This window comes from Rhamphochromis longiceps, linkage group LG4, assembly GCF_057381845.1.
Source record: "Rhamphochromis longiceps isolate RC_006_pf linkage group LG4, R_longiceps_female_GT1.1, whole genome shotgun sequence".
In the NCBI taxonomy this organism is placed as follows: Eukaryota; Metazoa; Chordata; class Actinopteri; order Cichliformes; family Cichlidae; genus Rhamphochromis; species Rhamphochromis longiceps.
In genome coordinates, this window is record NC_140560.1 from 15272399 (window position 1) to 15416577 (window position 144179).

At 40.7% G+C, this 144179-nt stretch overlaps 5 protein-coding genes, 1 long non-coding RNA gene and 1 pseudogene across 8 annotated transcripts; 6 read left to right on the plus strand and 1 right to left on the minus strand.

Moving 5' to 3' along the window:
• The first annotated feature begins 6116 nt into the window (after positions 1-6116).
• emp2 (epithelial membrane protein 2) lies at positions 6117-18639 on the plus strand. Its single transcript, XM_085403490.1, has 5 exons — positions 6117-6285; positions 14798-15091; positions 15176-15281; positions 15362-15502; positions 15606-18639. The coding sequence occupies exons 2-5, from the start codon at positions 15014-15016 to the stop codon at positions 15773-15775; spliced, it is 495 nt and encodes a 164-aa protein (XP_085259616.1). The 5' UTR covers positions 6117-6285; positions 14798-15013; the 3' UTR covers positions 15776-18639.
• Positions 18640-22757: 4118 nt separating this feature from the next.
• On the minus strand, positions 22758-23861 carry LOC146671276 (uncharacterized). Its single transcript, XR_014911590.1, has 3 exons — positions 23640-23861; positions 23398-23513; positions 22758-23111 (listed from the first exon to the last, which is right to left on the minus strand). It is a non-coding gene; the product is annotated as an uncharacterized LOC146671276 (long non-coding RNA).
• Positions 23862-29127: 5266 nt separating this feature from the next.
• atf7ip2 (activating transcription factor 7 interacting protein 2) lies at positions 29128-49561 on the plus strand. Its single transcript, XM_085403488.1, has 14 exons — positions 29128-29208; positions 39194-39266; positions 42003-42125; positions 43208-43276; positions 43419-43441; positions 44682-44722; positions 44808-44842; positions 45015-45060; positions 45666-45739; positions 47898-47934; positions 48056-48126; positions 48283-48414; positions 48504-48691; positions 48922-49561. The coding sequence occupies exons 2-14, from the start codon at positions 39195-39197 to the stop codon at positions 49130-49132; spliced, it is 1122 nt and encodes a 373-aa protein (XP_085259614.1). The 5' UTR covers positions 29128-29208; position 39194; the 3' UTR covers positions 49133-49561.
• Positions 49562-49691: 130 nt separating this feature from the next.
• On the plus strand, positions 49692-70231 carry LOC146671278 (NACHT, LRR and PYD domains-containing protein 3-like). Of its 3 annotated transcripts, none has more exons than XM_085403486.1 (14): positions 49692-50643; positions 50977-51005; positions 51474-51625; positions 51837-52121; positions 52247-52284; positions 52403-52639; positions 53108-54968; positions 56842-57024; positions 58721-58888; positions 60369-60542; positions 64904-65077; positions 66048-66221; positions 66356-66405; positions 66931-70231. In XM_085403486.1, the coding sequence occupies exons 4-14, from the start codon at positions 51880-51882 to the stop codon at positions 67464-67466; spliced, it is 3837 nt and encodes a 1278-aa protein (XP_085259612.1). In that variant the 5' UTR covers positions 49692-50643; positions 50977-51005; positions 51474-51625; positions 51837-51879; the 3' UTR covers positions 67467-70231. The 3 variants fall into 3 exon arrangements, with proteins under 3 accessions (XP_085259612.1, XP_085259613.1, XP_085259611.1); XM_085403487.1 differs by lacking the exon at positions 50977-51005 and having other exon boundaries at positions 49692-49819; positions 50566-50643; XM_085403485.1 differs by having other exon boundaries at positions 49692-51625; positions 51755-52121.
• An 11173-nt stretch (positions 70232-81404) lies between these two features.
• Positions 81405-99726, plus strand: LOC146671279 (uncharacterized). The gene is made up of 8 exons (XM_085405150.1): positions 81405-82247; positions 82861-83043; positions 83128-83295; positions 83867-84040; positions 88931-89104; positions 90703-90876; positions 90992-91041; positions 98535-99726. The coding sequence occupies exons 1-8, from the start codon at positions 82144-82146 to the stop codon at positions 99065-99067; spliced, it is 1560 nt and encodes a 519-aa protein (XP_085261276.1). The 5' UTR covers positions 81405-82143; the 3' UTR covers positions 99068-99726.
• LOC146671280 (uncharacterized) lies at positions 85410-86078 on the plus strand (annotated as a pseudogene).
• Positions 99727-110450: 10724 nt separating the features above from the next.
• LOC146671281 (NACHT, LRR and PYD domains-containing protein 3-like) lies at positions 110451-119187 on the plus strand. The gene is made up of 10 exons (XM_085405000.1): positions 110451-110484; positions 110799-111035; positions 112632-114300; positions 114787-114969; positions 115588-115755; positions 115879-116052; positions 116789-116950; positions 117492-117665; positions 117754-117803; positions 118408-119187. Exons 1-10 carry the CDS (start codon positions 110451-110453, stop codon positions 118917-118919), a joined length of 3363 nt encoding a protein of 1120 aa, XP_085261126.1. The 3' UTR covers positions 118920-119187.
• Positions 119188-144179: the final 24992 nt, after the last annotated feature.

Consider the following 144179-nt stretch of genomic DNA (forward strand, 5'->3'; position numbering starts at 1 on the left):
GACGCCCTCTACAGGAAAGGGCAGAGCAGGCTGTACCTGCTGCGGAGACTCAGGTCATTTGGAGTGAAGGGCCCACTCCTGAAGACCTATGACTCTGTTGTGGCCTCAGCAATCTTTTACGGTGTGGTCTGCTGGGGTGGCAACATCTCTGCAGGGGACAGGAAGAGACTGAACAGGCTGATCCAAAGGGCCAGTGACAGGAGAATGGCGGCTAAGCTGTCATTCCTGTTGGACAACATCTCCCACCCCATGCAGCAGACTGTGACAGCACTGAGCAGCTCCTTCAGTGGGAGACTGCGGCACCCACGGTGTGGGACGGAGAGATTTTGCAGGTCTTTCCTCCCCACTGCTGTCAGACTCCACAACAAAGACTTTTGCGGCTGATCAAACCCACACATGAGCAATAAGACTGCTATATGTGCAATTCTTTCTCTGACAAAGTTGTACTTTTGTATTTTCTTACTCAGTTGTATATAGCATTTGTATTCTATTTTATTCTATTGTATATTTGATTCTATTTGATTCTATTGTATATAGTATTTTATTTTATTTTATTGCATTCCAGTGTTTTCTAATTTCTGCTACATACCTTTGCACTTTTGCTGTAACGAAACAAATTTCCCACCTGTGGGACTAATAAAGGTCATCTTATCTTAACCAACCTCATTAAACCGGTTCAGGCTGGTGGTGATAGTGCAATAGCGTGGGGGCTATTTTCTTGGCAGACTTCGGGCCCTTTAGCATTATTTAAACAACATAGCCTATGTGAGCGCTGTTGCTGGTCACGCCTGTCGCTTTATAACCACAGTGTAATGCACACACACTAGACTAACATAATCTTGAAGTGGTTTTTTGACCATGACAATGAGTTTACTACTCAGATGGCTTCCCCAGTCATCAGATCTCAATCCAATAGAGCGCCTTTGGGATGTGGTGTAATAGAAGATTGACATCATGGATGTGCAGCAACTGCATGATGCCATCATGTCAGTATGGACCAAAATCTCTGAAGAGCCTTGTTGGATCTATGCCACAGAAAATTAAGTCAGTTCCAAAGGCACCATGCTAGTACTAGCAAGGTGTAACTAATAGAGTGTCCAGTGAGCGTATGTCCTCGTATTGAATTTACACTTCCAAAAATGTTGGGATGTCCCATGTTTTTTATGTTGCTACGTCACTTCCTTTGGAGGAGAACAAGAACAGTTGCTGTGGTTCACAGTCTCGGGCCCCATTTGTCATATTTTTTCATTTCATAATGCTCCAGGTCTGAACCACAAGCAGGCCAGTTTAGCATTGCTGCCACGCTGCTGTAATATATGCAAAATACAGTTTGGCATTGTCCTGCTGAGATAAACAAACAAAACATTATCTGAATGGCAGCACATGCTATCACTGGGGTGCAAGCTAACCATGCCATGTCCACTAGCTCCCAGACAGACCACTACAGATGCTGCTTTTGACCTTCTGGATCTTGTTTTTATACTTTTTTCTTCTTTCTTTGGATGGTTAAGATTTAACCCCATTAGTGGATGAGGGTATTCTTATTTAAAGTTTGAAATTATTTGCAAATCTTCCCAAACAGCTTCACATCACATCTCAATTTTGTACAAACATGGCAGCAGTAAGAGAGTGGAAATCTAATTCTGCTTTAGTAACATTCCTTGCTGCAGGGTTTTGGGCGGAGATGGGTTTTAGCTTTTTGTTACCACCTATATGTCTACAACAATAGCAGGCCACTGATATGTGTCCATAGTGACATACTTGTAAGTGGGTGTGTGTGTATTAACATGAGTAAGTCTCTCATTTTTGTCGTATGTGTGATGGACACCCAACACCTTGCAGAGAGGTGAAACCAGTTTGCATGATGTGTTTATGCGTTATAGCAGTGGTATAGGGGTCGGACACCTGAGGGGCTAAAGAGGATGGGACTGCTTTGTTGTTTAAACAGGCACAGGCTTTGGATGTGCGTGCATCTGCGTGCGAATGTGTGTGTTTGCTGTGCAACAAGGGATGTTGAAATGAACAACAAATGTACACCAGGCTTAAACCAAAGCAGGCAGACAAAATAAATAGAAAAATTACAAAGATGACCAAAACATCCAGGAATATTGTTTTTAAGTTGCTCTCTTAAAATTGTAGCATGATGCTTTGCTTAAAAAAAAAAAAAAGCGCGTTTCTGTGGTGACACGCTTGCTGAAAGGAATCCAATAAGGAGAAAAAGTAATGCCAGCAAATGAGGGATAATCCATTGTATTAATTGGAATGTGGCACCATCAGCTGCACAGCAGATTACATCCATCCTATCCCGTCCTGCACAACACATTATGTGTGCATTCTTTAAAAATATGCATACATTATTTGCAAAACAAGCGAAGCCCAGTGTTTTCTTTGCCCACAATAACCTTCTTCTCACACAGCAACAGGCTTTATTCTAAAACGATCCTGGCAGCTTTCCTGCCCAGCCCTGCCCACTTTGTGATAACAAATAATGGCATCAAGATACATCAAAGCAATTAATTTCTTCCAAAAAGCTCTTGAATTGTCTGTTTTAATTATATCCATGTGTAAGTTTAACCAGGACATCCTGAACACACATTCATTTCAATGAAAATCTTACACTGTCTGGACATGAGCTTTGAAGCTTTATTTAACCAGGATATTAGCGTTATGCCTCTAAGCTCCATTTCCTTCTATTGTTTTAAATCAGTGGAGCTCTTGAACGAAGCAGCCCAATGCCATGTGTCTGGCTGGCATAACACTGCTACCTCACTATGAAGGTGATGCTTAACATCAGCTCTTTTTGCATTTGCAGCCATTGTCACACTGGCAGCAGTCACGAGCTGCGGCTGCCAGGAAAATGCACGGAATTATGAGCTGCACAATGAGCTCGGACAATGCCTTCTTCATTACCTCGTGCTTGTCTTTACCAACTACTTCCTTATGACCACAGGAAAGAATTCCACCTTGTCAGAGCGGTTACGCCAGCCAGCAAGGCAGGCGAGACAAAGATGCCCTAAACTCACGATGTAAGATTGGCGAGTGTAAAAGAAGTGGTAACAAGAGATGGGATTCCTGATAGTTGTTGAGGTTTAAGTTAGGCTGTCAATTATTTGCAAATGGCAAGTCTTGATGGGAGAGTTGTTTGCAGACCCAGTCCCACAGCAGATACGCCTTTAGAGATGGGTGTGACATTATATAAACGCCCTTAGTGGTAAATAAATGAAAACACTTATGTGGGAACAACGGAGTAAGTAAAACAAAGTGAGAAATTATTTCTGTTTATTCATCTTACCTTTACATGCCTCTTCAGCACATGGCATCACCCCTGTTAGCACATTTATGAATAGGTGCATTCTGCTGAAGTCAAACTGTTCTCTTATGCAGCACATTTAAAAAAATTTTTTTAATGTTACTGAAGGCTTCATTCACCCCACAAAAGAAAAACTAGCAATGAGGATTGTTGAATTACTTTCTATGATTCCTCAAGACTTTCTGTGTTTGCATTTATTGGACCTATTGAGATTAGCAAAATGAGTGAATAGATTTACTTTTGAACCCTTTTGTGAACTTGCTTGATGCTCATTTTGTGCTTCTGGGCTGAGACAGATGAGTAAGGCACTCCAACCTCTAGCTTGGTATGAATACTGGAAACAAGAGGAAGCTTTGTTCAACAATATAAACAAGAACTATGGCACCATGATCTTTAATATTCCAGATCTCTTCATGCAGTCTTGTTATCGCCACACCCTTTAAGTAGACATAGTTAATTCTGATGTTCAGCTTCTGACTTTAACCTCATATCTACCAAACAGCCTCTATGTTTCATTATCTCATCTACATCTTTGCAAGACACCATCACACATAAATTACTAGATTGTTCTGTTAAATTAGGCGAATGTTGCAGACCAATGGAACTATGCTAACCTTAACTAAAACTACATCAACTGCATACCATACAAAAATACATTAAATTACCAAAAGTATTTGCACATCTGCCTTGAGTGACATCCCATTCTTAATCCATGGAGTTTAATAGGATGTCGGCCCACCCTTTGCAGCTATAACAGCTTCAACTTTTCAGGGAAGAAGAGTTCCCATCCATCCATTCACTTCCACTTATCCTTTTCAGGGTCGCAGGGGGCGCTGGAGCCTATCCCAGCTGTTATAGGGCGAGAGGCAGCGTACACCCTGGACAGGTCGCCAGTCTGTCGCACAGCCAACACACAGGGACAAACAACCATTCGCACTAACATTCAGACCTAGTGGCAATTTGGATTATCCAATTAACCTATCCCCACAAGCTGCATGTCTTTGGACAGTAGGAGGAAGCCGGAGTACCCGGAGGGAACCCACGCAAACACGGGGAGAACATGCAAACTCCACACATGCAAACTCCACCAGCCCGATCGTGGAATTGAACTCAGGACCTTCTTGCTGTGCGGCAACAGTGCTAACCACCGTGCCACCGTGCTGCCCAGGTTACCAAGGTTTAGAAGTGTTTGTGGGAAATTCTGACCATTTTTCCAGAAGCAAATTTGTGAGATCAGACACTGATGTTGAATGAGAAGGCCTGGGTTACAGTCTCTGCTCTAATTCATCCCAAAGATATTTTATTGGGTTGAGATCAGGACTTTATGCAGGCCAGTCACGTTCTTCCAAACCAAACCTGCTCATCCATGTCTTTATGGACTGTGCTTTGTGTGCTGTTGTGCAGCCATGTTGGAACAGGAAGGGACCATCCCCAAACTGTACAACTCCTGAAAAACAACCCTACACCATAATCCCCCTCCATCAAACTTTACACTTGGCACAATGCAGTCACACAAGTACCATTGTCCTGGAAAACCCTGACTCGTCCATCAGATTGCCAGGCAGAGAAGCATGATTTATCACTCCAGAGAACATGTCTCCATAGAGTCCAGTAGTGTCTGATACACGGTCTTGAGCTAATTTCAAACTCACATGGACTTTGGAAGTCTGTAGCGACCAAGTCGGCAGAAGGTTGGTGACCTCTGTGCACTATGAGCCTCAGCATCCGTGGACTTCACGCTGTGATTTTACATTGCCAACCAGTTCATGTTGTTCCCAATCGCTTTCACTTTGTTTTAATACCACTAATAGCTGACTGTGGAATATTTAGTAGTGAGAAAGTTTCATGACTAGATATGATGCACAGGTGGCATCCTATGAAAGTACCACGCTGGAACTCACCGAGCTCCTGACAGCAACCCATTCTTTAAAAAAAATGTTTGTGAATGTGGAAGTGATTGGAACACCTGAATTCAATGATTTAAATGGGTGAGTGAAAATTTTGGGTATTATAGTGTATTTTTGCATGACATATTGGAGTGTTAGAGATTGGTAGTGCTTGTCAGCAAACAGACACAGGGCAGGATTCTGATTGCAAAGCAGTGACTTGTGAGAGCTTAAAGAGGGAGATCTCATTTTCTGTGCTTGTCTTTTCATGATTGCTCTTTGTGTGGATGTAAACTGTGGGCCTTCCAAGAAGCAGTTGTTTTAAATTTGTGGCAGAACCTAAGAGAAAGAACTTTTAATTATAACAAGCTGTGGCAGCCCGCCAAGAAAGCAGTGCTATACTTGGAAACCAAACTTTATGAGCAGAAAATCCAAACGCTGCCCACACTGGGCCTCGGAGGTAAAGTCCAGAAATACCACAACAATGAAAAAGGAGTGTTTAAGGTGGATAAGAATACAAGGGGGGGGGGGGGGGGGGGGTCCTGGGTCAAATATTTTGACCTCTAAAATGAAGGAATACTTAAAAAATCTAAATTAAAGAAAACACAGGTAACAGAGTCAACTGTTTTTCCGCTCCTCGCCCCTTTTCAGTATTCCTTCTTCATTCCTTCCTTTCCTTCACTTTTCATCCCCTTTTATCTCTTTAATTTCCTTTTGTCTCCCTCCCTGTCCTCGGACTCCTTCCGCTTGTTTTTTCTCATTCAGACTGTAGCCATGTGAGGAAATATAAACTTTCTATTTTTTTCACCATACTTTTCTTTTCTTTTTCCCGCCGGGCCCCAAATTCCTGTCACCTATCATCGACACGCGCGCGCGCGCGCACACGTAGACCTCCCAGTACATCGAGTCCAAACCACACCCAGCTCCAGGTCTCCCTCCCTCGCGCGCTCTCGACGGCCGGGCTAGCTGACGTGCATTTGTACTTTTTTGTTTTTTTTGATTACTAGTGAGAACGACAGCTGCTGTTTTCTCACGTTCGAGGCTGTTTCTTCCACAGAAGAGTTGTTTTTCGTGCTTGGACCAAATTCGGTGAGCGAACTTTTCTTTCCTGATAACTTTTATTTTAAGTTTAGTTTGGCGCTTAAATGCCAAACAGAACTTTCTATGTGGGAGTTGTGGCATCACTCAGAGCAACTTTATGTGTTTGAAGTGCAGCGTAACGTGTTTACTGCTCTAGAAGACAGCTGTCTAAAAAAATATAAATAAATACATGAATTAATACATTAAAACAACAACAACAACAACAAAATATATAAATAAACAGAACCTTAAAAAATATATTTTATGGTATGTCTGTTTAAGCGTATTTGGACATTAGGCCGTCTCTTACTGTTTGTTGCAGGGTTTAAGGGTCCCTTACTGCCGTGTTTTGCCCTGTGGGTATTTTTACACAGATTGTAACTCAGCTCCAAGTTCAGACATTGGAAATAAAAGGGGCGTTGTCAGCCACTTTGATAATGTGTGTGGGAGTAAAACGTATTTTTAAGTCCAGTGAAAGAAACTTTAGTGTTTTGGGAAGGAGGATAAACATTTAGTTTTTTCTTTCGTTTTTTTCAATGGACGCTGAAAATATGCGCCTGTGAACTCTGGGACTTAAAGATCGGGCTTCCTGCAACATGACACAGAAGGCTGTTATGTTGCTGTGGTTGTGGTTTCCGGGACTATGCTTTATATATGTTGCTTATAATATATTTAAGGGGTGCCATCTAAATGCAGTACACACACTGTAATGCCTTTATCCCTGTCTTTAAGTTTTCAATGGGGTAGATCCCTGTTTCTCTTCATGCCTGTCGCCCTCTTGTGGATAGAAAATAACATTAGACTATGTTATTTTAGGTTTCTGTGGTGACAGATTTTTTTTTTAGCTCCAGCAACAAATAAGATAAAAGTATAGAGAAAGATATGAGGACATATGAAATGGGAGGGTTACAGTTGAACTGCAATAATGTGGATACACTGGATGGCGTGGGCAAAGTTAAATTGGCGGGAGGGGGCTCTGTCAAGTTGCAACACGCTCCTGAAAATAGGAACTGAGGCATCAAAGCATTATTTACTCCAGCCTCAATGCCACTTGTGGTATAGACCATGCTTCAATCACAATATGGTAAATGCTAAATGGCCTGTATTTCTATAGCGCTTTACTTAGTCCCTATAGATCCCAAAGCGCTTTACACTACATTCGGTCATCCACCCATTCACACACTGGTGATGGCAAGCTACATTGTAGCCACAGCCACCCTGGGGCGCACTGACAGAGGTGAGGCTGCCGGACACTGGCGCCACCGGGCCCTCTGACCACCACCTGTAGGCAACGGGTGAAGTGTCTTGTCCAAGGACACAACGACAGAGACTGTCGGAGCCGGGGCTCGAACCGGCAACCTTCCGATTACAAGACGAACTGCCAACTCTTGAGCCACGATCGCCCCACATTAAGCTATATTTTGAGTAGAAATCTGGTTTCCATATCTCTTAATAATCACATACAGGGAATATACATGTGAACAAGTGCGTTAAGCAAGAGACTGAGTGAGCAAATGGATGGATAAATTGCTAAATACAGGAGTGAAGCTAAACGTGGCTGCATTTTGATGGATACCATCATCCCACCATATTGAAGGTGGTGTGTTTTCATCCCATCAGAGTCAAGTTTTAGAGTGCAAGAGGGTTTGGATGTATAATTCAGGCAGAATAACTCCTGAAGCATTTTCCCTCTTACACTTATGTTTTGTGACACGAGGTAGCGAGCCACAAGCATTTCCCCTCATACAGAATGTGGCACGCGGAAAGACATGAGTGACATATGATAGGAGGGGAATTAGACAGCAGGCTTATGGAGAGATTTTAAGCGTCGCTGACAGATGAAAGCGATTAGGGAACAAGTGTGAAGTGACTGACAGAAGAACAGAAAAAGATGAACAATATAAATAAATAGGGATGGAGATGTGAGTGGAGGTCTCCTTTTCATCTCTCTGTCAGGTGTTACTTAACCTCTCTCTCCCTCTGTCTCTCCATGTGGAAGTTATTACTCAGCACTGTCACATGAGGAATGTGTGAAGAAAAGCACGTACACACACACACACACACACACACACACACACACACACACACACACACACACACCTAAAAACCATGTTAGCGTCCAACATGAAAGAATGCCTGTGTTGAAGTATTTGAAGCCAGAAGGAAAACAGTTGTGTATATGTGTGCAGATTCTTCTTATTTTTTGGGCTCTTTTGTAACTTCATGTTACCCTTCTCTAGTACTCAGAAAAACTTGATATTGTGTGAGTCTTTTTGTCTATTTGGGATGTGAATATGTCATTTGTATGCATTCACAGACAAATAACACAAATAACCACCGAAGTAACTGGTCTATCTGCAATTTCATAGACTGTATTGTACACTCTCCTAATATTTTAGTATGGATGGCAAGGAATAGAGCAACAGTCAGTCCAGAGTACCACTTTTATTGAATATTTGAAGCCTAATGTTGTGTTGTCCCATTAAAGCTAGTCCCTGAAAGATGAAGCCAGGTTGGGTCTCCTCAACACAGACATTTAAAGTCTCACCAATCCTTGTTGTGTCCTTCAAATTCAGTCAGATGCTGCATGACTTTGAGTCATTTAAATCCCCCTAAAACAGCACAGTACTGTTGACTTGCTACACAATATACAGGGTTTGGTCTACAAATGTAGCCAAACACTGTCCCTAAGGATGAACTAAAATGTTTCCCCTTGTAGTAATTGTAAAGTTGCATCTAGAATGCAGCATCATATCTAAAAAAGACCTCTTATAGATACATAATGCTTGATTTCTGCCATCGGTCCTGGGAAAGTGTACCTTTTGTGTAAAGGTAATCCAAAGCTTGGCCTGTAAGTCGTATACACACAGAAAGATTTGGTTCCCCTTTGCTATAAGTGAATCTTATGATATATAAATTTAACATTATGACCAAGTCTATGACCAAAGCACTGAAAATGAGTCTTAATTTCTCATGGAGATTGAGTTTTTCATGAGCAAATGTTTCTCAATTGTCAGCTTAAACTTCTTTGAATATTTGTGCATACACAAAAAGGAGTATTCAAGAGTAAAGGCAGATGAGGGCCAGAGGGCTCCACTGGAAGTCTTCTATCCCTTCTCTCTTCTTTTTTTTCCTCAATCCAATTTTCCATGGCCAAAGACACAGAGAGAGAGAGATAAGTAGAGAGAAAGGGAGAATGGGACAGTGAGAGAGGCGGGGGAGTGAGATGCAGAGGCCCAGTTAAGTCTGTGGCTTTGTGTTTTATGAAAAGAGGGAAAAAAAGGACATTAAAAGTCAGCATTTTCCACCAGACAAGGGAATCAGTCGACATGAGCACACACATATACACACTTGCACTCTTCCACTGACTGAGTCTCCCCCAGTCTCCTATTATAAGGCTGAGTGGAGAGGAGGAATGGCTTCATTTGTGGTGTTTGTCAGCGTGTGTGTATCTGTGTGACAGGGAAGGTAACTGGAGTTATCTGTCATTGTGTTTCTCTGCTTACACCTAGCCGTATGCCAGACTTTCCTAAAGTTAAACACAAAGGGAACTGTCACATCTTGTACAAACAAAACACAGGATAATATACTTACTGTAAAATGACCTGAGTTATACTGCTGCTGATGTGGAGAAAAGCTAAGCTTCACTTTGTTCTTTTTTCCGACTAGAGACTTTCCATGGTCATTTTTTTTGTGCTGAGAAGGTCTCACAAAACTAAAGCCCCTAAACCATGTAAACCCACTTTGAATAGCTCTAAAAACACTAGCCTCACAGGGAAAACATAACAGCAAAAATTCAACTTCTGTAGGTTACCCTTTAGCAGCTACATTTCGCTTGTGAACATCACATCTTAGTTCAGATTACATTTGTTAATGACCACGACAAAGATGGTGTTACAATAGATTTGTTATTACTTGTTCTGGTGGCGCACACCTCACAGTTGAAGCAAATAAAATCTGTCTGTTATGATAGATAAGGTGTGACAAATTGTGCCGTGTTGGTGTGAAGCAGGTCAAAGAAGCATGGCTAATGTATGCAACATGAATGTGGATAGTGTGTGTGTCTGTGTGTCAGCTGTTGCCTGATGTCAGAGGAACGACAATTCACACTCTACTATCAGCGCTGAGGGAAACCCATTAGGGTCGCTGGGAGTGCAGGGTCCACATTAGGCTAATGTTAGGGTATGTTTGTAGTAAGTGTTGTTTTCTTTTCTTTAATCATGCTCATGATAATCGGGGCCTGGCAGTCAAAGTAATGAAGATCTTTACAGTGCAAGCACTCACCAACACAAAAGACACTTATTTCATTTACTTTCAATTATCTACATTTTCCTTATGCGAATCGTATGTTTTTCTTATATTTAACTCAGCTCCCAAATGTTTGCGATTTTGCATTCTGTGTATGTGTGCATACATCAAAGTCTGCACGACTGTACTCAGTATGTGCCTCTAGGCTCATGTTTTTGTTTTTCTGCCTTCCCTCCATTTCCCTCCAATTGGGTTCCCTTCCTTGTTTCTCTGATCCCACCCTCCTCCCGTGCTCCTCCTCTCTTTGCTGAGATGAGAAGGCAGCTGCAGACAGTAGAAGATCCAGCTGTGTGTGCCCACATGTGCATGTCTGGGGATTATTTTCCACTCCAAAGAATGTCCCTGCAGGTCAGATTAGGCTCAAAGAGATGCATTGCACTGGAAGTGAATTAAATTATCTTTTATTTTTAACTTTGGCCGCCCTTTTTCCCAAATGTCTTTCGATGCTTCCTTCACTGTGCTAGCGTTTCTCTGTAAAATCAAAAACTAAAATCAGATTTACAGAAACAGATTTATTATAAAGTGTTATATGTGTGCTATTCACTACTTTGTGTGGATATTGAGAGAGTTGGCATACAGTAGCTACTTTATATATAAGGTGTCACATATAAACACACAACGACACCAAACTACCATATAAACACAGACATCGCAGGCTTTTATTGCCTCAAAGCGTTTATGTTGAGAATAAACATTTTGCAGGCTCACGTGCGACAGGATTTTCACTTCCATTTCTTTGTAGTTTTTTTTTCCTCACAACCTCTGGTCTCGGTTTAAATGAGTCTTACCAAGCCTTTGTCTTCTCCAGTTTGATTTTCAGAACAGTATCATTATGATCTTTTGGCTTGAAAAGCCCTTGCTGTTCGCATACTTGTTGGAAACCTGAACCCTGTGCTTTTAGATGGCTGTTGTTATTTTCCCGCTTCCTTTTTACTATTTACCACCTGGTGCCCCCTTCCCCCCTACCCAGACAGGGAGGACCTATCCTTTGGCACATCACACAACCGCATACTCGCACACAAAAACTGTGACCTGCTTCCTGTTGGTGGGCAGAGACTGTTTTTACTGTGACTCCATTTTGGCGGGGAAGACTAATTCCTCTGCAGTCTGGCTGGGGCTGTGTGTGTGTGTGTGTGTGTGTGTGTGTGTGTGTGTGTGTGTGTGTGTGTGTGTGTGTGTGTGTGATTGTGTACACTCACATGCTTTTAAATATGCTTGCGTCTGTGCCTCGTAAGCTTCTGAACCTTAGGTGGGAGGCACTTCCAGAAATCTAAATAATATGTTTTGTTTTATGTGCGTTATCTCCACGGTAGAGTTTGATGTGTGACACTGTGTGACGCAGATGCTAGTCAGTATGTGTTTCAGAAATGTAGGCCTACATTTGCAGACACATTATATTATAAAGTGCCATTAAAGCTGTGCTGTAAAATGTCACAGTTGAATTGTAGATTTTGGAATCCTGTGTTATGTGAGCATTTGCAGCCAAATAACCGAATGATGCTGACAAGGCATTTTTTTTATGCTGAGCAAAACTCAACCCTGGATTTTCTCACACATGGTTTTCTGGGTATGCTTGAGTTTGTTTTTGTTTTTTTGTTTTTAATAGAATCCACATTTTTATTCACTCTGAGGAATTTGTCTGTAGAATACACAAATAAAAACTAATGAAAATAACAAAAGAAAATAAATCAGGCGCAACCTTGCAGAAAGAGAACACAGTAACTTATTGTTCAAATAACTGCCTGTTCAGACACAAATACGTCTTATCCTAACAGATACACCCAACCTGTTATGACTGTCAACAGTGATTTGTGAAACCATACACTTCTGGACATTTAGTTTGAATCATACTGCTACAAAGGCTAAGGTCACACTGCAGAAGAAGTAGAATAGGCTGGTATTTGAACCTGCACACTGAGTGCCCTTGGTTCATTTGAAATATGTAAACTTTACTGAAATGTATCCATGGCAGTGCGTCTTGATTTACTGGCATTCTTTTTATCAAATTTGTAACTGATAATTGTGTATCATTGTGTTGGTTAATCTCAGGTTTGAACAAAACACAGATTTACACACACACACACACACACACACCCGCCCCCCCCCCCCCCCCCCCCCCAAAGTTTACTGCTGAGTCCTCGCTGCCATAAAGTCTGAATGAAGGCCTTTAATCACTGCAAAGTATACACTACACTCCCACACATTGTAAATGTGTGTATATATACTGTGTAAAACACCCACTCTTTCTTTGACACACATGTACACATGATTTGCTGGACAAAACATAAGATGTGTGTTTTCTTTAATTTAAGGGAAGACTCTGAGGCTTCTGACTGTTTCTTTGACAGCTATTTGGACACAATGTAACAGAACATACATAGACGGATTGTAATTGAAGTTTTTAGCGATGCTTTATCTACATATTTTCTAAATAGTTAAAAAAATCCTGTCAGTGCTATATTATTATACATTTCATTTCTATACATAATTTATATTTTGTTCTGTATGTATGTTATTCTGTCGATATTGTAATTACTGCTTGCTTTTCTTTGAAGGCTGATATTGGACAGTACTCCAGTTTCATTGTACTATTGGGCGATCGTGGCTCAAGAGTTGGGAGTTCACCTTGTAATCGGAAGGTTGCCGGTTCGAGCCCCGGCTTGGACAGTCTCGGTCGTTGTGTCCTTGGGCAAGACACTTCACCCGTTGCCTACTGGTGGTGGTCAGAGGGCCCGGTGGCGCCAGTGTCCGGCAGCCTCGCCTCTGTCAGTGCGCCCCAGGGTGGCTGTGGCTACAATGTAGCTTGCCATCACCAGTGTGTGAATGTGTGCGTGAATGGGTGGATGACTGGATATGTAAAGCGCTTTGGGGTCCTTAGGGACTAGTAAAGCGCTATATAAATACAGGCCATTTACCATTTACCATTTATTGTACAAGGTATGACTGTGCAATGACCATAAACAGTTAAAGACTGTGTTGACATTGCCAATATTAGTTATTTGGCATTATATGTATGTTGGCACATATTAGCTCATAAATTAAAATGAAAAAAATAAAGATGACACAGGAGAAACGCCCTTCAAACCATGAGTGCTGATCTTGCTTAGTTTGTCCACCACGCTGCAACTCTGCACTCGACAGTCAACGACGACTAGTAATCGAGAGTAATCGACCACTTGTGAAAATAAAGGAAGATTATTTTTAAACGACATTGTAGAGCTGCACAATTAATCGTTAGAAAATCGCGATCTCGATTTATACTTATGTGCGATCTCATTTCCAAATGACAACGATTTAAAAAAAAAAACAAAAAAAACCAAAACAAAAACAAAACACAGACGACAATGATTGTATTGCATTTTGATCTGGGACGTAATCTGCATGAAAACAAGCGCTCACTCTTCCTGCTCAACAAATGACGAGGGCGGAGCCTTATACCACGTGATACAGAAGCTGTGCCGTGTGATGCTAAAATTAGCAGGGAAAAAACAACTGAGAACATGTCAGGGATGACGAGAAAGTGACAGGAGAAAATCCGTCCCGGTCAACCACCCAAACATCAATAACGGGAACCTTATACAGCGCTTCCCTATACACATCGAACTCCCGCAGGCACAAAGAAATTACGGAGGCTATCACTTATCACCTGACCAAAGATATGGCTCCCATCAACACTGTGCAAAACGAGGAATTTAGGAAAATGATCAACACCCTCGACAAACGCTACACAGTGCGTTTCTATTGTTGCACTACCTGCTCTATACACGCAGTGTCCAGCAACGGTGGAGACGGAATTTCAAGCAGTACATTTTGCGGCAACAACAAAACGTGAGACATTTGTTGTTTTTATGTTTATTTATTGTTTTATGTTCAGTCTCAACTGTTACGAAGTTGATGTGCAGTTAAGCGCAATAAATATTTATATTGGAAAAGAAAATCGTGATCTCAATTCTATGCAAAGAAATCGTGATTCTCATTTTATGCAAATCGTGCAGCCCTACAACATTGTCATATTATCTTAGCTAGGACTTATCAACGACCACATATAACACATTTTTGGGACATCTGTTTCTGTTTTGTGTATCTATACGAGCTGAATTTTTACATCACCAAATATCGATATTGGTATCGATCATGCATGATGATGATGATTAAAGAAATCATTTCTTTTTTTTCATTTACTCAGCTATTACACTCATGTTGCTTCCAACAGGTTCTTTTCATGTGAGCGGCCTTGATCCATTCCCCACTATCAGTCTGCAACCCCGCCTGTCTGACAGCCAGCATAAACATACAGAAGTGGTTCCACCAAAACTGACAATCAGCCAGTGGGAGAAACAAACAGCGAGGGGAAACGGCCTGCAGGGTATTTAACCAGTTTGACCGACAGGTGACAAAAAGCAGATAGAAGTTAGACGGAAGGGCAGTCATGTTGATCGTCTTAGCTTTCATCATACTCTTTCATCTGGCTGCAGCCATCCTGCTCTTCGTTGCCACCATTCACAATGTAAGTACACACTGAAAATAAATACTCCTTTAACATAAATCATTTCACTTTTTTTAACAATGCTTATGTCTATCCCTGATGTAGGCGTGGTGGGTGGTATCAAGACCTGGCATTAACATTATTAGTGACTTATGGTACGCATGTAACACCACTTGCGAATCGATTGAGGACAGTCACACTGTGAATGCAGGTAAGACAGTGTGTATACTTCCTATATCTCTGTAAATGTATGTCTGGGTATGCTACAACTTCTAACTTCTCTCTCCTCAGCTTATCTGCAGGCAGTCCAGGCTACCATGATCCTTGCCACTATATTGTGTTGCGTCAGCTTCTTCGTCTTCATCCTTCAGCTCTTCAGGATCAAACAGGGAGAGCGATTCATTTTCACAGCCATTATCCAGATATTGGCATGTATGTAAAACACATCTAACTTTTAATGTTCTAATGCAACTTATATCCACTATCCGTGTGTATGATTTCCATCCTTTTCCTTATCTCTTCTCTCATCTCCCAGCTTTATGTGTGATGATCGCGGTGTCCATCTACACGGCCGAGAACAAAAGCTTTCATAAGCATGACCTTCAGGAAGGCTCATTCGGCTCCTCTTATGTTGTGGCGTGGATCAGCTTCCCCATGACTCTCATCAGTGGCCTCGTGTACCTGGTGCTCAGGAAACGCAAATAGACATAATAGGCTTATATAAACAATATTCAAATTCTATAAATGGAAACTTGAACATATGAGTACAAACAAACAATTTTTCTCATCTAACATTCTTTTTTTAACCCTTATTTTTTATTTTCTATTGGAATCTGCTTCAAATTCTGCATCATTTCAAATCACAGGTGCAAATCTAGAAAACATTTAGTACTTTTTTGGTCCATCTTATGCATGAGCTTCTTGTTCCTGATGGTACATTGTTCTTACTGAGTGTGGCAAAGATGACTCTTCGGATTCAAGTCCTTTAGAGACATGGCAGTCCAATTTTTCCCCTGCTTACGTCTGTGGTAGCCACTGCAGTATGTTTCTGCAATTATCTAAGGCGAGAAGTGCACCGTGATTCACATTTGATCTGCAGTGCCTTGTTTAAACAGTGTAACCTTACCTTTGCCAGCATGGCACACTGTGCTGGCTAGCTCCATTTACATAAGGTCAAATCAGCTCGATGCAAATGCACACCACAAGAGCCTAGGTGACTTCATCACCCATCCACTGCTCTGCATAGACGAGGCTCCAGAGGACCCTTGCTGCATTTTGTGAGAACTTACCTTCACCTTCCTCCCTTTCCCTTGGCAAAAACACAGGAAGAGAGCTCTGCTTTGTCTCCCCCTGTTGTGTCGCTGTCTCCTGCTTTCCACCAACTCCAGTCACAGGACTGTTTTATCCAAAAGGATAATAGTGGAAGAAGGAAAAAGTGTGGAGGCTTGTCTGACATCTCCTAGACTTGCTAAAGGCTTTTTTTTTTTTTTTGTGAATCTATAGTTGACAGACTTTATTTTGTACATATTTGCTGTGTGTGTATAGTTAAGGCTAGATTCAAATGATAAAAATTTTATCTATAAAATAAAAGGCATATAAATAAACAAATATTAACCACAGCATAGAAGTGTAGTGAATCAGTAGTTAGAGATACAAGATGTAGGATTTTAACCTTTTTGTTATGTTCTTATGTTACTTTTTGTGTTTTCATGGTTAGAAAGGAACCAGTGATTTGCTGTGAGATTTGGGATTTAAAACGACATAGAAATGTGTAAACTTCAAAGAAGAATGAACATTTCTTTGTTATTACTATGCTTGTTTTGTTCACAGCTTCTTTGAAGCTATTCTTTTGAAACCACTGTTTATTAGATTATAGCATCATGCGACTGGCGATGTATGAAGTAATTACCATATTTTTCCCCTCTCTGGCTGGGTTACTGCTTGGTCCATTACTGGAACATTTCTAGCATCTCTGCACTTACTCATGTGTCAGCTTTTAATAGTAAGCTAGATGTTATACCTGCCAGCAGTTCCTTGCATTACTTTAAAAGAACTGAAACCATCATGGGCATCAGCGATTATAGTTGTGCTGGATTACTTCAGAGATGCACTGTGCTGTTTTTGTTGTAAAGAGAAATGTTAGATAAAGCTTGGAACACAGAAGTTTGTAACCTGCTAACTCACCGGTGATGAAGATTTGTGGAAAAGGCGTGGAATTGAAGTTATTAAGCTTTACTATCCCAAGTCGATACTTGAAAATGAACAAAACAGCGTGTTAAAGGCCAAGATTACCATGATATTCATGCGTTTTGTCAAGTTGTCATCATTAGTGTTTCACTTGGTAAAAAGCCTCATGTAATTAAATGCCTTTTATCAAAAATGTTTGTTAATGTTGACTCTACTTTAGTTATGATGTAATGATTTTTAAAGCAGACCAATATTTAACTGTGGATAAATCAACGTTTTGAACATGGCATCTGATCAGATAAGTTAAATTAACATATTTTCCCAATTGAGTGTGTTGTTATTTATTCATCTAAATTGCTTTGGCATGAGTCGCCCTAGAAATGGCCACCTCCTCAGAGCAAATTCCCCCGCCTTTAACCAAAACAAATAAAAATACTCTGGTCTTTTCCTTTTAAGAAGTCATGGCCCAGTTATAGAAAAAAAAAAACTATTCGTAACAAGGTTTGTGTTTTTGTTTTTTTTGAGTAACTGGGTTATGATTCTGAGAAAGCCATCTTTAGCACCACAAAGCAGTCACCTTGTTATCTGGTTTTATTTTATCCAAAGAAAGAATATTTCTACAGCAGATGGCTCTAAAACTGGGCAACTCATACCAAATCAGTCTTTATGGCACTACAAAGTAAAAATGAAATAGTTTGTCCCTTTCATTTCAGTTGTAGATATTCAACATAAAACACGTTATTATCTTTAGAGTGAATTTATTAGTATACTTTTCTTGTAGTGTGTTTTATACCCATGTAGATGTCATAAGGTCATACTGACAGAAAAAATTGAGTTGTTGAAACCAAAACTGTATTTATGGGGATTTCTTTCTTTTTTGCATCTGAAATATTTCTAATGTTTAATCAAGTATTAATTCCAAATTGATTTAAAGTCTCATGTTGCTCCATAATGTTGTCAGTGTATATTTTGCTGCGTGGAGTTGTTTTCCGCAGGCTAGCAGTTTTTCAATTTCCAGTTTCTGCTTGTTAACGGCTCATTTCCTTGTATTGTTTTAAAAGCCAATTAAATTACAATATACTAGTTATTTTGTCCTCTGTTGCAGCTTCTGTGGCAGCTTTGGTGATTTGTTAACATTTTTTGTCCTGTGGTCACATCATCAGATTGAACGTTTGTCTGCTACCGACACCTAGTGGACCGGCAGAAAACTACATCATGTGTACGAGCTCGTTTATTTTATTCTTCAAGCGGCACACTGGTCAAACATCCAGTAGATTTATGAACAAATACTCAGCCTCAACACATCAATTTATCTGTGCTTATTTTTCTTTTACCTTTCGAAAAATGCCTTTGAATAAATAAAACATATTTGTTTGTAACTAGTGTTCTACTGGGTATTAATGTGTGCATACGTACTTGCTCTCCAGTGTCTTGTCTTTTTCTCTTTTCCCATGTTGCAGTGTACTACTTACCATATTTTAGGCTTTATTGTAAAATTTCATGGGAATTACACTCTGAGTGCAGTTTTGTTTCAGGTTTTTAATAAGGGAAAAAAAATATGTCCAAATCTACCAGGCCCTGTGTGAGAAAGACATTGATTCATCAGGTGTGATTTCTGCAAGACCAAGAAATCAATTAAGTAGAACCTGCCTGACAAAGTGAAATGGACGAAGATCTTAAAATAGAACACAGCAAGTTTGGAAAAGGATTCATGATTACAACAATAAGAAAGAAATGGCGTACATGGGAGATTTTCAAGTAGACACGTTTACCATGTAGTGACTGGCTGGATAACATTTATGAAGAATTTTATATGAGACTTCTTTCACCTTATTTACAATCAAATATTTATGGGGGATCATCCAGACTGTCTTCCACTTGATATCTGGAACATATCGGTTCCAATAAGATATTATATATGGGAGAGAGATGATATCTTCTTGGAATAAACTACGTATTTTCTTATTGCTGTTACCAAGTTCTTGTGAAAAGCAGATTTTTCCTATTGGTGACTCAGCTGGATCAGGGAGAGTGACTGAGGTAAATATTGAGCTGTCAGTGTTTTTATATAACATTAAAGTCCCTGAGGGTATGGCACCAAGCACCATTGAGAATTCCTGAACACTGATTGGAAAATAATATAGTGCAATAAAGTCATTGTAAGTAAGTAGTTGTCCCTCTTTATTAACCAGCTGAGCCACCAATAGGATCCCATTTTGGACCCAAGTTTCCAGGAAAAGTGATTTATTTTTCTATAAAATATCTCTGTTGTTCCAGATAAGGTATTTGTGAGGTGAGAAGTTGTGTTTATAAATGAGGGTCCACGCATGATGTGTAAGACTTGCGCGAAAGGTGTCTACTTCCGGTCAAAGCATTTTACGATAGTTACAGGTCAGGTTATCTGTTACGATGTTAAGAATAAAAAGTATCTCTTAAAATGTTTCCGATAATGAAACATTTAATATAATGTAGACAAAAACAAAAAAATAAAAAGATAGTGTGTTGTGCCATGCGCTTGTGAAGTGGCTGTTTGGTCTCTCCAATGTAAAGGTCTGGGCATTCCTCGCTGCACTGTACAGCATACACCACATTGTTAAGTCTGTGTTTTGGAGTTTTGTCTTTCGGGTGAACCAGTTTTTGTCTGAGCGTGTTGCTGGGTCTGAAATGCTTGGAGAAAACCCTCCTGAGTTTTTCTGATACACCGGCTACATAGGGGATGACAATGTTGTTGCGTCTGTCCTTCTTATCCTCCCTCGGGTGAGGGAGGGGGCTGACACCAGCGAAAGAGTCACCACCTCCACAGGACAAGACTCAGCTGTCCATCTGCATCTTAAGGATAAAGGACACTCTTTCGAGGATGCCAATGTTCACATTTTGGACAGAGAGGACAGATGGTTTGAAAGGGGAGTGAAAGAAGCCATCTATGTCCACTGTGAGCGACCATCTTTGAACAGAGGCGGGGGTTTACGACACCAACTCTCTGCCATCTATAATCCAGTTTTGAGTTCCCTCCCCAGACGCCTTAACACCCACTCACATCCTGGGCCATCTGACCTCAGAAATTCGCATGATAAGGTGGGGCCAGGTTTCACAATGAACTCACCCGAAACCCTGGCTGATTGGGACTCACACCCAGTTTCACACCTTGGCTCAGGTGATTAGAGGATCATCAGGGGGTCCTTTTGTCCCTCTGTGGGGGGAAACTCCCACTAGGTTTATATCTTGGACTCTCCACCATTTGACCTTAGAACTAAAGAAGCTTCTTGGATGAGAGGTGAAACGTCTTCAAGCAACTTAAATATGGAATCAGAACAATGCCACCTTGAAACGAAACCGAAAAAAATATTGTAACTGAAATAAATGTACTGAAAAATCTTGTATTGAAACCGAAAAAAAAATTGATAGTGAAAAACAATTAATTGAAACTGTAATTTTTTTGTTTTCGCTTATATATATATATTTTTTTCAGTTTCAATCCATTTTTTTTCGGTTTCAAACCATTTTTCAGTTTCAATCTGCTGGCACTGTTTTGGCGTCCAGGGGCGCGCTGGGGGGGGGGGGGGATTCCGGCCCGCATGTATTTGCATATATTATGGAGGCCACTAGCGCTGACCAAGCTGCCATCTTTCTCTCTTCCCGTCTTTCAATGGCTGCTTCAATTTCAGCTTGACCCTCCAAACCGCAAGTAAGTAATCATTTTTTGTCATCTTTCCTTGCTGTCCCACTGGACTGGACATTAGTTTAGTTTTTTTTAGCTACATCTGGTGAAGTTGTGGTAAAATACTGGTATTAGCCTATTCGTCGTAGCAAGCTAGCCTGAAGCTAATATTTGCTAAATTTAGGGACACCTGTGTCTCTTTAGGGGTTGGAGGCCGGTGTTTTAGGAACGGCACAAGATCTCATCAACAGGCAGTGTTGGGCAGTAACGTAATACATGCACCGGCGTTACGTATTTAAAATACAAAATATGAGTAAATGTATCTGTTACAGTTATCGTTCAATAGGTGATGTTGAGAATACAGTTAGTTTGTTGAAATAAATGGATTACATGGCGGTATTTTCCTGTTTCATATGTTAGGCAATGGTCTCTCAATTTTTGGTAATTCCACGCTGGTGGAAACCCAAACAAAGCACGCAATAAGAGCCTCTAAAAATTATTATACAAAAATGATTTAATATGAAGGCAATAGCAGAGTGTTACAGGCATCGCCCTAAACAATGTAGCCTCATGGGCAGTGTAGTCTGTGCTGCAGGGAGAATGGACTGCCATACCTGTTATGTGTCTGTGAGCGAGGGAGGGAGAGAAAGGAAAAGTACGAGCTGTCACGGGGCAGAAACGGGAGCTGGAAGCATGTAAATATAATAATAACCACTGCAGCCAAAAAGAGTGCCTGACAAGCCCATCTGTAAGTAAGCTATCAAGTCTCGACTGTACACTGTGTTCGTGTTTTCCTCTGAAACAATAAGTCCCGTTGGAGCAGCCTTTCAACGCCTCTCTCTGTCTCTGGCAAGCAGAGTTGACCCAGACAACAAAGTAAAGCTAGTTTTCAGCTACGAGCCCGACACGAGCCCGACGTATTAGCCAGAGGTCCCTTTACTACAGTTCGGAGCCGCGGACCTGTTTTATATACGCGTGGGATAGTTTTCTTTACGAGATCACAGCAAAAAGTGCAGCCTTACCTAATGTCCACCTACTGTTACTCATTTATATTATGATTTTAACACCTAGTTGGTATTGGTATGGCGAGTAGCCTTCAGTAATAGTAACAAATCACACAGCAATAGTACATTCATGTAGTTGTAAAGTATTCAGAATACATTACTTCTATAATCTTTGGTGGAATACATTTTAAAATTAACCTTCGCAACACTGTCAACAGGTTAGCACTTCATACCACAGTGCAGCAAAGCAGTCTCATGAGTGCTGGGAAGGACAAGCCCAGAGCCCAAAACAGACAGTCCAGGATATGACAAGGTTAGTAATTGTATGGTGAAAATTATACTTTTAGTTATCTTGATTGGCAAAAGAAAAGTAAATACAAAATCTGCTTCTCACATTTAGGGCATTTCCAAGATTTTTTTTTTTTTCAAAACTTCAATTTCTTTCATTATAGCTGTCCTGTGCCAGATGTTCTGTTGACCCACAGTGAGAGGCATCATTTCATAAACACCAGGAAGACTGAAACTCATCGCCGGGATCAAGCAGGGCTCGTGATCTTCACCAGCAGCTCCCTCACAAGAAGGATAAACCCAGCATTTCATGAACACTGATGGAGACCTTTGCTTTGTGTAATGTTAGAAGTACTCAGATAATCCTCAGAGGAATATCTTTAAGTCCTGTAGAAAGTTAAACATATGTTGTGCTCTCTGGTTACTCTGGTATGAATGACTCTGAATTACTTTATGATAAATAACACACTATTGTCAAAAACAGTGAAAGAATTCCAGATCACAAGTTTTTAGTTCAAATACAAGTAACAACCTTTGACTTTAATCAGGTTTTATTTAATTGTGTCAGAGAAAACATCACGTGCTCTTCATGTAGCTGAGTACATTCAGTGTTTAAAACAGAAGTTGTGCAGGTCTGAGCTCAGCAGTTTTCTGAAACACCAAACTGAGGTACTGTTAATGCTGATGTATAGTGACACAGTTACTGGGGTGATTAATCCTTTTGACTTTTTGTCTTTAAATTTATCAATAAAACAGCTGCAGCTTTCACTGACAGCACATGTGGTACTTTAACCTTTGTACTGTTTTCTTCAGTTAATTTTGGAGTTACTACAAAGATTGAAGATATAGGATGATCTGTCTGCTGTCACTGGGTGGTGCTGAGGTCTGAATCTGAGGACAGCTCCTGTAATCACAAACAGAACCATCACAAACTGAAATATAAAGTTTATCTCAAATCTGAAATAGAGCTGATCCTTCTCTGTCCTCACACATTCGGGATCTGAAGTTGTTCAGTCCTACAGTTCTGCCAACAGCTGTTTATTTTTTAGTTGTTTTAAAGGCCTTATATACTAACACATTTTCTAATATCATGTTTACCTTTGAGTTGTTGATGCTTTAGGTCCTTAGCTAGCTAGGTAGCTAGCTAAGGACCTAAATTACGGATTAGCTTACAAACACATTTAACTTACCAAAAATAATGCGGTGAGGCCTCAGGTCCTCCTGTCCGGTGTTCCAGATCTACTGGCGTTTAGATCAACTGGCGTTGGTCGAACAGATGTGTGGCAGTCTTGCGTTTCAGGAGCTGCTACCGACAAACCAGCAAAAAAACGGCAAATGTGTCATCTGTGACACTTGTGAGGTTATGTCAAACACACTCCGTCAGTCTTGATGCTGTTGAACAACAAAATGTCTAAAAATGTGGCGAGTTTACCTGGTGATATCCTCATGCGCGACGCGATCGCGAAAACAGCAAACAAGTAATACTACGCCGATGTTGTTCACAGGACAGCAAGAGTAAACGATCGGGAGACTGTTGTTATCCTTCCCCTCGCACGGTTTATTTCTCCGAATTCAGCGTTTTTGCTTCACAACTAAAGCGAGCAGTTTACTTTGTGCACTAACATGGACTCGAGTCAACCAGCGCCACCTCTGGCCAAGTGCCGCAGCCTACAGCCAGATCAACTTGTGACACACATCTGCACCACGTTTGAATTCGTTTCATGCACAACACATTTGTACCTTTCAATTGTGTCTGTTTGTGCGTCATGCAAATAAACCTTTGAAATGAATGAAATGACACTAATATTTCACTAGTGTTGTAACATCACATGTCGTTAGCGTAGTCTGTGTCTTTTCTCTGCGAACAAACATGTTAGAGTTGGTTGTTATATACAGTCTGTATAAGTGTGATTAATCTAATAAACATTTGTAAGGAGATGGCAGTTACTGTGAATGTACAGCATTTACACAGTGATTAGTAATAAACAGTCAGACAATGACTCTGACAATCTCATTCAATCTTGCAGACTGAATGCACCTTCTGTGGAAAGTGGTACCACACAGTGTGTGTGGACTTCCCCTGTGCAGAAGGCGACAACAAATGTTGTGCATGCTAAATAAACAGAAACAAATGATCCCTGTTGTCTTTGCTTACTGATTGTTTTCAGTGTTGACAATCCACATTGCTGGCATTGCATCTTTCAACATGTTTGTGGGTAGATTTGGATGTACCAGGGGTAAGTGCAGACACTCAGCCTCTACTCACTGTGATCATAGCAGCAGGTGCAGATGTGTCACAAGTTAATCTAGTAGTAGGCTATGGTAGTAGTGGACTGACCTCCATTTGAAACTGCTCCAGCTGCTGTGTGATAGTGGATCTGCTACAAATTGAAGATCATATGGAAGTTTTGGAAATGAACCCTTGTATTATGTTGAAAAACAAAAAAGTGACATTGATTTTGTTGCGGGTCATTTTGACCCGTACTGTGTAAATCCACTCAGAATTGTCAAGAAACTGCAATAAACTGCAATAAAACAATAGCAACTTTATTTTCCATCAGATAAACATGTAGAACACAGACATACAACATAACTATTTTAGGAACAATTTGGTTTTTCGTTCTTACAAACACGTATTTTGAACTTGCCCAACGTTCTCAGTTTTCCAATGCTCAACATTTTCTATTTTGTCCACATGATGGACAGAATGTGTGCTTCTTGCATTTCTCACAAAAAGTGCTTGTTTTCAAACAGGAATCTTCCTAACTAAGATTTAAAACAAAGGATTTCTACGTCTCCTCCAGTCTCACAGATGACAAACCAAGCGACACACCTGAGTCACTGACTTTCTTAAATCCACTCACTCTCACTGGCTCTGTTTATTACTAATCACTGTGTAACTGCTGTGAATTCAAAGTAACTGCCGTCTCCTTACAAATCTTCATTGGATTAACCACACTTATACAGACTGTATATAACTACCAACTCTCCAGCCATGTTGATGGATTGCCTATATTGGCTGGAAATATTAATTTCCAGAGAAAGGACACAGACAAACGATGCTTACAGGATGTGATGTGACAACACTAATGAAATATTGATGTGTCATATTTGTCCAAGGCGTATTTCATTGTTATGGAAAAAGAGAATATCAAAATCATGATGACCAATTGGAGTGGTGATTTCTATGACTTTGTGTATATAATTTGGAATTTTGTACAAATGTAGGCCAATAAGGAATATATGATATCATTTCATTCTTTTCAAAGGTTTATTTGCATGACGCACAAACAGACACAATTGAAAGGTACAAATGTATTGTGCATGAAACGAATTCAAACGTGGTGCAGATTAGGGGTGGGTTTTTATAATCGATTCATCGATTAAAATCGATTCTGGCTTGGATAACGTAAAATCGATTCATTAAAATCCTGAATCGATTTTTTTAATATAAATTTATTTTGCCCGAAATGCCAGAATCTCTGGTGACATCTCACAAAATTTCAAGAACCACCAAACAGTTAAAAGAATAGAAACTGGGTCCCATTTTCACATATCAAAGCAGCATCTTTACATGAATCCTTCAGTAATTAGATGACAAAAAAGACTTTAATTCAATCTTCAGTGCATTTAGTGAAGGTCTTTTGTTTTGCCATTTACACTTATGAATGTGGTATTTGCCCATAATTATTACCATATTGTGGAGCGTGGCAAGTTCCTTAGACGGATCGCCATTATTGTATAAAACCTGTGTTAGAGTCAGTGGGGTCATCCCATCTATTCTTACACTCAACCAGTCTACCAAATCCTGCCAGAAGTCAGTCGTTACTGAGCAGGAAAAAAACAAATCAATACTTTCTTCATTTTGCAAACAAAATCCACATGGCTCCACCTCAAACCCAAACCTTTTTTTAAGCATTTCAGCTGCTGGGTAATATCCATTAATTATTTTAAATTGCATTTCTTTGACTTTGGGGGGGATAGGCCATTTTAAAAAGTGTGTATATTTGTTAGTTATTTTAACGTTACTCCCTTTTAATTTTGTGTTACTGTTAAAATCGTGAAATAATTCATTTTTAAATATATTGTTTATGATTTTATTATTACACTTTTTATTAGTTAAAGGAATCTGATTTAGCTGTAAAGAAGGTAAACTAATTTGTCCCTTAGAGTAATATAAATAGCCTTGTATCAAACTTAACAGAGGTAAGAGGATCACCTTACAGACCTTGTTATATTCTCTAAGGGAACACTGAATGTTAAACTTTGCAGTGAAAACACCCACTGGGAGAAACTGCCCCTTTTCATCAAGTAAATCTGTTATAAAGATGATGTTTTTTTTCCATACCACTCTTTAATGAACAATGACTTCCTATTAATTGTAATGGTCCTGTTAATCCACAAGGTGGAGCAATGTGGCGTGAAGTTATGGGCAAAAACCATCTTCCAATAAGACAAGACCTGCTTATGATATTCTGACAGTTTCACAGGCAACTTCAATATATCAAAATCACATTTCAGGAGAAAATCCAACCCTCCCACCTTTTTGAAAATATTTTTAGGGATATGGAACCATATGGAGTCAGGTTTCAAGAGGAAGGCTTTTATCCAGTTAATTTTAAATACTCCAACCATTGATTGAAAATCAATTGTCTTTATACCACCTTTGGTGTAATCTTTGACAAGTTGTGATTTTTTAATGTAATGTGTTTTATTGCACCAAATGAATTGATAGGTTATGGAGTTAATCTTTTTAATACTTTTCGGGGTAATGTATAATGAGTAAGCTGGATAAACCATCTTTGAGACGCCCAAAAATTGTGATATCTCTCATTAACCAATGATTTAGTGTTTTGGACATACCATCAATTTTGTCTTTTAGGTTTTTTGACTCTCTAGTTTTGATGTCTCTATTTAAATAAATGACTAGATATTTGACTTCATTTTTCACTGGAATTGTCCTCGTTATTTTCCAAACAATCATAAAGTGGCAAAAGTCCACACTTCTTTAGATTCAGACACAAGCCTGAAGCTTTAGAAAAAATTGAAATTACATTCAACGCTTTCTCAAGTATTAATTTATCCTTTAAAAATATTACTATGATGCAAACTGACTCATTTTCAGTTCAGTACCAAAATTTTTTATTCCTTTGATGTCTGAATGGTTCACAGTGAAGTAGGCCATTAATTGAGTGCAAAGAATAAATAATTTTGGAGAAATTGGGCAACCCTGTCGAATTCCACAGAATATGTCTATCCTAGGTGTTATGCCTGGATTGAGCGAAACATAACTGTAAATCTGCTTGTAGAACAGTTTGATCACTTTGCAAAATTTGTTTCCAAATCCAAAAAGTTCTAAAGATCTAAATAGAAAATTATGGTCTATTGAATCAAAAGCTTTAAAAAAGTCAATAAATAATATTAAACTTTCTGAATTGATAAAGGATCGGTAGTCAATCATATCTAATATTAAACTTATGTTATTTTGACACTCATCGATTAATTTGGTTAAGACGCTCTTAATCCTATTTGCATATGCTAAGGCTAATAATTTGTAATCATTACATAAAAGTGTTATGGGTCTCCAATTGTCTAGCACTTGTAAATTTTTGTTTGGTTTGGGCAATAAGGTTATTAATCCTGTTTTCATTGTTGGGGATAGTTCTTCATTTTTTAAACAATCCAAAAAGGCATTAAATAACAAATCTTTAATGTCTTGCCAAAAGGTTTTATAGAATTCAATCGTTAGGCCGTCAATTCCAGGCGATTTTCCATTTTTCATTTGTTTTAGAGCTGTTTCTAATTCAGATATATTCAAATCTTCTTCTAACCATATTTTATCTTCCTCTTCCAATTTTTTTTACCTGGTCTTTAATCATATCAAAAAAAGATGTCTGCATTCTCTTTTTCGGTTCTTGGTTTATACAGATTACTATAGAATATGTTAATTTCCTCACTAATTTAGTTTGGTTCCTCTATCATAGTGCCATCCTCACTCAATTTAGTTATTTTTTTCTTTGTTTCTCTGCGCTTCTCAAGACTATAGAAATAAGATGATTTTTTTTCCCCATGTTCAATCCACTTGGCTTTAGACCTTACATGTGCTCCTTTAGCCTTAATCAAGTACACCTCATCTAGTTGACTTTGTAAAGATTGTAAGCATTCTGACTCTTCTGCAGTCATACAAGGCTTACCACATAATAAATGTATTTGTTCGATTAGATTTTTCTGTTCACATATGCGTGTGGCAGACACTTTCTTTCCCGTTTCTATAGCTAGTTGTTTGACACTATATTTAAACCATTCCCATTTACTGACATTAGTCATCATCAAATTGTTAATTTCTAATTGAATTTTTTTTAACTTGTGTACAGAAATCTTTGTTTTGTAATAAACTATTGTTAAATTTCCATAAGTTCGCAGATCTTTGTTATTTACGTAGAGATGATGAGAGACTTATCAGACAATGATCAGTAAGTGGAGTTGTTTGGGTTTCACATTTAGTAACATATGATGATACTGTTTGGGAGACAAGCCAATAATCTAGTCTTGAACATACGTTCTTATTTGTTGGACTAAATCAAGTGTATTTCTTCGTATTTGGGTTTGTCATCCTCCAATAATCCATCATATTAGTTGTTGTACAAAAATCACAAATAATGCTATCGTGTTCTGGTTCTTTCCCTCTCTGTGGTTGCCTGTCAAGCCATGAGTTAAGTGCCAGGTTAAAATCGCCTCCAGTTATTACCTGGGTAGAACCATATGTATTACTGCAATTTGCAATTAATTTACTAAAGTTTAACATCATGTTTCTATTTAGAGACCTGTTATTGTATCCATACACGTTGATAAGAATAATTTTCTAGACTCATTGCTTGTTTACACTTGATTTGCAGTACTGTTTAATCCTGTGGGTGGCGCTAATCGGTTTTTCCAAACCACCAATAAGAGGAACACGAAGAAGACGAAGAACGCTAAGAAGAAATCAAGCACAATTTCAGGTACTGCAGCTATAAACGCTCATTTATTTTTTAACTCTCTGTTTTGAAACTACGGCATGATATGATAGCGGCCCTTTCTGTCTATAAACAGCGAGTCTGTTGCTTTTTAATGGTTAACCAGTAGACTGGTTTCCAGTGGTTTCAAATAGCTAAACGTTAGCGAGGGGTTTAATCCATTTTTAACAGTTTCATTGTTCTGTGTTTTTTTGTTTGCTTTTTAAAGCATCATTAAATTATCCAACATTACGTAAGAGTGAAAAAAGTTAGCATTGTGTGCAAAGAAAATGACATTATGGCTCGTAATTATTATTAGTAGTAGTAATAACGGAGCCCTCACAGACACGAGCAGCTTCCTGTATCATGAGACAAGCACAGGCAGCTCTAACCGAGCTCAGCGCTGTATTACTGCATACTCAGCGGGTTTACTGGGGAAACTAGAACCAATACTCTAAATACATTTTGCAGCATAATAGGAGTGAACCCCCCCCCCCCCCCCAAAAGCTGCATTGGCGGTTGTTACTGGCACATTATAGCCAGTGTTGCCAACTCCTCAGTAAGGAAAATCGCTATTGTCTTTTATTGTCCTAAAAGTCGCTAGATTCAATTCCAACCCTGCTCCTTTATCCGGGCCTGGACTGGCAAAAGTGACCCGAGATTGGCACTCTGGTGGAATTAATTTGTGTGTGTGTTTATAAGTAGTTTTAAACCTTGTGATCCACAAAACAGCATATCAGTAAAGGAAGAACTGACTGCGTTACAATCAGTGCGGGAGCAGCGGCTTCGCTCATGCGCGATTCATTTGCAGTTTGGACGCACAGGTGTGAACGTCTCCTGCCCTGATAGCAGCTGGGGGAGGACTATCCTCCGCCCGTGAACGCTTTGGCACGGGTGAGGTGCCCACGGCAGCACCGCTGCTTGTTGAGAGTAAAGGCGATACCCGCTTTCTCGTCAAAAAGTCGTCATAAATAAGTCTCCCTTCACACCAGAAAAAGTCGCCAGATTTGTCGCTAGTCGCTTTTTAGAAAAAAAAAGTCGCTAAATATAGCGACAAAGTCGCTAAGTTGGCAACACTGATTATAGCTGTCTAATCGTTCTTGACACTGTAGGTTTAGTAAAACATGTCAGCACCACAGGATCAAACTTCCACCAGACTAAAGAAATGCAAGCTTTTTTTTTTTTTTTGCACAAGTCGATAGGCGACAGGCACGACAAGGAAGTGTGCTTGAGTGAACGCTGGATTGGCATTTGAAAAGCGCTCCTGTGGCTTCTTGATGAGTGAGTTAACTTCAGCAGCAGTAGTATGGCTTTGGGAATAATTGTGGCTTGTTTGTGTAGCTACTGCTTGTCCTGCCGCTTGTTTTGCCACCAGTGTATTGATGCAAAAAGATTCAGATCCCTGAATGCGCTTTGATTGGTGGACTGCCTTCCTGTTAATCGTTAATAGATGTCAAACATTTAGCCCAAGCTTGCTAGTAGTGAACCTGGCAAAATGCACACCTCCTCATAATTCCCCTTTCTGTGAGTGTAGAGAAGCTGCATATTTAACCCCGGAGACCTTTTAATTTACAGGAGTGTAGGTCTGTCACATTAAACAAATGTTGGTGTAATAAATAGTAGGGCTACAACTAAATATTACTTTGGTAGTCAACTAATCTGCCAATTTCTCTTTGATTAGTCAACGATTATTTCAGTAACTCTTATCTAATGTGTTCTAGCCTCATACCTCACGTGCTCAAGTCTGCCCTCTTGTGATTATCACTCCGTCTCATCCCAGAGCAAATTAAAATAATGATCTAGGAAACATATGAATTGAAAAATAATCAAATGAATCTATAGGCAAGGCAAGGCGAGTTTATTTGTATAGCACAATTCAACAACAGGGTGATTCAAAGTGCTTTACACAGACATTAGAAACAAAAACAAATAAAAAGCATGATTTAAAATTGATTAAAACAAACAAACTAACTAATTAACAAACAAACAAACAAAACAGTATATAAAATCAAAACAGATAAAATCAGAACAATAGATAAAATCAGTAGTTAAAATGTTAGTTTTGAAATTTAAGCTTAAAAGTGTGGATTTGGTGCTTTATTCAAATGCAGCTGAGAACAGGTGAGTCTTCAACCTGGATTTAAATAAACTGAGTGTTTCAGCTGATCTGAGGCTTTCTGGGAGTTTGTTCCAGATATAAGGAGCATAAAAGCTGAATGCCGCTTCTCCGTGTCTGGTTCTGACTCTGGGAACTGATAAAAGACCAGATCCAGATGACCTGAGGGATCTGGAAGGTTCATACTGGGTCAGGAGGTCACTGATGTATTTTGGTCCTAAACCATTCAGAGCTTTATAGACCAGCATCAGGACTTTAAAGTCTATCCTCTGACGGACAGGCAGCCAGTGTAAAGACCTCAGACCTGGACTGATGTGGTCCACTTTTTTGGTCTTAGTGAGGACTCGAGCAGCAGAGTTCTGAATGAGCTGTAGTTGTTTGACTGATTTTTTTTTTAGGTAGACCTGTAAAGATGCTGTTACAGTAATCAAGCCTACTAAAGATGAATGCATGGACTAGTTTTTCCAGGTCCTGTTGAGACATCAGATCTTTTATTCTTGATATATTTTTGAGGTGATAGTAAGCTGACTTTGTTATTGTCTTAATGTGTTTTTCTAAGTTTAGGTCTGCATCCATCACTACACCCAAATTTCTCGCCTGGTTTGTGGTTTTTAGGTGTATAGATTGAAGTTCTCTGGTGACCTGTAATCGTTTTTCTTTGGCGCCAAAGACTATTACCTCAGTTTTGTTTTTGTTTAGCTGGAGAAAATTGTGGCACAACCAGTCATTAATTTCCTCAATGCATTTACCAAGAGCCTGTACAGGGCCTCGGTCTCCTGGTGACATTGTGATATATATTTGTGTGTCATCTGCATAGCTGTGGTAGTTTATTTTGTTGTTCTTTATAATCTGTGCAAGTGGGAGCATGTAAATGTTAAACAGAAGGGGTCCCAAGATTGAACCTTGGGGAACTCCACATGTGATACTTGTCTGCTCAGATGTGAAGTTACCTATTGATACAAAGTATTTCCTGTTTTCTAAGTATGTTTTGAACCAGTTCAGTACAGTTCCTGAAAGACCTGCCCAGTTCTCCAGTCGTTTGAGTAATATGTTGTGGTCAACTGTATCAAATGCTGCACTGAGATCCAGTAAAACTAGGACTGACATTTTTCCACTGTCTGTATTCAGACATATGTCATTAAACACTTTGGTCAGAGCAGTTTCAGTGCTGTGGTTCTGTCTAAAACCTGACTGGAAGGCATCATAGCAGTTATTCTGTTTTAAGAAGTAACTGAGCTGTTGAGAAACTGCTTTTTCAATGATCTTACTTAAAAATGGGAGATTTGAGATCGGCCTGTAGTTGTTCATTTGTGTCTTGTCAAGATTGTCCTTTTTCAGTATAGGTTTGATTACAGCAGTTTTTAGTGGTTCCGGAAACACACCTGATATTAAAGAAAAGTTGACAATCTGTAATAGGTCTGACTCTAAAGTCTTTGAGACCTTTTTGAAAAAACTTGTTGGCAGGACATCTAAACAGCAGGAGGAGGAGTTCAGTTGACCTAAGATGTCCTCCAGGTCTTTGCTGTTAATAGGGTCAAACTGTTTCATGGTGTTTAAACAGTTTTTCGGTGGACACAGTACATAGTCTGGATCTGCTGTTGATGTACCAATTGCTTGTCTAATCTTTTGGATTTTGTCTGTGAAGAATTTGGCAAAGTCATTGCAGGCCATGGTTGAATGAAGTTCAGCTGCCACTGGCACAGGAGGGTTTGTTAGCCTGTCAACTGTAGAAAATAAGACCCGAGCATTATGGCTGTTTTTAGTGATGATGTCAGAGAAGTAGGACCTTCTTGCACTCCTCAGTTGTAAATTATAATTGTGAAGTTTCTCTTTATAGATGTCATAGTGAACCTGGAGGTTTGTTTTTCTCCCTCTGCGCTCAGCTTTCCTACACTCTCTTTTTTCATTTTTCACTAGTGTGGAGTTTCTCCATGGAGACTTTTTCCTTCCAGAGATAACCTTCACCTTAATGGGAGCAATTGTATCCATTACATTTAACATTTTTAAATTGAAGCTATTGACGAGCTCATTGACTGAACCTCTGGACAGGTCAGGGCCCTATTTCAGGAAGCCGGTTTAGTGCAAACTCTGAGTAAGTATACCCTTAGTTAACGAAAACTCTGGGTTTTCGGTTTCACAAAGCGAGTTTAGATTAATTCTGAGTGAGTTACTATGACGACACACTCCGTGAAGCTAACCTGCCCCCTAGCAGGTTTACTTCAACTAACCCTGACGTTCTCCGCCTCTTTGTCGGAAACCTGACTGTAGGAAGTGTCAGACATGGCGTGTCCCTTCCTTGAAGAGCCAGTAGATGTTGAAGCCCAAATTCTCCGCAGAGCTCTCCGCCGGGAGAGAGTGATTAGAGTGCGTTTGGACATTTTATCATTTCCTGATGATTTCCTGTGTGAACGTTACTGTTTTTCAGCACAATCTACAATTTATTTGAATAACATCCTCAGGCCTAATATTGCTCATGTGACACATCGTGGACATCCTCTCAGTTCTGTACATATTATTTGTATCGCACTTCGGTTTTTTGCAAACGGGAGCTTTCTGTATAATATTGGTGACGCTGAGCACGTTTCCAAGGCTACCGTCTGTCGGGCAGTCAGGAATGTTACAGTTGCACTGAAACGTCTCCTGTACTCGTTTGTGGTGTTCCCCGGTCATAGACCCACAAGATTCATCAAAGAGGGATTCCACAAAATTGCAGGTAGCAGGATGAACAAAACTTAATTCATGATGTGGTGATACTTGAACTACTACTTAAATTTTACATTTATTTTCACGGTTCCCAGGCGTGATTGGCTGTATAGATGGCACTCACATTCCAATCATTGCTCCTTCAGTAAATGAAGGAGACTATGTGAACAGGAAGTCTTTCCACAGCATTAATGTACAGGTACATAGTTCCCTGTAGCATTTCAAACTAACAAATTATTTCATTATAGTAATGGATGCTAATTTGTGTTCTCTGCACTGTGAAGATCATATATGATGCTGCCAACATTATCACAAATGTGGAAGCCAAGTGGCCAGGCTCTGTGAGTGGTGGTGGTGGAGGACCCCCACCTGTTTTTCGGGCCTCCGCTTTTTTTCTAGTGGCCATAACGGGTCACATTTGAGCATACAGAGTAAGCAAATATGTACTTGTAATGTGCTCAGATAATTTCAATAAGTGCTTACAGAGAGGTAATTAATGTAGCCTCTAACTGCAATTGATTTACATCGGACAAACAGACCAAGCACTATGGCTCATAATACAATTACACCTTACCTGTTTGGACTATATTTTTATATTTCATTTTTACTTGCTGCCAGGAACGTTTGGGGCCTGTTGGGTTGCACCTGCGCTCACATCACATCACAAAATCAAATGTATGAAATAAAAAATAATAAAATAACGTGTTAAATGGGTGGAAATCCCTAGATCAATGTTTAAATTAACACTCACGCATTGACTCTGTCGGCTATGTTTTGCCATGCATGCTCCCTTTCTTTTGCAGCTGAGGCTGTGTTACTTTTTTTCTGCAAAATTTGCATGTTATCAGCATATGCTGCCATCAGAATTTCGGCCTCAAGCGCTGTAAAATGCATTGACCGCGCCTTCTTTCCCTCCATCTCCATGGTGACTCGCTTAATCTGTGCTCCACTAATCAGGGCTTTATGTATCCTCGTGCGCGCGCTTAATTTGGGGTTAAAGCAACTCCGCGTTGATTGAACTAATTGTTATCAGCCTTTCTGAAACCGAATATTCCGAGTTGGACAGTTCGGGGTTACTCAAACCTGAGTATCGTTTTTCCACTCTGAGTTTTCTAAACCGGCTTCCTGAAATAGGGCCCAGGTGTTAATGGGAAGACCTGGTTAAAGATCTCACTACTGTCTTCAGTTATACACCGTTTTGTGATCACTGCTGTTGATATATTTGTGTGGGCTGAGATTTTACTTTCAAAGAAAACACAGTAATGATCAGACAGGCCCACATCAGACACAGTAATGTTTGAAATGCTCAGGCTCTTGGAGATCAGTAGGTCAAGAGTGTCCTCTATCATGTGTGGCCTCTGTTACATGCTGAGTCAGCCCAAAGTTGCCCAGAGTGTTACTCTGGTCTTTAGTCCCTTTGTCCTGAGGGTTGTTCACATGGATGTTAAAATCCCCAACAATAATTACACAGTCAAAATCAACACAGATCACAGCCAGCAGTTCACTGAGGTCATTAAAAAAGTCTGTGCAGTATTTGGGAGGCCTGTAAACATTAAGAAACACAATTTTGGATGGGGCCTTCAGCTGTAAAGCCACATATTCAAAAGACTGAAAACTTCCAGGAGATAGCTGCTTACATTGAAATGATTCATTAAATAAGACAGCAACCCCTCCTCCTCTCCTGCTCACCCTGGCCTCACTGATAAAACTGTAGTTAGGAGGGGTCGTCTCGATGAGAACAGCTCCACTGTTACTTTGGTCCAACCAAGTTTCAGTTAAAAACATAAAATCAAGGCTGTGCTCAGTGATTAAATCATTAATTAAAAATGTTTTCCCAGCTAAAGATCTAACGTTTAATAAAGCCAACTTAAGTGTTTTAGAGGCATTACTTGTCCCCTCGTGTTTGGGAGTAGTCTGTGGCACACAAGGTATGTTTACTATGTTTAAAGATCTTTTAGAGTGCAGCTCTCTGTGTTTTGACCAGGCCACATGTCTCCTTCTGTCACCTGGAAGTACAGAGATTTTAAAACCTTCTAGTAAACAGGGTCCCAGCTTCTCCTGGAAAAAGTCACCACTGCCATAATCCTCGCAGCTCGGACCCTCCACACATCACACATCAGACTGCGGAGACAAAGCATGAAGGTGGTAAGGAGGAACTAAGGGGGGCGAGGCTGGGCAATGTGACTTCGATCGATCTGTTGAGGGTGGGGCTCGGTGGCGAACCTTTGGCTGCTCTGGTGGGGGGTTTATGGGGGACAAAAAGGGATTGGGCCGGGGGGTAGATCTGAGCCCAGCATTGACCTGCTCCATCATCTCCTCAGTGAATTTCAGGTGTGGGGAGGAGGGAGAAAGGGAGGGGGAGGAGGGTGATGGGGGTGATGGCCTGTCAGGGGTTTGGAGGACTGGGGAAGATCGTGGTCCCTGGTCCTGGTCCTGGTCGTTGGTGTTGTTGAGAGAGTTGGAGGCAAATAGGGACCCCTCTTCTTGCCTCAGATGTCTCTCCTTTCTGAGGCTCTTCCCGGGTGGGGGCAGATGGAGCTGCTCCTCAAGGTTTCTGCTGGGCTTTGTCTGTTCTTGGAGTACTGTTTGTTCCTCTTTATGAGATAACTCCTCGTTTATCTCATCCTTGGCACCAAGCACAGATGAATGACGTATGGAATAAAACAAGTTGGAGGTGAACAGTTTCACCCCTGACTTGTTAAAATTAAATCCATTTTCTTTAAACAGATGCCTGCGTTCCCAAAAAATATTAAAGGATTACTCAATATCAAATGTCAGGTAATACATATTAAAGTGCTACTAGTATTTAATTTAAAAAAAAGTGCTCTGGAGTGACGCTTGCTCTAATCTTTGAGATGATGCTCTCTGTCATGTCTTCAGTAGGGATGGGTATGGTTTAGGTTTTATCCGATACCAGTACCAAACCGGTACTTTTGAAACGGTGCCGGTGCTTAAACGGTGCTCGAACCGGTGCTTAAAGAATGGAGAACACACACTTTGTCCAAAAACCTCTCATGTTCAGCTGTTTTTTGTAAAAAGATAACAATGTTAGCCTTTTCTGCAGCTATGGGGCATATATGGTATCACTCTTGGCTGGAAGCAGTGCTTAAACAATGGAAAAAAAACCCCCACAAACTTTATCCAAAAACCTCATGTTTAACTGTTTCCCTCTTTTTCTTTGGTCATTTTGGCCTTTTTGGCCAGGGTGAAGGGAGTATCTGCCATCAAACAAGAAGACAGCCGCATGTAACTGCGACGGTGTTTGCTAGTTCACCTTACATGCATTAATTTAATAACGTGGTTAGCCTACTCAACGTAAATTACACACGAACAACATTAAGCCACTCACTCAGAGAAGAACGGCTGTTGCTGCCATCATCATCCGTCATCATTTCTGCTACACTGGCAGGGCTAGGGGCCAGGACTCTCCTCTTTGGGTTCATGTTGCTAACTCTGGGACCGATAACAGGCACCACACCCGCAGTAGATGTGCTCGGTATGAGCTCTTGCAGCAAAATACGCTGCATTTCTCGGCTTAAAAAAACCTCCCGCTATGCGTCGCCAGGTGTTTCATCAGATTCGAGGTGTTACCTCCTTTGCACAGTATCACAGTATCACCTTAAATCACTTGTTGGAGGCTGCTGAGTTTGCATCTTTTGTTGTGAAGTGCAGCCAGACTTTTGACCGCTTCGCTTTGGGCATTTTTAATCTGTAGCTCTGCTCTAAAAGAACGTACGTACCTGGGCCCGCCTGCTACACTTGCAAAGGTAAAATGATTGGCTAGAATTCAAAGTGTGTGACATCTCAGGGAAAAAAAAGCACCGAAATAAAGCACCGAAATGTGCACTGCTTTTCGATCTGGTTACTACCGTTTATGTCAGAACCGATACCGGTACCCATCCCTAGTCTTCAGCCATTTGACAGGTGCAAGAGCCTCTGTACAGGACAAACTCATCTATACGCTTGTGCTCAATACTAGAGCTGCTACTACTTACAAATTTGGTTGTCTATGATAGTTTCTCAGATAGTGTAGTGTTCAATGCCAATTACACTGTTTAACTGATTACATTTATGATTAATTACTGATATGGCCCAACTCACAGATTAACAACCTAACATTAGGTGGAAGAGGTGTACTATTCACAATAGACGATAATATTAATGTGAGAAAACGACCTAGGAGACAGTGTAGCTACTCCTGTTTAATGTTTTACTGTCTCATTTCACTCATTAGATAAAAAACCGTAACCCCTGAAAACTGACCCAATCAGAGTTGATGTCACAGCTCCAGGGTGCCGGCATATCAAATGCTCGTGCACTGCAGTGTTGCTGTCAAAGATGGAAAGCAGTCTGCATTTAACTTTGTTTTTTCTTTGTTTTTGTTTTCTGTGAAATGCTTTCAGATTTTTAACAATTCTTAGTTTCCATTTTCTGCCATTTCGCCGTTTGTGCAGCGTTCTTTTTCGTTAGCATTAAGTGTAGTCTTTGCAGACGATGTCGATGATACTGTCCCAATAGTTTCCTGTAGTATACTGCACTTACAAAAACACTTTTATGTATTAGTATTAAGACGTGCTGACAATAAAATTATATGTCAAAAAACGTTTTATAGTCAACATCATTGATTATGTCAACGAATCATTGCAGCACTAATGAACAGAAGAAACCTGCATCAGGGCTCTTTAAGCTCACACTGTAAAAAATAAAGAAATAAGAGGCTAATACTAACAAGGGAGTAAGAAAACCTTTAAAATTGATCAAAATACAGTTATACACCCCTCCTTCTTTGAAATGTAAACATTTTCCAAAGCTATCCAGTGATTTGGTGGGCTGCTTTTGGCCCACAGGCTGTATGTTTGACACCTCCGCTATGAACCTTTTCTTCAGGCAGTAAAGGGATTTTAGGAGCAGAGGGCAATATTCAGATACTTTTCATTCTTGAACTTAATGTCTTGTTTTCATTGCATGATAATCATGATTGGAAAAGGCTAATGGGTAATATACATGTAATATGTTAAATGTTGCAAGGTATGGGCAACATTTTAAACTGTTTTAATGCAAGCACCTTTCAATCTTTCTCTGCAAGGCACAACCTATGAGTTACACTCTTGCTACTTGATGCAGAGTTACACACGTCACTAACTAATGTTCTGTTTGTGCGTCTGGATGAAGAATGAAGCGGCGACCCCTGACTCTAGCTTCTGCTGGAGCCGATAACATGAAGATGGACTTCTCCCAGTCAGAGGTAAGAAACAACGTTTGAGTTTGTGTGACTGTGTTAGTTCTGCACTCGCAGGCCTTGCTAGCTCAGAGACTTATCACTGTGAACAAAAGCAAGACAGTCAGAGCTCAATCGGTTTTTAGTTGCAAGTGAAGTCCGATCAGGATCTTGGAGCTCCAAGCTCCTCACCTGATCCCAGCCAACTTCAAACTCCAGCCTTCCCTTACAGCCTTTTTTTTTTTTTTTTTTTTTTTCAGTGAAAGCACAAACACCCCATTGTAAAACCCATATGGTGTGTCATAAAAGCTAAGGCACTGTGTGTGTGTGCATACATGTGCGAGCATGTGAGTGCGTGTGTATGTGTGTTTGTATACGTGACTTCCTGGTTACAACCGTTTAACAACATCTCAAGTCATAAAAGGGGCATCTCCCGTCACCCCATATCTGACTTAACCCCGTTAATGGTCCACCATATACAAGCATAGGTGAGCCCACAAAGGGCAGGAAGTGAACATTCCTTACCAGATAAGGAAACCAGAACCTTATATGCAAGTGTGCCTGCAGTTGGAAACTATAGCTAAAAAGCTTGCCCCAAATTCCTACATTTAAGGCTTAACAGAAAAATATCTAATCATGCAGTTCAAGACAAGGGGTCCGTTCTTCGTACCTCGCTAAGTAAGTTAGCTGGATTTGATTGTTGACGATTTCGCGTGATCTTGGATCATTCGGTTCTCCGAAGCTCATCCGGGACTTGCTGTCATAGCAACAGATCCGTAAGCGTAAACCTGCTCGGGAGCAGGTTTACTTTATGTAAACAAGATTAGATCGCGGCCACTCAGGTATGTCCGCTTCATGTATACGAAAGCAACAGCGATATTTTACCACCGTTTTACCATAAATAAATATTATCAATGTAACTAAAGATAATGCAGTATTTGATTCTTTTATTGATTTCATACAGATACATACAGGTCATTTCCTAAAAAAAAGGGAAATGTACTATTAATCCTTCTATTTCATGTATTTGATTATTACAGATGTAATTCATATTTTAGAGTAGTAATAGTAAATTACTTCGTGTAATCAAGATGAGAGACCACGGCTATAAAAGCCAAGGTGGATTTGGGAAGTCTGTCGCAGCCATGTCCTGTCCGTATACGCGAGCCACCCATTGCGGAAGGTGCAAGATTGATAAGGAGAGTTTTCAGAATTCAGCGTATATTGCGGGATAGACAGGATCCTTTAGCTCAGCGCGACAGTGTGCTCATAGAGAGATATCGATTTTCCCGTGAGGGTATTATTTACTTAACCAACTTGTTGACGAGGGGGTGCAGGACCACCACCTGTCTTTTTTTGCTCTGCCCTTTTCTTGGTTGCTGTTATAAACAAACAAACAGATTATTTCAGGGACTCTTTTCAAGAGACGAAAAGCAATATAAGTGATAAATATTACCATTCTGTAGAATATTCTTATATTTCACTTGTTCCCATGTTCTAGTGGGTCCTGTCGTGGCTCTAATGTGAAAGAGGATATAATGTAATATAATATAATATGATATAATGTAATATAATATAATAAATTTACCCTACTGCCTACTGGTGTTGGCCAGAGGGGCCGATGGCGCGATATGGCAGCCTCGCTTCTGTCAGTCTGCCGCAGGGCAGCTGTGGCTACAACCGTAGCTGCCTCCACCAGTGTGTGAATGTGAGAGTGAATGAATAGTGGCATTGTAAAGCGCTTTGGGTGCCTTGAAAAGCGCTATATAAATCCAATCCATTATTATTATTATTATTATTATTATTATTATTATTATTAAATTACTTCCGAGTTTAATTTGTCAGCAACTTTCTGCCAGCCCTCTCTCCTTGCTTTTGCAGCCTTTGCAGTGTTCCCTTGCGTTTTAATTAAACTCTGAAACTCCTGAAATCCCTCAATCAAGAGTTCTTGCTCTGCTGCCGAAAAATACCGAGCGCGCTCCTTCGACATTTTCGCCGACCAATCAGAGGGTTGCCGATCAATGTTTCTACTATCGATGCGTAGCCCCTTTTACGACACCCAGTGATCTCACATTACTTCATCCAGCTGTACTAATCGTCAACAACAGGTGTGGTCGGAGAACCGGAATAGCGAGCTCAAAGTTGGCGCGATGATTTGATCTTGGATGTAGTAAGCGAGGTACGAAGAACGGACCCCAGGTTTACAAATTTAAAGCACAACAATGACAACTTTTAACAAAATCACTCTAACAGACTGTTGCTTTTTTGTGCATGGTTGTACATGCCATTTTATCTGCTGGATAGCACTAACATCTGAGTCTACTGCATGCAGTTCTGCCCTTTGTTTCTGTTAGATAAACATCTGTATACAGTTGTGTGCACACAATTTAAAAAAACCCAAAAAACATTAAAAAACAAACAGTCAAAACACTTTATTTTTTGTTCATTAACAAACAATCATTTTTAATTGATCCTGTGTGGATTCCTGTTAATTATGGTATGTCTAAAAATTTGGGCACCCTATTATGGGAACGCTTAAGGGGAAAATGTTCTACTCCTGAACAATGATGTAAACAAGACTTTTTGTAAATTACCCCAAGACATTCAGGCGATAGCTCTTAGATTACCTTCACAGCCCCTTCCTGAAGGAGCCTTGAAAATCTGTTGATCATAAATATGCTGTGTGTGCAAGACAGCTACAAAATATATATTTTTTTCACTTGAAAAATGAACACAGCAGTATACATGTGATTTTGCGTACAGGTGCAAAAGCTGATGGAGCAGGAGGTTCCCAGTGCAACTGAAACTAAACTCCAGGGTTTAATAGAGAGTATTCAAAAGCTTGAACATGGAGTGAACTTTGAAAGGTCCATTGAAAAACTTGAGGTCAGTACTGCATATGTTTACATATCTGTCCAGTTTTTAATTAATGCCATCTCACGTGTGGACATATTCATCGCCGCCCATTGTGGTTTTCTTTTTTCCAGTCTTTCTTCTTGTCTCTCTCCATGCTTCCCTGTTTTAATGTCACCAAGCTATCTTAAAATCAGTCTCTAGGTCTGTCATGTTCTTTTTTTTGTGTGCATTTGTTCCTAAATTTTAGAGCAAGCGGTAAAACTTTTGGGCATCTATACTTAGGCTCTGCTTTCTTATATTGTTTCTTAGTTTATTTCTTGATTAGAGGGAATCGAGCTAAATTTGTGTGCGCACCTTTTTTTTTTTTTTTTGCAGGTCTAGAGAGTCTGCAACTCCAGTTACTTGGGGAAAATATTGTTTATTCCCCAATCACTGAGCAAGTGTTTGTGGCAGGTTGCTTGCTGTTAATTGGTAAAAATGGTTGTAAAGAGTGTGCTGTGCCACAGAACCTCCTCTGGTCTCTACCAGATTGCCATGGTTGCCTGTAGTTTGAATGTGAGACGACGGCCTGTCTCCTAACACTTGCTAACTTAAAAAATGAGCAGGAGTGAAACTTGAAGAAGCGTGAACACTGCCATTAAAGTAAAAGTTGTATTTTTGAATATCTCTGAAACCAATGCTTTTCAAAAAGTCTAACTTTTGAAGATAAGCTGTCTTAATTTCCTGTTGCTGTAGTACTCCTTACAGTTTCGGTACTGCTTAGCGAGTAGTTGGCGCTGTAAATAAGTCAGTGTCTTGCATCCAAACTAAGCCATCGAAGCAATCACGGAGGTTTTTGGTGCCGAACCATATACCTCTTTGCAATTAGTTTCACCTAGCAACAGCAAGTAACCTCCCACAATGTGATGCCAGTTTTACTAACTGGTCTGCATGACTGAGACTGGGGATTCCACTTTTTTTTTTCTTTCTAATTTCATAGCAATCAGTGGTTTCCAGCCAGTCTCTAGGCCTGTGTGACTGGGGCCTAAGACGAAGTAGTGTTTAAATAAAAAAAGAAAAAACAAACAAAAAAAATCCAAACAAACCCTAACACACTTTTTTTTCCCCCACAGGCACGAGTTAAAATATTGTCTAAAAGAGCAGAAGCTGCTATTGACTATGTGACAAAGATGCAAAAAAAGGTAACAAAGACAAAATGCACAGTAGAATTAATCACATTTTTTAATTTTATGGAATTTAATATTGAAACACTATTCATTGTGTACATGCAGTAATTTAAAAATCCTAACGCAACATGATCAATTTTACCATTTTAACTTTCAGAATGCAGCGCCCACTCTGGTCAGGTATGTAGAACCAGCTCTAATATATTAATCTTTAAAAATGAAGACCCTTCTCTTTTTTTTTCTTTTACGTTCTCCTTTTTTCTTCTCTTTTCTTTCTTTTCTTTTTCCTCTTTTTTTCTTTCGTTTTCTTTTTCCTCCTTCTTTTCAGGACTTAATGAATGAGGTGGTCATGTGAACTTATTAACCCTGTCATGCATGAACTATGCCAACCTCAATCAGGACCCCCATTCATCCTTAGGCATGAAAAGATGAATAAAAATCCTGACTGAGGTTATCATAATTCATGCATGAAACAGCTAAATAACAATAATTACAAAGAAACACATCATACATCTATAGTAACATTAAAGGACCAGGCAGGGCTTGGAGTGACACATCAGTGTCCAGTGTAGGGGTTTAAGTATACCATCAAAATGAAGACCCTGATGTGACTTTATGGTTGTGATTTATTTTATCAGTCTGTGATGGTTCTCAGTCATCCAGGTCATCGTAGTCAAAGGAGCTTGGAAAGAAAAGCGTCTGGACTTCTTTAAGTTGCTTGAAGACGTTTCACCTCTCATCCGAGAAGCTTCTTCAGTTCTAAGGTCAAATGGTGGAGAGTCCCAGATATAAACCTAGTGGGAGTAACCCCCCACAGAGGGACAAAAGGACCCCCTGATGATCCTCTAATCGCCTGAGCCAAGGTGTGAAACTGGGCGTGGGTCCCAATCAGCCAGAGTTTCAGGTGTGTTCATTGTGAAACCTGGCCCCACCTTATCATGCGAATTCCTGAGGTCAGATGGCCCAGGATGTGAGTGGGCGTTAAGGCGTCTGGGAAGGGAACTCAAAACTGGATTATAGATGGCAGAGAGTTGGTGTCGTAAACCCCCGCCTCTGTTCAAAGATGGTCGCTCACAGTGGACATAGATGGCTTCTTTCACTCCTCTTTCGAACCATCTGTCCTCTCTGTCCAAAATGTGAACACACCCGAAACTCTGGCTGATTGGGACCCATGCCCAGTTTCACACCTTGGCTCAGGCGATTAGAGGATCATCAGGGGGTCCTTTTGTCCCTCTGTGGGGGGATACTCCCACTAGGTTTATATCTGGGACTCTCCACCATTTGACCTTAGAACTGAAGAAGCTTCTCGGATGAGAGGTGAAACATCTTCAAGCAACTTAAAGAAGTCCAGACGCTTTTCTTTCCAAGCTTCTTTGACATTTATTTTATCAGTTTTGTTACAATTTCATTTAATCCGCAGAACAAATTCAGAAGAAAGAGACATGGAAGCTGTTTCACAGAGTAAGAACCTACCAAGCACATTAATATCACTGAGTATTTCTTGCTGAAATTAATATTTATTCAATGCCATTTTATTTCTCAATAGATGCAACCAAGAACGGAGGGCTCTTTCAGATGATGGTAAATATGCCATTGTTTATTTAGTCAGTTTTTTAAAAATAGTTTAAAATCACTTATTGATTTAAAATTTTGTTGGGGTCAGCAGCTTCTTGAAAGGTCTCAGGGTAAAATTTCACAGTAAAACATCTGCATTGGGGTTCATATTCAAAGCTTATTGGTTCTTTCTATCCAGGAAATCACAAGACAGACACTTAAGAAGATGCGTGCTGACGGTAAAGGTAAGTTTATTCACATGCAGGAGTTTTTATGTGTTAAGGTATATAGTTTTGCATTTGTATGGATGGGCATGACCTGTGTAGTATATGTGCACATGTGAAAATTGAGATTTACTCATTTCTGTATGTATTCTGGTAATGCTACCAGTTATAAGCTTTTATTTTGAACCCCAAAAGAAGAAAGGGATATACTTCTATTTCACCAATGATAGAATAACCAGTTAAGTCTGTCTCAGGGAAATATTTAAATAGATTAATAAGTTGGGCACAAGTTGGGCAGCTAGCGTCTTTGTTATCATGGCGATGATGCAGATCCTTTAAGATGATTTTTACTAAGAAGTTCTTAGATTGTCATGTCTCATTTATAAAATGTCTTTACTTTGTAAAACAAGAGTATTTTGGTTTCATACATGTAAATGTTTGTGTACCTCAAATCTAAAATGCGTATCTTATTTTGCTTGTGCTAACGTTCTTTCTCTGCAGATACAATAAGCTGTTATAATACCTTGAAATGTAATAATATGAATCAGCATATGAATAAACTATATCCCTTTTCCTGCTATTTCCCATCCCTTCTGTCACTTGTTATTTTACATAATCCACATAAGCTTTGATGGCTGCCATGGCAGATTTAAATGAGGAGCAGCGTCCTCCAACTCCTAACAGCCCATTGGAGTATGAGGTAGGAGCCTTTAAAAATAAGCAATATTACATAACTGCACGTACACTCATATGACCCCTTTACTAGGTAAACCTTGTTAGTACTGGATTGGTCTCGCTTTGGCTTCATTCTTCATGACAAGGTGCTGGAAAGATTGCTCCGAGATTTTGGTCCATATTGACATGATGAGTCACACAGTTGCTGCAGATTAGTCAGTTGCACTTCTATCTCCAGTTCCACCACATCCCAAAGGTGCTCTACTGGATTGAGATTTGATGTTTAAGAAACTAGTTTGAGGTTGGTGACATGGTGAGTTATCTTGGTGAATCTTGGCCGCCATCAGAAGATTGTTATACTGGGGTTATAAAGGGATGAACAAAGAAAGAATAGTAAGAGAGGCTGTGTCATTTAAACAATGCTCACTGGGTGCTAAGTGGCCCAGTGTGTCCCACACTAGTGCGTCACCACCAGCCCAAACTATTGATAGAAGGTAGGATCCATGGGTTCATGTTTTCACGTTGTTTACGTCACATTTTGAACCTGCTGTCTGAATGTTGGAGCAGAAGCCACGATACAGAGCAAACAACATTTTTCCCATTTTTGTATTTTCCAGTATTGGTTTAAGCTCACTTTCCTGTTCTTAGCTGATATGAGTGGCAGCCCCTGTGGTCTTTTGATGTTATAACCCATCTGCTATAAGGTTTACCTTGTTGTGCATTTAGAGATGCTCTTCTGCATACCTTTTGTTGGAAAAAGTGGTTATTGGCATCCCTTTTTCCAAGTTTGAACATCAGCAGTTTGTCTTGACCATGTCTAAATGGAATAAGTTGCTGCTATGGGTTTGGCTGATTACTCAGTTGTCCAATGAAGTAGCCAGTGATTGTATATGCCAGTTATGAGAACTACAGAAGCACACAAAAGTAATGCTGGTTCCATAAGATAATAAATCACCTACCAGCTGAATCTTTGTCTGTTTTCTGTCTTGAGTTCATTTGTCCATCTTTGTTTTTGGTCTCTGAGTTGAGGAGTTGATGCAGTTTGAGAATCCAAAGGGTCAAAGAGTGAAAGTAGACGGTATCTTTCATGACAAGACGAGAGACATTGATAGAGACACAGAGCATGTAATTCAAGTAGACTGCATGTTGGCATCTTTGTCAGCATATATCTCTTTCCCTCCCAACTGGTGATAGCAGATACCCGCCTCCTCCCTTATCCTGAATCTGTTGGTCTTTTTTTTTTTTTTCTAAAGAGAGCTCTTCAGTCAGATAGTTGGGGTTTTATCTTTCTGACCTTTGAGAGGTGTTTAATATATACGGTATTTTCAGCACTATAAGGCACACTTAAAATCCTATAATTTTCTCAAACATCGACAGTGTGCCTATTTATGAATTCCTGGTTATGCTTATTGACCTCGAACCGATTTTATGTGGTACACAGCGCTCAAAAATTGGTCAAAAAATGTTTTAGTATAACTTTGGTAAGCTGCACCACTTGATGGATTGTCGGAGCAGTACGTCTACCGTAGTAATCTGGGTGCAAACTCCGCTTCAGATCCCAAACTCTCATTTCTCGTTTCTTAGCCTATTGGTTCTTGCCCTAATATACATTTTAACAGTTGTGAAATAGTCAGCTGTGTACCAACCTGACTTCTGCACAACCCCATTAAGAAGGCAAGAAATTCCACAAATGAACCCTGACACACCTGTCAAGTGAAAACCATTTTAGGTGACTGCATCAGGAAGCTCATTGAGAGAAGGCCAAGGGTTTGCAGCGCTGACAACAAATCAAAGGAATCTAAAATATAAAACTTATTATTTATCCATTTTTCTTTGCTACATAATTCCAGATATCTTGCTATATATATATTTTAATGTCTTTAGTTTGTATCTACAATGTAGAAAGTAGTAAAAATAAAAGCTGTACAATGAGAAGGTGTGTCCAAACTTTTGACTGGTAGTGTATAACGATGATGATGATGATGATGATGATGATGATGATAACAATACATAAATTTAATTTTAATTTGAGGTCAATATTAATACTTTATATTTTAAAGCACTTTGATTTTTGTAACATGCTATATAAATAAGCTTTACTTACTCGTTATTATAGTTATTATTATTTATTATTATTGTCGTAATAATTTCACCTCTAATTTAGTGGCTTTCTTTCTGCCCAGGAAACCACGAGAAGAGGAGTAAAGAGGACGCATGAAGGTAATGAAGAAAAGTCAACCATTTTTAATTTTTATAACAAAAATCCCCCTTTTCCTACTTCCTCCTGTTTCTTCCCTTCTCCTCCTTCACATTTTAAATAATCTGTATTAAATTATGACAGCTGCCACGACTGATTCAAATGAGGAGCGGCTGCCTCCAGTTCTGACTCCTCAACGGCCTTTTCAGCTTAAGGTGGGATGCTTTACTATGCGCTCTTTTATTTATTTTGCCACAAATGAATGTGTGGAGGCTATTTGAGCAAGCAAAAAATAGTTCTTTTAAATGTCTTTTCATTTTTTTTTTTTTTATCATTACTGACATCTTCCATTTTGGCATGTGTAAAACCAGCATGAGTACACAGCTAAGCAAGAAAAAGAAAACAGTGAAGAAGAGTTTGAAGAGCCGAAGCATCGAAAGGTGAAAACAGAATGTGTCTCTTCTGTCGCCACGAGGAGTCCCAGTCACACTGACTCAGAGCAGGTAATACACCCATGCTGAAAATACATTTGGTTCATTCCACTCTTTGAGGTACATCACACCCACTCACTTAAGTTTCCTTCCTTCCTCAGAACGGACTCTCGTTACCTCCTCTTCCTTCTAGACCCTTCCCCTCCGTCCTGAACATGGAAGCGGCCTCGTATAGCATCCCTCAGAAACTTGAAGTAAATCTGGCCCTCATCAGAAACCCCAGCGGCCTCTCTATCCTCTGGAAAGTGGTGGAGGAAGACCCATCTGCTCCACCCATGGACAGTTACATGTAAGAAGCAGTGTTGAACTCATCACTGTGTGTCGAGCGTGTAGTTTCTCAGCCCTACGACCAATATGAAAAACAAAAGGTCCTCATGAGGATCTCACTGTGACGCTGCTGCCAGTTTTTGTAACCACCTGATGGAAGCAGTCAGTGAGTTCTTAGGCTTTACTAGTAATCTTGACTTTAAGTTACTCACTGATGATATTGTTTTTTTCTGTTCTTTGTCCCTGTTGCAGGATCTTCCTAACTATGGAAAAGGTTAAGGGCAGTGGCGCTTTCCCAGACTGGAATATCCTCGGTGAGGTGAAGGCCTTGAATTTGCCCATGTGTGTGCTGGTCAGAAAGTATAAGCCTGGTCACAGGGTGTGTGCGGCTGTGGTGGGTAAAGATGTATTTGGCCGGTATGGACCTTATAGTGCAGTCGCTACTTCAGTCATACCCGAGTAGTTGGGAAGAGGGCATGGAGCCGCCTATTTAAATTTCCAGCTGCTCACTCTTGAGTTTGTGCTGGACAGCATGGACAGTCCTTGTGCTGATGTTGTTTTGGGGCCAGTGTTTTGCTCACATAGTTTTTAAGTACCATAAACCTTAATGGTCACATAAAGCTAAAGAAGCTGCACTTTGTAACTTGTGCCTTTCATCAGTATTTTCGGTTCAGATGGAAAACGGTGAACTTTTGTTTCAAGCTCTTCTTTCTTTGTCTGCTTTCAGATTGTTAAGGACAGTGTTGCATATCACTGTTAAGGTCACCATGATTCAATTAGTGCATTACTTCAAAATATAGTACAGTTTACCTCTAATATACATCTCCAAAACAATGTTGCATTATTATTATTGTTATTATTATTGTTGTTAATAAAACTTTATTGTGCTCTTTGTGGGGTTTTATTCTTTGACTGTCAATGGAAAATTGTACTTAGTAGTCAGTATAATCTTTTAATGATATAAGTTTGCATATGGTAGAATACTGCATGTAATCATTTGCGTTTAGAAGTATATAGTTGGTGGCATACTGAAAGAATGTCTCATCCTAGGAGGTCTGTAACAACTTGGTGTACATTCCAGGGTGTTCTGGCGTTCACCCCCAGATCCTAGGAGCATGGGAAAGGTCGTACCTTGTCTTATTGTTTTACGGTAGGATTAACGTAGCTATGTCCGTTTTAGTCTAAGTGCCTTTTTTACATATAGATGAACTGTTGGATTTTTCAGACCAGCAGGTTAAGGGAAGTTGTTTATGGGGTCACACTCTGACACACACACATATACACTTCCGCATTCCAATGTAAGGAACAAACGCCCACTGATCTATAAATAAAGACCAGGGTAGTCTCTCAGGGCGAGTATCAGAGCCCTCAGTCTCAGTTCGAGTACTCTGTGCTGCCCTTGTATACAAGTAAAACTGTGTCTTTCTCCTCTCTGATTCTCAGCTGAAGAAGTGTCTTAGAATACATCTCTTGACAATGACTAGTACTTTGGTTTCTTTCATGAATACTTTGGAATTGGATTACTCTAAAGCTGCACACATCACAAAGGTGTGTTCAAGAAGTGAGTTTCAGGAAAACGTAAATGCAAATATACACAGGTTTGTGTGAAGTGATTTCTGTGATGGCAGACTAAGCGTGAAAGGATTCAATGTTTCTTTCCCGATTAAAAACAAAGCTCGAAAAAACAAACAAACCAAAAAACGTAAGGCTCTTTTTCTTTTTGCCCAACCAAAAACTTACAGTATCAACAAAATGAGACCTCTGCATGAGTGTGAAGCTTGGACAATTGAATTTTTCCTCTAGTTCTGCTACAGCAAAAGCAAACTCAAGGGATGTTGGTTACCAAGGTTTTCAAATATTTGTGTAGTCTCTCTCTCTTCGGTGTTGCATTTGCAGACTGTCGCCGAATACCCACACTTGAGGGACAAAAGCACTGGGACACCTTCAGGAGCTGCTCGGCCATGGATGCTCCAGGTGGATGGTTTTTGTGCTGATTTTAATGCCAGAGGAGCTTTGGCGCTTTGCAGTTACCAAGTCAGCAGATCGTCTGTGTCTTTTACACATTACGTGTGTCAAACATTGAAACATTATTCATTTTCCCCAGGTTTCAGGATTAAAGAGTTACACTCCATTTAAAAGTAGTAACACCACAGCACATGTTATGCAATTATTTACCCGCCCACTACAAACTGCTTCTCTTTAACAAAAAGCTAAGTCATAATAAACGTTTATTGCAGTCTATAAAGTAGTCTGTCTTGGATAACATTTGGTTTTATTGCTAAACTGACTAAGATTCTTCTTGAACAGCTGAAAATGAGAGACTACACTTATACGAAGTAAGTATTTGGCACTTTGCATTAGGAAGTTGCAAAAACTTTGTGAATGAGTTTGGTTTTTTTTGTATATGTACAGAAGATTTGCAAGAGGTACAGCTACACTGATATTGTGCAAACCTTAGATAAGCAGCTGTGAAAATGGTTTAAATGCTTTTACTTAGCTGCACATTTCCTCTCTGTGTACAAAAGTTAAAGAGTTTTGATAAAATTTATCTAAAAAAAGAGCAGGCGCTAGTCTGTCCTGAATACTTTCACTTTACCGTAACAAGTTACTAATTAACAGTCTAACCTCCTAAAAAGAACAGCCTTGGTGTTATTCTTGTCATGTCTGTACAAAGTTAAGCATTTTGAAATGTATCAGTTGATTAATAAAAAATCATTTTCAGAGCATCTGTAGTGTAATGGTGTAATAGCATAAAGCACTAACCATCAAAAAGCGTTTTCAGTACTTTTTTGTTGTTGTTGCAGTATTCACAAACAGTGAGAGAGAGAGAGAGAGAGAGAGAGAATTCAATTTCCGCCCATCCTGCCAACGGTTCACTTCCTGTCTTGCTATCGTTTGGATCCAGCAACATACATCTTTGCTTTACTGCAGCAGCTACTGGAAATCAGACACAAAGGTAAGAAAAAATAAACATATTTTGAACAGCGAGTAGTTCGGTCAGATATTTTACATAGTGACGATTAAGAATATAGCAAAATAAATGTTTCTAGTTAAACTGAAATATCTATGATAAATTCTGCATTAGGTGAAAAGGGAAAAGAAAGTCTGGCTGTTCTCAAGACAGTAGCAATACAACAGAACTTCTATGTAATAATACTCATATTTAGATGCAAATGACAGTCACTGAGCTGACTGTGAAGAAATAACATCATGGGGAGCCTATGGTCTGCACATTGCTGTGCAAAAACGAAAGAAAACAGTTGTGAGCAAGACAACATTTCCACTGCTGAGAAGAGTGAAGAAAGTTCACTCCTCCCTGTTGGACAGCAGAGGGGGGGAAACACAGTGAAGGAAAGAAGGGAGGAGCCTGCATGCACACATGCTCAAGAAACTTCTGGGGAAAATGACTGCAGTGAGAACAGCAATGATACTGTTGAACTCAGTGCCCTCGGGTGAGACCTTTATTATCTTCTTATAAGTAAATATACAATCAGTATTTCTAAGGTAAAAGATGAAATAAATTATTAGCGTAGATTTATAAACCATGTATCGCTAAAGCAGTTTTGCCTTTTTCTAGTCCTTGTCTGTCTGCTTCAGCAGTAACAGAAATGAAAGGTAAGTTAATAATTATAATTTTATGATTAACTCTGATCATAAAATGCACATGCTTTCATTCTTTGTCTTCTAAAGTTCTAAACAACATGTCTTACTTTTTTTTTTAACCTTTTCATAGATGCAGCCTTGGTGGACAAGAACCGCACTAAGCTCATTCAAAGCGTCACTTTGGTGATGGCTATAGCTGATGAATTGAGACAGCGGGGTATGATCCATCCGGAGATATACAACAAAATCAAAGCTGCTGGGACTAGCCAGGATCAGATGAGGGAGCTCTACAATTCACTGACTACTAGAGAAGTCAAATTTGCCTTCTACAAAATCCTCAAAGAAATTGAGCCACAGGCGTGTGAAAGTATGTTTCAGTTGTTTGGTAACTATGTATACAGTGCATAGGGAAAGCATTTACAGCATTTGACATTTTGTCATGTTACAGTCTTAATCCAAAATGGATTAAAGTCATTTTTCACCTTAAAAAACAATATTTTTTTTTTCCAAATTTCTAATACATTCATGTGAATGTGAACCAAACAGTTTTCACTTTATGTATCCTTCTCTGTGTAGAATTTTTTTAAAGTAAAAAAAATTATCTATTTTGGAATAGGACGAAATGTGGAACACGTGAACTGCTGTGAATACTTTTCGGGTGCACTGTACAATTATTAAATACAATTAATATAATGTTACAAATTTGCGTAAACTGCAAATAAACACAAAATGCAATGGTTTTTAAATCGCATATCCACATTTTATTTAGACAATAGAAGACAATAGAAAACACATGCTTTATTTTGAAATTGGTGGTTTTCCTCTTTACCTACAGCAGAAGATGTCATCAAGGAGGTCATCAAAAAGAACAAAGAATATCTGAGGCAGAAGTGTCAATGGGAGTTGGAAGGCACTGGGAAGTCTCGTAAGGATGAAAAATCATTGGATAAAATTTACACAGAGCTTCACATTATACAAGGAGAGAGTGAACATGTCAATAAACAACATGAGATCTGGGAGATTGAAGATAAAGCGAGAAATCAAACTGTTGAGTGTACAAAAATCAACTCTAATGACATCTTTAAACATGAGAAAGATGACAAAGAAGTGAAAGCCATTAGGACTGTGATGACAAAGGGGGTCGCTGGCATTGGAAAAACTGTCTCTGTGAAGAAGTTCATCCTTGACTGGGCAGATGGAAAAGCCAATCAGGACTTGGACTTCATCCTTATGTTTCCATTTAGGGAGCTAAATTTGGTCCAAGATGATCAGATTAGCTTTGAGAACCTTGTGAAAACATTCCATCCAGAACTTAAAACCATAGCAGTTGCGAAAGCTTTGGCTGATCGTGAAGTTTTGTTCATCTTTGATGGTCTCGATGAAAGTCAACTTCAGCTGAAATTCAAAACGACCACAATACTGGATGATGCTACGAAGGTGTCCTCAGTGGACACTCTGGTGACCAACCTTATCAGGAAACATCTTCTTCCCTCTGCACTTGTTTGGATTACCTCAAGACCAGGAGCAGTTCGACGCATCCCTATTAATTATGTCGACCAGTGGACCGAGGTCAGAGGATTTGATGATCCACAAAAAATAGAGTACTTCAGAAAGAGAGTTGAGGACAAAGCAGTCGCTGAAAAAATAATTGAACACATGACAATGTCACGGAGCCTGTACATTATGTGTCACATACCTATCTTCTGTTGGATTGCTGTAGATGTTTTTGAGTACTTGATGCGTAAAATGGGAAACACCAAAGATGAAAACCAAAAAATACCCACAACTCTTACTGGGATGTACACACACTTCCTTCTTATTCAGATGATGATAGCTAATGAAAAATATGGCGACCAGGAAGAGCCTGATACAGCAGAGCTTTTTAAGTCAAATGAAGAGTTCATTTTGAAATTAGGCAGGTTGGCTTTTGAACAACTGGAAAAAGGCCGGATCATATTCACTGCTGGAGATCTGAAGAAGTATGACATAGATATAACGAAAGCTGGAGTTTACTGTGGGTTGTGTACAGCAATATTCAAAGAAGAGAGTGTGTTCCTAACAAAGAAACTTTACTGCTTTGTGCATCTCACAGTTCAAGAGTATTTTGCTGCTCTCTTTGTATATCACAGTTTTGTAAATAAAAAAATTGATTCTGAAAGTCTCAAGGATTTCATGCTAAAAGGGTCTGATGAAGAGCTCAAGTCTATCTTGGAAACAGTTCCAGTGGATCTACCTTTGAATGAACTGATTGAAATTACAATAGCTAATTCGGCTCTTAGAACGACTGGAGAACTGGACATGTTCCTCAGGTTCCTTATTGGCTTGTCTCTACAATCAACACAAGACCTGCTTCAAGGTCTGATTCAACAGACTGAAGAACACTCAACGAATATTGAGCAAATTCGGTCACGTCTTTTAGATATAGATTTATTGGATTGCTCAGCTGAAAGATGTCTAAACCTTGTCCACTGCCTGACTGAGTTGAAAGACAATTCCCTACATGATTCAGTACGAAAGTATCTGAAACCAAATTGTTTTCCTGAATCACCGCTCTCTCCTGTTGAGTGTTCAGCTCTGGCTGACTTGATTCTGATGTCAAACACACCTCTGGATGAATTCAATCTCAAGAAATACAGACCATCAGGAAAAGGTATCTTTAGACTTCTTCCAGCTGTGAGGAACTGCAGGAAAGCAAGGTAAGTTGGTTCTTTATACAAGAATGTTATTAAGTTCAGCAACTTGAGAGCACTGCAATATTTGGGCAGTGCTTTGTTCCTCCTCTTGTGCTCCTATGAACAGTCAACTTGATAAGCAAGCTTATCAGTAAGCTTTAATGTAAGGGACTAAGTAACGTCCTAACAACTATAATACAATAAAGCAGTAAATTTGAAATAAATATAATAAAATAAATGAAAGGAGACTGAAGAAGAATTATAATGTTTCGATGTAAGGGTAAATTCTTCTCCTGAAATTGCTGCTGTATGGTTCTGAGGACTGAGACTCCGGTGGAGCGCAGGATTTATTCAGAAGAGATATGTTTTGTTAAAATCCATTTTATTACACGAACCTGAAGTCTGTGAGTAACAACAGACTTTTACAAGAACACATGTGTTACAACAACAGATATGTGTTAATGAAGATGCTGCTACAGTTCCATATGTGTAAATGTGCCTGTGTACAACCATAAGTACTTGAAGTCAATATTGCACACTATAACATTAAACACATTAGTCTAGCACACTAACACAGCCCCATCAAGAGCTGCTTTTTGACAGACCTGTGGTATCATTAACAACATCAATGTGTTATAAAGAAACATGGAAACCACTGTGTGTACGCACTGCTGAGAAAAGACACGCAGAAATGGGTACCTTGTACATGTCTTGTGACATGAATCTCTCCTTCCTTTCCTCTTATCCTCCATATTGAGTTTGGCTTTGTTTCAATAAAACACCAGTACTATTGTACTGTAGGAATATGTGGGCACGGGCTCTAAGCACTCAGATAAAGAGTTACAGAACACATCCTGAGTTTTAGCACTGTGCTCACAGCTTTGAGCCATCCAGTTACGCAATTGTACTGATAACATTTCACCCTCTCATTCCAAAAAACACAAGACACACATTTCATTTTAAATTCAGCACAATTTACAGGAAATTGCTCACCTCAAATCTCAGTAATTCACCTTCGTAGGAGTTAAAATCTTCACTTCGACAGATAATAGTGAAGCAGAAGAGTTGCACTCATTGGTGCACGCTAACTTTCTTGATGCATCTTCTTACATTTACAAACTTTAGCTTGTCTGTCTAAAAATGACTGCAGTTGGTCAAAGTCAGACTGTGATTGTTTGGAAACACATTGCTGGGAGGTTGAATTTACTGGATAACAAGTTGGTTGCTCCAGCTACTTGTAATAGTTTGCAAACCCCAAAGAATTCAGTGCAGTCGCTCAGTAACAATTGAGTTTTTCCATCGCAAGATTACCATCCCATTTTACTATAGAGTGTTTGAGGCTTCACAGCAGCAATGTTTTGCAACACTAGCTAGCAAAGGAATGAAGCTTGCTAATGTAAACAAATGACTGACTCCCACCACAGTACAGACTCCAGTATAAGCTCCACAAGTACAGAAGCCCTATCAGTGTGAGCCACTGGCTCCAGCTGACGTAATACCTGATGCTAGAGCTCTGGGAGCTGAAGAAAAACTAGTACAAGGCATGAGCAGACCAAGTTAAAGTACTGACCTACCAATCAGAGCTATATGAGGACATGAAAGAAATAAATACAGCCTGTAGGACTAAACCTAATGTACCTCTCAAGTGTGTCATATCTGCCAGACCAGACCTTTGAATCCATGCACTCTGCCTGTTAACTGATTAATCTCACACTGTGACATTAAACACCTAAGAAAAGAAAAAAAGAATGAAAAAACCCAACCTATTCAGGTCATGCTGTGAAGTGTTATGGGTGCTATTACTCCTATTGCAGTGATTTCAGTCAAGTAAATCATTTGCATGCTTCTAAAACGTTATCAGATACTGAAGAACCATCTTTTTTTCCCATCTCTTCAGAATTTCAGGCTTGGATCTTTCTGTTTGGGAATATAAAACTATCGTTTCAGCTCTTCGTATGCCACGTTCTGTGCTGACTGAACTGCACCTGGTCAATAATACATTTTACAGCAGAAATGACGAAGGTGCAGAGATATTGATTGATGGACTGGGGAATTGCCAGTGTAAACTGAAAACTCTTAGGTTAGTAAGAGTATTATTTATCGTTATGTTTTGTTATCATTTATTTGAATGAAACTGATTTCATAATAATTTTGTGATTTTTTTTTTGCAGGCATTGCATATAGGGATGGGAATAGATAAGAATTAAGAAGTTCCAATTTCATTATCGACATCACTTACCGATTCAATTTTTTATCGATTCTCTTATCTATTCTGTGCAAGTGGAACTGATAAGCAGTAGTGATGTGTCTGTCGCGAAAGAAACGGCTCTTTGAAGTGAACGCCGCGAGCCGTGGTTTTTGTTTTCTCTCTCTCACCCTCTCTCTCGCACTTTTTTTTTTTACTTCACTCCGCACGCCAGCCTTGTGCTTGCACTGAGCAGAGGGGGGAGGGGCGGTAGTTACACTCACAGTAGCACATGAACAGTAGTGATGGGATTTCCGGCTCTTTTTAGAGAACCGGCTCTTTCGGCTCAGCTCACTAAAAAGAGCCGGCTCTTTCGGCTCTGAACTGGCTCTTCAGGTTGTTTTGTTGCTTTAATTAATTTATTATTAATATTTATTAATTTATTATTAATTATTAATTAATATTTATATATAAATATATGCGCTGGCCCCTAGAGACAAAACACGTACAAACTCCAAAAAGCACGTACAAATTCCAAAACACATTTCTAGCGTTAACTGAGCTACCTAGATCACTTGAATTACACAATTGAAAGCATATGTGTATGGTTTGTGTATTAATACACAAGCACGCATATATATTCAAATAATTTTAAAAAATGTACATTTACCTGTTACTACCACACACCAAATCCAGTCGTTGGTACTTCCTGGCTTGTGTAGCCACTAGGTAACAAAACCTCAACACTGCGCCTAGCATCCTGGAGCACGTCTGGGGTTTTGTACGTGCTTCGGAGTTTGTACGTTTTTTGGAGTTTTTACGTGTTTTGGAGTTTTTATGTGTTTTGTAGTTTTTATGTGTTTTGGAGTTTGTATGTGCTTCGGAGTTTGCACGTGTTTTGGAGTTCGTGTGTGCTTTGTCTCTAGGGGCCACGGTAAATATACTTTTATTTATTCACTCCACATAAAATGTAATAAATAAATCATATAATACAAAAACCAACTATTCACATTTCAACTTTTAACTATTTAAATTTTCATCTTTTTCCTTTTTAAATAAATTTAAAGTGAAGCAACAAAAAGGACCACAGCACAATTAAATATAAATTAAAATATGAAAACAAAAAGAAGATGCACATCTCTGTCATTTCGGCCTGCATGAATAAACTTTCTGAATCCTTTATCATCTGCAACTGAAAATAGTTGTGGATGATCACTATACCTTTCTAATGTGATGTTGTTGTCCCTGGCTCTCTTTCTCTCCCTCCTGCTCTGTTCCTGTGCTACTGCGAGTGTAACTACCGCCCCTCCCCCCTCTTCCCAGCGCAAAGCACAAGGCTCGTGTGTGGAGCCTTGTGCTTAATGTACAAATGTACAAAAGTAATAATGTAAAGAAGAGTGGGCCAAAATTCCTCCACAATGATTTGATGAACTCATTACTTAACATTACAAAAAAATTACTTTGAATTATTGCTGTTTAATGTAGTTCTAAAAGCTATTGAGTATTTTGTTTTTATAGAACTGTGTGAAAACTTTTTTCCCATGACTGTGTTCATCAGTCACTTTTCACCTATTATCCTTTATATTTGCAGTCTTTCTGGTCACGGGCTTTCAGAAACACAGAGTGAAAATCTAGCTTCAGCCATCAAATCAATCATCTCAAATTTAAAAGAACTGGAGTTGAGTGACAACATACTGAGAGACTCATTACTCTCTGTGCTCTCCACCGGACTGGGCTGCACTAACCTGGAGAACCTCAGGTCAGTGTTAGATGTTATTTAGATGTTATTCCTTATCTGCGACTTAGCATTATAGCCTGAGATGACACGGCTTTGATCAGAAGTTATTTATACCATTACTGGCTTTCAGTCCTGCTTGGATGTCTAGGCAATAACCTTTCATGACTGTGTGTGGGTAAGCCCACTAACAACAAAAAAATGCCCTTTCCATGTTTGGTCAATACAAAGAATGCATATGATTTTGCACTGGCAAAACTGATGCAGGACTCACTGAATAACCATTGTTTTACACTATATTCTTTTGTGCGGTGGTTTTTGCATCAAAGATTTCATGAATGAGTAATGAGCCTATCCTATTACAGCCAAATGACAACCTGAAATGATTTAAAGAGTGGAAAACAAGAAACCTTTGACCTTTGTTTGGCTTCATATCTAATCAGCCAATCACCCGGCAACTTAGTGCATTTAGACATGTAGATATGGTGGAACTAATCTACACAAAGCTGATTTTAGTGACTTTGAAGAACCACAGGTGACTCTACTACTACTACTATTTTGGCCATGAATTTTCTGTGGGTTTTACCGCTGGAATAGACATCCAGGGGAAAAAATTGGTGGTCCTCCAGACGTGCCAACTAGAATTGCTTACTGAGCACATCGGGTTTGTAGCTGAAAAGTCAATGTTTCATCCATAGGATTAATGTTAGCTAGCTCTACTTGCTCCATATTGTCTAGGTCCAAAAACAACATGAATGATAAGGAGAGCAAAGGGGATGCTCCCACTTTGCGAGGAAACAATTTGCCAGATACACTTTGGGAGAGGTTGAGCCTTTCATGCATGCCCAGATTTCATTGTTCTTCTTTGTAGTGTTTACATCAGCTTAGTCCTGTAAGAACACACTCATGTATTGTACTGAGTGAGCTGACCAAAAAGAAACCACAACTTATTTTAACTTGTGTAACTGTATTCATCATCCTGTGACATCCTGCTACAACACTTTAACACAGAGTGGACTTAAAAAGAAATACTACGGTTGTTACTTGTTGGCTTTGCGGCTAATGGCAAGTACATAGGAGCAGCCAGACTTCTGTGTCAAAAAGTCTGCCTTGACTGTAATTAACTGAATGAATCACTTGTTAGAGCATACAGTCTATGATGTAAAACAACACAGGACTTGTAGAGATGTGGGTCAATCAACAGTTACACAGCACAGATGACCTTATTATGTTACTGGCAGGGACAATGAATTATAACAGGCATTTTGGGCTGTACATGGGCTTTTTTTAAACCATATTAACAGTTGAGTCAAATTCTTCTCTACAGTGTAAAATTGTCTTGAAAAGACTACCCATTTCTTCCAAGACTTTTTTCTGCTTCAACTAACAGCCTTCATTGGTCTCATTGCATAAGAGTAACAGCCAATTTTTGTAAAAGTGGGTGATTTACTGTATCTATGGATATCTATCTAATCTAATGCTGTTTTATCCTCTGTATCAAAAGGTTGAACCGAAATTGTAGGATTGCAGAAATCTGTGAGAAGTTAGTAACGGCATTCACATCCAGCACCAGTTACCTGAAAGAACTGGAACTAAGCTACACTGATTTAAAAGACTCAGAAATGGAGAGCCTCTCTGATGGGCTGAAGAACACAAACTGTAGATTGGAGGCATTAAGGTACAACACTGCATTAAAACAACAACAACAACTTTTAAGTACAAACTAAAAAATTTCTGTTACATTTTAGAGCTTTACAGAGAAGAGAAACCTCCCACCTCAAGTTTATTTTAGCAGTCAGCAGGGAGAGAGTGCTATTTGATTTCTTTTAAGAGATAAGATAAGATAAAACTTTATTAATCCCTCGGGTGGGTTCCTCTGGGAAATTCGGTTTCCAAAAAGCACAGCACTGACAGAAGTTACAGAGTTACAGAATATTATATATATACACACACACACACACACACACACACACACACACACACACACCACACACACACACACACACACACACACACACACATATAAATACAGAGACATATATAAATAAAATATACGAAGGGGATAAATAGAATAAATAGGAATAAAAATAAAAATACAAGTGAATTGCACATTTAAAGTATTGAGGTCTATTGCACCATTGATTATTAACAAAAGTATTGCACAAAAGGTATTGCACAGTGAAGTGAAGAGGCACTACAGCTTAGTTGGTCCCCCCTCCTTTGTCCTCCTGTCTCCCCTCCCTCTCCCCTCCAGAGAGGAGTTAAACAGTTTGATGGCGTGTGGGATATAGGAGTTTTTAAGTCTGTTAGTTCTTGTCTTGGGGAGAAGCAACCTGTCACTGAACAGACTCTTCTGGTTGTTAATGGCCGTGTGCAGAGGATGCCCAGCATTGTCCATAATGTCCAGCAGTTTCTTTAGTGTCCTTTTCTCTGCCACTGTCACCAGAATGTCCAGCTTCATGCCGACCACAGAGCTAGCCCTCCTGATCAGTTTCTCCAGCCTGGATGAGTCCTTCTTTGCTGTGCTGCTCCCCCAGCACACCACAGCATAGAAACATACTCCAGCAACCACTGACTGGTAAAACATCCTCAGGAGCTTCCTGCAGATGTTAAAAGACCTCAGCCTCCTGAGGAAGTACAGTCGGCTTTGGGCTTTTTTATACAGGTGCTCTGTGTTGCATGACCAGTCAAGTTTATTGTCCACCCACAGCCCGAGGTACTTGTACTTGTTGACCACCTCCACCTCCTCCCCCTCTATCTGAACCGGCAGTGGACCTTCTCTGGACCTCCCGAAGTCCACAACCAGTTCCTTAGTCTTTGAGGTGTTGAGTTGCAGGTGGTTTGTGTGACTCCATGCGACAAAGTTCCTCACCAGACTTCTGTACTCCTCTTCCTGATCATCCCAGATACACCCCATGATGGCCGTGTCATCTGCAAACTTCTGAATATGGCATAATTCAGAGTTGTAGCAGAAGTCAGAGGTGTACAGGGTGAAGAGAAGAGGGGACAGCACAGTTCCCTGTGGTGCTCCTGTGCTGCTGACCACTGTGTCAGACGTGATGTCCTTCAGCCTGACGTACTGTGGTCTGTCGGTGAGGTAGTCGGAGATCCAAGCCACCAGGCAGGGGTCCAACTCCATCCTGTTCAGTTTTTCCTGAAGCATACAGGGCTGGATGGTATTAAAGGCACTGGAAAAGTCAAGAAACAGGATCCTGACCGTGCCTTTTCCCCCATCCAGGTGTGAGTGGGCTCTGTGTAGGAGGTACAGGATGGCATCCTCCACTCCGACATCCGCCTTGTATGCAAACTGTAGTGGGTCCTGGGCATGTTGTACCTGTGGTCGGAGGAGGTTGAGGAAGAGCCGCTCTAGAGTCTTCATAAGATGTGACGTCAGTGCCACCGGTCGGAAGTCATTCAGCTCATTGGGCCGGTTCCTTTTGGGGACTGGGATGATGCAGGATGTCTTCCAGAGGGCGGGCACTCTCCCCAGTCGCAGGCTGAGGTTGAAGACTCGTTGTAGCGGCTCCCCAAGTTCAGCAGCACATGCCTTTAGCATCCTAGGACACACCTTGTCTGGGCCTGCTGCCTTTCTGGGGCGAAGCTTCCTCAGTTGCCTCCTGACCTGATCCACTGTGACACTGGGAGATGTTTGGGAGGAGGGGGGGGGGAAGATGTCTTGCTGCTGAGAGAGGGATTGGAGGAGGGGGGTGTCATAGTGTCAGGAAGGGGGGGAAGCGAGGGAGGTAGGAGAGTGGGGAGAGGACTCTGTAGTAAAGGTGAGGGTGGGGGGGTTGTGGGCTGGTCAAACCTGTTGAAGAAGTTGTTGAGTTCGTTTGCGTTCTCCACAGTCCCCCCCACTGTGCTTTTCTTGGTGTTGTGGCCTGTGATGGTTTTCACACCATTCCAGACCTCCCTCATATTGTTCCTCTCCAACTTCTGCTCCACCTTCCTCCTGTAGGTGTCCTTTGCTTCCCTCAGGCAGCGTTTCACCTCCTGCTGTGCTGCTTTCATCTCCTCCTTCACTTTGCTCCTGAAAGCCGCCTTCTTCATGTTGAGGACAGCTTTGACTTCCTGTGTTACCCACAGTTTGTTATTAGGATAACACTGTACCGTCTTAGCGGGGGCGACTGTGTCCACACAAAAGTTGAGGTAGTCTGTAAGACAGTGTGTCGCCCCCTCTATGTCCTCACCATGTGGGCTCAGAAGCACATCCCAGTCTGCGGTGTCATAGCAGTCTCTCAGAGCATCCTCCTTTTCTGGGGTCCATCTCCGGATGGAGCGCGTTGTGACAAGCTGCCTTTGGACGAGGGGTGTGTATTGTGGCTGTAGGTAAACCAGGTTGTGGTCTGACTTCCCTAGTGGGGGGAGGGGGGTGGCTCTGTATGCATCTCTCACATTGGCATACAGTAGGTCAATTGTCCTGTTGCTCCTTGTGGGACAATTCACAAACTGGTGAAAAGCAGCCAGAGTAGAATCCAGTGTGGCATGATTAAAGTCTCCAGATATAATAATGAAAGCCTCGGGGTTTTGTGTCTGAAGTCTTGCTGTGACTGTGTGTATTTTCTCACAGGCAGCTGTTGAGTCAGCCCTCGGAGTAAACACACACACAGATCACATGACTGAACTCCCGATGTAGATAATATGGCCGCAAGCTAACAGCTAGCAGCTCCAGGTCCGGACGGCATACCGAAACTTTAACAGAGACGTGTCCAGGGTTACAGTATCTGTTGTTAACGTAGACAATGAGTCCCCCACCTCTGCTTTTTCCGCTGGCCTGCGTGTCCCGATAAGATCTCATGGATGTGAAACCGCATAGGTCTGGCAGGAGGTTCAGGCTGCTGAGGTCCCGAACAAATAGACTCAAGGACAGCTTTTACAACAGGGCAATAGTCCTGATCAATGTAAATAGCTGACCTGACTGGATACCTCCCTGGACTTTTTAGGGGGAGGTAACAATGTTTAAAACGATAACAATAATATTTATATTTATAACAAGGTGCAATAATAATTAATGTGCAATAATAACAGTGTGCAATACACATACACTTATTCTTCTTTTTTATACTAAGTTAATATACTGTGTTGTGTTGTTTGTTACGTTGTGATGTGTCATATCGTGTCGTGTTGTGTTATATGTAGTGCCGACGTAGGACAGTTTTTCCAATTTCATTGTACTACTGTACTATGTATGACTGTGCAATGACAATAAAGAGTTATCTTATCTTATCTTATCTTATCTTATCTGTCTACGTTAGCCTGTGGCGTTAGCTCGGTTAGCCACGTCTCCGTGAAGATAAACAAGCTGCACTCACGGTATAGTCTGTGGTTGTTCAGAGCGCACAGTTCATCAATCTTATTCTGTAATGAGTTCACGTTGCCCATTATCACTGTCGGGATTGATGGTTTGAATCGCCTCCGGTGATCCGCTCTCCTCGCTCCAGCTTTGCAGCCTCTGTAGCTCCTCTTTATCTCAGCCGGGATGTTGTGTCGCATGCCGGTCTGTCCCTTTGTTCTTAGTGCCAGCAGCTCCGCTCTCGAATAGATGAAGGAGCTGGTTCCAGAAGTTTAAAAAAGTGCATTATCCATCTTGTATCGCTATATCTAAGAGGTATAAGTAGAGTAACTAGAGGAAGGTGAAATAAAGTTTGAAAACCTAGTCTAAAAAAAAGTTAAAGTTAAGAAAAAGGTGCGGTGTTGTAGAGCTACTTGGAAAGGCTGCCGTCACTCCAGTGCCATCTTGATGTAAGCACACATTTGACAGCTATTGTGGTATTCTAACTGGCCATCTTCAAACATGGTTTCAAACAAAGACCTTGCACTTGGTTAATTCTATTATACTATTTTATTTCATCTTGCACAAAACTTTTATTATTTTTGCTAGATGAAAAGAAACTGATATTAATTTTTGTTTTGGGCTTTTGCATTTTATATGGTATATTGCTTATATATGTTATAAAATAATTAGTTTTTAATATTTTTCAAATGTGCAATTTCCTATATTATTAAGCTAAAAAAAATTTCCTGCATTTTTTCATTCAGTCTCAGTCACAACAAACTCACCGAGAAAGGCTGTGAGACACTGGCTTCTTTGCTCAGCTTCAGAGCTTCCCACCTGAAACACCTGGACATGAGTTATAATGACCTGCTGGATTCAGGGGTGATAGCACTGTGTAATGCACTGACAAACCCACAGTGTGGATTAAAAACACTAAGGTCAGTTCACATGATGTTATCACAATAAATCTCCCATAAGGGAAGTAAATAATCGATCTCCTGCTCAATTTGTAAGTTTGCTCATTTACAAACAAATGAACAGTCTCCAGATTTTATGGTAGTCCCATTTTTACTGAAAGAGACAGAATATCAATCAAAAATCCAGAAGAAAAGATGTTTCATAAAAGTTATAAATTCATTTGCATGTCATGGAATAAAAGAACTTTTTGATCCACTACTGCCTAACCAGAATTCTGGCTCCCACAAATTAGCAGATTACAGTCAATCAATCAGCCAATTACAGATACTCCTGACCTCAACTTATTATCTGTATAAAGCGCACCTATCCACAGATTCAGTTTATTCCATTCCAAGCTTGGACAAGAACCTCCGTCTCTCAGCTAGAACACTGAATATGGTTCGCGAATCAATCGTCCAGCGGAACAATGACCCAAAACATACTGCCATGGAAACAAGAGTGGCTAAAGAAGAAAATAATAATCACATTAATATCACAGAGTAGCTTTAATCCTACAGAAAATAAAACTAATTCCATTAAAATGAAACTACCATAAAATTGGAGACTGTTCATTTCTTTGTAAAAACTTCAAAACTTGACAAAACATCAATTCAGCAAGGTATCAAATAATTATTTTCTCCAGTGTACATGGAGCCTCCTGCAGTATAACAAAAGTCTTACTGAATTCAACGTTTTTCAGACAGTTTAAGAGATGGTCTGTTATCGTGCAGTTACAATGCCTTGCAATAATTTGTACATTTAATATGCTTGAGATATTTATATATAACCACCACCAAGTCCCTTTGTTACTTTCAATGGATGATTTTTTTTGTTTTAATCTCTGAAATAATCATATGATTACGTATGAATTTAGTTTGTGAGGTATAAATGCACACATTAAAACTGGTCTTGATAAGATCATCTACCACACCCACTGTTTGATTTCTGTAGGCTGTCATTTTGTAAAGTGACACAACGTGGAGGCTCCTCGTTGGTCTCAGCTCTTGACTCGAACTACTGCAGCCTCAAAGATCTGGACCTCAGCTTTAATAACCTCAATCAAGAAATAGTCAAGCTGCTAAATGAAAAAAAGAGAGATACATGCTGCAGTCTGGAAAATGTCAAGTATGGAAAAAAATCCTGTCTTAAAAAGAATGCTTTATGCTTAATTTATTATCAGTTTTTCAGTCATTTTAATATTGCAAGATCTATTATTGTTCTTCGTAAACAACAGTGCTTTTGTTTATTTTTCCCATTAGTGTGGACCACAATGAAGAATGTTGGGTCGATCTGAAGCTACTGAGACAGTGTAAGAAAAATATGTTCAAGAAACACTGCATGTGATGTGATTTGTGTGCAGGTTGTAATCTATAATTTGAAATATAAAAAAATTTTTAAATCGGGGGGCAGGGGGTTTGAAAAAGAAGAAAAATCAGTTGGATTTATTAGTGTTTACTACTCAATGAGAATTATCAACAAGGTTTCCTGATAGAGAACATAAATAGCAGACAAAAACACTGAATTTGCTGGCTTTAAATTTTATTTTATACCTCAAAAGATAAATGATTAGTTGGTTTAAAGTCATAAACAAATTAGAAATGCTGATGCACAATACACTAAGATGGAGTCCACATTGACTGAGCAACGGAGCAACATTTAATCTTAAATCAAAGTGTGTTGTGTGTATTTTGTTTACAGACACAATGTACATGCAGTTATTTGGTGGCACCTGTAAATAATAACTAAACCACTTTTGGTTTAAGTTTCATAGCAACATTATCTGAGATCAAGAACGGCACAAACAGTTAACGTTTTTCTACTGTTTTGATTGCAGATGCCTGTGACCTAACACTTGATCCCAACACAGCAGGTGTGAATATTATTTTAACCAAGGAGAAAAAAATGGCAGAATGTGTTCAAGAGAAGCAACCATATCCTGATCATCCAGACAGATTTGATCTTGATCAGGTTCTCTGTGAAGAAGGTCTGACAAGTCGCCATTACTGGGAGGTTGAGTGTTTACGGGCTGATGTTGGAGTGGCATATAAAAGCATTGACCGGGTGGGAGACTCTTCCTCTGAATTTTCTTTTGGAAAAAATGAAAAGTCTTGGTGCTGGATGAATGGTGGTGTTTTTAGTCATAACAATAACTTAACACTTTTGAAAAGTACACCACTGAGGTGTACCATAGGAATGTATCTGGACTGGCCGGCAGGTATTTTGTCCTTCTTTAAAGTCTCTGCTGACACAGTTACTCATCTCTACACCATACACACAGCTTTCACTGAACCACTCCATCCTGGTTTCTCTCTGGATCAGTTGGGATCAATTTACCTTTGCAAACAAAGAAAAGAAGAAAATTTTAGATGAAAGGAAAGAAAGATTATACAGGAAAAAAAAACTGGATTGGAAGGTTTATGATATCTCTTTATATTATGTCGTGCTCAGCTGCATATAATAAAGACATGGTTTCATGTCCTGCATGCCTTCAACAACACTAAAAATGTGGGCTCACTTTTTAGCAGACTTCAGAAATTTGCCAGACCAAATGTGTGGGACTCTAACGACCTATCAAAGGCAGTATATGTTTATCCCAACTGTGTTGACTGTACATTTTGTAAAATGTTAAACATGACTTTTTTTATACATTCATTTTTAATGTTTCAGTTGTGCTGTGTTGTAACATTTTTTGAAAGGTGCTGTATAAATAAATGTATTATCTTTCTTTAAAATTGTATATTTACTGATTTGTACTCATGTATCTTTTCCATTTTATATTTATACACCTCCTAACAACAACAACAATAATAATTTGTAGGGAACAAAATTTGCAAATTAAAAAGTCACATATTTATTGTAATTCTTAGCTTCTTCCTAGGATGACCCCAATAGTGGCTGCACACAGCTTGTACAGACTGCATTTGATTTTGCATGAATTTTATCAACCTGATAGGTCAGATAACAGAAAAATATTGTGGCAATTTTTGATTTGGATTACTAGTCTACCTTGTTATTTACTTTTAATGATAAGAGAAACCACGAGTGAAAGACACTGGGTGTTTATCTGTCTCTGTCTTTTTCCCCCTGACTGCAACAACAATATATTGCAACCAACATGAAATTTTTTACACAGTGAGCAAACCAGACATCTGTATGGACCAATGTGGAGATCGTGTTTGATTGTTTTCACGTAAAATACATCCAATGATCTCATATTCCAAAACCCTTAATCTCTTCTCATTCAAAAGCCACACACCTGCAGAACATGACTAGTACAAAATTTTTCATATTCTGATATACTGTTTTCAAAAGAGATTCAGAAAAAATGGGATGGCATATTTGTAAACATATTGAAATTTGGTTTAAAAGTTGTTGCAGAAATGTAATATTAATCTCTCCAAACAGTGGTGAATGCAGTTTCAACAAAAATGAAGACTGTTAGGTTTACTTCAACCTACTGGCACATTAAGAGTGATGTGATGTTTAGTAACACTGGGGGACCAAAGGGGACGGTCTTATCTCCATTCCTGGTTATTTTGTACACATCCGATTTCCTGTACAACAGTGAGCATGCCCATGGGTGACAGCAAAAGAAGTAAATCCACATTAGAGCCGATAACTTTCCTTATTACGACCAAAATTCAACCACAATTATATGGTCGTCCACCACCATGAATTATAAAAACCAATCACCCTTTGTTATGTCTTTCAGGATTTGACCAGTCATTTTCATTATAGAATGCCATACCCCTCAAATTCAGTCAGTCCATCTTTTTACCAAAGCTCTGGTCATGACACTGTAAGTCTGTCAAATATTATGGCATGAAAAGTATTAAAAAAGTATTTTAAAAAAGGGGGTTTTCCCATCTTTTCAATAGCTTGTTAGTGTTGTTAGGTTAATTGGTGAGTCTAAATTGGATATAGGTGTGAATATAGGTGCAAATAGTTGTCTGAGTCACTGTGCTAGCCCTGTGATAAACTGGTGACCTGTCCAGGCTGTACCCTGCCTCTTGTCTTATGGCAGTTAAGATGGGCTTCAGCCACTCCACAACCCTGAATTGGATAAATAGAAGAGATTGGATGGATGAGTTTTCCCTGCAGCTGTAGCTAGCCAACCAAGCTGAAGGCTAATGACAGTTTATGTGCAGTTAACCTAGCTATTTTTTTTTAAATAGTAATATTTCCAATAGTAGTAGTTACAGTTAGAAGAGTCACAAACAAATCTCTGTTTATTAAGTATTGTATTAGCTTGTTTGCTAACATTGTTAATAATGTGCAAGCATGACAAACATTGAGACTAGTGATTGGGTTGCTAGCTATTATTTAAATACATTGTGGTGTGAATGAGACACGACGAGTCCACAGATCAAGGATTTGGGCCATCTTTATTAGTTCAGCTGCAGCTCTCAGCTGCAGATGCATCACACCACAACACCAACCCAAACACAACCCTGATTCCCCTTCTTGTAGCCAGTGGGTGTGATTGCGGATGCAGAGTGGGTGCGTCTGCCTTCCCTGCACTGCACCGCAAACCACGTCCCACCTCATACATACCAGCAGGTCAACTAATACGGTTAACTGCTGATGGGAAATTTTGCTGTGAACTGTGTACATATAACACATTAATGAGAATCAATATCACAAACTGAGAAATTTCATTTGTGACAAAGTTCATTTACATGAAAAGAAGTAAACAGACTTCAATAGACTTTAGTTTGTATTGTTAAATGAGAGTTCAGGATACAAGTGCAGAGTACAAAGACACAGCAACATGCTTTAAAAAGTTACAAAACTACATGATAAAATTTTTTATCCACCACTTCCATATCTATTAGTAAAATACACTAGACACTAACAAATTAAATTTGCAGAGTAAAAAAAAAACATCCTGTGGTTTCTCACTGACTTCCAGGAGCTTCACTGACAGATGTGCCTTATACCACCCAGCAGTGTCACAAGAGGAAAAGACTGAAAGAAAAGCACAGTGGTAAAATAATAAGTGGATGCATAAGAAGAGTCACAAGTCATCAGCAGTGTCACCAGTAGTACTTTGTGAATCAATATTTCTAGGCCACCATGACAGATGAACCCTGGGGGTAAAAACAAACAAAAAAAAAAGATCAACCCTGACTTCAGTGCACAGGATATTTAATTGTATATAACTTTATTATATACTAGTGAAAGTGGAAGCAATCTGTTGTTCATCATGTCATATTACACCTTACCATGAATGTTCTTATGTACAATTTCAATTTATTATTCAGTTCACTTCAAACAAATAATAAAGCTTATGAAAATTATACAAAATGCACAGACTTTTTTTCCACCTCACACGAGTCACTCACAGAGCAGAAGTGAGCTACATATATAGAAAATTCTGATGTATCCGCTCAGCCTGACAACTGTTCACTTCCTGTCTTGCTTTTTTTTTTTTTTAAATCCAGCCACAGCTTCAGAATGCAACATGGCTGTTTCATTGCAGCATTTACAGGACACAAAGATAAGAAAAAAGATTTTATATATATATATATATATATATATATATATATATATATATATATATATATATATATATATATATATATAAACACCCAGCACGCCCCTGCGGGCGGTTTATCCTTCAAGCTCGGGTCCTCTACCAGAGGCCTGGGAGCTTGAGGGTCCTGCGCAGTATCTTAGCTGTTCCCAGGACTGCGCTCTTCTGGACAGAGATCTCCGATGTTGTTCCCGGGATCTGCTGGAGCCACTCGCCTAGCTTCGGAGTCACTGCACCTAGTGCTCCGATTACCACGGGGACCACCGTCACCTTCACCGTCCACATCCTCTCGAGCTCTTCTCTGAGCCCTTGGTATTTCTCCAGCTTCTCGTGTTCCTTCTTCCTTATATTGCTGTCATTAGGAACCGCTACATCGGTCACTACGGCCATCTTCTTCTGTTTGTCTACCACCACTATGTCCGGTTGGTTAGCCACCACCATTTTGTCCGTCTGTATCTGGAAGTCCCACAGGATCTTAGCTCGGTCATTCTCCACCACCCTTGGAGGCATCTCCCATTTTGACCTCGGGACTTCCAGGTTATACTCGGCACAGATGTTCCTGTACACTATGCCGGCCACTTGGTTATGGCGTTCCATGTATGCCTTGCCTGCTAGCATCTTGCACCCTGCTGTTATGTGCTGGATTGTCTCTGGGGCATCTTTACACAGCCTGCACCTGGGGTCTTGCCTGGTGTGATAGACCCCAGCCTCTATGGATCTTGTACTCAAGCTTGTTCCTGTGCTGCCATGATTAGTGCCTCTGTGCTGTCTTTCAGTCCAGCTTTGTCCAGCCACTGGTAGGATTTCTGGATATCAGCCACCTCCTCTATCTGCCGGTGGTACATACCGTGCAGGGGCCTGTCCTTCCATGATGGTTCCTCGTCTCCCTCCTCTTTCTTGGGTTTCTGCTGCCTGAGGTATTCACTGAGCACTCGGTCAGTTGGGGCCATCTTCCCAATGTATTCTTGGATGTTCGTTGTCTCATCCTGGACTGTGGTGCTGACACTCACTAGTCCCCGGCCCCCTTCCTTCCGCTTAGCGTACAGCCTCAGGGTGCTGGACTTGGGGTGAAACCCTCCATGCATGGTAAGGAGCTGTCTTGTCTTTATGTCAGTGGCTTCTATCTCCTCCTTTGGCCAGCCTATTACCCCAGCAGGGCCCTGATCACGGGCAGGGCGTACGTGTTGATGGCCCAGATCTTGTTCTTACCATTCAGCTGACTCCTCAGGAGTTGCCTGACCCTCTGCAGGTACTTGGTGGTTGCAGCTTTTCTAGCGGCCTCTTCATGGTTCCCATTCGCCTGTGGGATCCCCAGGTACTTGTAACTGTCCTCTATGTCTGCAATGTTGCCTTCTGGTAGTTCAATCCCCTCAGTTCTGACTACCTTCCCTCTCTTTGCTACCATCCGACTACACTTCTCCAGTCCGAACGACATTCCAATGTCATTGCTGTATAGCCTGGTAGTGTGGATCAGTGAATCGATGTCTCGTTCACTCTTGGCATACAGCTTGATGTCATCCATGTACAGGAGGTGGCTATATATATATATATATATATATATATATATAATCTTCTTCTTTAGCTCTCAGCGAAGGCGGTCGCACTTTTCTCCTCTCCTCCTCACCCTTATCTTCCCTGTCCTTGTCTTGTCTTGTGTGCATTACTTTCCCTGGAATAGCCTCCCACTGTCGTTCTCTAAAACCTAAAAGAGAATTATGGATTTAGGCCCAAGGCTGGAGCCGAACAATCACTCCCTGATAATGACTGTGTTACGGCTATTCTTCCCATCCCATGCAAGGACACCTGGATTGGCTGGAGGACTGTTTACTTAGCCTGATAGGCCGAAGGACACTGGCTCAGCTAAACTATGGACACGCACACACACACACTTACACTGATAAGCACTCACTCATCCCCTCTCCCTTTCCAACGCCTTCGATGCGTGTGCCCTACCGGGGAAGATAGCAGTCAACTGGACCAGCACAGATGCTGCAGAACCGGATGCGCTGTCTACACCGGCTCTCTCTTACCCTTTACCCGCCCCTGTTGCTTGTCTTGTGTTTCTATGGTGTATTGATAGTCATGTGCTTTTGTGCTGAGGTGTTTTTTCTGTTATCAAGCTGTTCTCCCACTAGGAGCTCAGTCTGAGTGGAGTTTTTTTTCCACATGTATATATGTATATATAAAAAAAAAAAAAAACACCCAGCACGCCCCTGCGGGCGGTTTATCCTTCAAGCTCGGGTCCTCTACCAGAGGCCTGGGAGCTTGAGGGTCCTGCGCAGTATCTTAGCTGTTCCCAGGACTGCGCTCTTCTGGACAGAGATCTCCGATGTTATTCCCGGGATCTATATATATATATATATATATATATATGCCAAGAGTGAACGAGACATCGATTCACTGATCCACACTACCAGGCTATACAGCAATGACATTGGAATGTCGTTCGGACTGGAGAAGTGTAGTCGGATGGTAACAAAGAGAGGGAAGGTAGTCAGAACTGAGGGGATTGAACTACCAGAAGGCAACATTGCAGACATAGAGGACAGTTACAAGTACTTGGGGATCCCACAGGCAGGGATCCATGAAGAGGCCGCTAGAAAAGCTGCAACCACCAAGTACCTGCAGAGGGTCAGGCAAGTCCTGAGGAGTCAGCTGAATGGTAAGAACAAGATCCGGGCCATCAACACGTACGCCCTGCCCGTGATCAGGTACCCTGCTGGGGTAATAGGCTGGCCAAAGGAGGAGATAGAAGCCACTGACATAAAGACAAGAAAGCTCCTTACCATGCATGGAGGGTTTCACCCCAAATCCAGCACCCTGAGGCTGTACGCTAAGCGGAAGGAAGGGGGCCGGGGACTGGTGAGTGTCAGCACCACAGTCCAGGATGAGACAACGAACATCCAAGAATACATTAGGAAGATGGCCCCAACTGACCGAGTGCTCAGTGAATACCTCAGGCAGCAGAAACCCAAGAAAGAGGAGGGAGACGAGGAACCATCATGGAAGGACAGGCCCCTGCACGGTATGTACCACCGGCAGATAGAGGAGGTGGCTGATATCCAGAAATCCTACCAGTGGCTGGACAAAGCTGGACTGAAAGACAGCACAGAGGCACTAATCATGGCAGCACAAGAACAAGCTCTGAGCACAAGATCCATAGAGGCTGGGGTCTATCACACCAGGCAAGACCCCAGGTGCAGGCTGTGTAAAGATGCCCCAGAGACAATCCAGCACATAACAGCAGGGTGCAAGATGCTAGCAGGCAAGGCATACATGGAACGCCATAACCAAGTGGCCGGCATAGTGTACAGGAACATCTGTGCCGAGTATAACCTGGAAGTCCCAAGGTCAAAATGGGAGATGCCCCCAAGGGTGGTGGAGAATGACCGAGCTAAGATCCTGTGGGACTTCCAGATACAGACGGACAAAATGGTGGTGGCTAACCAACCGGACATAGTGGTGGTAGACAAACAGAAGAAGATGGCCGTAGTGATCGATGTAGCGGTTCCGAATGACAGCAATATCAGGAAGAAGGAACACGAGAAGCTGGAGAAATACCAAGGGCTCAGAGAAGAGCTCGAGAGGATGTGGAGGGTGAAGGTAACAGTGGTACCCGTGGTAATCGGAGCACTAGGTGCGGTGACTCCCAAGCTAGGCGAGTGGCTCCAGCAGATCCCAGGAACAACATCGGAGATCTCTGTCCAGAAGAGCGCAGTCCTGGGAACAGCTAAGATACTGCGCAGGACCCTCAAGCTCCCAGGCCTCTGGTAGAGGACCCGAGCTTGAAGGATAAACCGCCCGCAGGGGCGTGCTGGGTGTTTTTTTTACATATATATATATATATATATATATATATATATATATGTTTGTAGCTTGAACCTATTCGCTGGAACGTTGAGGACAATATAATTACACAGCAAGCAAGACACGAAGTAGGCAAAGTTCTTCATGTTTCTCATGCATGAGGGAGACCTGCCTGGAGCCAAGTGTCGTTCCACCACTTGACCTCCGTCAGACTCTCAGCCAGGCTCCCCATAGCACTCCTTTTATTGTGGTTACATGAATATGCATAGGGTCATTAACATATAGCATCTTACATAGGTATACATGTGAACAAAGAATACTGTGTGTGTGTGTGTGTGTGTGTGTGTGTGTGTGTGTGTGTGTGTTACTGCTTTTCAAAGGGTCATATAACATGAAAGCACGAAGGCAAACATCCTTGGTCAGGAAGAGGCTAGACCCCCCCTCACCCTAGATAACACGGTGAGGAAGTCAAGCAGTTAAAGCACTTAGACTAGAACAGACGCAACTACGTTAATCCTACCATAAAACAATAAGACACGGTACGACCTCTCATGCTCCCAGAGTGCTGTCTAATACACACAAGGTTTGCAGACTATCAAGGATCAAAACCTCTACCAATCTACAACTAATTACAAAACTCTAAGCATATATAAGTAAATATTTCTAAGCATAAATGACAATCAACAATACAAATCTAACATATATATTTTAGAGATGGCACGATACAACATTTTTATGTCCGATACTGATATCATAAATTTGGATATCTGCCGATACCGATATGAATCCGATATATTGTGTTTTTTAATCAATAAAACTGTTTTATTCAATATCTTGCTGCTTTTTGTATAAGTTAATACTCAAGTTTAAAAAAAACAAAAAAAACAAAAAACCACTAAAGCTATTCTGTTATACCTGTATGCAAAAAATACACTGCACCCAAAATATTTCATAGTTCAGCAATACTGATCAATCTAATAAACTTAAACCTACTCCATCCTCCCTATTCTGGTATTTTAAAGAGTAAGCAACCTAACTAATAGGGCTTTAAAACACCCAGCAAAAAAAAAAAAAAAGGGAACCACCCACCACCTCGTGGTGCTTAATCGACGTAATAAACTTTCATTTGATGCAGTGTGAAAAAAAATGCACAGAAATCAATTCTTTTTCAAGAATAATTAAATAGATTCAACATCTTTCTTCAACAGAATTGGAGACTGCACAGATGGTACCTTCCCAAAGGAAAAAGTACTATAGCTTACTAGGGTATATTAGACTCAATAGTTACTATATACAGTAATGGACTTCTATACATTTTACATCAGATTAAAACTTTGGGTGTAAGATTCGGATAATTTATTTATTAAAAGCTAGACATTTTAAATGAGAATAAGAAAGAAAAGTATGTCTTTGTGCCCCCCTTTTCCCTGAAAGTTTAGCCAGGCCCCCCTGGGGGGAGATTTTCCGTTTTCGTTTTAAAAAATAATCCCGTCCACACGTAAATGCAGAAATGAACGAAAACGCTGCTAGGAACATGCCAAAGCAACAGGTGGCAATATGTTCCTGACAGTGTAGAAATGTTGGCCAATCAGAAGTCTAGAAGCCTCGGTGGGAAATAGTAAACAAGGATGGGGCATAGAAGCAGAACCGAGTCCTATGTGTGGAGGGACAGTAACTGTGTGTGTATATGTAAGCATTTAAACACTGCAGAGAGTACAATTAACAGTAATAGTATTGTAGAAATTCATTTCACCGAAACAATAACGCGGTGCACAGTGTGACGTCAAAAAAGGCGCACACCTTTGACGCTGCGTTTTCTCCGTTTTTCTCATCCACACGTAAATGCAAAAACTGAGTTTTCAAAAATATCCACCCTGGCCGGAGTTTTTAAAAATCTCAGTTTTCAAATCAAATTCAAATTCAAATTTTATTTGTCACGTACACAGTCATACACAGTACGATATGCAGTGAAATGCTCAGACAACTGCTCGTGACCTAAAGAAAAAAAGAAAAAAAAAGGAAAGGGCTATGAATAAGATAGGAAATAAATATGAAAAATTAAGAAATGTGTAAATTTAACTAGGAAGGAATAAAATATAAGAATATAAAATATAAAAAATGAAATAACTGTACAACACAAATTAGAATGAAGGGTAAATTTAACTGGGAAAGAATAAGATAAAATATATAAATTAAAGTTGAAAATAAAATAACTGTACAACAAAATACACAATACACAGTATAGAACTATATAAGAATGTATGAAGAAATATAAATAAATAAATATATATATATATACACACACAATAACAGCAGCTGTACAAGTATTAAGTGGAAATGAAGAATATAGTGACCAGTGTTGTGGAATCCACATTATGTCTTGTGCAGTGCAAATATGCTTAAAGTGATTTAAGTGATGAAGTGAAAACAATGTCCAGAATGTCCAGTGTGTGTGTAAGAACCATATGTGTGGGTCAGTACTGTGTGGTGGTGTGATTGAGAGACCGTATCGCCTGCGGGAAGAAGCTCCTCCTCGGTCTCTCTGTGTTGGTCTTCAGGGAGCGGAATCGCTTTCCTGACCTCAACAGAGAGAACAGTCTGTTGTTGGGATGGCAGAGGTCCTTCACGATCTTCCTGGCCTTGGTCCAGCACCGCCTGCTGTAGACTGAGTGCAGGTCAGGGAGCTCGGAGCGGATGGTGCGCTCAGCTGACCGTAGAGCTCGTCTGTCCTGCATGGTGCTGTTCCCGAACTAGGTTAAGATGTTTCCCGTCAGGATGCTCTCTATGGTGCAGGAGTAAAAGTTCCTGAGCACCTTGGAGGGCAGTTGGAAGTCTCTCAAGCGTCTGAGGTGGTAGAGACGCTGACGGGCGTTTTTCACCACGGAGTTGATGTGACAGGACCATGACAGGTCCTGCGTGATGTGAACTCCGAGGTATTTGAAGCTGTCCACTCTCTCCACTGGGCACTCGTTGATGACGGGGGTCTGGTAGTTCCTCTCCTGCTTAGTGCTGAAGTCCACTATCAGCTCCTTTGTCTTACTGACGTTTAGAAGGAGGTTGTTCCTCTGGCACCAGTTCTCCAGATTCCTAATCTCCTTCAGGTAGGCCGTCTCGTTGACATCAGAGATCAGGCCCACCACGACGGTGTCGTCAGCAAACTTGATGATGGTGGTGGAGCTGGTAGTGGCCACACAGTCATATGTGTACAGAGAGTACAGCAGGGGGCTCAGAACACACCCCTGGGGGGCTCCAGTGCTGAGAGGGGTGGAGGCTGAGACATGTCCGCCCATCCTTACTGCCTGTGGTCTGCCAGTTAGGAAGTTGGAGATCCACTGACACATAGATGAGCTGAGTCCCAGATGCTCCAGCTTGGTGGTGAATGTGGAGGGAATTATGGTGTTAAATGCAGAGCTGTAGTCTATGAAGAGCATTTTAACATAATTCCCCCTTCTAGTGTCCAAGTGAGTGAGTGATGTGTGGAGGAGATGAGAGATGGCATCGTCTGTGGAACAATTTGGACGGTAAGCAAACTGTAGTGGGTCCAGTGTGTCTGGTAGTGAAGAAATGATGAAGTCTCTGACCAGGTGTTCAAAACACTTCATCACTACTGAGGTGAGGGCTACAGGGCGATAGTCATTGAGAGAAGCAGGGTGGGGTTTCTTCAGGATAGGAACAATGATGGACTCTTTGAAGCATGTGGGGATCACCGACTGAGATAAAGAGATGTTGAATATCTCAGTGAACACAGGAGCTAGCTGGTATGCGCAGTCTCTGAGGATACGACCTGGGATGCCGTCTGGTCCTGCTGCTTTCCTGGTGTTCACTCTCTTGAAGGCTCTCCTTACTTCATGCTCAGAGATGACGAGCACTTTTCCGGTGCTGGCAGTATCTTCCTGTCTGCAGCCGTTAGCGCCGCTAACACTAGCATTGTTGGAGTCCTTAGCTGCAGCCTCGAAGCGAGCATAGAAAGTGTTCAGCTCGTCTGCCAGAGTCACGGCCGCGTTCGTCATACCGGTTGTTGGTGCTTTATAGTCCGTTATTGTCCTTAGTCCCCGCCATAGGCTCCTAGAGTCACTCTGTTGGAGTTGTGACTCTAGTTTCCTCCCGTAGCGCTGCTTCGCCTCTTTCACCGCCCTCCGCACGTTATATGACGCGGCTTTGTACGGGTCTATGTCCCCCGTCATGAGTCCCGTGTTGTAGGCAGCGGTGCGGGATCTCAGATGGTTTTATCCACCCACGGCTTCTGGTTGGGAAACGTTATGATAGTCTTTGTCTCCACGGTATCATCCGCTAGTTTCCTGATGAATCCCACAACCGTTTCCGTAAACACGTTGGCATCATCATCGGAGCTGTTTCTGAACATGCCCCAGTCTACGTCATCGAGTGCGTCCTGTAACGCGGCCACCGATTGATCCGTCCAGTGCGCGACCTTCCTCTGAACCGGAACTTCCTGTTTCAGCCTTTGTTTGTATTTTGGCATGAGGAAGATGGCGGCGTGATCGGATTTGCCAAATGGAGGGCGGGATTGTGCCTTGTAGTCGTCCTTGACCGTAGTGTAGCAGTGGTCCAGTGTCCTTTCACCTCTGGTGGGGCAGGTGATGTGTTGATAAAAGTTCGGCGCTGCGCGTTTGAGGTTGGCACTATTAAAGTCCCCCGTCACAATAAGCGCAGCGTCCCGGTGTTGTGTCTGGTGCTGTGTGGGTGCCTCATGCAGCTCGGATAAGGCGGTGACCGTGTCCGCTTGTGGTGGAATATAAACGGCACTTACAATGACCTATTTAAATTCCCGAGGTAGATAAAAAGGACGACACATGATGGATAGTAGTTCCAGATTTGGTGTGCAGGAGCGTGTGAGAGGAACAATGTTCGCACTGTTGCACCAGTTGTTGTTCACCATTAAACACACGCCGCCTCCCCTTGACTTCCCCGAGTCCCGTGTCCTGTCCATGCGGTGAACCGAGAAGAACTCGGCCGGCTGGATGGCGTGGTCCGGCACCGCAGGGTTCAGCCATGTCTCGGTGAAGCAGAGGAGATTGCAGTCCCGAATGTCTCTCTGGAACTTTATCCTGGCCCTGAGGTCATCAAGCTTGTTCTCCAGTGACTGGACGTTGGCGAGCAGGATGCTAGGCAGAGGTGTGCGGTGTGCACGAGCTCTCAGCCTGTTTCCTGACGCCGGCTTGCTTCCCTCTAGGCCGCCGCCACTTCCCTTTGTTCGCCCTCAAGATCTCACTCGGCCAGCTCGGATCCGGAGTTAAAATCTTCGAATTGTGAGTACATTGTATCCCAATAGAAACAAGAGTGTCACTGTCATACCTAATGTACCCAATGGTGATGATTTTGCCGATTTAGAAACGCTGAAAACTAACTTAAAAAACAAAAACAAAGAAAAAGTGGTCGGAGAAGTCGTGACGGCAGCCGACCTCACCGGCGCCATCTTTGTATATGTTCAGTGACCGAAAACGCCGTTTACGTGTGGACGAAAGGCGCAAACGCATAGAAAAATCTGCGTTTTCAAAAATACCCAGGTACGTGTGGACGTAGCCTTGAATTCATTCTTTGAAAACATGGACACCATATCCTCTTGACCAATTAAGGAGAGGGACCAACTATATTATTGCCTAAGGAATTGGCAGTTTCCTCATCTATAACGGCATTGTGGCATGGCTTCATAATAGAAGAGGTTTTTTGCCTACAATCAAGACCTTAAAACAACTGAAACATTTGATAAATTATTAAATGAAACATTTAATGATGTATCAGACAACAGTTTAAACATTTGATGATCATTTTTTATATGCTCTATTGTGAATAAAATACAGGTTTGGATTTGAGGCTTTATTTAAGATACTTATTGCAGCCATTCTGAGGGCTTTTTATCCTTTACCAAGGTCAAAATGACCAAGTTAACGTTAAAATTATGTGTTTTGGTTGAAATTGGTGGTTTTCCTCTTTACCTACAGCAGAAGATGTCATCAAGGAGGTCTTTAAAAAGAACAAAGAATATCTAAGGCAAAAGTGTCAGTGGGAGTTGGAAGGCAATGAAAAGTCTCGTATGGATGAAAAATCATTGGATAAAATTTACACACAGCTCTACATTATACAAGGAGAGAGTGAACATGTCAATGAACAACATGAGATTTGGGAGATTGAAGATAAAGAATCAAATTGTTGAGGGTACTTGAATCAACTGTAATGATATCTTTAAACATGTGCAAGGCGACAAGGACATGACAGCAATTCGGACTGTGATGACAAAGGGAATTGCTGGCATTGGAAAAACTGTCTCTGTGAAGAAATTCATCCTTGACTGGGCAGATGGAAAAGCCAATCAGGACTTGGACTTCATCTTTATGTTTCCATTCAGGGAGCTAAATCTGGTCCAAGATTATCAGATTAGCTTTGAGAACCTTGTGAAAACATTCCATCCAGAACTTAAAACCATAGCAGTTGCGAGAGCTTTGGCTGATCGTGAAGTTTTGTTCATCTTTGATGGTCTCGATGAAAGTCAACTTCAGCTGAAATTCAAAACGACCACAATACTGGATGATGCTACGAAGGTGTCCTCAGTGGACACTCTGGTGACCAACCTTATCAGGAAACATCTTCTTCCCTCTGCACTTGTTTGGATTACCTCAAGACCAGGAGCAGTTCAACGCATTTCTCGTGAGTATGTTTACCAGTGGACTGAGGTCAGAGGATTTGATGATCCACAAAAAATAGAAAGAGAGTTGAAGACAAAGCAGTCGCTGAAAAAAATAATTGAACACATGACAATGTCACGGAGCCTGTACATTATGTGTCACATACCTATCTTCTGTTGGATTGCTGTAGATGTTTTTGAGTATTTGATGCGTAAAATGAGAAACACCAAAGATGGAAACCAAAAAATACCCACAACTCTTACTGGGATGTACACACACTTCCTTCTTATTCAGACAACGATAGCTAATGGAAAATATGGCAACCAGGAAGAGCCTGATACAGCAGAGATCTTTAAGTCAAATGAAGAGTTCATTTTGAAATTAGGCAGGTTGGCTTTTGAGCAACTAGAAAAAGGCCGGATCATATTCACTGCTAAAGATCTGAAGAAGTATGACATAGATATAACGAAAGCTGGAGTTTACTGTGGGTTGTGTACAGCAATATTCAAAGAAGAGAGTGTGTTCCTAACAAAGAAACTTTACTGCTTTGTGCATCTCACAGTTCAAGAGTATTTTGCTGCTCTCTTTGTATATCACAGTTTTGTAAATAAAAAAATTGATTCTGAAAGTCTCAAGGATTTCATGCTAAAAGGGTCTGATGAAGAGCTCAAGTCTATCTTGGAAACAGTTCCAGTGGATCTACCTTTGAATGAACTGATTGAAATTACAATAGCTAATTCGGCTCCTAGAACGACCGGAGAACTGGACATGTTCCTCAGGTTCCTTATTGGCTTGTCTCTACAATCATCAGAAGAACCACTTCAAAGCCTGATTCAGCAGACTGAAGAGCATTCAACAAATATTGAGGAAATTCGGTCAAGTCTATTAGAAATAGATTTGTTTGACTGCTCAGCTGAAAGATGTCTAAAACCTTGTCCACTGCCTGACTGAGTTGAAAGACAATTCCCTACATGATTCAGTACGAAAGTATCTGAAACCAAATTGTTTTCCTGAATCACCGCTCTCTCCTGTTGAGTGTTCAGCTCTGGCTGACTTGATTCTGATGTCAAACACACCTCTGGATGAATTCAATCTCAAGAAATACAGACCATCAGGAAAAGGTATCTTTAGACTTCTTCCAGCTGTGAGAAACTGCAGAAAAGCAAGGTGAGTTGGTGCTTTATACAAGAATGTTATTCAGTTTACCGCACTTTATCTATAATTGTATGTTGTTGTTTTGTTTTGTTTTTTACAATTATTGTTATTGAACAGAACCAGATACCAACTATGTGACTTTTATGCTCAGTTCCTGAATACCCTGTCCTATGCAGTTTTACCTAGGACCGGACTTTTTAATCCATACATTCATGTTAACTGATTTATCTGGCATTTTGACATCAGTCATCTGTTTAAAATATTGTTCTTTTCACGCTGCAGGAGGTGTTACAGTTAGCTAATCAGCGCCTTTACCATTTTGTGTGCCACAAAAGGAATATTTGAAACATCTAATGCTTATTTTGATTTGGTATGTTGTTGTGGACTGGTTCTATATAAGTAAAATGAAATTGTAAGATCTAATTGATCTTTTTTTTTTTAAATGTTCAATTAGGGAAAACTAAATCCTTTCCCCTATGGAAATCCCGTAATATTGGACTGTGTCAGGGTGCAGATGGAAAAGGGGTTTATTGAGTTCACAATTTTCTATTAAGTTAAGAAATAATGTATGCTTTTAAAAACTGTATCTGATATTTAAACAATTGTCCTTTTATTAATTCTACAGAATCTCAGGTGTAAATGTTGGTGTTTGGGAATATAAAACTATCTCTTCAGCTCTTTGCATGCCACACTCTGTGTTAACTGAACTGCACATAGTGAATAGTACTTTTGGCAGTAGGGCGGATAAATGTGCAGAAACCTTGGCTGATGGACTGAAAAATTCTCAGTGTAAACTAGAAGCTCTAAGGTTAGTAAAATTATCATATTTATATGATTGTTTTGTAACATTTTGTACTGATTTCTTTTGATTTTGTGTCCTTTGGTCTTGCAGTCTTTCTGGCAAAGGGCTTGCAGAAAGAGAGATGGAAGATTTTGCATCAGCCATAAAATCAGTCATCTCAAATCTAAGAGAACTAGAGTTGAGTGGTGACATACTTGAGGACTCATTGTTCTCTGTACTGTCTGTTGGTCTAGGCTGCCCTAAACTTGAGAAGCTCAGGTCAGTTTAAGATATCGTGGTATGATGTGTTGCTTTTTGAAATCTTTTAGCCTACTTTACTTTGTCAGACAGGTTCTAGTTAAAGGAAGTCTTGATTCAACAGGTCCGGAAGTAACCAGGCCTGGGTGTAGATAGTGAAATTGAATTGAGCCTTCTAAAAATACCCAGTGGTCAGAACTAGAGCTTCTTCTTCCCTGTAGCTAAAGGAGAAGATTGTGGATCACCAAGTTTTCTGGGGATGAATAAATTTTGTGTTCATGTAAAGTGCTTTGGCTCAGAATGGGAGCACTAATCTGCAGTAGTGGGTCCTGTTTGGCAGAGGAGAAACAGCCTTTGCTGATTTAAGTGGATACATGTGAGGTGACACCATACAGTAACTCTAATTGTAAACAGTGTTTAAAAGATTAACAATTAGTCAAAATCTTCTATGTAAAAGTGTCTCCCCCCACAGTCACTAAAATTCACAACTTAGTGTCTTGTTTTCTTAGATTAGAAGGACATTTGCTAAAACTTGGATAGTATAATCTATGTTTATATCTAATCTAATGTTTTTTATCCTCTGTGCCAAAAGAATGAACCGACATTATAGGACTGCGGAAATCTGCAAAATGCTGGTGACAGCATTCACATCCAAACCTTTTTACCTGAGAGAACTGGAACTAAACTACACCCAGTTTAAAGACTCGGAAATGAAGATCCTCTCAGATGGACTGAAGAACAAAAACTGTAGACTGGAGGTACTGAGGTAAAGCACTGCATCAAAAAAACATTTGAAGCAGGATTTAGATACTTGAGAATTTTTACTTTTGAGTTTAAAATAGCAAAAAATTGTATGTATATATATATAGTGTGTGTGTGTGTGTATATGTACATATCTATCTATCTATCTATCTATCTATCTATCTATCTATCTATCTATCTATCTATCTATCTATCTATCTATCTATCTATCTATCTGTGTATGTATGTGTGTGTGTATATATATATATATATATATAGCGTTTTAGGTGATCTATTCAGGCAGTTCCTGGTTTTAGTTAGCAAGGTAGCCGACTCCTGAGGAGTCAGCTGGATGGTAAGAACAAGATCCGGGCTATCCAGACCTACAACCTGCCCATGATCAGGTACCCTGCTGGGATAATAAGCTAGCCAATGGAGGAGATAGAAGCCATCGACATCAAGACAAGGAAGCTCTTCCCCATGGACGGTTTCACCTCAAGTCTAGCACCTGGAGGCTGTATGCTACACGGAAGGAAGGAGGCCGGGGACTGGTGAGTGTCAGCACCACAGTCCAGGATGAGACAACGAACATCCATTACTACATCAGGAAGATGGCCCTGACCAGTCACGCATGCTCAGTGAATACCTCAGGCAGCAGAAACCCAAGAAAGAGGAGGAAAAAGAGGAACTATCATGGAAGGACAGGCCCATGCACAATATGTACCACCGGCAGATAGAGGAGATGGCTGATATCCAGAAATCCTACCAGTGGCTGGACAAAGTTGTACTGAAAGACTGCACGGCCATATTCTCTTAATATCATATAGCTATTTCTAGAGGCAAGAATTTTTATACTAGATTCTGTTTTAAATCAGGTTGTGATCTTAAAGTCAATAACACTGATTTTAACGTAATTACAACAATTGTAATGTCTTTTAAATCTTAAACTACCTTTTCCCCAGTAAGGGTTATGGTGAAATTTAAGTTGTCCTTCGAAAGAAGCGTACTTATAGTTACACTCTGGTGAACTGTAATCGTGTTAGGTGATCTGTTCAGGCAGTTCCTGGTTTTAGTTAGCAAGGTAGCCGACTTTGTGTAACTTAGGCTACCGCGTTACGGCGAGCCTTTTCAGTGTCCGTCTAGCTTTAACTTGTTAGCAGGCCACAAACCGTATTAGTGTCTCACTAGCATTAGCTTGTTAGTCAACCTCAGGGTTCGGTTAGCATTAAGTTGCTAACGATATTGGCTAGCAGAATGCAGCTAACATATCACAATGACCTGACTCCCGCTACGACTAGCTTGGATTTAATCCCCACTGCTAGCTCTGACTACGAACAGGCTAATGTGTTGCGATGAGCCTGGTGTAGCCTGGTCTCACCCCCTTTCCGCTAACTATGTCTACGGCTCCTACCCCCGCCAAGGGGTCAGAACCAAAGGCCAAAGAGGCTGCATCCCTCATACAATGTGTATTATCTGTATGGGTGCCAAGCATGCTCAGGCTTCACTGGTGGACCCTCAGGGATGCCCCCATTGTGCGTTTATGCCAGAGAAAGTCCTGGAAAGGAGGCTGAGAGTAGCAGCAATGAACATTTTGGACCCCCACCTGTCGGCTGCTATTGCTACGAGTGACATCCGTCATCGGCGAGCCTCCATGAGCTGGGCGGACATGATGAAAGAATAGTCCCTGCTCATGCCCCCATTGTTCGAGGACTTCCTTGATCAAAACGTGGGCGAGTCGGGTGGCGAGGACGGAGAGGGTGATGCCAACTTCGACCTACTCAACCTAGAGGACATGTATGATAAAGAGGAGCATGACTCCACCTACCCTCCCCAGCAGTCCAGGTCACTGAATGGGGCAGAATTTGCACCCCCGGCGTACAGCAATTTATACAAGGTCTGCAAATGGGCTGCTAGGTATCCCATGGCCAGCCGCCCAGGATATCGAAGGGGCAGGACACAACCTGCATGATGGCAAGAGGCTCCCACCAGCCTCAGTCAGAAATTCTAGAAGACATGGGCTGTCAGCTGGATTCGGGTTCCCTAAATCCAGCCCTCTGGGATGAAATCTGCATGGTTAATGATCTCATCCTTCGCTCCTCCAGGAGAGCAGTCCAAGGTTGTGGGCGTGTAATGGGCCTTGCAGTCTCGGGTGAGAGAGACATGTGTCTAAACCTGTCAGGCTTAGATGATGCTCAGAAGGCTGAGGTCATGGATGCAGCCTATGACCCGACCAAGGGTCTCTTTGGCCCTACCCTGGAGAAAATAAGAGAGACAAGCACCCACAGAAAGCAGGAGGGAAAAGCATTCAATCTCTGCTTGCCCAGAACCCCTAACCCACAACCTCAGCAGGTGCCAAGAGCTGCTTTGCGGCAGCAGCAGTAGCTGTGAGAGGGAGACAGAGTGGGGCCAGAATAGAGAGAGGAGAAGGGAGGCCCTCAATCCGCTTGCTCACCAGGTCAAAGTTGAGAATCCAAGACCTTGGGGCAAGCATTCTGGAAAGAAAATAAAAACAAAAGAAAATCACTGCCATTTCTCCTTGTCCCCAGCTGGGGGAGCTTACGCTCTTTGTGAGGGGGACAGCCCCAACTCCTTCCAGGAGACAAAGGTGACGTCGTCTTTCAGTGGAGGAAAGTTGTGCAGTTTCAACACTGTCTCCGCCTCCTTGGCCTCATAGTCTCGGTGATATCGTGGTACATTTGGAGCTGCTCATGATGAGGGATTTTCAGCAGTGAATTGCCTCTCTGCGGCTCTGCCCTCACCCACATCTCGGTCACAGTGTAAAAATAACACAGTCCTGTATTGCGGCTCTCGGCCATGGAGGAGCCTGACAGCTCTCGCTGCGGGGGTACCTCTGGGGGCAGTATCATCCAGGGGGACTCTGACCATAGACTGTCCCTGTCAGGTTGGGGTGCAACTATGATGGGCAGAGCAGTGAATGGCGTTTGGTCGCGGCGACTGGCTCTGAATCACATAAATCTGCTGGAGCGCAGCGCAGTGCTCTTAGCTTTACAGCATTTTCTGTCATATCTCCGGTGGCAACATGTTTTAGTGAAAACAGACAACTCCATGGTAGTTGCTTTTAAGAACTGCCAGGGCGGTACCCGTTACCGGCAACTACACAGGTTAGCCAGGGAAGCAATTGTGTGGAGCAGCACACAGCTTCTCTCCCTTCGAGCAACTCATGTGCCAGGAATTCTAAATAGGGGGGCCGATCTCCTGTCCAGAGGGAATCCACTGTTCGGAGAATGGAGACTTCACCCACAGGTGGTGGAGCAGATATAGATAGATCTCTTTGCCTTGCGAGAAAACATTGTCCACTGTTTTTCTCCCTGTCAGACGCAGATGCCCCACTGGGCGTGGATGAGCTGGCTGATCCTTGGCCAAACACACTACTGTATGCTTTCCTTCCCCTCAGCTTCATCTCCCCAACACTGATCAGAGTGAGGGATCAGGGGCTGTCGCTGATTTTAATAGCCATGAAAAGCAGGCAATCCCTTTTCAGTGTTCAGTGGTGGAGCTGTTGTGTTTTCTTCAGAACATGCTCGACAAAAGGAGAGCTTTTTCCACTATAAAGGTCTGTTTGGCAGCTATCTCAGCCTGCAATGTGGGGTTTGGTGATAAACCTTCCTGTCACCACCTACTTGTATGACGCTTCATGAGGGGTCTGTGTCAAACGCTCCCAGTCTCTAGACCACTGGTCCCTTTATGGGATCTGTCAGTTGGTTTAGACACCCTCTCCCACCACCCCTTTGAGCCTTTTGGGGCAGGGGAGTTGTAGTTTATCTCGTAAGACCGCTCTGCTGTTAGCTCTAACCACAGCTACGCAAGTAAGTGAATTGCAGGCTCTGTCTATCCACCCCTCTTGTTTACAGCTGGCTCCTGTACTCACTAAAGCATGCCTAACCCAGCCTTTGTCCCTAAGGTGATGGAAAGATCATACAGGTGCTCTACAGTAGAGCACCTGTACTTATGTTGACAGGAAAGCTGGATTCAGGAAGGCAGATCAGCTGTTTGTTTCCTGGGCCTCCCCTCACAAGGGCAGGCCCTTACCACGCCAGAGGCTAGCTCATTGTAGAAGCCATACCTCTGGCTTATAGCTGTAAGGGCTCGCAGGCCCCCCCCGGGACACTGAGCTCAGTCTACTAGGTGTGTGGCCACATACTGGGCTTTGTTCAGAGGTGTTAGTCCAGGATATTTGCGCTGCAGCAAGCTGGGCTACACCACACACGTTTGTCCGGTTTTATAGGCTGGATGTAGTGCCCCAGGTTTGACCTGAGATCCTGGAGTTGTACTGGAGCGTAGCTTTGGAAGCTGGCGCAATCTGGGAGGGTGCCATATCTCCCATAGTGAAACACTGAGCTAAGTTAAAAAAAGAATGTTAGGTTATTTAATGTAATCCCTGGTTCTTTGATAACAGAGAGGGGTATTTCGCCAACACTTCCCCCTTGCTTGGGCACAGAAATCTGCTTGGAATGGGACTGGTCGGTCGTGTTAGAAGGAGGGGGTGGAGCCCTGAGCACGGCTCAACAAGTCTTTCATAGACAGACGTGGTGTCATTAAAGCTTCCGTAGTTGGTTAGGTCAGGGTGATTCCCATAGTGAAACACTTCACTCTGTTATCAAAGAACCAGCAATTACATTAAGTGACCCAATATTCTGAGAGCAGAAACAGTCTGTCTTATAGTTCTCAGATGGATGAATGAATGAATGAGCACACACACACACACACACACACACACACACACACACACACACACACACACACACACACACACACACACATACATGTGTGTTTGTGTGTATAAATGTATATCTGTGTGTATGTGAGTGATAAGATTAGAATTACTGAAAAAAATGTAATTGCTAATATTTTTAAAAATTTTGTTAATGATTATATTCCTATATTTTTCTGTCAGCCTCAGTCATAACAGACTCACTGAGAAAGGCTGTAAGATACTCGCCTCAGCAATCAGCTTTACAGCCTCGCACCTGAAAGAGCTGGACCTGAGTTACAATGATCTGCTGGACCAGGGAGTGATGGAACTATCTCAAGCATCGAGGAACCCAAACTGTGGTTTAAAAACACTCAGGTTAATATAATAAATCTCATTTAACTTCAAACCATGTTATCACAGTATATCTAGATTTAGCAATTGCAAAAAAAGGATTAAGTCTGCATTTGTAAAACGGTCTATCTATCTATCTATCTATCTATCTATCTATCTATCTATCTATCTATCTATCTATCTATCTATCTATCTATCTATCTATCTATCTATCTATCTATCTAAAGCTAGAGCACAGCAAAAGGCACTCTACGTGGGACCATGACACACACATGATGCTAGATGTCCAAAGGGAGATTGAAAAAAGACTAATAAAATGGTGCTCAGGTAGAGCTGGGCGATAGAACGATAACGATATGTATTGCGAAATAACTTTCTCGATAGAAAAATGAAACTATTGCGATAGACCTCATCTCTCTCTCTCTTCCTCTCTTATAAAAAATGAATAGCCAATACAAATTAAGTAGCACAGAGCCGAACCAATCACAGCCGCAGTGTCACGTCATGTAACCTGTTACGTACAGCTCAAGTGCCAAGCCGCACATGTGTATTTGTTTGGGAAGCAGCCAGCCGCCATGCAGCCAGGTAATGAAGGAAATGAGTGTGCCGACTAGAGAAAAATCAACCGAGAGCTTAGGTGACCAGGTTACCGAAGAGAACACAGATGACGGTTCCAATGCCGGAGAGATTGTCGAAAGGAAAGGTCAGAGAAGTTCCGTAGTGTGGAGGTATTTCGGCTATTTGAAATCTGACAAAAAACAGAGTAATGTGCACTGTAAATTGTGCCGAAAGCATGTTCCCACAAAGTCTGGAAATACAACAAACCTTTTTTATCACCTGAAGCAGTGCCACCCACTAGAGCACGCTCAATCTCTGACTGAAAGCGCTAATTCGTCATCGAAAACAACCAGGGGAATCCCTGTGAAGCATATGGCAAAGGGGTGTCTTACCATATGAGAAAAAAGCTAAGAGACATAGCAACATAACGAGTGCCATAGCTTACTGTCTTGCTAAAGACATGCTACCAATAAACAAAACACAAAAATGAAGGATTCAAGCAGCTAATTAAGGTAATGGATCCTCGTTACCAACTCCCTGGACATAAACATTTCTCTCAGACAGCGCTTCCAAAGCAATATTATATAAGTTAGTCAATTTTGTCTCTTCTTCTGTAAAATAAACTAAGATTTATTTTTAGAATTAATATTTTGTTTCTAAGTGGAACTGACAATTTAGTAGTCTGTTTTGTTTATTCTATTTTGAAACTGAAATGCTTTAGCGGCTACCTTTTGTGTAGTTTGTAATATTTGCCTTTATTTTGCCTAAACTGAAGCCTCATTTTAAGTACATCTGCCCTGTTGAACTTATTATGGGAAATAAATATTTAAATCAAAACAAGCTGCTGATTATTTCACATTTTACTTGTGAGCAACAGCACATTTAAATCTTACATATATAGTTATTTGGCTTATATCGTGATATATATCATTATCGCCTGAAATGAAAAAAGCATATCGTGATATGAAAAAATCTTATATCGCCCAGCTCTATGCTCAGGCCATGACAGGAAGTGAAAATGTGCCCTGATCATTTAACACACATCTGCTGTTCGATTTTTGTAGGCTGTCATTTTGTAAAATGACGGGAGATGGAGGCTATTCTTTGGTCTTGGCTCTAAACTCAGACCACTGCAGCCTCAAAGATCTGGACCTCAGCTTCAATAACCTCACCAAAGAAGTTGTGAAATTGCTGACTGAAAAACAGAAGGATTTGTGCTGCAGTCTGGAAAATCTCAAGTATGAAAAAAAACTGTTCTGTTTAGAACAGTTTTATATTTTTATAACACTTTATACTGATTTCTGATTCACTTTTATTGTTTTTCATAATCAACAATGTTTGTTTGTCCATCAGTGTGGACCACAATGAAGAATGTTGGGTTGATCTGAAGCTACTGAGAGAGTGTAAGAAAATATTTTTTCTTCATGATATTCTACATCTGTGATGTGATTGGAGAAGAATGCGCCCATGCATGCATGCACGTTCATGCACACGTAAATGCGCATGCACACGCACCGTCCAGAACCGTCTCCTCCTGGCGTGTGTTTTAATTAATTTAATTTAATTTTCAGTGTAAATTTTTACAAGCAGGAATGACTTTTTATAGATGGAGGAATAGGGATGGGTACCGGTATCATGGCACCGGTTCTGACATAAACGGTAGTAACCAGACCGAAAAGCAGCGCACATTTCGGTGCTTTATTTCGGTGCTTTTTTTTCCTGAGCTGTGATACACTTTAGATTCTAGCCAATCATTTTACGTTTCCGAGGATAGTAGGCGGGTCCAGGTACGTACGTTCTTTTAGAGCAGAGCTACAGATTAAAAATTCCCAAGGCGAAGCGGTCAAAAGTCTGGCTGTACTTCACAGCAAAAGATGCAAACTCAGCAGCATGCAACAAGTGCTTTAAGGTGATACTGTGATACTGTCAAAGGAGGTAACACCTCAAATCCGATGAAACACCTGGCGACGCATAGCGTTTTTTTTTAAAAGCCGAGAAATGCGCCGTATTTGATAGCTTGCTGCGAGACCTCACACCGTGCACATCTACTGCGGGTGTGGTGCCTGTTATCGGACCTGGAGTTAGCAACATCACCCAAAAACACGAAGAGGAGAGTCCTGGCCCCTAGCCCTGCCAGTGTAGCAGAAATGATGACGGATGATGAAGGCAGCAGCAGCAGCCGTTCTTCTCTGCATGAGTCGCTTAATGTTGTTCGTGTGTAATTTACGTTGAGTAGGCTAACCACGTTATTACATTAATGCATGTAAGGTGAACTAGCAAACACCGTCATAGTTACATGCGGCTGTCTTCTTGTTTGATGGCAGGTACTCCCTTCACCCTGGCCAAAAAGGCTAAAATGACCAAAGAAAAAGTGGAAAACAGTTAAACATGAGAGGTTTTTGGACAAAGTTTGTTTTTTCCATTGTTTAAGCACTGCTTCCAGCCAAGAGTGATACCATATATGCCCCATAGCTGCAGAAAAGGCTAACATTGTTATCTTTTTACAAAAAAACAGCTGAACATGAGAGGTTTTTGGACCAATTTTTTGTTCTCCATTCTTTAAGCACCGGTTTGAGCACCGTTTAAGCACTGGCACCATTTCAAAAGTACCGGTTTGGCGATACCCATCCCTATGGAGGAACCAATTATTTAATGTCGCTTTATTCTAACACTATGGAGGAGCCTTATAGGAAGACCTATTTGCTTTTTAGTCAGCGATCTGAATGGAGAATAAAGCCTTATGTGGAGTGGAAGTCCTATTTGGTTTTGTTAGAAGCAATCTTACTGTATTTGGGGTTTGTTTGTGCGACTCTTTTTACTTGTTTTAACAGCAGGGTGTTTTCCTCAAGTGTCCTCTGTGGTTGTTTATTTCACCTGTTTTGCTTTGAGAGCTTTTATTGCCCTTTGCCTGTCATGTGTAGTCTTTATGTCTGAGAAAACGCAGTCTAAACCTTCAGTATGTCCTTTCATCAAAAGCATTTGTTTCCTGAGAAGCCGGACACCTATGCACGTGTTCGTGTGTGCCCTCAACTGCCCCCACCCAGCTGTCACGTTTACTTGTCCGTGTAAAACCAAGTGTTTTTGGGATCTAAATTTCAAAATGTAAGACAAATACAGTATACTGACTTTGATGCCATCTTTAAAACGTAGATGTGTAATTAACAGGCAATATATTATTTAATTTTGTTTTATCAAGCGTGGCAAGTATTTCAGATTTCAGTGTGAATTAATACAAACAGAAATTACTTTTATAGACGCAGAATCAAATTATTTAATGTTGTTTTTTTAGACTCTGCTCTGAAAGGTAAATTTGATTTGTTTTTAACTTAGAGAAACATAGTGTGAATCTTTCTTCTCTTAAAAAAGCTTTTTCACAGGTTTAAACTGTGTGGTCTGTCTTTCTGGGAAAACGCAGGACAACTTGTGAAATGAGAGCATGCACTACCCTCCAGAACTCTCAGTTTTGCCCGTCCGTTGTTAGTGAAACTTAATATTTTATGGATCTAAATGTTCAGAGAAAATAGCGATGTACTCAACTATGTGTCTCTTTAGATTGTAGATGCTTATTCTAGGCTACTTTATTTATCTCCCACTGAATCTGCTTGTGATATGCTATGTATAAAGGTTCTGAACTTTTCCAAAATGGCGTAGAGCAGTCAATTTTCCCTCCTGTGGCTATGAGCAGTGTGGCTGGTGGAAGTTTTTAGTTTATTTGTGCAACTGAACGTGATTGTGGAAAATTAGTGTACCCCTTGATTTGAGTTTCGTGTTGGATCCCTTTCTTCGATTGGCAATTCTCTTGGAGAAATGAAGACACAGATTAGGGCTTACAAGTTTTGTTCTGCCCCTGGGGTGAGTGAGAATTTGTGCAGCAGATCCCAGCGTGGAAGCTGATGGTCCAGAGTGAGGGACCAAGCAGCCAAGGCAGGACAGGTAAAAATGTCTTCAAAATGAGTTTTCTTTATTTTAACCCTCAAAAAAAAGTTCAGAAAGACAGTTCAAAAATATAATTAGCAGGCCCACAAAAGAGGTCAACTAAATATAACTCTACAAAAAGTAATTTCCAGAAACTTAACCAAACAAAGTGAACCCAACTTAACTCACAAACTGACCTAATCACAAACACAGGAGGGTAGTTTTTATAGTGGTTTGGCCAAACCATTTACACACAACAGGTGAAAACAAAAACAAACACCTAACCATACTAACTAAGCACAGAATAACATAAGTAAACCTAAAACATCCCTGTTTCTGATAAGCACTTGGTTGTTCCTGTTGAGTAGGCATTTTGTTTTCAAAGGCCTTAGCCACACCTTTTGCCCAGACAGGAAACAGCCACCTCTGCAAACCAGGTAAAGCAAAGAAAGAAACCTAATTAATATAACAGAAAACATTTTTAGAAAAACCACACAATGCTATTATGTGCGCGCCTCATAATATCAGTATTAGGTTTAAGCAAAAACATTAATGAATTATATTAGTGAAGCAACTGCAAATCAAACTAATGAAGTGAATGGGCATTGCATATGCAAAAGAGAATTACAACAATCCAATGTGTTCCTCTGCTCCAAGACACCTGCGGTCCTTGATGAGCATGTCTGTTATAGCCTGCCCTTCATAAATATCTGCCTGTTAGATCTGATTTTTCAAACCTTGTTTAAAATGTGAGTTACTTGTTGTCCAATGCAATGTCGCTGATTTAAAAATGTATACATATTTTCAAGGTTTTAGCTGGATGTCAAACATATGAAAGAATCTCAAGCAAAGCGTGCACCAGTGCACCCTAATGTAGTCCATTGAACTGTATGTTAATAAGTACATTAAGTGTACCTCTAACTCTGAAAAGAGTCTGTATCCATAATTTGTGGATCTACTAATTTGTTGTCAATGACACCTTTGTTTTCATGATAAGTTTTACAGATGTTTTACAGATAAAAAAATCCTCGCAAAAGCTAAACAGGTGGTTTTGCTTTTTTACAGCTATCATTTATATTCTTCTGATTTGCATGTGTTTTAGTGTAAATGCATATTTTTGGATGTCCTGAGATATCTTTCAAATCAGGATTTCAGTATATACGCATCTTGAAAAAGCATCCTGTTGTGGGCCTCAGTGCATACAGTTGAGTCTATAATTTGTCTGAAAAAGACAAAGTTTTTGCAGATTTGCCTTTGTACACCATCACGGTGTATTTTTGATTGATTGATTGATTGGTAATTTATTTCAACATGTGAACAATATACAAGTACATTTAGAAAAGAAAATAAGAGAGACAAAAAATACTACACAAATTACATACAAAAAAACATTCTGATTAATTTACATGTTGAAAGGGAGTGGGAAGAAGTATACACTTATTTAATCCCACCCCTTTGCCATAAATTATCAGTTAATATTTAGTCAGCTTCCTTACTGATATAATTTGTAATAAAAATAGTGAACAGATTTCTGATATACTATATACTAGAATATCACATCATGAGTTTTTTGTTTGTTTGTTTGTTTTTAAATAGAGACATTCACTTAATTTAAATATTTTCCTTTTCTTTATAGTTTTTGAACAATTGCCACATGTCTGAAGTTCAGACTTTAGTTAAAGAATTTTTAGAAAAAAATATTTTTAATGAACAATGAAGTAGACAGTTTTCTAGTCCCCCAGTTTTAAGAGTCTCATTGGACAATTACCAGAAAAGCCATGGTTTTTCACCATAACGAAAGTTATGAGGCCCAAAAAGATTTCAGTGCAAGTGAAAGAGGCCACCATAAAAAATAAAATAAAATAAACATATTAAAACTTTAGGAATATCCAAATTAGACAAATTGATTCATACTTTAAAAGAAATAAATGAACTAGCCAGCTAAGCAACACCAAAATGCTTGAAAGACCACAGAAGACAATTAAAGTGGATGTCATGGCCAGCGGGAGCTGACTGTGTGTTGCGTGAATGATGAACCCAAAACCAGACAACAATGGATGTGGAAATCAACTTGGATTAACAGAAAGCGAGCCTATATTTGTGGCTGATTACAGGGATACACAAAGCAAGGAAAAGTGAATGGGGAAAAAACTAAACTAAAGCCTAAACTGGAAGAAACTATGACTGACTATGAAACTGTGAAATGAACACGATTCTGCACTGGTGTATGTGAGAAACTGTGAATAACGGAACAGAAACATGAACATAATCTGAGCAGAACCGTGAACGGTTTAATTCTGACGTGATGTGGAGGGTAAATACACAGACGACCTGAGGATGACTGAACGGAAACACACAGGCTAAATGCACACAAGGGGCGATCAGGGGAAGTGGAAACACATGAGGAGATAGCTGACCCAATAAATCATAATGACACCACAGGGGATGTGAAACTAAGCACATAGAACATAGAAACAAGACCTTCATAATAACCAGGAAACATGACGGTACGCAGACATGACACAATGTTGACAGCATGAACCACACTGACATGAAACATGACAAGTAAGACACACTAACCAAAAAGGGAGACTTAACACAGGAGGTGATGACACAACAAATTTTAAATAAACAAGGAGCTATAACTAGGCAACCTAGGACCTTCTGACTGGATGGACTTAACCAAAAACAATGAATAACAAAATACAAGGTAACTCAAATCCAACAGCCACAACAAGAACTTAACATACCTTCAATATACCTAAGAAATCACAAAAATATAACAATAACTCACAATGCTCAGTCACAGACCCAGCACCTGACAGTGGATGATGACAGAATTATTTCCTTAGTTAAGAAAACCAACTTCACTTGACTTGGCTGAGTTGACTTGAATTGGCTGAAAGTCTTTAGACATCATTTGAGTGTGACAAAAACACAACACTATAATGAAGGGCATTGAGGGGAAGCTGCTTGGCCTACAGCTCTTTGTCAGACACCACAGTGTTTTTTTCCGTGTAGCCATTTCTCTTTTTGTCAGGCTTCTAAAAATTATATATAGAAGGGCCTAGTACCAGGTATTACCGCCAAATTGCAAACTCTAAAAGCAGAGTCAAGTCGTCATGGGCCAAGCCAACTAGGTACCAGTGGCAGAGAGTCGTAATGTAATTCTACAATCAAGAGATGCCTTCATAAATGGAAATACAGGGTTTACAACAAAGTGCAACCAATGGTTACACTCAATAACAGGAAAGTCAAATTAGACATTGCCAGAAAACAATGCACTATGCTTTTCAGATTATAGATGCAAAACTGAGCAAATGAGCAGCAACTTAAGGTGGCTACAGTAAAAGCCTGGCAGGGCATCTCAAAAGTGTAAGCACAGCATTTGGTGATGTCTGTGGCTTGTAGACTTTAGGTTTCAACTGACTGCAGAGAATTTTCATCCTAAAATGATTAAAAAAAATTCTTCCATTTAAAATTATCAGAATCATCAGAATCAGAATACTTTATTAATCCTGAGGGAAATTAGGGTTACAGCAGGCAGCACGCTAATGGCGCATGCGCACTTACAAAGGAACCTTCTGACCAACTTTACACAAACATCACATTGGGCAGACATGTCAGAAAGGTAGGCTGATAGGAGAAAACAACGAAAATACACTACATGAGGTAAGAGGAGGAGAAAAAAAACTCCACTCAGACTGAGCTCCTAGTGGGAGAACAGTTTGATAACAGAAAAAACACCTCAGCACAAAAGCACATGACTATCAATACACCATAGAAACACAAGACAAGCAACAGGGGCGGGTAAAGGGTAAGAGAGAGCCGGTGTAGACAGCGCATCCGGTCCTGCAGCATATCTGCGCTGGTCCAGTTGACTGCCATCTTCCCCGGTAGGGCACAAGCATCGGAGGCGTTGGAAAGGGAGGGGGGATGAGTGAGTGCTTATCAGTGTAAGTGTATGTGTGTGCGTGTCCATAGTTCAGCTGAGACAGTGTCCTTCGGCCTATCAGGCTAAGTAAACAGTCCTCCAGCCAATCCAGGTGTCCTTGCATGGGGCGGGAAGAATAGCCGTAACACAGTCGTTATCAGGGAGTGATTGTTCGGCTCCAGCCTTGGGCCTGCAGCTGGCGCCTTTATGGGGGTCCGCAATCTCGATATTGATTTTGTAAATTTCCATGCGAGCAGCCAGGAGAATTTTCAGGCTGCCCTAACACTCCAACACTGGCCTCTCGATCTCCCGTTGGAGAGCCGCGAGCCTCCCCATGATGGTATCAAACTTCTGTTCCATGGTGTTGTCATTCTTTTGATTCTGAGACCTCACAGCTGCAGTGATCCGTTCCGCGATGTCTTCCAACTGTCGCTCATGGGTCCCATTTTGAGCAGGCCTCTCTCTGATGTATCCCCCCATACGCTCAATGTTGTTGCTTTGAGCCTTCACAGCCGATGCAAGCGTCTCCAAGGTGTTGACCATATTACGTTCGTTGTGAGAGGTCGCGCCTCGTCCCATCGCTTCGATTCCAGCGGGCAGCCTTGGGGGGGTTTGAACAGCCGGTTCCGCCCTCTTATTTCTCCGATTATGTCAGGCTGTCTAATTCATTTTGAGCTTCTGAAACTGGAAGACTGTATAAAAATGGCTGTAATTTCTAAACAGTAAATGCAAATGTTTACCAAAACCTTTTTGAATTATCTACCTGATTAAGTTTAATAGTTGCTTCTAGTTTTGTTCTGATCTGAACAAGTGTGTAATTGGTAGTAATTCTTAAAGTTGTGGCCCCAATACCATAATTTTGACTTTATTTTGTAGCTCGCCGCTTATTTCACATCCTGAATATTTAGAGATAAGCCTCATAATAACTCAGTAATTATGATGAAACAGAACAGAGCAGAACTTAGCTAATATAAACTCAGACAGAAACCACACTGACATGATAATGCTGTTACAAATGATTCACTGTTTTTCCTGCACTGATTACAGATGCCTGTGACCTGACACTTGACCCAAACACAGCATCTGTGAGCATTCGTTTAACCGAGGAGAACAGAAAGGCAGAGGCTGTTCCAGAGAACCAACCATATCCTGATCATCCGGAAAGATTTCATGAAGATCAGGTTCTGTGTGAAGAAGGTCTGACAGGTCGCCATTATTGGGAGGTTGAGTATTTTTCTGCAGATATTGCAGTGGCATATAAAAGTATCAACAGGATGCCTGAGTTTTCCTCTTATTCTTCTTCTGACTATGGTTTTGGTGACAATGAAAAGTCTTGGTGCTTTAAAAATCCGGACAATTTTGCTCATAACAAATCATTTGTAAACTTTATTAGAAGTAGAAACTCCGCTGGTGTCATGGGAGTATATCTGGACTGGCCAGCAGGCATTTTGTCCTTTTTTGAAATCTCTCCTGATACAGTTACCCACTTGTACACCGTGCACACAACATTTACTGAACCACTCCACCCTGGTTTTGCTGTTTATTTTAATGGATCAGTTTCCCTCTGTAAAATAAAGTAATTAGACAACTTGGATGAAAGGAAAGAAAAATTATTTTAAGCACCAAAGATTGCACACAACATCCTTATAAAAATATATTTAGTTGTCCTAGACTTCAAAACAGTTTTGAACAGTCCCATATCTCATGCATTACATTTTCAAAAAAAAGACGTGTTGCATTTGTGGCAGTAAGTATTGTCAGCACTGACTTAAGTGTAGTGCTTTACACTTATATGTGTGTAGGTGTGCATGTGTATGGGCTTCCTGTGTTTCCGAAAAATGTAAAAATGCTGTTTCGTATACCTCAATTTTTTATGTGTTCATTCGATTGATATACTACTTTACTGTACTTTACATTTCTGCACCTTTAGCTTCTGAACTTTATTAAACTGTAAAATTAAATAGTTTCATTTTTTCTTTTGTAACATTTGAAAGGTCCTGTATGAATGCATTTATGATTCCAGTATTCATGCACTTTATACTCACCTCATACATGATTGCAGTGCCCCTTGTTTTAACTAAAAAACAGCAGCTATCATAGAAAAAATAACAGTTTTATTCCATGTCAAATAATGAAGTTATTAGTGCACTTTTTGCTCAAATTTGCACAAAATGTTATGGTATGTTATTGCTTTCTAGATGGTACTCTAACTATAAGTCAGAAAATAATTTTGTTAACTATGTCCTTTTGTTTTAAGACCTGAGTCAGTCCTTCTCAAATCATCAAATTTTATTTTAAATCATCTGCAATTTGCAAAAAATTATAGTTATATAATCAAAAAATTATAATTATTATAATAAATTATAAAAATAAATGTGTTCTGTGCAATTTATATTAGCATGTACTCAAGTATGTGACTTTGTTGGATTGTTTGAATTTTCTTAAATATTTTAACTTGTCAAAAGTGGGTGGATGGAGTGTTTTTCCAAAACAAACAAACAAACCATTTGATAAATGGAACTCAAATTTCACAGTTATCATTACATTTGTCCAAATTTGTTCTATGAAATTTCTTATCCAAATTGAGGATGGTGAAGCAGAGAAACATTATTGATTTGACATGTGATTTCATTGTTTTTGATCGAGAGAGAGAGAGAGATTGATTTTTGAGTTGTGAGAGATTTGTGACGTTTAGTGTGGAGTGTATAGTTAGTGTGTTGTGTAGTTGTTGTTTTGTTTTGTCTGTCAGTGCGGGCACTAGTGAATGTCACAAAGGCAGATCGCAGGTGGAAAACAGGACGAGTGATACAACTCCTGCTATCAGGTCTGCAGGTTTTATACCTGTGCTGTTCTCCTGTCTTGTGGCAGATAAATATTTTTTTTCACTGGCACAAATAATTTGTTGGGCACCTTACTGTGAAACCTGATCGTTCTCTAATTTTTCTTTTAGTATTAGGTTTAAATGGTTGTACTAAAAAAAACACCGGATGCATTGTCTGCATTTTTAGATAAATAATTGTATATATTTGTTTACAAATTTGTGCATAGGTTTTCTTACATTTACAATTTCTATATGCATTTCATGGTTATGAAGATAATTAACTAAACATACCTGTGCTTTTTACAGTAAAAACAAATATACCTACTATAACTATATGTTTTGTTTTTATGTGATTTCAGATGAATTGTGTTAATACAGATGAAAAAAATAACTGTAGCTTCAGACATGTGAGTAAATAATGTGATGTAAATAATGAAAATAAAGGTGAACTACAAAGGTAATATCAAAAGTCTTCAAAAATGGCCAATTATATTTTGGACCCAGAGGGTTAAGAAATCATGAAAATTTGTTGGGTTAATTGTGACCATACGCTTGTATTTGTCACAATAGCTAGCTTACGCAATAGCTAGTTGTTATAACATGCTGTGTATAAAGGAGTTGGAGTGTAGTAAAGGGAGTTATTAGAACCGCACTGAACACCTGCTTCAAGCATCAACAATACTGTGCGTGTATGTATGTGTATAACCAGGGGGATCCAGTGGCGGTGCACACTAGAGTGATGAGCCTCCTAAGACCACTTTAAATTTTTATTTTTATATCTTCTAAAAAACTGGACTTGTTATTTCTAACTGAGACCTGGCAGCGGGACTTGGACTATTCGCCCCTCATTGAACTGTGCCCGAACGGCTATTCCGTCATCAGCCAGCCTCGGGGATCTGGTCGCGGAGGAGGTCTCGATGTGGCATTTCAGGGCCGTTTCTCCTGCCACTCAGTGAAAGTTGGACACTTTCTTTCGTTTGAACTACAGCTGATTAAAATCGGACGTAAGGATCCTTTTTATTGTGCTGTGGTGTATCGTCCACCTGGCCCAAATAGCTTGTTTTTATCGGAGTTTAGCGACTTCCTGTCCTCTACTATGAGATTGTCCAGACTGCTTTTAGTTGGGGATTTTAACCTACATGTTGATGATGACTCCGACCTCTTTGCCAGAGGTTTTATCAACATTATGATTTTTTTTTCATTTTACCCAGCATGTGTCAGGCCCCACACATAACAAAGGACACACACTGGACCTTGTTTTTACTTTGGGTTTGAATATTGATTCTATTTGTTCTGAGGACATTTTTATCTCTGATCATCGCTGTATTCTTTTTAACATGTCTTCTCACAAGCCTTTGTCTCCTGTTCATCGGACAATTATCTCACGCATCATAAGATGCGTTGAGAGAGTTGAGGGGACTGATAAGGAATGGGAAGGACAGCTACAGGCAGAAGATGGAGAACCAGCTTCAGCAAAACAACGTTGGTGAAGTCTGGAGAGGCCTCAGAACCATCTCAGGCCACAAACAGCAGAACTCTCTGCCTGGGAGGGATGTGAGGTGGGCAAATGAACTGAATCATTTCTTCAACAGATTTGATTCAACCATGAGACAGTCTACAACATCGGCTGCAGACTCACCCACCCCCACTGCTACTGTTCCACCTCTGACACCTCAGACACTTCACACCTCCTCTATTCACCCTGCTCACTCCTCCCCACCCCCAACAACAGCATACAATACACACTCAACACAAGGCTCCAGCCTGTCTCTCTCAACCACCCAGGTTAGGAGGGAACTGAGGAGGATTAATGGCAAGAAGGCAGCGGGCCCAGATGGCATCAGCTCGAGGGTCGTCAGGTCCTGCGCGGACCAACTGTGTGGGGTGATGGAGCACCTCTTCAACCTGAGCCTGAGGTTGGGAAGAGTCCCACAGCTCTGGAAAACCTCCTGTGTTGTACCAGTGCCAAAGACTTCACGCCCCAAGGACCTCAACAGCTACAGGCCGGTGGCTCTGACATCCCACCTGATGAAGACCCTGGAGCGGTTGGTCCTGGCTCAGCTTCGGCGCCTAACAAGCTCATCACTGGACCCACTTCAGTTTGCCTACCAGCCTGGCATTGGAGTGGATGATGCCGTCATTCACCTCCTACATCGTTCCCTCGCTCACCTGGAGACCGCTGGAAGCACTGTGAGAATCATGTTCTTTAATTTCTCCAGTGCCTTCAACACTATTCTTCCCTCGGTTCTGAAGGACAAGCTGGAGAACTCTGGAGTGGACCATCACCTCACTACCTGGATTTTGGACTACCTCACCGACCGACCACAGTATGTGAGGACTCAGGGCTGTGTGTCGGACAGGGTCGTCTGCAGTACGGGGGCCCCACAGGGAACGGTTCTGGCTCCGTTCCTCTTCACCATCTACACTGCAGACTTCTCCCACAATTCCACCCAGTGCTTCCTGCAGAAGTTCTCTGATGACTCTGCAATAGTCGGCCTCATCACTGATGGGGACGACAAGGAGTACAGAGGACTGACTCAAGACTTTGTGGACTGGTGCCAGCTGAACTACCTCCAGATCAACGCCAGTAAAACCAAGGAGCTGGTGGTAGACTTCCGCAGGCACAAGCATTCTCCACTGCAACCACTGAACATCCAGGGTATGGACATTGAGGCTGTGGACAGCTACAGGTACCTTGGTGTTCATCTGAACAACAGACTGGACTGGACTCATAACTCAGACGCCCTCTACAGGAAAGGGCAGAGCAGGTTGTACCTGCTGCGGAGACTCAGGTCGTTTGGGGTGGAGGGCCCACTCCTGAAGACCTTCTATGACTCTGTGGTGGCTTCTGCTATCTTTTATGGTGTGGTCTGCTGGGGCGGCAGCATCTCTGCTGGGGACAGGAAGAGACTGAACAGGGTGATCCGAAGGGCCAGCTCTGTTCTAGGATGCCCTCTGGACCCAGTGGAGGTGGTGAGTGACAGGAGAATGGCGGCTAAGCTGTCATCCCTGATGGACAACATCTCCCACCCCATGCAGCAGACTGTGACAGCACTGAGCAGCTCCTTCAGTGGGAGACTGCGGCACCCACGGTGTGGGACGGAGAGATTTCGCAGGTCTTTCCTCCCCACTGCTGTCAGACTCCACAACAAAGACTTTAACTGAACAAACACACACATCCACACATGTGCAATAACACTAAGTGCAATAATCTTTTCTGGCATCGTTGTATTTTTACTCAGTTGTATATAGCATTCGTATTCTATTTTTATCTTATTGTATATTTTTATTCTATTTTATTCTACTGTATATAGTATATTATTTTATTCTATTCTGTACAGCTGTGTACTGTATTTATTCTTATTGTATTCTAATTTTTGCATCATAACTTTTGCACTGTCCACTTCCTGCTGTGACAAAACAAATTTCCCACGTGTGGGACTAATAAAGGTTATCTTATCTTATCTTATCTTATCTTATAAATTCCTCCACAGCGGAGAATTTCTCAGATGCTTTTAATTTAACTCTATCCCCGCAAAACGGTGTTGGTTTCTTAACAAATCTATTTAATAACCATGGTTTTTCGATCTTAGATGAAATCTGTCCGGTTAAAATGAGACCAGTTTCTGTTTCCAAGTCCTGACCCTGGCTAAATGACAACATCCGCTCCATAAAACGTGATTGTTGTAAAGCTGAGCGCTTATGGAGGAAAATTCATTTAAATTTTCATCTCCTTTATTTAAAGGATCTTTTAGCCTCTTTTAACAATGCAATTAGAGATGCGAGGGCTGCTTATTTTTCTCATCTGGTTGCAAAGAGCAGAGGTAATCATAAGGTGTTGTTTGACACTATTACTGATATTATTACTCCTGCTCCACCTACTGCCATTATGTCTTCTAATGAAGACTGTGAAACATTTCTTTCCTTCTTTCTAGAAAAAAATTCTAATGTAAGGAAAAAATTGTCCCATCAGCATCTGCATTGTCAGTTCCTACGCCAGCTCAGCCTGTCATCTTAGAAGACTTTTTACCCATCTCACTAGCAGAGCTCGAAAAAATAGTTAATAGTTTTAGACAAACATAATATCTTTGACAAATTTCAGTCTGGCTTTCTTAGAGCTCATTCTACTGAGACAGCCCTTCTTAGAGTTTCCAGTGACATTCTGATGCAGAAAGATTCAGGAAAATGTTCTGTACTCCTAATGTTGGACCTCACGTCAGCCTTTGACACCGTTGACCATTACATTTTGCTTGAAAGGCTGAAATACTGGCTTGGTGTATCTGGGTCTGCCTTAGAGTGGTTCTCCTTGTATCTCTATGAATGATACTTTTCTGTGGCGTTCTCTAAGAACAGGTCATCTTCCACGTCCCTGTCCTATGGTGTGCCACAAGGTTCTGTGCTGGGGCCCTTATTGTTTTTAATATATCTACTTTTTCTCCAGCATATTTTGAGCCCCTTTGAGGACATTCGCTACCACTGCTACGCAGACGACATCCAGCTACATACATCTTTTAAACCTGAAGATGTTTCTAAGCTGCTGATTCTAAATGAGTGCTTAGAATCCATCAAAGGTTGGATGGCTGACAACTTCCTCCAACTTAATGAAGAAAAGACTGAAGTCCTTGTATGTACTCCAGACAGACATGTACCTAACATAATGAATGCTTTTGGTCCTCTTTCAACATTTGTGAAATCGTCTATCAGGAACCTAGGGGTAACCTTTGATTCTGCTCTTACCCTGGATGTCCATGTTAAATCTCTGGTTCGGTCCTGCTTCTATCATTTAAGAAACATTTCTAAATTGAGCCCTATAGTGTCTCATACTGAACTGGAGATTGTTATTCATGCATTCATTTCATCATGATTGGACTACTGTAATTCACTGTTTACATGTCTAAACAAAAACTCCCTGGAGCGTCTGCAGATTGTCCAAAATGCTGCAGCAAGTACTCTCATGTAAAACCATTGCTTATACAGTTGCACTGGCTCCCCGTTAAATTCAGAGTCCATTTTAAGATACTGGTTCTGACATTTAAAGCTCTTCAAGGACAAGCACCAGCCTACATCATTGAACTTTTACAGCCCTATGTCCCTAGTAGATTCCTGAGGTCTTGTGATCAGGGCCTACTTGTTATTCAGCATACAAGGCTGAAAACCAAGGGAGATAGAGCTTTTGCCACTGTGGCCGCCAGACTGTGGAACTCTCTTCCTCAGAACTTAAGATCTGCGGACTCAGTGATCACTTAAAAAAAACAAAAACAACTAAAAACACATCTTTTTAGAATTGCATTTTGTTTACTTTTGTTTGTTTTTGTTTTATACCTTGCGAAGCACTTTGTGATCTTTTATCTAGAAATGTGCTATATAAATAAAATTTTACTTACTTTTTTTTACTTACTAAAACACACGCCCACTTGCATCCTGGCACACACAGTGGCTTCATTAGAGTTGACAACAAATGAGGGAGAGCTTATGTAAAGAGGGCGAGAAAAAGGAGAAAAAAAATGTAGAAAAAGCAGAGGTGATGCACAGGAAGTTATTAAAGAGTAAATGTTTTCTTTAAAGTGAAGGTTCGGCAAAATGGATCCGGAGCACCACTTCCTGCCATAAAAGACATCTACAGGAAGCGGTGCCTGAAAAGGGCTGGGAAAATCATCAGAGACCCCAGTCACCCATCACAAAGACTCTTCACCCTCCTGCCCTCTGGGAGGCGCTACAGGAGCCTCCAGACTAAGACCACCAGGTACCGGAACAGCTTCTTCCCCACAGCTGTCAGACTCCTGAACTCTGCCTCCTGACATCTGACCCACGTTAAACTCATGGACTGAACATACACACACACACACAATGGACAACTGTACCCTCAAACACACAATAATAACATGGAGTGAACCACCACTCACAACCACTAGCACTTTATATAGCCTCTGTAGAAACTATCTACACCCTCACTTATCTTAACTGCACTACTGTATAGCTCTGTGTAAATAATCATTCTGTACATACGATAATTTTTAACCCTACAACTGTTTACAACTTGCATAGTTCCCATTTCTGTATAGCTGTATATCTCAGATTTCTGTAAAGTTATTTCATATTCTGTATAGTTTTTCATATTTATATCCTGTTCATATCCTGTACATAGCTTGTACTCACTACAGCCTGTACATACCTATAGTTATAGAATATTCACAACATACTTCATACCATGTACCTTATAACATACCATAATAGACCCATTTCTGTAATATACTTACATATCTATATTATTGCTAATATACATTGTAATATATCTATATCACTAAAGCACTTCTGGATGGATGCAAACTGCATTTCGTTGCCCTGTACCTGTGCATGTGCAATGACAATAAAGTTGAATTCTATTCTATTCTATTCTAAAATGATGTCCCACCCACGTTTGCTCCTGTAATGAAGGATGCCTGTGTGTGTGTGTGTGTGTGTGTGTGTGTAATATTAAAGAGTTTCATAAATATGTGCTTGAAGAAAAAGGTCTACATAACATACTTAACACACTGTTTGCTGCTACAACTACACATGTTTCTTTTTCTTTCTTTTTCAGCTATTTATTTATGAGTGACTTATGTATGTATGTATGTATGTATATATATGTATATATTGTACTATTCTTAGTTAGTGTATTGTCTGTCTTGTCTTAATGTTGGTTTATAATGGAGCACTGTAACAAAAAATAATTTCCCCCAGGGATCAATAAAGTATTCTGATTCTGATTCTGATTCCATCCTAAGTTGTTTACAAATTTATACTCCATCCATCCATCCATCCATCCATCCATCCATTCTCTTTCACTCAGAGAGAACCCACACAAACACAGGGGCAACATGCAAACTCCATGCAGAAGGGCCAGGCCTACCCAAAAGGTAAGAACTCAGCATCTTTTTGCTGTGAGGAAAAAGGCTAACCACCCAACTTTGTGCTGCCCCCAAATTTATACTCTATACCCCAAATTAATGTATTTATTTTATATGACATATTTTATATTGTTATGTCCCTACTCTAGCAGGAGGAGTTTTGTGTCTTGAGCTGTGAGTCTTTGAATTTGTGCAGAATGTGTGGATTATCTGTGGTGTTAGGTGGGTTAGAGGCACTTATGTTTTATGGTTTAAAGAAAAGAACAATTTAAAGAATTATTTAAAGCCATGTAAACATTGCTCAGTTATCTGGATCTCCAGGTTAAAGAGTTGTACCTCATCTAAAAACAGTAACACCACTGCACACTTTCCATGCAGTTAGTCCCCTGGCCACTAGAGGTTGCTTCTCTTTAAAAAATAGCTGGAGTCTGTTGGCTAAGACAGTCTGTCTTAGCCATGTTACGTCCCCCCCACCATGGTGGAGGCAAAGGTAGGAAGGAGACAGCAACACTGGACAACCACAATCAATGAAGGAGGAAGACCACAGAACAGTTAAGTATCAGGCAGGATTTATTGGTTGCTTGCCTGGATAGTCAAACTTAACAACAGAAAAGAGGTGGGGGAGGAGGACTGGGCGGTAGGGCTGCTCAATTAATCGAATTTTAATCACGATTACGATCTGGGCTTTCAACGATCATTAAAAATGACTGAGCCGATTATTAGCCCCTCCCTAATTTATCCGCGCCACCTTAAAGGCCGGTCCGTGAAAATATTGTCGGGCATAAACCGGTCCGTGGCGCAAAAAAGGTTGGAGACCGCTGATTAAGAGGACCCGAGGGAAGCTCGGAAAGCTAAGCAGAAGTTATTTGGAGAGTGACTGCCGTTGGTTGAAAAGAGAGTTTAAAAAAAAAAACTTCAGTGGTGTTGCACACTATTTTATATTATTTTTTTAAAGTCATTGTTAACCCTTTAAAGCCGGTCAGAGCAGCACGCTCCGTTTTGCGTAACTATTTTTAAATCCCTGTATAACCTGAACCGTGTAAGCTAGCGCAATAATTTGTTTTGCATATGAAACCGGAGGAGTTGTACTTACATCTGATGCCATCAGCTTGTCCTCGGTCATGGTTTCGTTCCACATATAGCTTTGCAAAAATTGCATAAAAAGCGCTTGCAGGAACAAAAACATAATATTCCAGAAACAGGCTTTGCCGTTCCTATCAGCTGTTCGTAACACTTCCCACAGTGAAATGATGCACATGCTGTTTTCTTTGCAAATTTGCATCATAGGATTGTTTTTTGTTTTTCCTGCAGTATATAAAAATTGCTGTATCTCCAAAATAAAACTATGAAGACACTCAAAATAAATTTCCTGTGGTGGGAAACTATTTTTTGCAACTTTATTGTATTTAAAGTTTTGAGGGATAAGCCTCTTAAATTTCTCCAAGTAGAAATATATGTAAACAAAACAAAAGCGATTTTCAATTTTTTTTGTAGTTTATTGCACTTTTTTGCAATTTATGTAATTACTATGGACTTAATGCATACATATTATTAAAATATGGGCTATAACAGTTGTATTGATGTATAGCAACTTGAAATGCTCCCACAAATGGCACTACAGCATGTAAAAAAAATAATATAAGCTCTGGTGGACTTGGTTCTATAGTAGGTCTTAAAGGGTTAAATAAATATCGTCAAATAATCGTGATCTCAATTTCAGTGAAAATAATCGTGATTATCATTTTTGCCATAATCGAGCAGCCCTACTGGGCGGTTGATCCAAATCAAAGAAATTAATAAAACAAAAAGAGGTCGATAGCTTCCAGGGCCTAACTGAAAGAAAAAGTGCAAAACAAAAGGCCTACCTAGCTACTCGAAAAAAAAGGTCAGTGAAAACATACAAGAGTGGCATCAACCGCATAACCTAGTGTGACTAACAGAGTAAAACCTACAACCAGTGTATAGGGTACCCCAGCTTACCTGTCCAGCCTCCCACCACACACAATATAAAGAAGCCTGTTCACGAATGTTTGTCAAAGCAGCCGCCAGCAGTCACCAGCCGGCCAGGGGCTGCTCATTTGTAGTAATCCTCGGCGTGTGATTGGCCAACTGGGCCCAGACCAGCCAACAGACACATGCCAATCAACTTCGAATTGGCCAATAGGTGGCGGCTTGACACCTGAAAGATAAATAGAACACAAAAGCAAAGCCACATCTCTTGGCACATAACAGCCAACATTTGGTTTTATTACTACCTTGATTAAGATTCTCATTAAATAGCAACATGAGAAGCTACACTTGCACAAATTAAGTATTTGACACTTTAAATTTATAGGTTACAAAAGCTTTGTGAATGAGTGGATTATTATTATTTTGTACAAATAACATTTAAGACAAAAGGCCACACTGAAATCATGCACATTTTAGAAGCACAGCTGCAAAAATGGCTTTAATGTTTATTTCAATGGCACGTTACTCTTCACATATAAAACGCAAGGGACACTAATAAAGGTAAATTAAACATTTTAAAACTGGCAGTAGTCTACCGTGAATGGGTTTACCTTAACAAATTAATAACGTGTTTGCTATTACTATCTGAACATAGAAAAAATAACTCACCAAACCGGTGGTGTTACATTGTATCTGATTCTTTACACAATGTACAAAGCAAGAGAGGGAGAGAGAGAAAAAGAGAGCGCAAGAGATAGAGAGATAGAGAGAGTGAAAACGATCAAGTGAACAGAGAGAGATTCACCCAGCCAACTCTCATATTTACTGCAGCTACTACAGGACATCGAACACAAAGGTAAGATAAATATATTAACCACATATCACATTCACCCAATCAAATATCTTAGATGTCAATGATCATTAATTCTCTGAATGCTTCATTTTTTTTTCTTACTTTTACTTTTACAGACACCGGATGCGGTTGTAAAGCCACAGCACTAATGCGATAGAGCGTGGTAGCCTAGATCGCACTTAAACGCTTTGAGTCATTGAGCTGACACAGAAGAACAAACATGGGCAGCCAATGCTCTACGCACAGGAGGGGTCAAAGGCAAAACAACAAATCTGACCAAAAGAAAAAGGTTGTTTGCAGCACAGAGGAAAGTGGAGCAAATTCCTCCCTCCTAAGACGGCCGTCTGTGCAGGGGCTGGGGACTGCATTGAAGGAAGCAGAAGAGCATTTATCCAGACATGCAGAAGAAACATCTGGAAAAAACAACTGTAGTGAGAACAGCAGTGCACATGACTGTGCTACTGCTGAAGGTAACACCTTCAGGTGAGATTTCATTATTTTTCATTCATAAAAAAACTGTTTAGTCTTTTATTATCACACTGATTTTATTAAAAAAAAAACCCGAATATACAATCAGTGTAACAACATAAATATAAGATGCAACTCTTACCCTTTTCTTTTAAAACATAATATGGTTTACACATTAACCACTTACAGTAACTTTGTTTCTGTCCTTTGTCAGTCCTTGCTTCAGCAACAAAAATGGTGAGTTAAAGTTAATAATTTTAAGACAAACTCTGGTCATAAAATACCCATTAAAATGCAGTCTCTTACAATTAATTTGTGTTTTTTTAAAGAAGCTGACTGGGTGGACAGCAACAGGTCTAAGCTCATTCAAAGCGTCACTTTAGTGATGCCAATAGCAGATGAAATGAGACAGCAAAAAATGATCCATAAAGAGACCTACAACAAAATTGATGCTGCAACAACAAGCCAGGACAAGATGAGGGAACTCTACAACGCCCTGACTACTCAAGAAGTCAAATCTGCTTTCTTCAGAAGCCTCCAAGAAATTCAGCCGGAGACATGTGAAAGTATGTAAGGTGTTTGGGTGAAACATTTTCAACTGCCCTGTTATCTCTTTTGTTTTTCATTTAATGCATAAAATATAAGATAGTTATGACATGCAGATAATTCTGCAAAAGTTGTTGAGAAGGCTTTCTATACTTTGCCACGTTAAAGGATAATACATAACTAAAGGCTAGCTAGTAAGATTTTTGCATAAAATCTAGCCACATAAAATCTGTGGAAATATTTTCTGTGTTAAAAAAATGTTTTAGACTCAGATACTTTAGTGCATATTTGGAACCAAGCTCACTTTTTCAGATCCAAGTAAACTGATCTCAACAAGTAGATCACTGCATTTGGCTATAGGTGTGGTTGTAGCACAAAACGCACACCAGTACCTCCAACACACAGCTACAAGCTGCTCCGGGTCACTCAGCTTTCTGAAATGATTTCTCTGCTTTCTAAGATGTGGTCCCAACTCTGTTAACAAGAGCTCAAACAGCGACACCGAATATATGTATGATAGTGGTGTAATGAAAATTCAAGTGCTCGATCAAACCATGAATTTGCCCCTGCTACTGCCTTTTCAGAAAAAATGGATGAACCCAGAATTTCTTTGTTTTTTGTTTAGAAACAACAGGACGGACTTAATTAGTTTCACAGGTTCTCAGATGGCAAATCTTATGCAAAAACACGTGTTCGGTGTGTAATGGCCTGAACGCTGAACACGTGGATACACATTGTTGGGTGTAACGAGTTATAAAGTAATGCATTGCTGTAATTACTTTGGATTTTTCAGTAATGGAGTAAGTTAACGTGTTACTATACTAAATTCAGTAATTACACAACAGTTACAGTAGAGAGGAAAAAAAATCAGATGTTTATTTTCCTGCGTCCTTCCTGCGCTACAATCAGCTGATTTGTGTTTGTATGCGTGGGGAGGAAAATGCTGAAGAAGTATATCAATGCAGCTTTTGAGAAGTGGCGATATGGACATTACTAATTTGTATTGCCCAAAAGGACAAAAGTGCAACGGTAAAGTCGAAACTATAATTCGGACTAAAAAAATGCATAATTGGTAACACAACTTTGGTTCTTTACAAGGACAGCATGCTAACACCCAACTAGTCAAAAACCCAGAGTAATTTTAAACTGAATCCAACCCCAGCCCAGCACCCAAAGTCTGATCTTCAACAGGTAACAAAGGCAGTGATGAGCAGTCAGGCTTGAAGTGTCTAGAGAAATAGTGGCGATCAATTGGAATTGTCTATGGACTGAAAGTTGATTCTGTTCATCTGAACCAAGCGTTTTCAGCGGGAGAAACATTTCATCACCCGTAACTTCTTCAGTCTTCAGGTTTCCCTGACCTTGTAAACAGTACATTTGCATACAGTTGTGTAACTAACTAAGTCCTCTGGTTAGTAATTAAATAACATGCTGCATTACTTTAAAGAACTCAACACTGTACATATATACATATATAAATAGTTGAGTAATAGAGTCCACACAGACAACAAACAGACTTGTTGGAAGAAACAAGAAATTTAAAAAGAATCTAATGCTGGAACTAGACCAGGGATAATGATAGTTATAAGATTGTTCTTTTTCCTCTTCACCTACAGCAGAAGATGTCATCAAGGAGGTCATCAAAAAGAACAAAGAATATCTGAGGCAGAAGTGTCAGCGGCAGCGAGAAGGCACTGAAAAGACTACTATTGAGGAAAAATCATTGGATAAAATTTACACAGAGCTTCACATTATAAAAGGGGAGAGTGAACATGTCAATGAACAACATGAGATCTGGGAGATTGAAGATAAAGCAAGGAATCAAACTGTTGAGGGTACTAGAATCAACTGTAATGACATCTTTAAACATGAGCAAGACGACAAAGAAGTGAAAGCAATCAGGACTGTGATGACAAAGGGAATCGCTGGCATTGGAAAAACTGTCTCTGTGAAGAAGTTCATCCTTGACTGGGCAGATGGAAAAGCCAATCAGGACTTGGACTTCATCTTTATGTTTCCATTCAGGGAGCTAAATTTGGTCCAAGATGATCAGATTAGCTTTGAGAACCTTGTGAAAACATTCCATCCAGAACTTAAAACCATAGCAGTTGCGAAAGCTTTGGCTGATCGTAAAGTTTTGTTCATCTTTGATGGTCTCGATGAAAGTCAACTTCAGCTGAAATTCAAAACGACCACAATACTGGATGATGCTACGAAGGTGTCCTCAGTGGACACTCTGGTGACCAACCTTATCAGGAAACATCTTCTTCCCTCTGCACTTGTTTGGATTACCTCAAGACCAGGAGCAGTTCAACGCATTCCTCGTGAGTATGTTTACCAGTGGACCGAGGTCAGAGGATTTGATGATCCACAAAAAATAGAGTACTTCAGAAAAAGAGTTGAGGACAAAGCAGTCGCTGAAAAAATAATTGAACACATAACAATGTCACGGAGCCTGTACATTATGTGTCACATACCTATCTTCTGTTGGATTGCTGTAGATGTTTTTGAGTATTTGATGCATAAAATGGGAAACACCAAAGATGGAAACCAAAAAATACCCACAACTCTTACTGGGATGTACACACACTTCCTTCTTATTCAGATGACGATAGCTAATGAAAAATATGGCAACCAGGAAGACCAGGAAGAGCCTGATACAGCAGAGCTTTTTAAGTCAAATGAAGAGTTCATTTTGAAATTAGGCAGGTTGGCTTTTGAACAACTGGAAAAAGGCCGGATCATATTCACTGCTGGAGATCTGAAGAAGTATGACATAGATATAACGAAAGCTGGAGTTTACTGTGGGTTGTGTACAGCAATATTCAAAGAAGAGCGTGTGTTCCTAACAAAGAAACTTTACTGCTTTGTGCATCTGACAGTTCAAGAGTATTTTGCTGCTCTCTTTGTATATCACAGTTTTGCAAACAAAAAAATCGATTCTGAAAGTCTCAAGGATTTCATGCTAAAAGGGTCTGATGAAGAGCTCAAGACTATCTTGGAAAGTGATCCAGTGGATCTACCTTTGAATGAACTGATTGAAATTACAATAGCTAATTCGGCTCTTAGAACGACCGGAGAACTGGACATGTTCCTCAGGTTCCTTATTGGCTTTTCGCTACAATCATCAGAAGAACCACTTCAAAGCCTGATTCAGCAGACTGAAGAGCATTCAACAAATATTGAGGAAATTCGGTCAAGTCTATTAGATATAGATGTATTTTACTGCTCAGCTGAAAGATGTCTAAACCTTGTCCACTGCCTGACTGAGTTGAAAGACTCAGTGTACTTTGATATATTGGTATGCCAGTTCAGAAGAGTCATAACAAGACTACAGTGTGAAATATAGTTTACGGTTATGATCAATGGAGTCTTTGCAGTCTTTGCTGCTTTGTCTGGCACTGTGAAATAAAAAAAAGCTGTTTAAAAAGAAACAGAAAGAAAACACAGCGGAATTGAGGCCTTAGAATTACGTGCTCAGTGCTATGGGTGATTAGTGGGAATAACTGTGCACATACCATGTTACTGTCCCATATAGAATAAATAAAATTAATCAAAACCATTTAACTGAGCACAGGTTTCTAGTGCTGAGTTGGAAAAAATTATATCATTTTTACTGTAAAAATTCTTCAGATTAGACAACAAATACCGTATTTTCACCGTATATATATATATATATGCTAGCAAATGATCTACATGCCTTTAAAACTCTACATTGCACAATGATCTTTTTAAAAAAATTTATTTAATTTAATCAAATTTTTTTTGCAGAATCTCAGGCTTGGATCTTAGTGTTTCGGAATATAAAACGATCTCTTCAGCTCTTTGCATACCACACTCTGTGTTAACTGAGCTGCACCTAGTCAATAACACATTTCTAAGCAGGGACTATGAAGGTGCAGAAATCTTGGCTGACAGACTAAAATATTCTCAGTGTAAACTAGAGGCTCTAAGGTTGGTAAAATTATCATTTTGAGGGTTTTTTCTTTCTTTTTTTTGTACGATCTGTCATTTCTTATTATGATTTTGTGCTTTTTGAACAGTGTGCTTATATATTCACTGGAAACTTTGTTAGGTGTACCTGGCTAGTAGTGGGCTGTACCTTTTAACTTCAGATGTCTTCTTAACTTCTTCATGACATAGATTCAACAAGGTTCTGGGAACATTCTTCAGAGAGCTTTGTATGGTTTCCTGCTTGAAACTGTTGTTTCCAGACAATCCCCCTGTAACCATACACATGTGTATACTATGGTTACAAAGGAATTGACATGGTCAGGTAGACTGTGGTGTTTAAATGATTCTCTATTAGTATTAACTAATCAGTAGTTAGTACTAACAGAGAATCTGAGTGTCTTGTCAAACAAACATGACACATTCCCAGTCACTTAAATCACCTTTCTTTTCCATTGTGACTCTCGGTTTGAGTTCAGTGGGACATCTTGTTTCTACATGCCTAATTGCACTGGGTTGCTGCTGTGTGACTGGTTGACTAGATTTGTGAACAGGTATAGCTGACATAGTGGTGAATGTTATCATGTGGATCTTTTCACCTATTGTCCTTTACCCTTGCAGTCTTTCTGGTGAAGAACTCACAGAACAACAGGCTGAAGATTTGGCATCAGCCATCCAATCAGTAATCTCATATCTAAGAGAACTGGAGTTGAGTGGCAACATCCTGAGGGACTCACTATGTTCTGTGCTGTCAGTTGGATTAAGATCCCAGAAACTGGAGAAGCTCAGGTCCGTTTTATATGTTATTCTTCATCTAATTTTTTGGCTTTCTCATATGTCAGAAATTCAGTTGCTCTGAAAAATTTCAGCCAGATAAAAACAACAATCCAATTTTATTCTCTGCAACAAAAGACTGAACCGAAATCCAAAGCCTGAGAAAATCTGTGAAGAGTTAGTGGCAGCGTTTAAATCCAGCACCTGTTATCTGAGAGAGCTGCAACTGAACTACGTCAATTTTAAAGACTCAGAAATGAAGAAACTGTCAGCAGAGCTGATGAGCACGAAATGTAAACTGGAGGCATTAAGGTAAAATTCTTTACTAAAAAGTAATTATTGGTATTATTAAAGTTTAGTCAACAGGAAGAAAGCTCAGTTTGAAATATTTTAACTCTAAGTACTTTTGACATGGAGTATCATGGTTGTGATGCTGGTGAACAGATTCTCAGTGGGGAAATTTAACTTGTTTTTTCTAGTGTTACTATTTAGGAAAAATCTGTTTATTTATTATAAATATCATAAATATAATTTATTTATCATTCAACAACACAAGATTAGAATGAAAAACAAAGATTGTCATTCTAATCTTGTGCTGTTGAATTGAACAGCACTTGGCAAATTTATTAGGCTACCTGTCATAAAACAATAAATAATATCGACATATAACTAAAACAATTTTTCTGTTCAGAAATGCAAGTAATAATTGTAACATGGCACAATAATTAGAAAAAAAATAAAATAAGGTAGTTTTTAAATTCATGGATAATAGCAATGATTGTATATTAGCATTAAAATGTCATTTTGATTAAAGTGCTTTTGCATACTGGTGGATTACACCATTACACAAGCATTAAAAAAGATATGATTATAATTTTTAATAAAGATATAGTTACCACTGCAGCTGTGGCATAAACCTCTCACACAGTCTAATAAATGTGTTAAGAACTGTATATGAGGAAAAATGAGAATTATTGTCACAGTAATGTTTTCTTTCATCTATTTCAAATATTTTGGTAATTATTGTATCGCAACATTTTCCATCCAGTCTCACTCACAACAAAGTCACAGAGAAAGGCTGTGAAATGCTGGCCTCAGCACTCAGCTCCAGACCTCCCCACCTGAAAGAGTTGGACCTGAGCTACAATGACCTACAAGACTCAGGGGTGCTGGCACTGTGCAATGCACTGACAGGTTTAAAAACACTCAGGTTAGTACAAAAAATAACTCAGACAAAAGGTCATGCTTTTTAAAAAGAGAAACTGAATATACGGTACAGTTGAGTTGCATTTCAAAAATGAGAGATAATTAGAAGGAACTGAACATGATTTACTGATATACAGAAATCAGCTAATTTAACGTTCAGTTAAATTTGCTCAGTTAAGTACGTGGATTTGAGGCTGATTGGCCTCAAGAAGGTGTGCAGAAACATGATCGGACTAGTCTGTAATGTCGCAATGAGCTTGACAGCGTGGGAAAGTGAAAGTGACGTAAGCTTAGATTAGCCACCAAACGCATGGGAAGCAGACAGATGTGTGACTGCAGGTCTTCCTTATTGAACTTAAGCATAACACTTTTTTGCAATAATTTTTGCAATCTAATCATTTGATATCACTCAAAAAAAGTGAGAGGCACAAAGTGCTGTCCAAAGGGACACTGAGAAAAAGCTATGAAATGGCACTTGTGTTATGACAGAAAGTCAAACTTGGCACTGATGAGAGCATCTACCACTCATTGTTTGCTTTCTGTAGGCTATCATTTTGTAAAGTGACAGACGATGGAGGCTCCTCTTTGGTCTCAGCTCTAAACTTGAAACCCTGCAGTCTCAAAGATCTGGACCTCAGCTTTAATAATCTCACTGATGACATAGTCCAGATGCTGAAGGAAAAACAGAGGGATTCATGCTGCAGTCTGGAAAAACTCAAGTATGGAAAACCAATAACAAACACAGTTTTATACTTGATAATATTATAATAATGTTTGCAAGTTGATTTTTATCATTATTCCCATCAGTGTGGACCAAAACGCAGAATGCTGGGTTGACCTGAAGCTGCTGAGACAGTGTAAGAAAACCTTTTCTTGTTCCTGAAATGTTACATGCTACATGTGATTTGCATCCATGCAGTTATATTTGCAAGTGTTTACAAGTCCCTAAACATTTTCCAAATCAGGATGAATATACAAAAATGAACAATGGTGATTTATTATAAATAATATTTTCTACATCACGAAAGTGTAAAGTCCAATGCGGCCTTGTGCTTAATCAATGATAGTCTATAGTTTAAAGTCATATCCAAATTAGAGCTTTTTCTGTGGCCAAGGGACAATGTTCTGTATAAAAGTGGCTTTCATTTATTCCAGATCTGTTAACTCAACTGGTATAAGGGCAATCAGATACAATCCACATTCCTCATGCATCAAAGTTAAAACATTTAATGTAAAACAACAAGAATAACAACCAGGAAAGAACTATGCAAAATGAATGTTCACGTAAACAGTTTACACAGCATGTCAATTGTATGAACAGGGACTTGGGGAAATGTATAAATACTAAGTAACCTAGCTTTTTTTTAAAGTTTGATGATACAATAACCAGAGATGAAGAACCATACTTACATAATATTACTATTACAAGTAATTAATTGTTTTTGCATGCTCTGATTCCAGTTGCCTGTGACCTAACACTTGACCCAAACACAGCAGGTGTGAATATTATTTTAACCAAGGAGAACAGAATGGCAGAATATGCCCCAGAAAAGCAACCATATCCTGATCATCCAGACAGATTTAATACCCTCCAGGTTCTCTGTGAAGAAGGTCTGACAGGTCGCCATTACTGGGAGGCTAAGTGTTCTCATGCTAACGTTGGAGTGGCATATAAAAGCATTGACCGGGAGGGAGACTTTGCCTCTGACTATTCATTGGGAAAGAATGAAAAGTCTTGGTGCTGGATGAATGATGGTTGTTTTTATCATAACAATTCCTGTATAAACTTTGCAGCACTTTATAGTCCTATCATAGGAGTTTACCTGGACTGGCCGGCAGGGATTTTGTCCTTCTTTAAAGTCTCTCCTGATACAGTTACCCACCTGTACACCGTGAACACAACCTTCACTGAACCACTCCATGCTGGTTTCAGTCTGGATAATGGATCAGTTTACCTCTGTAAAATTAAGTAGGTAGACATTTTGGATGAAAGGAAAGGGACCCTATACAGTTTACCATACATTGCATTACAGTATACTACAGCCCTGTCACACATGGAACAAGTAAGCCGGTTGGCTATGTGATCGTGGCTTTGATTATTTTTTTAATGTTTGTCAGGGTCTTATCCAGACATACCAAGAGTAGCAATATATACACACAAAACTGATGGAGAAAGACTCTTTGTATTGTCAGTGTCAGCATTAGTTAACTGTACTTTTTTTGTATTTAGCTCTCCCTTTTTTTGACACCACAAGCAATGTCTGGAAAGGTGCTGTACTTAATTAAAAAAAATAAAAATCGCGTTTGTTCATTTTATTTTCTTGCACCTCATACACTATGGCTGGATCACCCCAGAATTGGGAATGATAGCGATGCAGAACTGCCAAAAAAAAAAAGTATTGTTATTCTTTGCACACTTCATGATTCGATTTCCCTGGAAATAGGTGAACCTCACCCTAAAGGCTTTTATTGGTTGGACTGCATTCCTTGTGACACTCCTCTTTACTTATCTACTTTGACTGACTAGGGTGAAGGGAAAAGACATATCAGATGTTGTTGGTTTTAGGAAGAATATTTATTGCTCAAACACAAGATATAAGAATCACAAACATTTACCAAGAATCACAAACTGACTTAAGACTAATAGAAGCAAAATGCTGGTTTTATCAGTGTTGCCAATTCAAATTCTAAACTAAATCATTCAATCACTGTGTTTCTCTTTGGTTACTAAAGTACAATGGAAAATCTGAATGCAAATAACTTCCTGCCTAAACTAAAGTACAGAATAGTGACAGCTATGTGTCTAAATAAAAGGTGATATAAAGAATTTGTAGTGCGATTCGAGGTTGCGTGACTGTGTTTCTAAACCTGTCCCAGCCCCAGGCAGTGACACAATTAACTCTGCTTTGTACCTGAGCTCAACCTTTTAGACTTTATCTGTTTTGAAGGAAGGAAGGTTCAGGGCTGAAGCAATCAGCATCATGGGCTCATCCGGTTAGAATAAGAAAAAGCAGCCATCTAATTCAGAATTATTCTCAGGGTTCTCCTTTTATTCTCAAATAAATAAGGCAAAGAAGGAAGGAAACAAAGACACACATGGACTGCCACAGCTGAAAGAAAACAGGAAAACAGATTTAAGTTACTCATTCCCTTAAACAATACATAAAATAAAACCCAAATAGAACCTCACCTCAGCTGCCGCCCCATGTGGAAGTGAAGAAAAAGTGAGCCAAAAGTGAATGCAGTCCTTATATAATGTGTGACATATAATGTGTGACAGGTGATTGCAATCGAGGACAAGCACCACACCCAATCAAAGGTGAGAGAACTAAACAAGGTGCATCTGGTGAAGTGAGTGGGTGTGCTGGGATGTGCCAAAGGGTGGGTCTCTACAACAGCCGCCCCCATATTTTCTAGAGAGAAATATGTTGATATGGTCAGGATCGATCTTCGTCAGGAAGCGGGGGCAGGGGGATCAGACAGGAGACAGGGCGGATATAGATTTTATCCTGTACTAAGACCTCCACAGTTCTGATGCGGTCATCTGGGCTTTTCAGCAAGCGTGTCACTCTCCCTACAGGCCAAAGGGCACGTGGAAGGTGTGAATCCATAATCATGACAACAGAGTTCAATGTGAGATCTGGGTTCTCCTTCTGCCATTTGGGTCTTCTTTGGAGGGATGGTAGATAGTCTTTTATGAAGTGCCGCCAGAAGTGATCTGCCAATATTTGTGCATGTCGCCATCGTCGTCGACCTAGGAGGTCAGAATCAGAATAGGATACTAAGGGAAGTGACGAATCATGTCGGCCCATAATGAGAAGGTTTGGGGTTATGGGATCAATATCCGCAATGTCTGAGGATACATAGCCTAGGGGTTTTGAGTTCAGAATGCCTTCAATCTCAATTAGGACTGTTCTTAAGACCTCTTCAGTGACCATTTGTGCACCAATGGTTCTCTTCAGAGCATTCTTCACAGAACTTATCTCCCTCTCCCAGGTTCCACCGAAATGGGGTGCATGCGGGGGATTGAATTTGAAATGGATTCTTTTAGTCATCAGGACCGGCTGTAGAGTCGGAGCAAGGTTGTTAAAAGCTGCCCGTAGTTCCTTATCTCCTCCTTTGAAGTTAGTTCCTTGATCACATATAATTTCCAGGGGTGTTCCTCGTCGAGAAATGAATCGCTGGAGGGCCATGAGGAAGGAGTCTGTATCCATGCTGTTTAGGAGGTCAAGATGTATACACCGAGTGGTGAGACATTTGAATATTATTCCCCACCTTTTCTCCGATCTGCGGCCGGTCTTGACCTTGTATGGTCCAAAGCAGTCTATTCCTGTGGAGTAGAAAGGTGGTTTGAATAACCTAAGACGAGCAGCAGGCAAGTCTGACATTTTTGGAATGATGGGCTGTGCTCTCCATTTCTGACATGCGACACAGCTATACTGATGCCTGCGTACGGCTTCCCTTCCTCTGAGAATCCAGAATTTCCGACGTAGTTCAGCAAAAAGTCTTTCTGAACCAGCATGATGCAGTTTGTCATCATAATTTTGTATGATCAGTTTGGTCACTGGATGAGCAGGATCAAGTACTATTGGGTGAATGACATTCAATTCCAAGTCTGGGCTTTGCCGTAGTCGGCCTCCTACATGGATAAGTCCAGAATTCCTGCACAACACTGGTGACAAACACAATAGACGGCTGTCTGATGAGAGGGGTTTGTCTGACTGTAAACGGGCTAAATCTTCGCCGAAACTGTCCAGTTGTGCCTGACGAAGGATTTCTTGTTCTGCTGTTTGATAATCAGCTGCAGAAGGAATGTTACCCTTTTGGTTGGAGAGTGAACGAGCCGTGAAATCCAATAGCTCTTGATACGTTCTAAAGCTGGGTGTGTATGTATGGGAGGGTATACTGACAATACCAAAGAAGTAGGCTTTCTTTAACTCAGTCTGATCATCATCAGGATGGAGATCTGTAACTGTGGGCCAGTTATTTGGAGGTTCATGCAGAAACGAGGGACCCTCGGTCCACCTGTTTGAGCTAAGGAACTCTTTCAGGGATTTACCTCTCGTAACATCATCAGCAGGATTTGTGGCTGAATTGATGTATCTCCAGTCTTGGCTGTTTGTGAGGTTTTGAATTTCTGAGACTCTGGCTCCTACGAATACCTTGAAACGGCAGGAATCTGACTGAAGCCAGTGAAGTACAGTTGTCGAGTCAGACCAAAGGGTGGTAGTCCTGACTGGTAAGGTGAGTTCTGTTTGTATGAGCTCACAGAGGCATGCGCCTAGTAGGGCTGCGCATAGCTCCAGTCTGGGTATTGTTAAATGCCGTTTAGGAGCAACACGTGAGCGAGCTAACAAGAAACTCAGTTCTACATGGCCTTCAAGATCATCTGATCTCAAATATGCGACAGCACCATATGCTCGCTCTGAAGCGTCACAGAAGATATGAATGTCTCGAACTGTGGTAGAAACATCCATTTCCTTAGAAGTATAGCAACGTGGGATGGCAATTTGTGGGAGATAACAAAGTTCTTCTTCCCAGGACTTCCATGCCTCTAAGAGGTCGTGTGGAAGGGAAGGGTCGTCCCAATCTCTCTCTTTTCTCCATAGCTCTTGCACCAAGGTTTTGGCGCGTGTTGTGAATGGGAGTAAGTAGCCTAATGGGTCATACAGACGAGCAAGTACTGCATAGATACGACGCATTGTGGTGGGGTGTGAGGCTAGAGTTCTGTATTTATAGGCAAACAAATCAATCTCACAATTCCACAATAATCCTAATGTGCGTTCATGTGGGCCAGATGGCTTGTCTTCAGTCAGGCAAAGTTCATTACTTGCCGTTCTTACCTCAGATGGTAGATGGCTAATCACAACAGGATTATTGCTGGCCCACTGGCGAAGGTCGAAGCCTCCTTCTGATAGATGGTTTCTTAATTTGTCTAGGAGTGTTCGAGCTAACTCTGCTGATGGAAAACTCTGCAAGCAGTTATCAACATAGAAACACTGCATTACTGAAGACTGCACATCTTTGTCAGATTGATATTCCTTCACATGTTTCTGCAGTGCATAGATTGCACAACAAGGGCTGCAGGTCGTACCAAAGGGGAGTACCTGCCACTCATACACTGAAGGGGGAGCTGCTTTGTTCATGTCACGCCACAGGAATCGGAGGAGTGGTTTATCAGGAGGCAGAAGACGGACTTGGTGAAACAAGCCTTTGATGTCGCCACTTATTGCCACTGAATGTTGCCTAAAACGCAACAAAACACCGAGAAGTGTTGGGCCTAGGATTGGTCCTGGCAATAGGTACTTATTGAGACACTGACCTTGAAATGTGAAAGAGCAGTCAAAGACTATGCGATCTTTATTGTTGTGACTTGTCATATGATGAGGAATATACCAGGTTTCTTTGCTATTGTGCATCTCCTCCGGGCTAAGTTTGACTACATAGCCTGCCTGCTCCAATTTCAAAATCTGATCCTTGTAAGACATGGCTTTGTCAGGATCTTTAGCTAACCGAGCCTCAGTGTTGCGGAGTCTAGACATGACTACAGTTGGAGGGACATTCAAAGGAGGAAAGTTTGCCATCCGAAGAAGAGGAGTGGCGTAGCGATTAACACCATTGATCTCAACCCTTTTTGTGGCCTGTTCAAGGAGTTCCAGTGCCAGTTGATCTTGCTTTGATCGGATCACAGATTTCTCACTGTATTCAGGTAAAGTGTCTAGTTGCCATAGCTTCTCAACATGATAACGCAGTACAGAGCATGTGCAGATGAACTGAGAGATGTGAACAAACACTGCACATGCTCTGTACTGCTCTGGGGCTGAAAATCTGTGATCGGACCTTGAAGTGTCCATCCTAATTGGGTTTTAACTCCTGCAGGAGACCCATATGGTCCCTGCCTCAATGGAGCATTAGGCGTGATGAGGTGAGTATGATCTGAGCCTATGAGCAGGAGTGGCGCTGCTTTATTAATAATGGGTAATGGGATACCTTGAAGATGCTTGTATCTCCGTTGGAGAGATGATACAGGGTAGGTGTAGTCTGAAAGTGCTAGGTGACTTGCAGTGAAGGCATTATTAATTGTGTAGGTTTTCTCTGGGTGTGCGATGGGTGAGATTTTGAAACTTACGGAAGAACCATGAATAGTTTCAACTTCTTGACGGACCGTTCTAAGTGATAATCCCTCTGCTTCCCCAGTTAGGTTGAGATGCTGTGCAGCTGATGTCAGAAGAATGGTACGCTGGGAGCCATCGTCAAGTACTGCATATGTTTCAAGGGTTCTTTTGCCGTTTCGCAGGAGCACTTTCACAACCTTTAAAAGGACACTAGGACAGTCACTAGGTCTATCAAAGTACAGTGTCCTCACTACAGGATTAGTTTCAGTTTTAGATCTCTTATTTACATCACATAGGATCTGTAGATGTAGTCCCATACAGGTGGCACATGCTTTCCTCAGGTCACACTTTGCGGCCTGATGAGTCCTAGCACAACGCCAACACCGTTTGTTTGCTTTTATCCAGTTTATTTTCTCATCCTTTGTCTTCTGAATGAACTCGGGACACTTACTAATGTGGTGTTCAGGTGAGCGGCAATATGCACATGTTGCCTTAGTTATGATGGGTTGTGCTGCCTGTACAGGATCATCAGATGTATTTGCCCCATGTAATATTGTTGTAAGTGGAGAGGTGTACTTACGGGAAGGTCGTGGCTGGTTGAAGGATGAAACAGGACTGGCCTTCCTTGGTTGACACTTGCATTCCATTTGCAACCAGGATGAGAACAAAGGCAAAGTATACGTCATTTCTCCCTGTTCCCTGTAAACATGCCGTTTGAAGCGACTGAAATGCTCTGCAGGCAACTTCGCTAACAAGCGATCGACATGGGAGCCACAATCTAGTTCTGCACGTCCTTGTTCTCCCATAGTGCTAAGCAACCCAACTAAAGCCTGTACTCGAAGAGCAAAATTATCAAGGCTCTGACCATCACCTGCTCTGATAGGAGGCAGTTCCAGTATATTCTTTAGCTCTTTCAATGCCAGCTGTCTTGGTTGCCCATAACGCTCATCAAGGGCTTTGATGGCTTGTGTGTATGGGTCAGGAGCGTAGGAAAAGGCAAGAGCTAATCGTTTAGCTTGGTCTACTTTGAGGTGATCAAGAAGGACGTGATATTTGAAGTGCTCTGTCTCATGAGGATCAAGAAGGTTTGTAAGGGCCATCCGTAACATCCTGTATTGCATTTCGTCTTCTCTACTAAGGTCTGGAAACGAAGGACCTTCAAGCTTATATACATGTGTTCTCGTGCTAGAGGAGTGACCCGAGCTAGCAGTACCAGGTATCAAAGGTTTCTGGTCATATGAGGCATTGGATGTAGCTGGTTGCTGCTCTAGAGGAGGGCAATGCTTGTGGTCAGATATGCGAATGAGAGGTTGAACAGGGTCTTCAGCTAAAGGAACAGCAGGTTGAACACATGAGATCTGGTGGGGATCCTGCCGTGATAAGGCCAGGAAATCAAAGGGAGTCTCATCTTCTGTAGCAAGGACTGGTCTAGGCAAACCAGTTGAAGGGATAGCAGCATCTAGTATTGTTGAATTAGGTAAAGGAGGGCTGGCAGCTGTAACTAAGCCAGACTGACGGCTAATCTGCGGGGGCTGGAAGGGTGATTGACAGGTTACTGTATCAATCACTGGGAGCTGCTCATGTCGTTGATGTGTTTGAGGACTGGCTCGTAAACTGCATACAGAAGCTTTGATTCCATCAGATGAGACTGTGCGAATGGAAGATCTGGAGCTACGAGAATGGGAAGGAGATGATTGAATCATAAATTGCCTAATCTCCCTCATTGTTGTCAGGAGTTCCCTCATGACCTCATCTTGGTTGGTGGGTAAAAGGAGCAGGGGATGTCTCTGGTTGTCTTTCTGACTCTCCGACAGGATCCTGCGGCCCATGTGTGTCTTTGTCACTATGCTGGCATTCAGTTTGGCTCTCTGTCTCACATGTAGCTCTTCTAGCTCCAGGATACTGAACGTCATACTGCTGCAGGTAGGCAGGAGGTCGACTATCACGACTGGATCTTCTCAAACCTTCAGTCAATGGCTGCTTTGAATCCATGACGATAACACTGCTCCGGCTCGGAGGACCATGTTTTGAAGGAAGGAAGGTTCAGGGCTGAAGCAATCAGCATCATGGGCTCATCCGGTTAGAATAAGAAAAAGCAGCCATCTAATTCAGAATTATTCTCAGGGTTCTCCTTTTATTCTCAAATAAATAAGGCAAAGAAGGAAGGAAACAAAGACACACATGGACTACCACAGCTGAAAGAAAACAGGAAAACAGATTTAAGTTACTCATTCCCTTAAACAATACATAAAATAAAACCCAAATAGAACCTCACCTCAGCTGCCGCCCCGTGTGGAAGTGAAGAAAAAGTGAGCCAAAAGTGAATGCAGTCCTTATATAATGTGTGACATATAATGTGTGACAGGTGATTGCAATCGAGGACAAGCACCACACCCAATCAAAGGTGAGAGAACTAAACAAGGTGCATCTGGTGAAGTGAGTGGGTGTGCTGGGATGTGCCAAAGGGTGGGTCTCTACAACATTATCATAGTCGTACATTCTCCAAATGTCTGTCTGTTCACAAACTAAAAAGGAATTTCAGACAAGAGGCACAAAGGGGTGACTGCTCACATTAAATCCAAGACCATGTCACTGAGTGAAATTTTAATAAGAGGAGATCTTTAGGATAAATTTAACATAATTTATTGATAAACAGAATTGAAACAAGCCGTCTGGTGATTGGACTCTGATGGCTAAATAGATCCAGATCGTTTATAGGGCAGGACCCCGCCCGGAGTCGAGATGCTTGTGATGGTGATGAAGATAGAGACTTGGATAGAGCTCTGAGTAAGGTGGGTTGAAGCAGAGATGGAGAGGAGGTGGGTTGCGGGAAGTAGTCAGAGGAACCGTGAGATTTAAAGTATGTGAAGTGGAGGCTGATTGGCTTGAAAGTGACAAGTTGAAAGATGATTGGACTCGACCTGAGCTTGATGGTTTGGGAAAGTGGAAGTTGTGCTGGGCCCCGGTCTGGATGGGCCTGGGCCCCCTTTCCCTGGCGGGTCGCGGAGTATGGGAGTGCCTACTGGGGTCAGCGGGGGAGCTGGCCCCAGGGAGGGGTCACCTGCCCCTCCCTTCCTTCCCTCCCCATCTCCAGCTGCCTCCCTCTTCCCGCTCCACCACAACCACCCACACATGTAGGGCCTTGGAGTAGGGGTATGTCACCAGGGTGCAGAGGAGGCTACCCCCCCCCCCCCCCCCCCCGTCCCCTTCTGGCTGCCTCTGCCTCAATTTTATCCCACAACTTAGACATTCACATTACTCACACTCTCATTACGCATACATATAGGATCTTGGGGGTGGGCATGATACACGGAGTCCAAATTACCATCAGGGTGTACACCCCACCCCTGGTGTCATTGCCCACCTCTCAATGTTAAATACACGTAGACATTGAGGGCTAGCAGGAGGGACTATGCGCTTACCTGCTGCTCTCTGGCAGGTAGCTCCATGCCCTCCTGGGTTTTAATTGCACCTTAGAACACACATGCATCAACACTACAATGAGCGAGTGGAGGGAGGTTTGGAGTCTTCTCTCACCCCCGTTCTCTGCGGCCTGCTGGAGCGGGGGGGCTAGGAGGAGGAGTTGGCCGTCCGACTGCGGTCTGGAGTGTGGGGCCTCCCTGCTGCTGCGGAGTCGGGGCGGTCTGCCTCTCCCCACCGCAGGGAAAAGGGTAACACCACCTGGGTCTGGGTGCAGTTCCCCCCTCCAGGGGCAAGGGTACCTAGACCCGGTTCGTAGAGTACGCTTGGGGAGTGTGACCGTGTGTACAGCGTCTCTTTATGTCTGTCTCCATGTTGGTTGAGTGTGGAGTAAGTGCATATGAGAGCATGAGGGTGGGAATGGATGTTTGTGTCTGTGTGTGCCTGTATGTCTGTGTCTATATGTCAGGTTGGGTATCAGACACCACCTCTCTGGGGACATCTCAGGCCCTCCAAGGTTTGGAGACCTATCTCCACCCACCACCACTTCCCCTGCCAGTGGCGGACTCCCTCAGGTGTCGGTGCGTTGGTGGTTCTTTGTGTCTGGGGGTGGGCGTCCGGGTACACACCGGCTCACTCCTTGGCGGCCGCTTATCGGGGCCTGGAGCCTGGGGCTCGCTCGGGCCACTTCGGAGGTGGGGTGCCCCCGGCCTCTCGGCCTGGGGCTCGGTCACTCAGGCACAGCTGGCTGCCGGCAGAGCTCACGGGCGCGTCACTGCAACTCCCCCTGGCTTCTGCTCCGCGGCTGCTGAGTGAGCCCTCATCTGGGACTCTCCTCAGCTCTTACTGGGACAGTGGCGCGGCTGCCCCTCTGTTGGTCTTCCTTGGTCTCTTGTGTTCTGGGGGCCTCTGGATGTCTGGAGTTTTGATCTCCTCCATACCTGCTTCATGCCCTGGAGGACGGGGCTGTGGCTCCCCACACTCCCTAGCAGATCGTTACATGGAGAAACCTTTGGAATGCAAGCATGCTGATCCACACAGGTATGCACACAGGTGTACACACAGGTATTCACAGACGCGGACTACAGCTTTCTTGGCTGCTGCCTCAAAGCACATTGTGCGCTGTCTATCTTGCGTGCTGCACAATATCGTTTATTATTTAGTATCTACTGATATCTACTGCTAGCTAGTTTATTGTGATGGTGCCGTTTTTTTTATTTTATTTATTATGTTGCTCTTTGTTGTTTGCTTTCTCTTCTGTTTTTTTTTCTCCATACAGGTGATCCAGGTGTTTTGTTCTTTTTTTTTTTTTTTTTCTTTCTTCCCCCCCTTCTCACCGTCTCTTCTCCCATTTGGTTTTCTTTCTCTCCCTCTCTTTCTTTCATTCTTTCTCCCTGTCCTATCCTCCAGTCATGTCTGTCCCGTTTGTAGCACCTGAAAATAAAATAAATTCATAATTATAATAAAGGTCAATCAAATGGACCAATATGGCAAGGCCATGACGATCCACTTGGTAAAATAAATCCGCTTGGCATCTTTCTTGGCCTTAAGACAACAATTCTGATGGCTATAGATCCAAACGGGACACACACAAAAAAAAAAAAGAAAGTGGAAGTTGTGATAGATGTGTGATTATTGATCTGGCAATAACCAGATGAATCTCCTGATTGGTGGGCTGGACTGGGCTGTTTACCAAAAATCAGTTCAGCCAGGAAGCCAAATGCTTTCATACACAAATGAAAACCAACCAAAAGACAATTCACTAACCTAACTTTCTAACAAAAAACAGGAGAATACTTAATCATCAAAAATGGCTTCTCACGCCTACTAGGCTGCTGCAGTGAACAATATATACAAGGTAAAAAAAATACACAATTGCTACTTTACAAATCTATTTACAAGATTAAGGTTCTATTGCCACACACACACACACAAAAACATTGTACTTGGTTATACTTGCAAATCAATCAACTTTAATTTAAATACACCCTCAATAAAAAAAAGTTCAGAGTACTGAATTTTTCCATTGCAGAAAAGTAACTGATCAATTTAAAATCTCAGCCTTCAAAGAACATCTCTTTCACTGGTAAAAGTGACGGGCTCTTCAAGTTCATTTATGGCATCCTGAACAATTAAAAGGCGCATCCTGATTGGCAGATGCTAACAAGAAGTATCAAATACTTTAAATGCTGGCGTCCTCCTCTGATTTTGGGCTAGCCCTGGCATAGCTGCACCATTCTCCTATAGACTATCTGTGCCTTTGTTACATTGACAACTAGACTAACATTTTACATTATCATGACGTAATTTTATTGGCCTCACTACCAAAATATTTACCTCTTTTACAATCATGCTACAATCTTGGAATAATTTTGCACCAAAATTTGAGAAATACAGACGATTTAAAAATAGATCTTAAGGCCATTGCTCCCTTTGGCTTCAGTGCACTGGTCATGTGCCAACTGTGTCTATATGGTAGTCTTTCTTTGCTTGTTATTACCAAACAGCTAAGCAGCTGAAAATGCAGAAGGGCAGGTTAATTTTCAGGTTAATTTGGCCAAGTGGTAAAAAGTCATGTCTTTGCTGCTGAACTAACACACAGGTTAGACACATTGTTTTATATGACAAGTTCACAGTAAATTCTTCCCACAGGTTGACACCTGGTTTTCTGGAAAGGAGTCAACCTACCACCATGCAGCATGTACAGACAGGTTCGAATTATTCATCATAATCCGCTCCTTCCCGTGTACTTTTCTAACTGAGATACCTGCAGTGTTTGATATTTTTCTCATTACCTGCTTGAATGAACTTTCTGGTCATTTTGATAGCTCAGAAAAAACAAACAGAAAACAGTTCATTTACTAAAATATGATATTTTTGTTTCCACCTTTGATATTCATTTAAAATGTTAGTTCAAACAGAAGGATAATTGCAGGGTGTGAGTTTGTTGAAAGGAGTCCTCTTCTTCATTATTGTTTGTTTTATGTGTGCATACTGATTTACTCAAAGATATCATCTCAGCTGCTGCTGCTGCGCTGAGATAACCAGAGTGCAATTTTCTGCCTCGTACAGGATTCATATCCCACTGCAGAAAACTTCAAACTCACATATAATGATGTAGCTGTCATATCATTTTTTTTTATCATTGCCAGATACAGTTAAAAATGAAGAATTAAAAATGAAAAACAAGACAACTAGTCAATCAAATAAAACCTATGACACAGTGCATACAGGAGATGACAAAAAAATAATGTGAAAGGCTACAACAGCAATATTTTTCCACAATTTTAACAATAAAAAGACTTCATATGACTTTTCTGTGAGATGAGAAGATTTTAATGAGTTTAAAATCTTTAAATCTCCAGCCAGTTTGGATAATATGTACAGATTATTTTTAAGAAAGCAATAATACCTACTAGAGTACAGCTGTGCATTGTATACACTCACCAGCAACTTTTTTTAGGCCTGTTCGTCGCAATTACCAGTATATAATCAGCCAGTCATCATCAAGACAACCTGCTTAAGTCCAAACCAAGCATCAGAAAAGTTATTTAAGTGATCTTGAATTTGGCATGGTTTTCGATCTGACTGGTTCAGAAACTGCTGAAATATTCCAGGGTTTACAGAGAATGGTCCACAAAAGGGAAAACATCCAGTGAGCAGCAGTTCTCTGCGTGAAATTGCCTTGTTGATGCAAGAGGTCAGATGAAAATGACCAGACTGCTTCCAAATGATAGAAAAGCAAAGGTAACTCAAATACCTATGTGGTACAACGAAGGCAGACAAGCATCTCTGAACACACAACACTTTGTTAGGGTTCAAATATTGAGGAAGGATACAGGAGGAATTCCAAAATAACAACACTGGTCCGGCTGGGTTAAGTCAAACGATGATTTTAATGAACACGCATGGGGAGATGTACACTGCAGAACATCAGCTGTAGATCTCCGCCCCAAAACTACACAGGAATGGTTTTATGACATCAGGATATATTTTCTTGACGACCCCTCATGCGTCATCACATGCATAAGTTTCAAAACCACAGTGACATTTAACACAATTAGAAAAGAACATCGCCATGTCTCCATCCCAGGTGTCTTCCTGTCGCTCGTCCTGCCCGCGCTTATCTTCTGAAACATCAGGCCCACATTCTGCAACAAACTGTTCTTTTGCAGGCACAATTTTGCAGTCACAAGAAAAATATGTCTGAACTCTCACCTAGACCTAAGTTCACTTACTCTGTATGTGTATATGTGTACGTGTGTGTGTGTGTGTGTGTGTGTGTGTGTGTGTGTGTGTGTGTGTGTGTGTGTGTGTGTGTGTGTCTCGACCTCACACGAACTTTGTCTTATGAGAAGAGAGGCCAATTCTCATCTATATCTGTAATATGTTGAATAAATGTTTTAATCAAGAACCTCTACTAAAAGCTTAATCAAAAGATATAAATGAATAAAAGACAATAATGAATAACCTGGTTATTCAAATAGCATCCTCCCAACAGCTCCTCAAAGTAACTTATACTTAGACTCTGCTTTAGTTTCACTTTCACAAGCACACTCTGCAAAAGCCTGCGCTTCCTGTCTATTTTGGCACAGAGTGTACTCAGAGTTAGGCCTTTCTTTTATAATGCAATATAATCTGCATATAAACATTTAAGATTATGAAAAGTATTCAAAAGCATTTAAGATTATAGATTTAACTCAACAGTTTAAAGTGGTTATAACTGCACCTGTAATAAAGGCTAATTGGGTGCCAATAAGTTTAAACATCTGAATACAATATCAATGCTGTAGATTATATTATTAATGCAATGGTAGTGACGATGACCATGAACAATAGCAATAAAATATTTCCCTCATATCAATAACTTCAAAGCTTGAAGTAGATTGCCTGTATCAGGGGCCTCTCCTGCCAGCTAAGAACTGGAAATTGAGGCTGCTATCCACATGGACTCACCAAAATGTGACAATAAAATTGGAAAAAATTTTCCCTCGTATGATGAGTCAAGTCCTACAACAACATTTAAATGTTAGGTTAGAATTTTGTGTAAACAACACAAAAGCATGGATCCATCCAGACTTGTATCCATGGCTCCTTCTAGTGGTGATGGTGGTGTAATGTCATGTACAACCTGATGGCTGTTTTAAATGCAACAGCCTACCCTAGAAGAGTTGCTGTCCATCTCTATACCCTTATCAAAACACCTATGTTCTGATGAGGCTCAGATCATCTCAAACTGGTTTCTTAAACATGACAATGACTTCATTGTGTTCGAATGGGCTTCACAATCCATCAGATCTCAATTTAATAAAGTACCTTTGGGAACATGGTGGAGTGAAGATCCATATCATGGATGTGCATCCAGCAAGTCTGCACCAAGTGTGTGATGCTATTTTGTCAGTATCAACCAAAATCTCTAAAGAATGTTTCCAGCACTGTGATGAAAGCCCTTCTGAATAACATTAGTTATGAAAGTGTACCTTATATAGTGGACATTTGTATAAATATTAGGGGTGCAACGATATTCGTATCGATATTGAACCGTTCGATACAGTGCTTTCGGTTCGGTACGCATATGTATCGAACAATACAACATTTGTAATTTATTTTATCAATTTTCCTTCTGACGATGCTGTCTGTGTTGAGCGCTCAGTGAATCTGTGTTCGACTACTCCACCTAGGCTGCACTGTCGAGCGCAGATCCACTGAGCGCTCCACACAGACAGCATAGTCAGGAGGAAGAGCACAGGGCAAGCTAGCGAGACAGAAGTTAAGCTCTCAGCAACATGGACCTCCCCCACTCTCATTCAGATCTGGCGTTTGGAATTATTTTGGTTTTCATGTGACGTATGACCCTGAAGGTAAGCGAGTCATGGACTAAAGTAAAACAGTATGTTGGATGTGCCATGCAATGCTCAATTACATTGGTGTGAACTAGTGTGTTAGCGCAGTTAGCTCGTTAACGTGTTGGCCGTCTAGCCCCATGCACGGAGCGATCGGCGGTAGCTCGTTAACAGAGATTTGCCGTGTTGTGGCGTTAAGGTCATTTCAACGAGATTAACCTGAAAACACTAGTGGGAACACAACGAATATGACTGCACATTTACACCGACATCATCCTAGTGCAAAGACAAAAACAACAAGCATGCTACTAACTTTAGCCGAGTGATTTAGACAGCTGTTAGCACATGATTCTCCTTATGCTGCTGAGAATATAGCCCAGAAGAAGCGGATAGTATAGCTTTTATTTTGGAAAGAGCCATTTCTCTGTAATAAACTCTCTTTTCCAAAGATGAGTGATTCCTCAATCAGATACAGGGCTTGCAATATCGCTAGCCCGACGTCCCGGAGCTAGCGATTTTTTCAGTCGGGCTACCAAAATCTATCTCTTCCCTGCCCGTCGGGCTATTGTAGGAAAAATATATGTCAATGCTTTTGCATTCTTTCAGAAATGTAGCTGGGTAATTATGTCATTGGCATCGGTGAGCCACTGTCAATATGTGACATATTGAAGTCGCGTTTGAATTTGCTCTTGTTTTTTTGCTTTCACTTTGCAATTGTGCGAACTGTGTATAGAGAGCGACAGCACTGATCTGTGAGTGATGATAATTTGTGCACCAATTCCTCTGACATCGTCTTATTAATCGTTAGCTTACTATGCAAACATGACAAGTGAAATCTCCTGCAGCAAGCTTAAACATGTGAGAGGTTGATCGCGCAGAGAATCGCTGAGCTTATGTGAGTGCGTGTGTAAAAGCAGCAGGAGAAGTTATGACAAATCAGACTATAAGGCAAAAAGAAAGTGCAGCTTTATGGTTTCATGGACAAAAGAATTTCTGTGGCTGCAATATGACGAGCTAAATAACCAGGGCTGCACATAAGTGGTCCGCAGGTGCGCATTCGCTGTCAAAATAAAAAACACGCACAAGGGTTAGGGTTAAATTTAAAAACTGTACTTTTGAGTTAAAATATATATTTATAATTTTAATAAATGACAAATTAAAAAGGCATGAACATTTTTTTGTATCGAAAAAATATCGAACCGTGACACCAAAGTATCGAACCGAACCGTGAATTTTGTGTATCGTTGCACCCCTAATAAATATGTGTATATTGCTCAGGTTTCCACATCTTCTGTGCTTTGCTAGTCTCCCTTATCTTTAGTGGAATCCAAATATATAAGAGGGGATTTCTTTCTGCTGAGTTCAAATGTTGTTGGGTTAGCCTGGGTGGGATGTGCAGTTTGAGGGTGTGATCTGTCTCTTTAAAACTTGATTTGACAACATTAAAGCAGTATGTGCAGCCTTCTGTCAGCTGTGTGACACACATGGGGATTGTCCCGTCTGCTGTTTGTTTTGTCACTTTGTTTCTCCCATGGTTCCTTTCAGTTGTCAGCAGAGCAGCAGCCTTGTTAGCGTAGCTCCCTCTGAGTTTCACTGACACACACACCTCAGCACCAACAGATACACACACACACACACACACACACACACACACACACACACACACACACACACACACACACATACTGGTATGAACCCTCAGGTTTACAAAAGTTTTCCAAGTTATTTGGTTTGACAACCACAGTATCACAACATAGTGAGGCATACTTCATCTTATACTTAGGCACCTATTGTGAATGTATGCACAGTAACATTAAAGATTAGTCAGAAGATATTGAGAAATAAATACACTTATGCTTTCATGCATGCTTGTTCGTTTGGTAAGTATACAGTTATGACCAATTTAAAAAACATTAATGTGGCTTTGTGCAAAATTAACAGAATATCTCCCTTGTTGGTTCATGTTTGCAGGCAGAAGGTATCTGCTCTGGTGCAAGACATTTTGCGGTACATGCACTAAACACCTGTAAAACTGCAAACCTTTTTTTACTTTTATCGACTCTAATCAAGAAAATATTATGTATTATGTATATGTATATGTAATGTAAAAGGGATGTATATGTAAAAGGGATCTTCAGAGGTGTTAGGAGAAGTGAATGCTTTTTAAGTTTTGGAGATGGAAACACAATCTGTACACATATACACAACCAACTGCTTGTCTCTGTTGCAGGTGGTTGCACTAAGCTAAGCTAAGCTAAGAGAATCTGTTTATGCAAACACACATAAATCCCCTCCCAGCCCACCCCTTCCCCTTATTTCTGCATTATCAAACAAATATATAACCTTAAAAATGCCTGGTTACTGTGTGGTATCAACAGTTTTTTTAGAGACAACATTATAAAAAAATAAAATAGTAAATCATCTGCTGTGTTTTCAGTTACTCACAGATAATGTACTTACCACAAACGAAGCATTCAGTATCCTAATACTGTGATTGTATACCCGAATAAATAAAGTTGTTGTATACAGTTGCAAATATTCACAGGTTTTTCACAGTTTTGCAACTTTCATACTTTTTCCAGAGAAATGAAATGTATCAACACAGATATATTAAACCGATGTAATCTTGCATTATGAACAAATACAAACACATTGATTGAGAGAATATGGCCTTAACTATGAAGCCAACTATGATTGTAGCTTATCCAAGTAACTTGAAATTAACCTGCTCCAGGGTAGGATTTGTTCTAGATTAGAGATCAGCAGGTATTTTATTTTTTTAAATTTTGGCTACAAACAACGATTTTTGATTGTATAATAATTGTATTCCTCTATAAGCACTATTATTATATAACAGGACTATCTGTGACTGTTCAGATACTGCCAACAGCAGCCCTGTCACCTGAATACCCTATGGAGCCAGAACAATACCTCCTGATTTTGCTATTGGAAAAAAATAAAATGATATGTTAATAAATATAATGGAACGGTACCGTGGGCATATTAAACTTGTTTTGTAGTATAGGGCCTTGTTGGATAGCCTTACTGCACTCTGATTTTCTTCCACTGCAGTCTAATAATATGACACTAGAGGGTGATGCATAACAGGATATGGCATGCCAGATGTATGTGTGTAGACCAGCATATGTGTGTGTCTGTGTAAAAATTAAAGCACTTGAAGGCATATTTGCTGCATATTTGTATGCTGATTATAAGGAAACATATCCTATAAAAAATTCCATCTGTGAAGGTTTCAGGGTTATTTCCTGAGAAATCTTTCTGTGTGCAGTCATTTTTTCTTCTATCAATACTTTAAGAACACACAGTAGCACATGGACACACACACACACACACACACACACACACACACACACACACACACACACACACACACACACACACACACACACACAGTGTCACAGTGGATCAGGTCAGGAGACAACTGAGGAAGCTTCGCCCCAGAAAGGCAGCAGGCCCAGACAAGGTGTGTCCTAGGATGCTAAAGGCGTGTGCTGCTGAACTTGGGGAGCCGCTACAACGAGTCTTCAACCTCAGTCTGCGACTGGGGAGAGTGCCCGCCCTATGGAAGACATCCTGCATCGTCCCGGTCCCCAAAAAGAACCGGCCCAATGAGCTGAATGACTTCCGACCGGTGGCACTGACGTCACATCTTATGAAGACTCTAGAGCGGCTCTTCCTCAACCTCCTCCGACCACAGGTACAACATGCCCAGGACCCACTACAGTTTGCATACAAGGCGGGTGTCGGAGTGGAGGATGCCATCCTGTACCTCCTACACAGAGCCCACTCACACCTGGATGGGGGAAAAGGCACGGTCAGGATCCTGTTTCTTGACTTTTCCAGTGCCTTTAATACCATCCGGCCCTGTATGCTTCAAGAAAAACTGAACAGGATGGAGGTGGACCCCTGCCTGGTGGCTTGGATCTCCGACTACCTCACCGACAGACCACAGTACGTCAGGCTGAAGGACATCACGTCTGACACAGTGGTCAGCAGCACAGGAGCACCACAGGGAACTGTGCTGTCCCCTCTTCTCTTCACCCTGTACACCTCTGACTTCTGCTACAACTCTGAATTATGCCACATTCAGAAGTTTGCAGACGACACAGCCATCATGGGGTGTATCTGGGATGATCAGGAAGAGGAGTACAGAAGTCTGGTGAGGAACTTTGTCGCATGGAGTCACACAAACCACCTGCAACTCAACACCTCAAAGACTAAGGAACTGGTTGTGGACTTCGGGAGGTCTAGAGCAGGTCCACTGCCGGTTCAGATAGAGGGGGAGGAGGTGGAGGTGGTCAACAAGTACAAGTACCTCGGGCTGTGGGTGGACAATAAACTGGACTGGTCATGCAACACAGAGTACCTGTATAAAAAAGCCCAAAGCCGACTGTACTTCCTCAGGAGGCTGAGGTCTTTTAACATCTGCAGGAAGCTCCAGAGGATGTTTTACCAGTCGGTGGTTGCTGGAGTACTTTTCTATGCTGTGGTGTGCTGGGGGAGCAGCACAGCAAAGAAGGACTCATCCAGGCTGGAGAAACTGATCAGGAGGGCTAGCTCTGTGGTCGGCATGAAGCTGGACACTCTGGTGACAGTGGCAGAGAAAAGGACATTAAAGAAACTGATGGACATTATGGACAATGCCAGGCATCCTCTGCACACGGCCATTAACAACCAGAAGAGTCTGTTCAGTGACAGGTTGCTTCTCCCAAAGACAAGAACTAACAGACTTAAAAACTCCTTTGTCCCACACGCCATCAAACTGTTTAACTCCTCTCTGAAGGGGAGAGGGAGGGGAAACAGGAGGACAAAGGAGGGGGGACCAACTAAGCTGTAGTGCCTCTTCACCTCACTGTGCAATACCTTGTGCAATACTTTTGTAAATAGTCAACGGTGCAATAGACTCAATACTTGAAATGTGCAATTCACTTGTATTTTTATTTTTATTCCTATTTATTCTATTTATCCCCTTCGTATATTTTATTTATATTGTCTCTGTATTTATATATATGTGTGTGTGTATAACTCTGTAACTTCTGTCGGTGCTGTGCTTTTTTGGAAATCGAATTTCCCAGAGGAACCCACCCGAGGGATTAATAAAGTTCTATCTTATCTTATCTTATCTTATCTTACACACACACACACACACTGAAGCAGTAAATGGAATTAAACACCCTTTTAGAAAAGACGAGACCAAATCCTTCACGCTTGAGTCACCTTTTGTTTGAGATTATGTATGCATATTATTTATTCATATTCTCGTCTTGACTTACCCATATGTTTTAAAGGTCAGGGTGCTATTACTGTTTTAGAAGGTTAAAAAGTTAGTGGAGGGCCAAAATCATTAAGACACTCTGTGTATGCCACCAAATTGTATAGTTTTTTTTTTTTTTGTTTTTTTGTAGCTCAAACAGGCTGCATGTCAAAGTGTGCTGTAGCCTGTAAGAGCCAAACCCCCCACAATGATAAATAGGATAACGAGCTGATTCTCATGTGGTTTCTCTTTTAGCATGCCACGGTATCTAGTATAATACTTGCAATAAACTTTTTAGGTCTGCACATTAATCCAGCACATGAAGCTCATGTTTTAGACAGCCTACTTAAATCATTAGTTTTTGGCTAGCTACCAGTCCACGAGATACAATATTAAACCACAGCTAGCAGTTAGCTTAGTGGAAAGACTATACATATGTGAAGGTATGCGTTTTATAGTCTTAAGCTGTATTAAAACACAATACTTTAAATGTGTCTTGAATAGTCTATTATATTTTGCTGCTTATACATGGTTAGCATGTGACAACTAGCTAGCTTCCTGTAGGCTAGCACTCACAATCAGCTGAAAAAACCCCCAAAACAAACACCTAAAAACCCATAACGTTACTGCACCTTTTACCCGTTAATCCCTTTTATATTTCCACAGACTAATTCTCTTTGTTATTAAGAGCTTAAAAATGGTCTATGAACGTGACTTTTTGTGCATCTGCCTTTTGTATGTGCAGTCAGAAATTGGTTTAGAGCAGCCAGAGGAGCTGCTGGCAGCTAAATTAGGAGCACATCAATCTTTTATGGATGTTGTTTTACAGTTCCTATCTCACTGTTATCTCTCTGTCTCTTTTAGGCCGGAGGGGCTAGCTGATTTGATCACCAGCCGTCTTATGCACACATCTTAGGAGATGTGGAAACTAATTAATTTGAAGGACCATTTAAAACACAACATTGTCAACACAACCTGTCTATAGAATCTCTCAGTTATACACGCAAGTGGGTGATATAGTAACTGACTTTGTTAAGCATGCAACCCATATCAAGGAGTCATGCAGGAGTCTGGTTTCTAGTCCACTCCATGCCATTTTCATGGTACCACTCCCCAAACTCTCTCCATTCTTTCCTGTCAATTGTCAAACAGTTAAATGATGAAAATGCACACATACACACACCACCTGGGCAAATTTACGTACTAATTTGAAGTTAGGGTTATTATTCTGTCAATAGATTTTTTTTCTTCAGTTTAGTGAAGAAGTCATGTCTAATTAATTTTAATTTTTATTTCTTTTTGCCCTGTTATTGTTGATCCCCACCATTCAAACCCTGGAACAAATGAAAAATCATCATCTGTTATCTGATCTGCAAAAAGCAATCAGAGTGTAGGGAGGTGATTAATGTTATTTTTGCACATGTGTTAATGTACGCTGGTGCGTGTGTAAAATAGGTAATTGTCATTTTCCTGAGCATGCATCGGGACTCTGAATTTTTTACACGTTTTCACAGCCACCCAGTGAGTCATATGGGTTGTTGGCAGTACAAATGTGATTTTCATTGCTGTAGTTAATTCACTGCTACAGCATTAGGCTGTAATAAAAACAATATTCATAATTAGGAATGAGGATAGGTAACTCACACACATTTGTTACCTGCTCTACATAGTCATGCAGCATTGGGGGTCATACCAATCTACTGCACAAGAAAGAGAGGTATGTTTTTGTGTGCTGATGGTTTAGGAATGAGCAGAGGTGGGACCAAGTCATTGTTTTGCAAGTCTCAAGTAAGTCTCAAGTCTTTATCCTCAAGTCTCAAGTCAAGTCTCAAGTAATGTCAGGCAAGTCAGAGTCGAGTCTCAAGTCACTGGTGTAAAAGTCCGAGTCAAGTCACAAGTCTGAAACTTTGAATTTCAAGTCCTTTCGAGTCTTTAAAAAAAAAAAAACAACGAAAAAATAATGTTGCAGTTATGCTAAATGTAAATATTAGACCATGTAATTTTAAATCTGTGTTTTTCTCAACACATGACAAAAGTGAACATAGAAAATATACACAAATTGTGAAATTGCACCTCTTTAAAATGCAGCTCAATTAAACTTAGCTCCAAGAATAATTTTCACCGACAGTTCTGAGATAAGCTGCATGTTATTCTTGGATGCGGTTGTAGGACCAGCTTTAAAATCGCATGACAAAAATATCATACATATTAAAAAAAACTGTATCACCAACGTAGCCTGGACAACATTTGCTAGTTAGATGAAGTCAGCTATCTCATCGTAGCATATTTATATGCATATTTATAATTATACGGTTCTTGGAGTGAGTGCATACACTCATGAAGTTTAGTAACTTCAGGTCACTGCAACAAGCCCAGGTACAGTTTACCGACGGATGGGTACAGGACCTTGAAATGCACCGTGTAGAACGAAAGACCATCGTACGTATCATAAGTTTACCAGTCTCACAAATTGTCGTCATAAATACACATTCCTTAACCGTTTATTAATAGGACCTTTGAGCTCAACGGTAATTAATTAGCAGTGGAAATAATTTCTGGTACCCATCACAGAAATGTAGCAGTGACAATAATATTGTATGCTGTAATCGTACTGGGCAATTAGTGATACAAAAAACCTGTTTTATCCTGTGAATAAAAGTATATGTTTTTGTCAATGTACCATAATAACAGAAGCGAAACGCAATATTGTGTCAGGACAATTCACTATTTATGCACAATAAATAAAGGAGCATAGCGCGACAATTTCTGTTCAGCGCCAGACTTGCTTGTAACCTATATCACCAATTATGTTATGAAAATGACGTATTAACTACTAAAAAACACTGACCTTCGTGTAAATGCTTGGAGCAGACTAACCTGTGAGCTGGAGTGTTCTGGGACGTTATATTTGGTCTTAGAATGGCTGCAATCCAGTCGCGTCTTTGTTACTTCGGAAACATGGCTGAACAATTTCTCTTCAACGACGTAATCCGATAACAACCGATCTCTTTACCCGTCGGCTTCCCGTGGCTGTCATGCGACCGGCTATTGCAGTTAATGATACAACAGCTTCTTGCCATTTTTGTGTTTCTTTTTATCGCTGTGTAACTGATTTTAATTGAAAGCCTGCGTGCGCTAGTACCGCTTGCCACGAGTTCCCAGAATCCTTTGCGGTTCTACCCGTGAATGACGTCACATTTTCAATCTCTATATAATATGCATGTTAAATTTTATATTTGGGGTAAAATATCAAGTCTTTTCAAGTAAACCGGTTCAAGTCCAATTCAAGTCCCAAGTCATTGGTGTAAAAGTCCAAGTCAAGTCACAAGTCTTAGAACATTTTTTCAAGTCAAGTCTAAAGTCATAAAATTAATGACTCGAGTCTGACTCGAGTCCAAGTCATGTGACTCGAGTCCACACCTCTGGGAATGAGAACATAACAAAATTATCTGGTTCATAACGAGTTAAAAAAATTAAATAAATAGAACATCTACAACAGAAGCATTGTGTGAAAAACTAAGTACACCCCATGACTTAATAGTTTTTAGCAGCAAGAAGTTGATGTATGATTTTATCAATCTCTCGCATCATTATGGTGGGATTTTGGCCCACTCTTTACAACATTGCTGGAGTTCATTGAGGTTTGTGGACAGGTTTTTGCACAGCTTTCCTAAGGTCCTGCTACAGCATTACAGTCGGTTGAGTTCTGAACTTTGACTTGGTCATTGCAACAACTTGATTTTTTTTTCAACTGCTCTATTGTAGATTTGCTGCTGTGTTTAGGATCATTGTCCTTTTGCATGGCCCACTTTGGGCCAAGGTTTAGGCCAAAATTGACAGATGGCCTCACATTTGATTTAGAATAGTTTGGTAAACACAAGAGTTCATGATCAACTCAATGACCATAAGGTTACCAGGTCCTGTGGCTGCAAAACAAGCCCAAATCATTGACCCTCCACCACCCTCTGACGGTGTTTGTACCAATATGCTGTGTTTGGTTTTCTCCTAACATGGTACTGTGCATTATGGCCAAACATCTCAATTATGGTCTCATCTGACCAAAGGACATTGTTCCAGAGGTCTTGTTGTTTGTTCAGATGCAACCTGCTCCCATGTTCTTTTTAAAGAGAAGAAGCTTTATCTTTGCAACCATTCCAAAGTGACAGAGACTGATAAAGTCACACAGAAATGAATGTTTCAGTGACTAGATGGGTCCATAGCAATTTTTTTTGTCATGAAATTCGGTCCTGATGCAAAATCCATGAAACCCTGAAAAAAGTCTACCTCTCAAAAGACTACATCATAACCCAGAACTTAAGAGCAAGACTGTATGTTTGATTTATTTCCCTCAAATAAATCAAGGCCTAGATTCAACTTCTAAATCTTTACTCACAACTCTAAGGGGAAAAAATGAGCAGGTGTACGCTCTAGGCTTTATTGGATCTTACTGAAATTAAACCACACATTTCTTTTACATGTAAAAGTTGAATGGCTTATAGCTTATACAAGAGCTTCAAAAGGGACCATGGCTAAATTGCCAGTTGTCTAAATAGTGTTTGTTTATTTTTACATAGGTAATGAATTAGATCTGGATAGTTTTTATGTTTGTTACACCATTGATAAAGTGATGAGTTGTCATGTGTGAGGGAGGCAGGATTAGAACCCAAAATAAGACATGGAGACAAGCTAGAGACAGAAACCATACACAACTGACTACACACTGGGGATGGTGGGGAGGACACACAGAAGCAACCAAGAAAAACGGGACAGAAAGGGGAACGAAACTCAACGAGTTGGGTAAACAAATTAATACTCAAAAATGAATATTAGAATCACACAATCCCCAAAATGAATAAATCTAAACAATGCAGAACATATCAGATAATACAAAACACCTTAACAATCCAAGAGTCAACAACCCAGGAACCATGACACAATGACAGCTGGGTTAGTCTTCAGCCTCACTGTCACCCGGAAATAGATATGCGGTTATGGAAATGGATGGATGTAGCAAACATATTTCTACTTATGTATTCTACTTTCCCTCCACATACTGAGATTAATGATAAAAGGGGGCCAAGGCTAATGCTATGTGCCAGAATTTCAAAGCAAATGATGTGGATCTGCCTTAAAATTGAAAAATTTCTCCTGTTGCTCAGGCTTCATTATTCCACCATGTTTCATGGAATAGTTTTTGCCTAATCTCACTGTCAGACGGGCCAATAAATAATCACAAATGGAGAGTGCTCAGAGAGCTCATTCTCCACTAAAGCAAGTCAAAGCAATGCAAGCTTTAATGGATTCTTTCTTTGCATAACTCCTTACCAAGTGTCATGGATTTGGTAGTTTTCTCATAATCTTGCTATAAAATCAACAGAACCTAAACAATAATCAGACACAAAGTCAAAGGGACAGACAAATGCATAAGAAACACTCCTGTCTTGCTGGAGAAACCGTTTATGACTTGCCAGTTTAAGATTACGTGTGACTGGCACGGCTGTGTGTACAACACAAACCGAACATAACTGGTGATAATGAATTACATCCACATGTGGAAAAGAAAAAGGGACAGATTATCCA

What these genes read in the sequence shown, in the direction of transcription:
- emp2 (XM_085403490.1), top strand. Translation starts at nt 15,014, where the DNA reads ATGTTGATCGTCTTAGCTTTCATCATACTCTTTCATCTGGCTGCAGCC. An exon ending in TCGTTGCCACCATTCACAAT is followed by an intron (nt 15,092 to 15,175) that starts GTAAGTACACAC and finishes TCCCTGATGTAG; the next exon opens with GCGTGGTGGGTGGTATCAAG. An exon ending in CAGTCACACTGTGAATGCAG is followed by an intron (nt 15,282 to 15,361) that starts GTAAGACAGTGT and finishes CTCTCTCCTCAG; the next exon opens with CTTATCTGCAGGCAGTCCAG.
- LOC146671281 (XM_085405000.1), top strand. Translation starts at nt 110,451, where the DNA reads ATGACTGTGCTACTGCTGAAGGTAACACCTTCAG. An exon ending in GCTGAAGGTAACACCTTCAG is followed by an intron (nt 110,485 to 110,798) that starts GTGAGATTTCAT and finishes GTTTTTTTAAAG; the next exon opens with AAGCTGACTGGGTGGACAGC. An exon ending in ACTGAGTTGAAAGACTCAGT is followed by an intron (nt 114,301 to 114,786) that starts GTACTTTGATAT and finishes TTTTTTTTGCAG; the next exon opens with AATCTCAGGCTTGGATCTTA.
- LOC146671279 (XM_085405150.1), top strand. Translation starts at nt 82,144, where the DNA reads ATGTCAAACACACCTCTGGATGAATTCAATCTCAAGAAATACAGACCA. An exon ending in TGTGGTTTAAAAACACTCAG is followed by an intron (nt 89,105 to 90,702) that starts GTTAATATAATA and finishes CGATTTTTGTAG; the next exon opens with GCTGTCATTTTGTAAAATGA. An exon ending in TGCAGTCTGGAAAATCTCAA is followed by an intron (nt 90,877 to 90,991) that starts GTATGAAAAAAA and finishes TTTGTCCATCAG; the next exon opens with TGTGGACCACAATGAAGAAT.
- LOC146671278 (XM_085403485.1), top strand. Translation starts at nt 51,880, where the DNA reads ATGGGGAGCCTATGGTCTGCACATTGCTGTGCAAAAACGAAAGAAAAC. An exon ending in TGAGCCACAGGCGTGTGAAA is followed by an intron (nt 52,640 to 53,107) that starts GTATGTTTCAGT and finishes CTTTACCTACAG; the next exon opens with CAGAAGATGTCATCAAGGAG. An exon ending in TGTAGATTGGAGGCATTAAG is followed by an intron (nt 60,543 to 64,903) that starts GTACAACACTGC and finishes TTTTTCATTCAG; the next exon opens with TCTCAGTCACAACAAACTCA.
- atf7ip2 (XM_085403488.1), top strand. Translation starts at nt 39,195, where the DNA reads ATGAAGCGGCGACCCCTGACTCTAGCTTCTGCTGGAGCCGATAACATG. An exon ending in GTCACACTGACTCAGAGCAG is followed by an intron (nt 48,415 to 48,503) that starts GTAATACACCCA and finishes TTCCTTCCTCAG; the next exon opens with AACGGACTCTCGTTACCTCC. An exon ending in CCACCCATGGACAGTTACAT is followed by an intron (nt 48,692 to 48,921) that starts GTAAGAAGCAGT and finishes TCCCTGTTGCAG; the next exon opens with GATCTTCCTAACTATGGAAA.